The sequence below is a fragment of the Poecilia reticulata genome, chromosome 12 (assembly GCF_904066995.2).
Source record: "Poecilia reticulata chromosome 12, P_reticulata-male-v2, whole genome shotgun sequence".
In the NCBI taxonomy this organism is placed as follows: Eukaryota; Metazoa; Chordata; class Actinopteri; order Cyprinodontiformes; family Poeciliidae; genus Poecilia; species Poecilia reticulata.
Window position 1 is genome coordinate 31,251,500 of NC_088841.1, and position 126,696 is coordinate 31,378,195.

The 126,696-nt window shown below is 40.0% G+C and overlaps 1 non-coding gene and 1 pseudogene across 1 annotated transcript; both read right to left on the minus strand.

Moving 5' to 3' along the window:
- Window positions 1–3,762: 3,762 nt before the first annotated feature.
- On the minus strand, window positions 3,763–93,115 carry LOC145554054 (uncharacterized; annotated as a pseudogene).
- A 4,577-nt stretch (window positions 93,116–97,692) lies between these two features.
- Window positions 97,693–97,846, minus strand: LOC145554449 (5.8S ribosomal RNA). Its single transcript, XR_014090407.1, has one exon. It is a non-coding gene; the product is annotated as a 5.8S ribosomal RNA (ribosomal RNA).
- Between the last annotated feature and the right edge of the window lie 28,850 nt (window positions 97,847–126,696).

Here is a 126,696-nt window from a genome sequence, read left to right on the forward strand (position 1 = left end):
TTGAACACCAGACATATCACTCAGTTCCACGACTGCAGTGGATTTTATAGTCAATGTTTAAAGCAGCACTGACTCTGAAGCGATGGAGGAAATTTACGTCAACATGGAGCCTGTTAGACAAACTGCATCTAATCACACAGGTAAGAAAAACGTTACATATAAATCTAGGATGTACTGCATTACATTTTGCTAAGGTTCAGGTTTTTCTTAAGGTTCAAGCAGCTCCAAAGAGAGACTCTGCCTCTGTGAGGCTTTGGGAATCCTGAATGTTTTACTTTTGGCCGAACTCATCGCCATCACTGACTAGAACAGTGAGTCTCGTTCTAGTCATCTTTTAAGGAAGAGTAAATTTTAAGAGTAAATTTTATGTTTCTGTAGTAAAAAATATCATCGGCTCTTCTGAACTCAAACTGACCAAATAGCAACGGTTTGAAAAGCATAAAGCTTGATGACTCAAAGTGTTTCAGAGGTGAATCATTACACTGTTACAGGAGTTTGATTTATTTTCAGCAACGGATGCATTTTCAGCCATTTATGTCTTTAATATCTCCTTTTTCACACTATCTACCCAATGATTTATTGTTTAGTGTTACCTCAGTTTAAATTCTACAACCATAACCAAAATCATGAAACTATTTTATAATTCTTAAGTGAAAATACGATGCAACTTCTATTTTTGCAAACATGCTTGTTTATTTTTTTTCCAGCTCATGACATGACAGCAGATTTTTCTGACATTAGTAACTTTCTGACTGATCAGAACAGCGACAGCAAGTTTCCCTCCACGAACGCTAACTTCACTGAAACGACTCCAGGAGACGAAGAGACTTTAAGGTTTGTCAAAACTTTGAAAAAAATGTGGATCTCATTAACACGTCTAAAACATTTTCCCCTCTGAATTGTAGAGTATAACTAATAACTTTCCTTTTGTGGCTAAATGAATATAATGTAAATGAACAACTTTTATTTTAATTTATTAAGTACTGTATCATTTGTGTGCTCTAAACACAATAATGTAAATGAAACAAAACTGGGGGGTTTTCTTACAGAACGGACAAACATCAGTTGTTCCTGTTAATTCAGGAGCTGCAGAAGAAGAGAGGAGCACATCCAGTAGAGATCTATGATTAGGATCTGTGTTCAGTGTGATATTATTTACCAGCTTTCTTGTAGCTTATTAACATGGTGTTACATAAAACATACAGATAAAATGTACACTTGTGACTTATAAAGCAACAATTTTACCAGTTGTACTGTGTTTTTATTTCTTGTTAAAACTCTGACATGTTAAGCAAAAGTTGGAGGATGGTTGTGGGTAGGATTGGTTCAGCATGAGGCGTTCTGATTGCGTCTTAATGTTACTTTTACTACGAGACTTTATGGAACTCCAGTTGTGTCCATTAATAAAGATACAAAAAAAGAAGGCAGCAAATGTTCATGTTGGTTCCACAGGGTTCCCCTGAAAATATAGATCAAATCAGACATTACAAGGTAAAAGTAATTTGAACAGGGGGAAGCATATAAACAAGTCAAGTCAATAACAAGTCAATGACATGAAGCAATCTGCATTTTTAACTCAGATAACTTAACTTACTTTTTTTACTGACTTAATACATTTAAATTGCTGCACTGTTAAGTAGATTGGAAATTACTTTTTTGTAAATTGTCTTGAGATTACCAGATGACTGTATGGACCCAACAGTTTTATGGGTCTCATTCTGTCCTGATAACTAGTAATAGTCTTTCTCCAGGAAATACAACTATATATAAATAGTATAAATAGAATAGAAATAGAAATACAACTATCATCTTTGTATTTCTAAATCCTCTTCTAACCCTATTCCTTGTTTTCTCGCTATCTCACTCCAGTAGCAGAAACACTGACATTAAGAAACAACAATCCCTGAATTGCATTATCAAACTTCTATAACCGCTGGATCGAATAATTATAAAATTGTACGTATTTATTCATAGTTTAAAGATATATACTTTTAGGACCGCCGTTTAGTAAGAAGGTGGATGAGCTGTCTACTAGTGTCTAAAACTCAGGCACCATGTCTTCTCAAGGAGATCAACAGTTTGACAAACAGCTTGCTTTGTGAAGCACCGCCTCACTGGGAGGGAATCGAAAGGTTAACCTTCCAATCAGGTGCAAGTTCGGCAGTTTAAAGTAAGAGAAACCAGATACTGCATTCAAAGCATGAAGAAGACCAGCAAGCAGAGCTTTGACAGAATGAATTCTGTAGAATATCAGAGTACAGGAGATACAGGATTGAAGATTTGACTGAATCAAGACATTGTCCAGAAGTTCAGACTGGGAAACTAAATGGAACATTGCTAGCCAAGTATGTGGAGCAGGAAAATAGGTTATAGTTACTTAAATGTATGCAAACCAATTGTCTCAAAAGATTCAATTACTGCAACATGTAAAAGACAAGTGTAGTTAAATTGTGTGATTTTGGCAAACAATATTCTTAAACTTGTCCAAAATATTATTCAATGTAAAAAAATTTTTACTTTCTGCTTACAGTAGCAGCAATATATTTACTACATGTAAATATAGTAAGTTCCTCATCTAAATATATTTACTTGACATAGTGGTACTGTTCAAAACCTTTTGGTTTGCTTGAGTAGAAATGGAGTAATGTCTGTGTATGTTAAGATGTTAAACATTTACCACCCAAAATTCTCCCCACTTTCAAATAGTTCACTTTTTATTTTATTCTAGTTGCAAACTCAACTTAAAAAGATAAACTTGTAAAGCATCTTTTTTTTCTTTTTTAAATCCAAAAGTTCCTGCTGCTTGTTTAAGAATAGTACAATCAACAAGTTGATGAGAATTAAGTGATGTTCACTTGAACTCTTTTATTAAGCAGAATGTTTTATTTTACAGTGAGGAAGGCCAGAGTCTAGCTTTAGCAGATGGCTGGAGGCATCTGACCAGCTTCTAACTCAGTACCTGTTTGCTCTATGGCAAAAATTTGGTAAGATTAAATTTAGTCGGCTAAAGAAAGTCAAACTGTTCATTACGGGTGAAATCTCTTGAGGTAGTCAAGTTTCTTGTTTGTTCAGATCTTGCTAGTCATTTCCATAGTATGATTACTAATTAAAAGTAAATTCTTTTGTCTAATTGCAATCTAATTATTCAGTTAACAATTGAAGTTTTATTATCAGGATTCTGCAAATAGAATATTTTCATAGTATATTTCAATCATTCCTTTCATACAGTCGAAGCTCCCTAAAAAGGATACATTATCTTTCTGTGAACTATAATTTTGATTCCTTTGAGTATCATGATATTTTACTAAATCTGACTGACATGATCTTCTTGAACACATACTGATGCATCACATTGATCATTTATAAGCTTATTAGTTACAGTTTGTTTGTTACTCTGCAGTAGTAAGACCCGCCTACGTCTCACAACTCCTCTGACCCACTACTGCCCAGTTCTCTGTCTAACAGGTCCGGAAAATCCCCAATACTTGGGTCTTACCCTACAGGTAGTTTATGGAGGATTATCTAGTTAAACTGGGGACGGAAAGGACTTGTCTAGCTCTAACTACCTTCAATCCAGAAGTTATGAGCAAAGTCCGGAGCAAAGTCCCCTTTCGGAAGAGAAGCGGAGCAGAACTGTTCGTTGTCCTTCTAACGTGCAGAATCTTTGTCATTAAATGACCTCCGTCTCTTCTCCAAGTTGGCTGCAGTAGAGTGGAGAGCATTGTGTTGAGGCAGAGGAGTCTGTCGGATCAGGAACCAGGATCAAGTCTGGTGGAACTCTTCCCTTCTTGGCGGTGTGAAGTCTTTGAGCTTACCTTGGTCCCGGGATGTGGTCCTCTGCTGGTCTTTAGCCTGCGTCCTCTTGTTGGCTCCTCTTATGCGCCACGGACAAAGAGCCTCTTTCCTCCCTATCCTCTGGTTTTTATGCCCTCTCAACCCAAGGCTGTCTACGGGGCAGTGCTGCGGGACATTAGAACCGTCCCACTGTCTGTGGAAAGTCCCAACCTTCACCAACTCCCTTATGACACACTTATGCCTCATTACAGCAAATCTCCGGTACTTCCCTTTTTCCACTGGCCATCTGTTTCTGGTCATCTTTTTATGCAGCACCCTTGTCCTGCTCCGTGTACTCATCACAACACAGTTTATTCTGTTTCTCCATTCTTAAGTCTTTCATCACTTCGTCTTTGTAACTCATCACAAAACATAATGAATATGTAATTCATCACAAAACATAATCACAAAACAATGTTACTTTATCAACTTGTTACTTCAGTATGATTCTTCCTCACTTATTATCTCTAATCTTTAATAATCAATTATCATTATACAACAATCAAGGTGTAACTGTTAACTCAAAAGTACAACCCTAAATTTCCTTAATGCATTATAACATTTAACTGATCAAAAATACAGAACCTATATTTTGATTATACATTACAGACATTCCTTCTTTGACATGTGTATTATTACTTTATAGTTGTTACTCTTAATCATCATTAAATCAATATACAAGATTTACTGTTATTTCTCAGGCCTTTATTACGTTTTTCTGTGTGCACCTGGACAGATCTCACATTCTCATACCAGTTTTCATGACAACTTACTTATCAGTTACTGTCTGTTAGTGAACATTAGTGAACAGACAGTACCAAAAACTGTAGATACTTTTAAAGGTAACAAGACAATTTACCACATTGTGACCAACTCTCAGAGCCTGGTAGTGTAGTGAGCATGTTTTATTATTGGGTAAAGTGTAGCAATAGCAAGTCAATGTTATTATAAATAGGACCAAGTGTCAGAAGATGTAAGTAAGTCTCTGTGAGAGGGGTTACTTGAGGAAAAAAAAACTAAGATTCACTGTTTGAATTGTTGGTCGATAGCCAGCATATATTTGAATTTGTACAACAAACATATAAAGGAAAGCAAAAATTATATAAAAACTGAATGATCATTCAGTTTGATATATATTAACATAGCGCATCATTCAACAAATCGATAGAAATCTAAGTGCTCCCATCAAAACATCAAATTTAAATAAATAGAAATTGCACTAAATATTTTAATAGACTGATGGTTGACACTGATCATTTATAAGTTTGTAGTAATGAAACCTTAACAACTACATGTGTACTATACTTTGTTAGTGAACACACTTCAGCATGTAAGATAACAGATGGAGGGAAAGGATCATTAGTATCAAAAACAAAGCGTATAAGTCAGAGACAAAAGCTGTACATAATTTTAAATGTAACAAAACAATTGTTGGAGCAACTCGTGGAGTGTGGTGGTGCAGTGTAAAAACTTAAAACTTTGGGGAAAACTGAAAGAGAAATATGAGCAGTAGCCTCACGTGGGCCTGTTTGGTCCCTGTCACATATTCTTAAGAAATATATTTAAAGATGAGGAACTTTTACTGAAATGTATCACACTAGCAAGTGAGGAAGAAAAGAACATCAATAAGTTTCAACCAACCTTTACTATTTTGGAGAAAGCATGAAGCACTGAGAAGATCAGTGTTGATTCAACAGCAGGAAAAGATGGAAGCAAAGTAGAATTCATAATGATGCGAGGACAAATCCTGGAAAGGCAGTGATGTTGGAGTTTCTTTCACTTTCATTGCAGAAAACTAAAAGTTAAATTTGAGTAGCCTCATGTAGGCCTGTTTACTATTTGCCACATATCTTTATGAAATACAATTACAGATGAAGAACTTTTACTGAAATGTATAACAGTAGCAAAGAAGAGAATCTATAGAATCTAATTTTAAACTCTATAGAAAATCTATAGAGTTATATAAATATATATATATATATATATATATATATATATATATATATATATATATATATATATATATATATATATATACACACACACACACACACACACATTTATTTAATCGATGTATAAATAAAAGTTGAATGTATGAATACAGAGCATGCTCATTGCTAATTGATTTCGTGTCCTATCATGGTGGCAACCATTCTAGTGGGAGGGAGGATGTAAACAGTCACGATGCTCCTTCTGCTTGGTTACTTGTTGCGCCGTTGGACAGTGGAAAGATTGTTAGGAAAGATTATGAAAAATGTTTATTCAGTAGAATTTAAAAAAAATAATGATACATTTTGTCATTAAAGGTTTGTTATTTTGTTGAAGGTTAGCTAGGTAAATGTTGACCACATAAAGGTAGATTAGTTAGAAAGTTCCACCCTGTTATGTTCCGCCCTGTTAGGAAAGATTATGAAAAATGTTTATTCAGTAGAATTTAAAAAAAACATGTTAGACTTAGTCATTAAAGGTTTGTAATTCTGTTTAAGGTTAGCTAGCTAAATGTTGACCACATAAAGAGCCACAGGTAAATTAGTTAGAAAAGTTCCACCCTGTAATGTTCCAACCTGTTATGTTCATGAACCAAATAAGGTAGAAATTAGGGTGAAAATAAATAACTTTAAGTCAAATAAAAAAATTTGAGATGATGGAATAGTTGCAGAGTAGTCTGAGGTATTATCAGATGTCGTTGCCATTTGTCTGTTTTCATTTCACTAGTTACCCCCATTGACTCCTGTGAGTGGAACAATGAGTACATGTAATTGGAAAATCCACTACAGGGATATCAAATGTTCTTGCCAAATAGAGCCAGGACTAATACTCTACATATACTTTGACTTGAAAGAGCAAATCCTGCAACTAATAATGAAAATCATCAGATTTTAGAATCAAATACTTTGATTTTCCACCCTGTTATGGGACAATCCACCAGGTTATGTTCCATTCCACACATTTTTTTTATTAAATATTGTTACAGAAACATTAAGTACTGTGGATTTTTCTGAGCCATGTTGGGAGTTGAAGACCAATAAATGAAAATATTGGTCTAAGTTTTTTTAAATTACCAATATTATCAATGCTGTCAGTAATAATGAGTAAAAAACAGTGTTTTCTTTACAATACAGTCATAAATTATTTGTAACTTCATGATGTGTTACAATTTCAAGAATAAAACTTTATAAAAGGGACACACTATAAGAAAATGTCATTATTTTTTCAATTTAAATGTTTAACTATTTTTGCTCCATATGTAAATGTTCATAACAGGGTGGAACACATTCAGAGACAACGGTGAAAAAAGCAGATGTAATAATTAATTTATCCAACCCTGAGCTTGCCCATTATTAATTTCTTATTGTTAAACATGTCAGTGTTGTAACAAAATATTCAAAAATTAAAACAATACTTTTTTTCAATAATTCTGAGGCCGAAATGTTGCCACAAAAAGACTCACCCAATCACTGAGATTAAAAGAGATAAAGTGCTGAATATTGATATCTGTTTCCCACCTTGTTTTCATTGCTAATTATTGTGAGAAATCATTAACGTGATCATTGTCTTCTCATGGTTGAGTATGATTAATCATTTTTGATAATGTCTAAGGCAAACTGAGTAAATTTGTTATTTCAGAAGAGCGTGTCAAACTGGTAGCCTTTATATAACTCGGAACCAATGAAGTAGCTCTCAGATTCCCAAAGGTTGACCCTTGATCTACTCGCTGCTGCCAATCTGCAACAGATTATTGTGCATTGTCTGTGAGCAATGCCAAACATGACACACTGAGTAATTCAAGGAGGGCGGGTTTGGCTGCTCCTTCAGTGCATCAGCAGTGGCTGGGGAAAGGCAGTGCTGGGTCCACGCGGTGGCTATAGGCCGAGCGGCGCTTGGCTTTGAGGACCGCTCGACGCTCCGCGGAGCTTTAATTAGGCCCGAGCAGCTAAGCGCTGCGAAGGCCTATTGTAATCGTGCTGTAATTAGGCCCGAGCAGCTAAGCGCTGCGAAGGCCTATTGTTTTTCAAATGTTTATTATTAGTCCCGAGCAGCTAAGCGCTGCGAAGGCCTATTGTTTTTCAAATGTTTATTTAGGCCCGAGCAGCTAAGCGCTGCGAAGGCCTATTGTAATCGTGCTGTTTATTATTATTTTTCTTGTGCCAAATGAATTGGCTTTTTGGGGGCTTTATCATATTCAAAAACTCACCAAACTTGGCGGGTGCATAGAGACCGTGTGAAATTTACGTATTTTAAGGTCCTTGCAAAAATCGCACAAGAAACGGCTCAAGGGCGCCCCCTAGCAACTTTCAAAAGACCCTTTTCTATTCACTTACTTTATCGTAGAGACTTGAAATTTGGTACAGTTGTAGAGCTCCCCAAGACACTCACAATTTACAATTAATGTCATAGTGCAAGTATCCCACGAAGTCGGCCATTTTGGATTGAAGTTCCGATTTTGCCCCGATTTTACACGTTTACACACGTCGCATTTGATCAAACTCCTCCTAGGGATTTTGATTGATCGGCTTCTAACTCGGTCAGATTGTTCATAAGGCATGGCCGATTCAAAGTTATCAAATTCGTGAGTTTTCGAGCATGCTGAAGGGGTCGTACCAGGGGTCAAATTTCACAGACTCACCAGAATGTAATAAACTGTTAGATCTCCTACAAATAAACTCACAGAGCCACCAAACTTTCTGTGTGTGATCACCTTTGGATGACCTACGACACCCAGTTGTGAAATTTTGAGATTACCTAAGCCACGCCCCCTTAGAACAGGAAGTGTCATGTTTTACTGCGAACATTCACTATCTGAAACCTTTAACCTAATCAACATGAAACTGTCCACAGACAGAAGACATGTTGGTGTGTCAGGGTGTCCAACCCCGTTTGGTTTGGATGCAGCAGCTGGCCGTGGTGGCGTGGCGAAGTGACCTTTAACGCCGTCTCCTTACGTTTGGCCGTGAATTCCAAAGTTTAAAGCCCAGCTGCACCAAACTCACTAGGTTTGATCCTTGTGGGCCCCTCGACTGGAATCCAGTGTGATTTTTTGTGGGCGTGGCCTAATGTCTCAACAGCGCCCCCTTGAAGATTTTAAATAATCAGCCCCAAACCATTCTTTAACCTAGAATTATGAAACTTGGTACACTTGTGTATATTCTGAAGACCTACAAAAAAGCCTCTTGGAGCCATGGTCCAAACCCAACATGAAGTCTGCCATTTTGGATAAAAGCCGCTATTTGCTGTTTTTCAGAGATGTCATATTTGATCGAACTCCTCCTACGGGGTTTCAGATACAGACTTCAAACTCAGTCAGCAGAGAGTTCAGATATGAAAGGTCTAAAGTTATCACAGGAATTTTTGTATGTCAAAGCATGTGGGCGTGGCTAAGTGAAAAACTTTGAATATTTGCCATAAAACATCAAAGTGACATAACTTCCACATACAAGGAGACAGCTGATTCAGACTTCCTATGTCTCAATACTAACCAACCCTCATTACATTCTCATGGTCAGATGACGCAACCTTAGCTCCGCCCACTTTTCACTGGAAGTCACCTGTTTTTTCTACTGTATGTCTTATTTTTACAGAGTAATACATATGGAAATAATCTTCTACCACCTGAAATTATATGACCTGATGATGAACTGTGATGATGACCTCTGACTCATGGGAGCGTGGCCAACTTGCTGTCCTACGCCATATGCATGCAATTATCTCTGAATCACACACGCATCTTCCGATTGGCACCAAACTGGAAACGTTTGACCTGGATTTTACTCTACAGCGCCCCCTAGATTATCCCATCATAATTATCTCCTCTCTACATCGACCGATCTGCACCAAATTTGTGGTGTGTCCTCAGGAAACCATGCCGAAGTGATCGGTGCGAACTGCCTGGCGGAGGCGCGCCTCAACTGTGCAAAAGGGTACGCGGTGGAAGGCGGGCGGCGGTGCTGGATCCCCGCGGTGGCTATAGGCCGGAGCGGCGCTTGGCTGCTCGGGCCGCTTGAGGCTCCGCGGAGCTTTAATTTTATTAATTATTTATTTATTTTTTTCTTCTGTCAAATGAATTGCCTTTTTGGGGGCTTTAACATATTCAGAAACTCAGCAAAATTGGTGGGCCCATAGAGACTCTGAAAAATTTACGTATTTTAAGGTCTACGCAAAAATCGCACAAAAAATTGCTCAACAGCGCCCCCTAGAAAATTCAAAAGACCCTTTCCTATTCAGTTACTTTATTGTAGAGACTTGAAATTTGGTACACTTGTAGAACTCCCCAAGGCACTCAGAGTTTATAATTGTTCTCATAGTGCATGTCAAACAGGAAGTCAGCCATTTTGGATTGAATTGGCAAATTTCACCCCATTTTGGCCGTTTATAGCCTTCGCATTTGATCGAACTCCTCCTAGGGCTTTTGATGGATCGGCTTCAAACTTGGTCAGTCGGTTCATAAGGCATGCCCGATTAAAAGTTATCAAAATGGTGAGTTTTTGTGCATGCTGATGGGGTGATACTAGGGGTCAAAGTTCACTGACTCACCATAAACAAATAAATAGTTATATCTCCTACAAAGAAAGGCACAAAGCCACCAAACTTTCTGTGTTTGATCACCTTTGGATGCCCTACAAGACCCAATCGAGAAATTTTGAGATCACCTATGCCACGCCCCTTAGAACAGGAAGTGTCATGTTTTATTGTGATCGGACCCTATCTGACCTCTTTAACCTAATTAACATGAGACTGTGTCCACAAACAGAAGACATGTTGGTGTCTTATGGTTTCCAACGCTGTTTGTTTTGGAGGCAGCAGGTGGGCGTGGCGGCGTGGCGAATATACCTGTAACGCCGTGTCCATACATTTGGCTCTGTATTCCACAATTTTGAGTCCAGCTGCACCAAACTCACTGAGATGGATCCTTATCCAACTCCGGACAGTAATCCAGTGCAATATTTGGTGGGCGTGGCCTAATGTCTCTACAGCGCCCCCTAGAAGAGTTTAAATCATCAGCCCCGAGCCATGCTTTAACCTAGAATTATGAAACTTGGTACACATGTGTAACTTGTAAGGATGTACAAAAACGTCCCTTGGAGCCATGGTCCAAACCCAACAGGAAGTCGGCCATTTTGGATCAAAGCCGCCATTTTCTGTTTTTCATAGACGTCGCATCTGATCGAACTCCTACAGCTTTTGAGATACAGACTTCAAACTCGCTCAGCACACACTTAAGATATTGAAGATGCAAAGTTATCAAAAGAATTCTCGTACATCAAAGCATGTGGGCGTGGCTAAATGTCAAACTTTGGCTTTGTGCCATGAAATACTAAAATGCAATAACTTCTACAGGAAAAGTGACAACTTCATCAGACTTTACATGTCTCATTATTGGCCAGCCTTGATCACATTCACAAGGTCATATGATGACATCACCTTAGCCACGCCCCCCTCCAACATGAAGACACCTGTTTTTGTCTGCCAGAAGTCTTTCTTTTACTCTCACTCAAATGGGTTCAGTGCTGTGCAAATTGATATAAAATGACATGATGATGAACTCTGTGTATGTTGGCTGCTAGCTGAAGCATGTGGGCGTGCCTTATTAGCAAATAGCAATGCTAGCCATGTCTACGATCATCTCTAAATCAACCAGCCTTCATCCAATTTGCACCAGATTTTCTATGATCGACTGTGGTGATCCTCTAAAGATTGGATTATAACTTGACTTCACTTCACTCCTTAGGTTAATCAAACAGCTGTATCTTATCTCTACATTGGCTAATCTGCATGAGATGTTGTGGGCTGCAGCAGGGAGCGCTGCTGTAAACACAATGTAGCTAATTTCAACACAAGTGAGAAGATAAAGTATCAATCAAGCTGTTCAGATGCACATTCATTCTCCCAAAACTTAAACTGACATGATTTGTGGTTTTAGGTGGTGAGGCTGAACACTGAGACCCAGGTGATAATGATGTTTATTATAATTTAATAAAAAGAAGCTCAAACACAGTCCAGAACGGGCAACACGGCAGGAAAACTTGCACACATCTAATACAGGTAGCCACTGAAACAACTGAAGACTGAATGCGACAGCTACATTATAACTTGATTCCACTTAGCCCTGTAGGTTAAGTGGAATCAAACCAAACCAACTTTATTTACAAATCACTTTAAAACAACCACAGCTGATACAAAGTGCTTTACATTAAAACACAACATAATAAAAAAAATAAAACATACAGCTTAAAAACAAAAACATACAATTTAAAACTAGATCACGCTGGTGATGAAAGTCATGTAAAATAGATGGTGCAGTGGTGTATGAACAGCAGCTGTGAAGGTTACCAGCCTGTTTAGTTCAACCTATCTCTGTGAATCAGCGTTTTCTGACATGAACTTCATCAAGAACAAACACAGAACATGCCTCATGTCCCAGTACTAACTTTCCACAATGTTATTATGTTTCATTTCTGCCTTCAAAATGTCTGAAATTCCACAAAAACCATTTAATGTAAGTGACATCAATTGGTTCTGATGTGAATTCAAACATGGAAAACAAAGCGAGCTTCAACTGTCACCATCTCTGTACTTTTTCTTATCTTAAATATGTTAAACATGTATATGTTAAGCTTAAAGTTCCACCCTGTTAGGAAATACTGTGAAAAATGTTTATTCAGTATAATTTAAAAAACATAATGTTAGATTAAGTCATTAAAGGGTTAACCCTTCGGAGACAATTGACGCGTATCCGAGTTTTTTTTACATGTCTGATTTGGCGTGTCGTAGCAGCAAGACTCCGCCTCCCCCAGTCTCACTTTCTACTGGTGTTTAAAGTGCACATGTTAAACTACACAACAGTTTTTAAATTGTGTTAATAGGTCAAGTAAAACCGGAGTTATGCTTAAATATGTAAACCATATTTGTTTCAATTAGCGAAATTGTAAAACCCGCTCCTTTCCACAGTGAGACGGAGCGCTCTCTCAACACAAAGAATACAATATAACAGATCCCATCACTCGAGCTCACGTATTAAACTGATAAGAGTTGACATTTTGTTGCAGATAAACGAAAGACAGTGACGCAAGTAACAGCGCGAAAATAGAGAAAAAAATGTACCGCGGGAACGGAGAACAGAAAAAAGAGAGGCACGTCAACAGATAGTTGTGATATCAGACGATCAGTAAAATCTACCTCGTAATTTGTATTTCGGACATTGTATTTTGTTTTTTTCTGTAAAGAATGATGAGAAGAATGAATGTGGGGCCGGCAGCAAAGCTCTTTTTTGAGCTCGAAGATGAGGGAAACTCGCAGTCTGAGTCTGGAGCAGACAGCGAGGATTCTGATGACAATGTAGCGATTCAGTCATTCATATCAGGAAGAGAGAGAGAACATGGCTATCAGGAAGAAGATGAGGTAGGGACAAACGTAGCTAAGCAAAGATTGAAACTGAGAAGTTGGCAGCGCTGTGCAACTGCGCGGTCTCGATCACCGAGAGATGACGCTGCTGAGCCACTCCCCCACAGTGATCCCTGGAAGACGGAGGAGGATCCTGACAGTGGGCCGGGAGTAAAGCAGGTTTCAGCCACGGCGAACACCCGGTGTCCAAATAAACAACCTGTCTTCTCATAGTCCAAAAGATCTTTTTTTATTATATTTTGCCTCTGACACAGTGAAAACAATTTGCCTCAACACAAACAAAAATGCAGCAAAAAAACATTAGGGAAAAAGTACAAATGGAATGACATTGAAATGGAAGATTTGTAAATTTTTTTGGTCTATGGATGGATGGATGGATTGAGATATTTGCCATTATTCAAATATAAACAAAATGGTGATTGACTGGACTATACCTTATTTTAATATGCAATTTAATCTACTGAAACTATTTTCACATTTGATATTTTCTTATTATACATGTCCCAGTACTAACTTTCCACCCTGTTATGATGTTTCATTTCTGCCTTGAAAAGTCTAAAATTCCATAAAAACCATTTAAAGTGAGTGACATCAATTGGTTCTGATGTGAATTCAACCATGTAAAACAAAGTGAGCTTCAACTGTCACCATCTCTGTACTTTTTCCTTTCTTAAATATGTTAAACCTGTATATGTTAGGCTTAAAGTTCCATGCTGTTAGGAAAGATTGTGAAAAGTTTATTCAGTAGAATTTAAAAAGCATAATGTTAGATTTAGTCATTAAAGGTTTGTTATTTTGTTGAAGGTTAGCAAGCTAAATGTTTACCACATAAAGAGCTAAAGATGAATTAGTGAGAAAGTTCCACCCTGTTATGTTCCACCCTGTTAGGAAAGATTGTGTAAATGTTAATTCAGTAGAATTTAAGAAACATATTGTTAGATTTAGTCACTAAAGGTTTGTTATTCGGTTTAATGTTAGCTAGCTAAATGTTGACCACATAAAGAGCTACAGGTAAATTAGTTAGAAAAGTTCCACCCTGTTATGTTCATGAACCAAATAAGTTAGAAATTAGGGTGAAAATAAATAATTTTAAGTCAAATAAAAATTTTGAGATGATGGAGTTGCAGAGTAGTCTGAGGTATTATCAGATGTTTATTCCATTTGTCTGCTTTCATTTCACTAGTTACCCCCATTGATTCCTGTGAGGGGAACAATGAGTACATGTCATGGGAAAATCAACTACAGGGATATCACATGTTCTTTCCAAATAGAGCCAGGATAAATACTCTACCTATACTTTGACTTAAAAGAGCCAATCCTGCAACTAATAATGAAAATCATCAGATTTTAGAATAAAAGACTTATATTTTCCACCCTGTTATGGGACAATCCACCATGTTATGTTCCATTCCACACATTTTTATTAAATATTGTTACAGAAACATTAAGTACTGTGAATTTTTCTGAGCAATGTTGGGAGTTGAAGTCCAATAAATGCAAATATTGATATAAGGTTTTGAAATTACCAATATTTTCAATGCTGTCAGTAATAATGAGTAAAAAAAACAGTGTTTTCTTTGCAATACAGTCATAAATTATTCGTAACTTCATGATGTGTTACAATTTCAAGAAAAAAACGTATTATATAGTAAAAGGGACACACTCTATGTAAGAAAAAGTCATTATTTCTCAATATTTAAATGTTTAACTATTTGTGGTCCATATGTAAATGTTCATAAAAGGGTGGAACACTGAATTCAGAGACAATGGTGAAAAAACCCACATGTAATAATTAATTTATCCAATCCTGTGCTTGCCCATTATTATTAATTTCTTATTGTTAAACATAAAGTGCTGAATATTGATCTGTTTCCCACCTAGTTTTCATTGCTAATTATTGTGAGAAATCATTAACGTGATCAGTGTCTTCTCATGGATGAGTATTCTCATGGATCAGTATCATTAATCATTATTGATTATATATAACTATATATAATATATATATATATATATATAACTTGCAAACTGAGTAAATTTGTTATTTCAGAATAGTGTCAAACTGGTAGCCCTTTATATGACTCGGTAGCCATGAAGTAGCTCTCAGTTTCAAAAAGGTTGGTGACCCTGATCTACTCGCTGCAGCCAATCTGCAACAGATTTTTGTGCATTGTCCGTGAGCAATGCCAAACATGACACACTGAGTAATTGAAGGGGGGCGGGTTCGGCTTCTCCGTCAGAGCATCGGCGGTGGCTGGGGGAAGGCGGTGCTGGGACCACGCGGTGGCTATAGGCCGAGCGGCGCTTGGCTGCTCGGGCCGCTCGATGCTCCGCGGAGCTTTAATTAGGCCCGAGCAGCTAAGCGCTGCGAAGGCCTATTGTTTTTCGAATGTTTATTATTAGGCCCGAGCAGCTAAGCGCTGCGAAGGCCTATTGTTTTTCGAATGTTTATTTTTTAGGCCCGAGCAGCTAAGCGCTGCGAAGGCCTATTGTAATCGTGCTGTTTATTATTATTTTCTTGTGCCAAATGAATTGGCTTTTTGGGGCTTTATCATATTCAAAAACTCACCAAACTTGGCGGGTGCATAGAGCCCGTGTGAAATTTACGTATTTTAAGGTCCTTGCAAAATCGCATGAGAAGCGGCTCAAGGGCGCCCCTAGCAACTTTCAAAAGACCCTTTCCTACTCACTTACTTTATCGTAGACACTTGAAATTTGGTACAGTTCTAGAGCTCCCCAAGACACTCACAATTTACAATTAATGTCATAGTGCAAGTATCCACGAAGTCGGCCATTTTGGATTGAAGTTCCGATTTTGCCCCGATTTTACCCGTTTACACACGTCGCATTTGATCGAACTCCTCCTAGGGATTTTGATCGATCGGCTTCAACTCGGTCAGATTGTTCATAAGGCATGGCCGATTCAAAGTTATCAAATTCGTGAGTTTTCGAGCATGCTGAAGGGGTCGTAGCAGGGGTCAAAATTCACCGACTCACCAGAAAGTAAAAAACTGTTAGATCTCCTACAAAAAACTCACAGAGCCACCAAACTTTCTGTGTGTGATCACCTTTGGATGACCTACGACACCCAGTTGTGAAATTTTGAGATTACCTAAGCCACGCCCCTTAGAACAGGAAGTGTCATGTTTTACTGCGAACATTCACTATCTGAAACCTTTAACCTAATCAACATGAAACTGTCCACAGACAGAAGACATGTTGGTGTGTCAGGGTGTCCAACCCCGTTTGGTTGGATGCAGCAGCTGGCCGTGGTGGCGTGGCGAAGTGACCTTTAACGCCGTCTCCTTACGTTTGGCCGTGAATTCCAAAGTTTAAAGCCCAGCTGCACCAAACTCACTAGGTTTGATCCTTGTGGGCCCTCGACTGGAATCCAGTGTGATTTTTGTGGGCGTGGCCTAATGTCTCAACAGCGCCCCCTTGAAGATTTTAAATAATCAGCCCCAAACCATTCTTTAACCTAGAATTATGAAACTTGGTACACTTGTGTATATTCTGAAGACCTACAAAAAAGCCTCTTGGAGCCATGGTCCAAACCCAACATGAAGTCTGCCATTTTGGATAAAAGCCGCTATTTGCTGTTTTTCAGAGATGTCATATTTGATCGAACTCCTCCTACGGGGTTTCAGATACAGACTTCAAACTCAGTCAGCAGAGAGTTCAGATATGAAAGGTCTAAAGTTATCACAGGAATTTTTGTATGTCAAAGCATGTAGTTGTGGCTAAGTGCAAAACTTTGAATATTTGCCATAAAACATCAAAGTGACATAACTTCCACATACAAGGAGACAGCTGATTCAGACTTCCTATGTCTCAATACTAACCAACCCTCATTACATTCTCATGGTCAGATGACGCAACCTTAGCTCCGCCCACTTTTCACTGGAAGTCACCTGTTTTTTCTACTGTATGTCTTATTTTTACAGAGTAATACATATGGAAATAATCTTCTACCACCTGAAATTATATGACCTGATGATGAACTGTGATGATGACCTCTGTCTCATGGGAGCGTGGCCAACTGGCTGTCCTACGCCATATGCATGCAATTATCTCTGAATCACACACGCATCTTCCGATTGGCACCAAACTGGAAACGTTTGACCTGGATTTTACTCTACAGCGCCCCCTAGATTATCCCATCATAATTATCTCCTCTCTACATCGACCGATCTGCACCAAATTTGTGGTGTGTCCTCAGGAAACCATGCCGAAGTGATCGGTGCGAACTGCCTGGCGGAGGCGCGCCTCAACTGTGCAAAAGGGTACGCGGTGGAAGGCGGGCGGCGGTGCTGGATCCCCGCGGTGGCTATAGGCCGGAGCGGCGCTTGGCTGCTCGGGCCGCTTGAGGCTCCGCGGAGCTTTAATTTTATTAATTATTTATTTATTTTTTCTTCTGTCAAATGAATTGCCTTTTTGGGGGCTTTAACATATTCAGAAACTCAGCAAAATTGGTGGGCCCATAGAGACTCTGAAATTTTACGTATTTAAGGTCTACGCAAAAATCGCTCAAAAAATGGCTCAACAGCGTCCCCTAGAAAATTTCAAAAGACCCTTTCCTATTCAGTTACTTTATTGTAGAGACTTGAAATTTGGTACACTTGTAGAACTCCCCAAGGCACTCAGAATTTATAATTGTACTCATAGTGCATGTCAAACAGGAAGTCAGCCATTTTGGATTGAATTGGCAAATTTCACCCCATTTTGGCCGTTTATAGCCTTCGCATTTGATCGAACTCCTCCTAGGGCTTTTGATGGATCGGCTTCAAACTTGGTCAGTCGGTTCATAAGGCATGCCCGATTAAAAGTTATCAAAATGGTGAGTTTTTGTGCATGCTGATGGGGTGATACTAGGGGTCAAAGTTCACTGACTCACCATAAACAAATAAATAGTTATATCTCCTACAAAGAAAGGCACAAAGCCACCAAACTTTCTGTGTTTGATCACCTTTGGATGCCCTACAAGACCCAATCGAGAAATTTTGAGATCACCTATGCCACGCCCCTTAGAACAGGAAGTGTCATGTTTTATTGTGATCGGACCCTATCTGACCTCTTTAACCTAATTAACATGAGACTGTGTCCACAAACAGAAGACATGTTGGTGTCTTATGGTTTCCAACGCTGTTTGTTTTGGATGCAGCAGGTGGGCGTGGTGGCATGGCGAATTAACCTGTAACACCTTGTCCAAACATTGGGCTCTGAATTCCACAATTTTCAGTCCAGCTGCACCAAACTTACTGAGATGGATCCTTATCCAACTCCGGACAGTAATCCAGTGCAATATTTGGTGGGCGTGGCCTAATGTCTCTACAGCGCCCCCTAGAAGAGTTTAAATCATCAGACCCGAGCCATGCTTTAACCTAGAATTATGAAACTTGGTACACATGTGTATCTTGTAAGGATGTACAAAAACGTCCTTGGAGCCATGGTCCAACCCAACAGGAAGTCGGCCATTTTGGATCAAAGCCGCCATTTTCTGTTTTTCATAGACGTCGCATCTGATCGAACTCCTCCTACAGCTTTGAGATACAGACTTCAAACTCGCTCAGCACACACTTAAGATATTGAAGATGCAAAGTTATCAAAAGAATTCTCGTACATCAAAGCATGTGGGCGTGGCTAAATGTCAAACTTTGGCTTTGTGCCATGAAATACTAAAATGCAATAACTTCTACAGGAAAAGTGACAACTTCATCAGACTTTACATGTCTCATTATTGGCCAGCCTTGATCACATTCACAAGTCATATGATGACATCACCTTAGCCACGCCCCCCTCCAACATGAAGACACCTGTTTTTGTCTGCCAGAAGTCTTTCTTTTACTCTCACTCAAATGGGTTCAGTGCTGTGCAAATTGATATAAAATGACATGATGATGAACTCTGTGTATGTTGGCTGCTAGCTGAAGCATGTGGACGTTCCTTATTAGCAAATAGCAATGCTAGCCATGTCTACGATCATCTCTAAATCAACCAGGCTTCATCCAATTTGCACCAGATTTTCTATCATCGACTGTGGTGATCCTCTAAAGATTGGATTATAACTTGACTTCACTTCACTCCTTAGGTTAATCAAACAGCTGTATCTTATCTCTACATTGGCTAATCTGCATGAGATGTTGTGGGCTGCAGCAGGGAGCGCTGCTGTAAACACAATGTAGCTAATTTCAACACAAGTGACAAGATAAAGTATCAATCAAGCTGTTCAGATGCACATTCATTCTCCCAAAACTTAAACTGACATGATTTGTGGTTTTAGGTGGTGAGGCTGAACACTGAGACCCAGGTGATAATGATGTTTATTATAATTTAATAAAAAGAAGCTCAAACACAGTCCAGAACGGGCAACACGGCAGGAAAACTTGCACACATCTAATACAGGTAGCCACTGAAACAACTGAAGACTGAATGCGACAGCTACATTATAACTTGATTCCACTTAGCCCTGTAGGTTAAGTGGAATCAAACCAAACCAACTTTATTTACAAATCACTTTAAAACAGCCACAGCTGATACAAAGTGCTTTACATTAAAACACAACATAATAAAAAATAAAACATACAGCTTAAAAACAAAAACATACAATTTAAAACTAGATCACGCTGGTGATGAAAGTCATGTAAAAGAGATGGTGCAGTGGTGTATGAACAGCAGCTGTGAAGGTTACCAGCCTGTTTAGTTCAACCTATCTCTGCGCATCAGCGTTTTCTGACATGGACCTCATCAAGAACAGACACAGAACATGCCTCATGTCCAGTACTAACTTTCCACAATGCTATTATGTTTCATTTCTGCCTTCAAAATGTCTGAAATTCCACAAAAACCATTTAATGTAAGTGACATCAATTGGTTCTGATGTGAATTCAAACATGGAAAACAAAGCGAGCTTCAACTGTCACCATCTCTGTACTTTTTCTTATCTTAAATATGTTAAACATGTATATGTTAAGCTTAAAGTTCCACCCTGTTAGGAAATACTGTGAAAAATGTTTATTCAGTATAATTTAAAAAACATAATGTTAGATTAAGTCATTAAAGGGTTAACTGTTCTTAGACAATTGACGCGTATCCGAGTTTTTTTACATGTCTGATTTGGCGTGTCGTAGCAGCAAGACTCCGCCTCCCCCAGTCTCACTTTCTACTGGTGTTTAAAGTGCACATGTTAAACTACACAACAGTTTTTAAATTGTGTTAATAGGTCAAGTAAAACCGGAGTTATGCTTAAATATGTAAACCATATTTGTTTCAATTAGCGAAATTGTAAAACCCGCTCCTTTCCACAGTGAGACGGAGCGCTCTCTCAACACAAAGAATACAATATAACAGATCCCATCACTCGAGCTCACGTATTAAACTGATAAGAGTTGACATTTTGTTGCAGATAAACGAAAGACAGTGACGCAAGTAACAGCGCGAAAATAGAGAAAAAAATGTACCGCGGGAACGGAGAACAGAAAAAAGAGAGGCACGTCAACAGATAGTTGTGATATCAGACGATCAGTAAAATCTACCTCGTAATTTGTATTTCGGACATTGTATTTTGTTTTTTTCTGTAAAGAATGATGAGAAGAATGAATGTGGGGCCGGCAGCAAAGCTCTTTTTTGAGCTCGAAGATGAGGGAAACTCGCAGTCTGAGTCTGGAGCAGACAGCGAGGATTCTGATGACAATGTAGCGATTCAGTCATTCATATCAGGAAGAGAGAGAGAACATGGCTATCAGGAAGAAGATGAGGTAGGGACAAACGTAGCTAAGCAAAGATTGAAACTGAGAAGTTGGCAGCGCTGTGCAACTGCGCGGTCTCGATCACCGAGAGATGACGCTGCTGAGCCACTCCCCCACAGTGATCCCTGGAAGACGGAGGAGGATCCTGACAGTGGGCCGGGAGTAAAGCAGGTTTCAGCCACGGCGAACACCCGGTGTCCAAATAAACAACCTGTCTTCTCATAGTCCAAAAGATCTTTTTTTATTATATTTTGCCTCTGACACAGTGAAAACAATTTGCCTCAACACAAACAAAAATGCAGCAAAAAAAACATTAGGGAAAAAGTACAAATGGAATGACATTGAAATGGAAGATTTGTAAATTTTTTTGGTCTATGGATGGATGGATGGATTGAGATATTTGCCATTATTCAAATATAAACAAAATGGTGATTGACTGGACTATACCTTATTTTAATATGCAATTTAATCTACTGAAACTATTTTCACATTTGATATTTTCTTATTATACATGTCCCAGTACTAACTTTCCACCCTGTTATGATGTTTCATTTCTGCCTTGAAAAGTCTAAAATTCCATAAAAACCATTTAAAGTGAGTGACATCAATTGGTTCTGATGTGAATTCAACCATGTAAAACAAAGTGAGCTTCAACTGTCACCATCTCTGTACTTTTCCTTTCTTAAATATGTTAAACCTGTATATGTTAGGCTTAAAGTTCCATGCTGTTAGGAAAGATTGTGAAAAGTTTATTCAGTAGAATTTAAAAAGCATAATGTTAGATTTAGTCATTAAAGGTTTGTTATTTTGTTGAAGGTTAGCAAGCTAAATGTTTACCACATAAAGAGCTAAAGATGAATTAGTGAGAAAGTTCCACCCTGTTATGTTCCACCCTGTTAGGAAAGATTGTGTAAATGTTAATTCAGTAGAATTTAAGAAACATATTGTTAGATTTAGTCACTAAAGGTTTGTTATTCGGTTTAATGTTAGCTAGCTAAATGTTGACCACATAAAGAGCTACAGGTAAATTAGTTAGAAAAGTTCCACCCTGTTATGTTCATGAACCAAATAAGTTAGAAATTAGGGTGAAAATAAATAATTTTAAGTCAAATAAAAAATTTTGAGATGATAGAGTTGCAGAGTAGTCTGAGGTATTATCAGATGTTTATTCCATTTGTCTGCTTTCATTTCACTAGTTACCCCCATTGATTCCTGTGAGGGGAACAATGAGTACATGTCATGGGAAAATCAACTACAGGGATATCACATGTTCTTTCCAAATAGAGCCAGGATAAATACTCTACCTATACTTTGACTTAAAAGAGCCAATCCTGCAACTAATAATGAAAATCATCAGATTTTAGAATAAAAGACTTATATTTTCCACCCTGTTATGGGACAATCCACCATGTTATGTTCCATTCCACACATTTTTATTAAATATTGTTACAGAAACATTAAGTACTGTGAATTTTTCTGAGCAATGTTGGGAGTTGAAGTCCAATAAATGCAAATATTGATATAAGGTTTTGAAATTACCAATATTTTCAATGCTGTCAGTAATAATGAGTAAAAAAACAGTGTTTTCTTTGCAATACAGTCATAAATTATTTGTAACTTCATGATGTCTTACAATTTCAAGAAAAAAACGTATTATATAGTAAAAGGGACACACTCTATGTAAGAAAAAGTCATTATTTCTCAATATTTAAATGTTTAACTATTTGTGGTCCATATGTAAATGTTCATAAAAGGGTGGAACACTGAATTCAGAGACAATGGTGAAAAAACCCACATGTAATAATTAATTTATCCAATCCTGTGCTTGCCCATTATTATTAATTTCTTATTGTTAAACATAAAGTGCTGAATATTGATCTGTTTCCCACCTAGTTTTCATTGCTAATTATTGTGAGAAATCATTAACGTGATCAGTGTCTTCTCATGGATGAGTATTCTCATGGATCAGTATCATTAATCATTATTGATTATATATAACTATATATATATATATATATATATATATATATAACTTGCAAACTGAGTAAATTTGTTATTTCAGAATAGTGTCAAACTGGTAGCCCTTTATATGACTCGGTAGCCATGAAGTAGCTCTCAGTTTCAAAAAGGTTGGTGACCCCTGATCTACTCGCTGCAGCCAATCTGCAACAGATTTTTGTGCATTGTCCGTGAGCAATGCCAAACATGACACACTGAGTAATTGAAGGGGGGCGGGTTCGGCTTCTCCGTCAGAGCATCGGCGGTGGCTGGGGGAAGGCGGTGCTGGGACCACGCGGTGGCTATAGGCCGAGCGGCGCTTGGCTGCTCGGGCCGCTCGATGCTCCGCGGAGCTTTAATTAGGCCCGAGCAGCTAAGCGCTGCGAAGGCCTATTGTTTTTCGAATGTTTATTATTAGGCCCGAGCAGCTAAGCGCTGCGAAGGCCTATTGTTTTTCGAATGTTTATTTTTTAGGCCGAGCAGCTAAGCGCTGCGAAGGCCTATTGTAATCGTGCTGTTTATTATTTTTCTTGTGCCAAATGAATTGGCTTTTGGGGGCTTTATCATATTCAAAAACTCACCAAACTTGGCGGGTGCATAGAGCCGTGTGAAATTTACGTATTTTAAGGTCCTTGCAAAAATCGCATGAGAAGCGGCTCAAGGGCGCCCCTAGCAACTTTCAAAAGACCCTTTCCTACTCACTTACTTTATCGTAGACACTTGAAATTTGGTACAGTTCTAGAGCTCCCCAAGACACTCACAATTTACAATTAATGTCATAGTGCAAGTATCCCACGAAGTCGGCCATTTTGGATTGAAGTTCCGATTTGCCCCGATTTTACCCGTTTACACACGTCGCATTTGATCGAACTCCTCCTAGGATTTTGATCGATCGGCTTCAAACTCGGTCAGATTGTTCATAAGGCATGGCCGATTCAAAGTTATCAAATTCGTGAGTTTTCGAGCATGCTGAAGGCGTCGTAGCAGGGGTCAAAGTTCACCGACTCACCAGAATGTAATAAACTGTTAGATCTCCTACAAAAACACTCACAGAGCCACCAAACTTTCTGTGTGTGATCACCTTTGGATGACCTACGACACCCAGTTGTGAAATTTTGAGATTACCTAAGCCACGCCCCCTTGGAACAGGAAGTGTCATGTTTTACTGCGAACATTCACTATCTGAAACCATTAACCTAATCAACATGAAACTGTCCACAGACAGAAGACATGTAGGTGTGTCAGGGTGTCCAACCCCGTTTGGTTTGGATGCAGCAGCTGGCCGTGGTGGCGTGGCGAAGTGACCTTTAACGCCGTCTCCTTACGTTTGGCCGTGAATTCCAAAGTTTAAAGCCCAGCTGCACCAAACTCACTAGGTTTGATCCTTGTGGGCCCCTCGACTGGAATCCAGTGTGATTTTTGTGGGCGTGGCCTAATGTCTCAACAGCGCCCCCTTGAAGATTTAAATAATCAGCCCCAAACCATTCTTTAACCTAGAATTATGAAACTTGGTACACTTGTGTATATCTGAAGACCTACAAAAAGCCTCTTGGAGCCATGGTCCAAACCCAACATGAAGTCTGCCATTTTGGATAAAAGCCGCTATTTGCTGTTTTTCAGAGATGTCATATTTGATCGAACTCCTCCTACGGGGTTTCAGATACAGACTTCAAACTCAGTCAGCAGAGAGTTCAGATATGAAAGGTCTAAAGTTATCACAGGAATTTTTGTATGTCAAAGCATGTAGTTGTGGCTAAGTGCAAAACTTTGACTATTTGCCATAAACATCAAAGTGACATAACTTCCACATATAAGGTGACAGCTGCTTCAGACTTCCTATGTCTCAATACTAACCAACCCTCATTACATTCTCATGGTCAGATGATGACGCAACCTTAGCTCCGCCCACTTTTCACTGGAAGTTACCTGTTTTTTCTACTGTATGTCTTATTTTACTGAGTAATACATATTGAATTAATCTTCTAGCACCTGAAATTATATGACCTGATGATGAACTGTGATGATGACCTCTGTCTCATGGGAGCGTGGCCAACTGGCTGTCCTACGCCATATGCATGCAATTATCTCTGAATCACACACGCATCTTCCGATTGGCACCAAACTGGAAACGTTTGACCTGGATTTTACTCTACAGCGCCCCCTAGATTATCCCATCATAATTATCTCCTCTCTACATCGACCGATCTGCACCAAATTTGTGGTGTGTCCTCAGGAAACCATGCCGAAGTGATCGGTGCGAACTGCCTGGCGGAGGCGCGCCTCAACTGTGCAAAAGGGTACGCGGTGGAAGGCGGGCGGCGGTGCTGGATCCCCCGCGGTGGCTATAGGCCGGAGCGGCGCTTGGCTGCTCGGGCCGCTTGAGGCTCCGCGGAGCTTTAATTTTATTAATTATTTATTTATTTTTTCTTCTGTCAAATGAATTGCCTTTTTGGGGGCTTTAACATATTCAGAAACTCAGCAAAATTGGTGGGCCCATAGAGTATCTGAAAATTTACGTATTCTAAGGTCTACGCAAACGTCACGAAAAATAGTGCAACAGCGACGCCTAGAAAATTTCAAAAGACGCTTTCCTATTCAGTTACTTTAATGTAGAGACTTGAAATTTGGTACACTTGTAGAACTCCCCAAGGCACTCAGAATTTATAATTGTACTCATAGTGCATGTCAACAGGAAGTCAGCCATTTTGGATTGAATTGGCAAATTTCACCCCATTTTGGCCGTTTATAGCCTTCGCATTTGATCGAACTCCTCCTAGGGCTTTTGATGGATCGGCTTCAAACTTGGTCAGTCGGTTCATAAGGCATGCCCGATTAAAAGTTATCAAATGGTGAGTTTTTGTGCATGCTGATGGGGTGATACTAGGGGTCAAAGTTCACTGACTCACCATAAACAAATAAATAGTTATATCTCCTACAAAGAAAGGCACAAAGCCACCAAACTTTCTGTGTTTGATCACCTTTGGATGCCCTACAAGACCCAATCGAGAAATTTTGAGATCACCTATGCCACGCCCCCTTAGAACAGGAAGTGTCATGTTTTATTGTGATCGGACCCTATCTGACCTCTTTAACCTAATTAACATGAGACTGTGTCCACAAACAGAAGACATGTTGGTGTCTTATGGTTTCCAACGCTGTTTGTTTTGGAGGCAGCAGGTGGGCGTGGCGGCGTGGCGAATATACCTGTAACGCCGTGTCCATACATTTGGCTCTGTATTCCACAATTTTGAGTCCAGCTGCACCAAACTCACTGAGATGGATCCTTATCCAACTCCGGACAGTAATCCAGTGCAATATTTGGTGGGCGTGGCCTAATGTCTCTACAGCGCCCCCTAGAAGAGTTTAAATCATCAGCCCCGAGCCATGCTTTAACCTAGAATTATGAAACTTGGTACACATGTGTATCTTGTAAGGATGTACAAAAACGTCCCTTGGAGCCATGGTCCAAACCCAACAGGAAGTCGGCCATTTTGGATCAAAGCCGCCATTTTCTGTTTTTCATAGACGTCGCATCTGATCGAACTCCTCCTACAGCTTTTGAGATACAGACTTCAAACTCGCTCAGCACACACTTAAGATATTGAAGATGCAAAGTTATCAAAAGAATTCTCGTACATCAAAGCATGTGGGCGTGGCTAAATGTCAAACTTTGGCTTTGTGCCATGAAATACTAAAATGCAATAACTTCTACAGGAAAAGTGACAACTTCATCAGACTTTACATGTCTCATTATTGGCCAGCCTTGATCACATTCACAAGGTCATATGATGACATCACCTTAGCCACGCCCCCTCCAACATGAAGACACCTGTTTTTGTCTGCCGGAAGTCTTTCTTTTACTCTGACTCAAATGGGTTCAGTGCTGTGCAAATTGATATAAAATGACATGATGATGAACTCTGTGTATGTTGGCTGCTAGCTGAAGCATGTGGGCGTGCCTTATTAGCAAATAGCAATGCTAGCCATGTCTACGATCATCTCTAAATCAACCAGGCTTCATCCAATTTGCACCAGATTTTCTATGATCGACTGTGGTGATCCTCTAAAGATTGGATTATAACTTGACTTCACTTCACTCCTTAGGTTAATCAAACAGCTGTATCTTATCTCTACATTGGCTAATCTGCATGAGATGTTGTGGGCTGCAGCAGGGAGCGCTGCTGTAAACACAATGTAGCTAATTTCAACACAAGTGACAAGATAAAGTATCAATCAAGCTGTTCAGATGCACATTCATTCTCCCAAAACTTAAACTGACATGATTTGTGGTTTTAGGTGGTGAGGCTGAACACTGAGACCCAGGTGATAATGATGTTTATTATAATTTAATAAAAAGAAGCTCAAACACAGTCCAGAACGGGCAACACGGCAGGAAAACTTGCACACATCTAATACAGGTAGCCACTGAAACAACTGAAGACTGAATGCGACAGCTACATTATAACTTGATTCCACTTAGCCCTGTAGGTTAAGTGGAATCAAACCAAACCAACTTTATTTACAAATCACTTTAAAACAGCCACAGCTGATACAAAGTGCTTTACATTAAAACACAACATAATAAAAAAAAATAAAACATACAGCTTAAAAACAAAAACATACAATTTAAAACTAGATCACGCTGGTGATGAAAGTCATGTAAAATAGATGGTGCAGTGGTGTATGAACAGCAGCTGTGAAGGTTACCAGCTTGTTTAGTTCAACCTATCTCTGTGAATCAGCGTTTTCTGACATGAACTTCATCAAGAACAAACACAGAACATGCCTCATGTCCCAGTACTAACTTTCCACAATGTTATTATGTTTCATTTCTGCCTTCAAAATGTCTGAAATTCCACAAAAACCATTTAATGTAAGTGACATCAATTGGTTCTGATGTGAATTCAAACATGGAAAACAAAGCGAGCTTCAACTGTCACCATCTCTGTACTTTTTCTTATCTTAAATATGTTAAACATGTATATGTTAAGCTTAAAGTTCCACCCTGTTAGGAAATACTGTGAAAAATGTTTATTCAGTATAATTTAAAAAACATAATGTTAGATTAAGTCATTAAAGGGTTAACCCTTCGGAGACAATTGACGCGTATCCGAGTTTTTTTTACATGTCTGATTTGGCGTGTCGTAGCAGCAAGACTCCGCCTCCCCCAGTCTCACTTTCTACTGGTGTTTAAAGTGCACATGTTAAACTACACAACAGTTTTTAAATTGTGTTAATAGGTCAAGTAAAACCGGAGTTATGCTTAAATATGTAAACCATATTTGTTTCAATTAGCGAAATTGTAAAACCCGCTCCTTTCCACAGTGAGACGGAGCGCTCTCTCAACACAAAGAATACAATATAACAGATCCCCTCACTCGAGCTCACGTATTAAACTGATAAGAGTTGACATTTTGTTGCAGATAAACGAAAGACAGTGACGCAAGTAACAGCGCGAAAATAGAGAAAAAAAATGTACCGCGGGAACGGAGAACAGAAAAAAGAGAGGCACGTCAACAGATAGTTGTGATATCAGACGATCAGTAAATCTACCTCGTAATTTGTATTCGGATATTGTATTTTGTTTTTTTCTGTAAAGAATGATGAGAAGAATGAATGTGGGGCCGGCAGCAAAGCTCTTTTTTGAGCTCGAAGATGAGGGAAACTCGCAGTCTGAGTCTGGAGCAGACAGCGAGGATTCTGATGACAATGTAGCGATTCAGTCATTCATATCAGGAAGAGAGAGAGAACATGGCTATCAGGAAGAAGATGAGGTAGGGACAAACGTAGCTAAGCAAAGATTGAAACTGAGAAGTTGGCAGCGCTGTGCAACTGCGCGGTCTCGATCACCGAGAGATGACGCTGCTGAGCCACTCCCCCACAGTGATCCCTGGAAGACGGAGGAGGATCCTGACAGTGGGCCGGGAGTAAAGCAGGTTTCAGCCACGGCGAACACCCGGTGTCCAAATAAACAACCTGTCTTCTCATAGTCCAAAAGATCTTTTTTTATTATATTTTGCCTCTGACACAGTGAAAACAATTTGCCTCAACACAAACAAAAATGCAGCAAAAAAACATTAGGGAAAAAGTACAATGGAATGACATTGAAATGGAAGATTGTAAATTTTTTGGTCTATGGATGGATGGATGGATTGAGATATTTGCCATTATTCAAATATAAACAAAATGGTGATTGACTGGACTATACCTTATTTTAATATGCAATTTAATCTACTGAAACTATTTTCACATTTGATATTTTCTTATTATACATGTCCCAGTACTAACTTTCCACCCTGTTATGATGTTTCATTTCTGCCTTGAAAAAGTCTAAAATTCCATAAAAACCATTTAAAGTGAGTGACATCAATTGGTTCTGATGTGAATTCAACCATGTAAAACAAAGTGAGCTTCAACTGTCACCATCTCTGTACTTTTTCCTTTCTTAAATATGTTAAACCTGTATATGTTAGGCTTAAAGTTCCATGCTGTTAGGAAAGATTGTGAAAAGTTTATTCAGTAGAATTTAAAAGCATAATGTTAGATTTAGTCATTAAAGGTTTGTTATTTTGTTGAAGGTTAGCAAGCTAAATGTTTACCACATAAAGAGCTAAAGATGAATTAGTGAGAAAGTTCCACCCTGTTATGTTCCACCCTGTTAGGAAAGATTGTGTAAATGTTAATTCAGTAGAATTTAAGAAACATATTGTTAGATTTAGTCACTAAAGGTTTGTTATTCGGTTTAATGTTAGCTAGCTAAATGTTGACCACATAAAGAGCTACAGGTAAATTAGTTAGAAAAGTTCCACCCTGTTAGGTTCATGAACCAAATAAGTTAGAATTAGGGTGAAAATAAATAATTTTAAGTCAAATAAAAAATTTTGAGATGATGGAGTTGCAGAGTAGTCTGAGGTATTATCAGATGTTTATTCCATTTGTCTGTTTCATTTCACTAGTTACCCCCATTTACTCATGTGAGGGGAACAATGAGTACATGTCATGGGAAAATCAACTACAGGGATATCACATGTTCTTTCCAAATAGAGCCAGGATAAATACTCTACCTATACTTTGACTTAAAAGAGCCAATCCTGCAACTAATAATGAAAATCATCAGATTTTAGAATAAAAGACTTATATTTCCACCCTGTTATGGGACAATCCACCATGTTATGTTCCATTCAACACATTTTTATTAAATATTGTTACAGAAACATTAAGTACTGTGAATTTTTCTGAGCAATGTTGGGAGTTGAAGTCCAATAAATGCAAATATTGATATAAGGTTTTGAAATTATCAATATTTTCAATGCTGTCAGTAATAATGAGTAAAAAACAGTGTTTTCTTTACAATACAGTCATAAATTATTTGTAACTTCATGATGTGTTACAATTTCAAGAAAAAACGTATTATATAGTAAAAGGGACACACTCTATGTAAGAAAAAGTCATTATTTCTCAATATTTAAATGTTTAACTATTTGTGGTCCATATGTAAATGTTCATGAAAGGGTGGAACACTGAATTCAGAGACAATGGTGAAAAAAACCCACATGTAATAATTAATTTATCCAATCCTGTGCTTGTCCATTATTATTAATTTCTTATTGTTAAACATAAAGTGCTGAATATTGATCTGTTTCCCACCTAGTTTTCATTGCTAATTATTGTGAGAAATCATTAACGTGATCAGTGTCTTCTCATGGATGAGTATTCTCATGGATCAGTATCATTAATCATTATTGATTATATATAACTATATATACATATATATATATATATATATAACTTGCAAACTGAGTAAATTTGTTATTTCAGAATAGTGTCAAACTGGTAGCCCTTTATATGACTCGGTAGCCATGAAGTAGCTCTCAGTTTCAAAAAGGTTGGTGACCCCTGATCTACTCGCTGCAGCCAATCTGCAACAGATTTTTGTGCATTGTCCGTGAGCAATGCCAAACATGACACACTGAGTAATTGAAGGGGGCGGGTTCGGCTTCTCCGTCAGAGCATCGGCGGTGGCTGGGGGAAGGCGGTGCTGGGACCACGCGGTGGCTATAGGCCGAGCGGCGCTTGGCTGCTCGGGCCGCTCGATGCTCCGCGGAGCTTTAATTAGGCCCGAGCAGCTAAGCGCTGCGAAGGCCTATTGGTTTTCGAATGTTTATTAGGCCCGAGCAGCTAAGCGCTGCGAAGGCCTATTGTTTTTCGAATGTTTATTTTTAGGCCCGAGCAGCTAAGCGCTGCGAAGGCCTATTGTAATCGTGCTGTTTATTATTATTTTTCTTGTGCCAAATGAATTGGCTTTTGGGGGCTTTATCATATTCAAAAACTCACCAAACTTGGCGGGTGCATAGAGCCCGTGTGAATTTACGTATTTTAAGGTCCTTGCAAAAATCGCATGAGAAGCGGCTCAAGGGCGCCCCCTAGCAACTTTCAAAAGACCCTTTCCTATTCACTTACTTTATCGTAGAGACTTGAAATTTGGTACAGTTGTAGAGCTCCCCAAGACACTCACAATTTACAATTAATGTCATAGTGCAAGTATCCCACGAAGTCGGCCATTTTGGATTGAAGTTCCGATTTTGCCCCGATTTTACACGTTTACACACGTCGCATTTGATCAAACTCCTCCTAGGGATTTTGATTGATCGGCTTCTAACTCGGTCAGATTGTTCATAAGGCATGGCCGATTCAAAGTTATCAAATTTGTGAGTTTTCGAGCATGCTGAAGGGGTCGTAGCAGGGGTCAAATTTCACCGACTCACCAGAAAGTAATAAACTGTTAGATCTCCTACAAAAAAACTCACAGAGCCACCAAACTTTCTGTGTGTGATCACCTTTGGATGACCTACGACACCCAGTTGTGAAATTTTGAGATTACCTAAGCCACGCCCCTTAGAACAGGAAGTGTCATGTTTTACTGCGAACATTCACTATCTGAAACCTTTAACCTAATCAACATGAAACTGTCCACAGACAGAAGACATGTTGGTGTGTCAGGGTGTCCAACCCCGTTTGGTTTGGATGCAGCAGCTGGCCGTGGTGGCGTGGCGAAGTGACCTTTAACGCCGTCTCCTTACGTTGGCCGTGAATTCCAAAGTTTAAAGCCCAGCTGCACCAAACTCACTAGTTTGATCCTTGTGGGCCCCTCGACTGGAATCCAGTGTGATTTTTTGTGGGCGTGGCCTAATGTCTCAACAGCGCCCCTTGAAGATTTAAATAATCAGCCCCAAACCATTCTTAACCTAGAATTATGAAACTTGGTACACTTGTGTATATTCTGAAGACCTACAAAAAAGCCTCTTGGAGCCATGGTCCAAACCCAACATGAAGTCTGCCATTTGGATAAAAGCCGCTATTTGCTGTTTTTCAGAGATGTCATATTTGATCGAACTCCTCCTACGGGGTTCAGATACAGACTTCAAACTCAGTCAGCAGAGAGTTCAGATATGAAAGGTCTAAGTTATCACAGGAATTTTTGTATGTCAAAGCATGTAGTTGTGGCTAAGTGCAAAACTTTGACTATTTGCCATAAAACATCAAAGTGACATAACTTCCACATATAAGGTGACAGCTGCTTCAGACTTCCTATGTCTCAATACTAACCAACCCTCATTACATTCTCATGGTCAGATGATGACGCAACCTTAGCTCCGCCCACTTTTCACTGGAAGTTACCTGTTTTTCTACTGTATGTCTTATTTTTACTGAGTAATACATATTGAATTAATCTTCTAGCACCTGAAATTATATGACCTGATGATGAACTGTGATGATGACCTCTGTCTCATGGGAGCGTGGCCAACTGGCTGTCCTACGCCATATGCATGCAATTATCTCTGAATCACACACGCATCTTCCGATTGGCACCAAACTGGAAACGTTTGACCTGGATTTTACTCTACAGCGCCCCCTAGATTATCCCATCATAATTATCTCCTCTCTACATCGACCGATCTGCACCAAATTTGTGGTGTGTCCTCAGGAAACCATGCCGAAGTGATCGGTGCGAACTGCCTGGCGGAGGCGCGCCTCAACTGTGCAAAAGGTACGCGGTGGAAGGCGGGCGGCGGTGCTGGATCCCGCGGTGGCTATAGGCCGGAGCGGCGCTTGGCTGCTCGGGCCGCTTGAGGCTCCGCGGAGCTTTAATTTTATTAATTATTTATTTATTTTTTCTTCTGTCAAATGAATTGCCTTTTTGGGGCTTTAACATATTCAGAAACTCAGCAAAATTGGTGGGCCCATAGAGACTCTGAAATTTTACGTATTTTAAGGTCTACGCAAAAATCGCTCAAAAAATGGCTCAACAGCGTCCCTAGAAAATTTCAAAAGACCCTTTCCTATTCAGTTACTTTATTGTAGAGACTTGAAATTTGGTACACTTGTAGAACTCCCCAAGGCACTCAGAATTTATAATTGTACTCATAGTGCATGTCAAACAGGAAGTCAGCCATTTGGATTGAATTGGCAAATTTCACCCCATTTTGGCCGTTTATAGCCTTCGCATTTGATCGAACTCCTCCTAGGGCTTTTGATGGATCGGCTTCAAACTTGGTCAGTCGGTTCATAAGGCATGCCCGATTAAAAGTTATCAAAATGGTGAGTTTTTGTGCATGCTGATGGGGTGATACTAGGGGTCAAAGTTCACTGACTCACCATAAACAAATAAATAGTTATATCTCCTACAAAGAAAGGCACAAAGCCACCAAACTTTCTGTGTTTGATCACCTTTGGATGCCCTACAAGACCCAATCGAGAAATTTTGAGATCACCTATGCCACGCCCCCTTAGAACAGGAAGTGTCATGTTTTATTGTGATCGGACCCTATCTGACTCTTTAACCTAATTAACATGAGACTGTGTCCACAAACAGAAGACATGTTGGTGTCTTATGGTTTCCAACGCTGTTTGTTTTGGAGGCAGCAGGTGGGCGTGGCGGCGTGGCGAATATACCTGTAACGCCGTGTCCATACATTGGCTCTGTATTCCACAATTTTGAGTCCAGCTGCACCAAACTCACTGAGATGGATCCTTATCCAACTCCGGACAGTAATCCAGTGCAATATTTGGTGGGCGTGGCCTAATGTCTCTACAGCGCCCCTAGAAGAGTTTAAATCATCAGCCCCGAGCCATGCTTTAACCTAGAATTATGAAACTTGGTACACATGTGTATCTTGTAAGGATGTACAAAAACGTCCCTTGGAGCCATGGTCCAAACCCAACAGGAAGTCGGCCATTTTGGATCAAAGCCGCCATTTTCTGTTTTTCATAGACGTCGCATCTGATCGAACTCCTCCTACAGCTTTTGAGATACAGACTTCAAACTCGCTCAGCACACACTTAAGATATTGAAGATGCAAAGTTATCAAAAGAATTCTCGTACATCAAAGCATGTGGGCGTGGCTAAATGTCAAACTTTGGCTTTGTGCCATGAAATACTAAAATGCAATAACTTCTACAGGAAAAGTGACAACTTCATCAGACTTTACATGTCTCATTATTGGCCAGCCTTGATCACATTCACAAGGTCATATGATGACATCACCTTAGCCACGCCCCCCTCCAACATGAAGACACCTGTTTTTGTCTGCCAGAAGTCTTTCTTTACTCTCACTCAATGGGTTCAGTGCTGTGCAAATTGATATAAAATGACATGATGATGAACTCTGTGTATGTTGGCTGCTAGCTGAAGCATGTGGACGTTCCTTATTAGCAAATAGCAATGCTAGCCATGTCTACGATCATCTCTAAATAAACCAGGCTTCATCCAAGTTGCACCAGATTTTCTATGATCGACTGTGGTGATCCTCTAAAGATTGGATTATAACTTGACTTCACTTCACTCCTTAGGTTAATCAAACAGCTGTATCTTATCTCTACATTGGCTAATCTGCATGAGATGTTGTGGGCTGCAGCAGGGAGCGCTGCTGTAAACACAATGTAGTTAATTTCAACACAAGTGAGAAGATAAAGTATCAATCAAGCTGTTCAGATGCACATTCATTCTCCCAAACTTAAACTGACATGATTTGTGGTTTTAGGTGGTGAGGCTGAACACTGAGACCCAGGTGATAATGATGTTTATTATAATTTAATAAAAAGAAGCTCAAACACAGTCCAGAACGGGCAACACGGCAGGAAAACTTGCACACATCTAATACAGGTAGCCACTGAAACAACTGAAGACTGAATGCGACAGCTACATTATAACTTGATTCCACTTAGCCCTGTAGGTTAAGTGGAATCAAACCAAACCAACTTTATTTACAAATCACTTTAAAACAGCCACAGCTGATACAAAGTGCTTTACATTAAAACACAACATAATAAAAAAATAAAACATACAGCTTAAAAACAAAACATACAATTTAAAACTAGGTCACGCTGGTGATGAAAGTCATGTAAAATAGATGGTGCAGTGGTGTATGAACAGCAGCTGTGAAGGTTACCAGCCTGTTTAGTTCAACCTATCTCTGTGAATCAGCGTTTTCTGACATGAACTTCATCAAGAACAAACACAGAACATGCCTCATGTCCCAGTACTAACTTTCCACAATGCTATTATGTTTCATTTCTGCCTTCAAATGTCTGAAATTCCACAAAAACCATTTAATGTAAGTGACATCAATTGGTTCTGATGTGAATTCAAACATGGAAAACAAAGCGAGCTTCAACTGTCACCATCTCCGTACTTTTTCTTATCTTAATATGTTAAACATGTATATGTTAAGCTTAAAGTTCCACCCTGTTAGGAAATACTGTGAAAATGTTTATTCAGTATAATTTAAAAACATAATGTTAGATTAAGTCATTAAAGGGTTAACTGTTCTTAGACAATTGACGCGTATCCGAGTTTTTTTACATGTCTGATTTGGCGTGTCGTAGCAGCAAGACTCCGCCTCCCCAGTCTCACTTTCTACTGGTGTTTAAAGTGCACATGTTAAACTACACAACAGTTTTTAAATTGTGTTAATAGGTCAAGTAAACCGGAGTTATGCTTAAATATGTAAACCATATTTGTTTCAATTAGCGAAATTGTAAAACCCGCTCCTTTCCACAGTGAGACGGAACGCTCTCTCAACACAAAGAATACAATATAACAGATCCCATCACTCGAGCTCACGTATTAAACTGATAAGAGTTGACATTTGTTGCAGATAAACGAAAGACAGTGACGCAAGTAACAGCGCGAAAATAGAGAAAAAAATGTACCGCGGGAACGGAGAACAGAAAAAGAGAGGCACGTCAACAGATAGTTGTGATATCAGACGATCAGTAAAATCTACCTCGTAATTTGTATTTCGGACATTGTATTTTGTTTTTTTCTGTAAAGAATGATGAGAAGAATGAATGTGGGGCCGGCAGCAAAGCTTTTTTGAGCTCGAAGATGAGGGAAACTCGCAGTCTGAGTCTGGAGCAGACAGCGAGGATTCTGATGACAATGTAGCGATTCAGTCATTCATATCAGGAAGAGAGAGAGAACATGGCTATCAGGAAGAAGATGAGGTAGGGACAAACGTAGCTAAGCAAAGATTGAAACTGAGAAGTTGGCAGCGCTGTGCAACTGCGCGGTCTCGATCACCGAGAGATGACGCTGCTGAGCCACTCCCCCACAGTGATCCCTGGAAGACGGAGGAGGATCCTGACAGTGGGCCGGGAGTAAAGCAGGTTTCAGCCACGGCGAACACCCGGTGTCCAAATAAACAACCTGTCTTCTCATAGTCCAAAAGATCTTTTTTTATTATATTTTGCCTCTGACACAGTGAAAACAATTTGCCTCAACACAAACAAAAATGCAGCAAAAAAAACATTAGGGAAAAAGTACAAATGGAATGACATTGAAATGGAAGATTTGTAAATTTTTTTGGTCTATGGATGGATGGATGGATTGAGATATTTGCCATTATTCAAATATAAACAAAATGGTGATTGACTGGACTATACCTTATTTTAATATGCAATTTAATCTACTGAAACTATTTTCACATTTGATATTTTCTTATTATACATGTCCCAGTACTAACTTTCCACCCTGTTATGATGTTTCATTTCTGCCTTGAAAAAGTCTAAAATTCCATAAAAACCATTTAAAGTGAGTGACATCAATTGGTTCTGATGTGAATTCAACCATGTAAAACAAAGTGAGCTTCAACTGTCACCATCTCTGTACTTTTTCCTTTCTTAAATATGTTAAACCTGTATATGTTAGGCTTAAAGTTCCATGCTGTTAGGAAAGATTGTGAAAAGTTTATTCAGTAGAATTTAAAAAGCATAATGTTAGATTTAGTCATTAAAGGTTTGTTATTTTGTTGAAGGTTAGCAAGCTAAATGTTTACCACATAAAGAGCTAAAGATGAATTAGTGAGAAAGTTCCACCCTGTTATGTTCCACCCTGTTAGGAAAGATTGTGTAAATGTTAATTCAGTAGAATTTAAGAAACATATTGTTAGATTTAGTCACTAAAGGTTTGTTATTCGGTTTAATGTTAGCTAGCTAAATGTTGACCACATAAAGAGCTACAGGTAAATTAGTTAGAAAAGTTCCACCCTGTTATGTTCATGAACCAAATAAGTTAGAAATTAGGGTGAAAATAAATAATTTTAAGTCAAATAAAAAATTTGAGATGATGGAGTTGCAGAGTAGTCTGAGGTATTATCAGATGTTTATTCCATTTGTCTGCTTTCATTTCACTAGTTACCCCCATTGATTCCTGTGAGGGGAACAATGAGTACATGTCATGGGAAAATCAACTACAGGGATATCACATGTTCTTTCCAAATAGAGCCAGGATAAATACTCTACCTATACTTTGACTTAAAAGAGCCAATCCTGCAACTAATAATGAAAATCATCAGATTTTAGAATAAAAGACATATTTTCCACCCTGTTATGGACAATCCACCATGTTATGTTCCATTCCACACATTTTTATTAAATATTGTTACAGAAACATTAAGTACTGTGAATTTTTCTGAGCAATGTTGGGAGTTGAAGTCCAATAAATGCAAATATTGATATAAGGTTTTGAAATTACCAATATTTTCAATGCTGTCAGTAATAATGAGTAAAAAACAGTGTTTTCTTTACAATACAGTCATAAATTATTTGTAACTTCATGATGTGTTACAATTTCAAGAAAAAACGTATTATATAGTAAAAGGGACACACTCTATGTAAGAAAAAGTCATTATTTCTCAATATTTAAATGTTTAACTATTTGTGGTCCATATGTAAATGTTCATGAAAGGGTGGAACACTGAATTCAGAGACAATGGTGAAAAAAACCCACATGTAATAATTAATTTATCCAATCCTGTGCTTGTCCATTATTATTAATTTCTTATTGTTAAACATAAAGTGCTGAATATTGATCTGTTTCCCACCTAGTTTTCATTGCTAATTATTGTGAGAAATCATTAACGTGATCAGTGTCTTCTCATGGATGAGTATTCTCATGGATCAGTATCATTAATCATTATTGATTATATATAACTATATATAATATATATATATATATATATAACTTGCAAACTGAGTAAATTTGTTATTTCAGAATAGTGTCAAACTGGTAGCCCTTTATATGACTCGGTAGCCATGAAGTAGCTCTCAGTTTCAAAAAGGTTGGTGACCCCTGATCTACTCGCTGCAGCCAATCTGCAACAGATTTTGTGCATTGTCCGTGAGCAATGCCAAACATGACACACTGAGTAATTGAAGGGGGGCGGGTTCGGCTTCTCCGTCAGAGCATCGGCGGTGGCTGGGGAAGGCGGTACTGGGACCACGCGGTGGCTATAGGCCGAGCGGCGCTTGGCTGCTCGGGCCGCTTGAGGCTCCGTGGAGCTTTAATTAGGCCCGAGCAGCTAAGCGCTGCGAAGGCCTATTGTAATTGTGCTGTAAATTAGGCCCGAGCAGCTAAGCGCTGCGAAGGCCTATTGTTTTTCGAATGTTTATTTAGGCCCGAGCAGCTAAGCGCTGCGAAGGCCTATTGTAATCGTGCTGTTTATTATTATTTTTCTAACGCCAAATGAATTGGCTTTTTGGGGGCTTTATCATATTCAAAAACTCACCAAACTTGGCGGGCGCATAGAGACCGTGTGAAATTTACGTATTTTAAGGTCCTTGCAAAAATCGCACAAGAAACGGCTCAAGGGCGCCCCCTAGCAACTTTCAAAAGACCCTTTCCTACTCACTTACTTTATCGTAGACACTTGAAATTTGGTACAGTTCTAGAGCTCCCCAAGACACTCACAATTTACAATTAATGTCATAGTGCAAGTATCCCACGAAGTCGGCCATTTTGGATTGAAGTTCCGATTTTGCCCCGATTTTACCCGTTTACACACGTCGCATTTGATCGAACTCCTCCTAGGGATTTGATCGTTCGGCTTCAAACTCGGTCAGATTGTTCATAAGGCATGGCCGATTCAAAGTTATCAAATTTGTGAGTTTTCGAGCATGCTGAAGGGGTCGTAGCAGGGGTCAAATTTCACCGACTCACCAGAAAGTAATAAACTGTTAGATCTCCTACAAAAAAAATCACAGAGCCACCAAACTTTCTGTGTGTGATCACCTTTGGATGACCTACGACACCCAGTTGTGAAATTTTGAGATTACTTAAGCCACGCCCCCTTAGAACAGGAAGTGTCATGTTTTACTGCGAACATTCACTATCTGAAACCTTTAACCTAATCAACATGAAACTGTCCACAGACAGAAGACATGTTGGTGTGTCAGGGTGTCCAACCCGTTTGGTTTGGATGCAGCAGCTGGCCGTGGTGGCGTGGCGAAGTGACCTTTAACGCCGTCTCCTTACGTTTGGCCGTGAATTCCAAAGTTTAAAGCCCAGCTGCACCAAACTCACTAGGTTTGATCCTTGTGGGCCCCTCGACTGGAATCCAGTGTGATTTTTTGTGGGCGTGGCCTAATGTCTCAACAGCGCCCCCTTGAAGATTTTAAATAATCAGCCCCAAACCATTCTTTAACCTAGAATTATGAAACTTGGTACACTTGTGTATATTCTGAAGACCTACAAAAAAGCCTCTTGGAGCCATGGTCCAAACCCAACATGAAGTCTGCCATTTTGGATAAAAGCCGCTATTTGCTGTTTTTCAGAGATGTCATATTTGATCGAACTCCTCCTACGGGGTTTCAGATACACACTTCAAACTCAGTCAGCAGAGAGTTGAGACATTAAAGGTCTAAAGTTATCACAGGAATTTTTGTATGTCAAAGCATGTGGGCGTGGCTAAGTGAAAAACTTTGAATATTTGCCATAAAACATCAAAGTGACATAACTTCCACATACAAGGAGACAGCTGATTCAGACTTCCTATGTCTCAATACTAACCAACCCTCATTACATTCTCATGGTCAGATGACGCAACCTTAGCTCCGCCCACTTTTCACTGGAAGTCACCTGTTTTTTCTACTGTATGTCTTATTTTTACAGAGTAATACATATGGAAATAATCTTCTACCACCTGAAATTATATGACCTGATGATGAACTGTGATGATGACCTCTGACTCATGGGAGCGTGGCCAACTTGCTGTCCTACGCCATATGCATGCAATTATCTCTGAATCACACACACATCTTCCGATTGGCACCAAACTGGAAACGTTTGACCTGGATTTTACTCTACAGCGCCCCCTAGATTATCCCATCATAATTATCTCCTCTCTACATCGACCGATCTGCACCAAATTTGTGGTGTGTCCTCAGGAAACCATGCCGAAGTGATCGGTGCGAACTGCCTGGCGGAGGCGCGCCTCAACTGTGCAAAAGGGTACGCGGTGGAAGGCGGGCGGCGGTGCTGGATCCCCGCGGTGGCTATAGGCCGGAGCGGCGCTTGGCTGCTCGGGCCGCTTGAGGCTCCGCGGAGCTTTAATTTTATTAATTATTTATTTATTTTTTTCTTCTGTCAAATGAATTGCCTTTTTGGGGGCTTTAACATATTCAGAAACTCAGCAAAATTGGTGGGCCCATAGAGACTCTGAAAATTTTACGTATTTTAAGGTCTACGCAAAATCGCTCAAAAAATGGCTCAACAGCGTCCCCTAGAAAATTTCAAAAGACCCTTTCCTATTCAGTTACTTTATTGTAGAGACTTGAAATTTGGTACACTTGTAGAACTCCCCAAGGCACTCAGAATTTATAATTGTACTCATAGTGCATGTCAAACAGGAAGTCAGCCATTTTGGATTGAATTGGCAAATTTCACCCCATTTTGGCCGTTTATAGCCTTCGCATTTGATCGAACTCCTCCTAGGGCTTTTGATGGATCGGCTTCAAACTTGGTCAGTCGGTTCATAAGGCATGCCCGATTAAAAGTTATCAAAATGGTGAGTTTTGTGCATGCTGATGGGGTGATACTAGGGGTCAAAGTTCACTGACTCACCATAAACAAATAAATAGTTATATCTCCTACAAAGAAAGGCACAAAGCCACCAAACTTTCTGTGTTTGATCACCTTTGGATGCCCTACAAGACCCAATCGAGAAATTTTGAGATCACCTATGCCACGCCCCCTTAGAACAGGAAGTGTCATGTTTTATTGTGATCGGACCCTATCTGACCTCTTTAACCTAATTAACATGAGACTGTGTCCACAAACAGAAGACATGTTGGTGTCTTATGGTTTCCAACGCTGTTTGTTTTGGAGGCAGCAGGTGGGCGTGGCGGCGTGGCGAATATACCTGTAACGCCGTGTCCATACATTTGGCTCTGTATTCCACAATTTTGAGTCCAGCTGCACCAAACTCACTGAGATGGATCCTTATCCAACTCCGGACAGTAATCCAGTGCAATATTTGGTGGGCGTGGCCTAATGTCTCTACAGCGCCCCCTAGAAGAGTTTAAATCATCAGCCCCGAGCCATGCTTTAACCTAGAATTATGAAACTTGGTACACATGTGTATCTTGTAAGGATGTACAAAACGTCCCTTGGAGCCATGGTCCAAACCCAACAGGAAGTCGGCCATTTTGGATCAAAGCCGCCATTTTCTGTTTTTCATAGACGTCGCATCTGATCGAACTCCTCCTACAGCTTTTGAGATACAGACTTCAAACTCGCTCAGCACACACTTAAGATATTGAAGATGCAAAGTTATCAAAAGAATTCTCGTACATCAAAGCATGTGGGCGTGGCTAAATGTCAAACTTTGGCTTTGTGCCATGAAATACTAAAATGCAATAACTTCTACAGGAAAAGTGACAACTTCATCAGACTTTACATGTCTCATTATTGGCCAGCCTTGATCACATTCACAAGGTCATATGATGACATCACCTTAGCCACGCCCCCCTCCAACATGAAGACACCTGTTTTTGTCTGCCAGAAGTCTTTCTTTTACTCTCACTCAAATGGGTTCAGTGCTGTGCAAATTGATATAAAATGACATGATGATGAACTCTGTGTATGTTGGCTGCTAGCTGAAGCATGTGGACGTACCTTATTAGCAAATAGCAATGCTAGCCATGTCTACGATCATCTCTAAATCAACCAGGCTTCATCCAATTTGCACCAGATTTTCTATGATCGACTGTGGTGATCCTCTAAAGATTGGATTATAACTTGACTTCACTTCACTCCTTAGGTTAATCAAACAGCTGTATCTTATCTCTACATAGGCTAATCTGCATGAGATGTTGTGGGCTGCAGCAGGGAGCGCTGCTGTAAACACAATGTAGCTAATTTCAACACAAGTGAGAAGATAAAGTATCAATCAAGCTGTTCAGATGCACATTCATTCTCCCAAACTTAAACTGACATGATTTGTGGTTTTAGGTGGTGAGGCTGAACACTGAGACCCAGGTGATAATGATGTTTATTATAATTTAATAAAAAGAAGCTCAAACACAGTCCAGAACGGGCAACACGGCAGGAAAACTTGCACACATCTAATACAGGTAGCCACTGAAACAACTGAAGACTGAATGCGACAGCTACATTATAACTTGATTCCACTTAGCCCTGTAGGTTAAGTGGAATCAAACCAAACCAACTTTATTTACAAATCACTTTAAAACAGCCACAGCTGATACAAAGTGCTTTACATTAAAACACAACATAATAAAAAAAAATAAAACATACAGCTTAAAAACAAAAACATACAATTTAAAACTAGATCACGCTGGTGATGAAAGTCATGTAAAATAGATGGTGCAGTGGTGTATGAACAGCAGCTGTGAAGGTTACCAGCTTGTTTAGTTCAACCTATCTCTGTGAATCAGCGTTTTCTGACATGAACTTCATCAAGAACAAACACAGAACATGCCTCATGTCCCAGTACTAACTTTCCACAATGTTATTATGTTTCATTTCTGCCTTCAAAATGTCTGAAATTCCACAAAACCATTTAATGTAAGTGACAGCAATTGGTTCTGATGTGAATTCAAACATGGAAAACAAAGCGAACTTCAACTGTCATCATCTCTGTACTTTTTCTTATCTTAAATATGTTAAACTTGTATATGTTAAGCTGAAAGTTCCACCCTGTTAGGAAATACTGTGAAAAATGTTTATTCAGTATAATTTAAAAACATAATGTTAGATTAAGTCATTAAAGGGTTAACTGTTCTTAGACAATTGACGCGTATCCGAGTTTTTTTACATGTCTGATTTGGCGTGTCGTAGCAGCAAGACTCCGCCTCCCCCAGTCTCACTTTCTACTGGTGTTTAAAGTGCACATGTTAAACTACACAACAGTTTTTAAATTGTGTTAATAGGTCAAGTAAAACCGGAGTTATGCTTAAATATGTAAACCATATTTGTTTCAATTAGCGAAATTGTAAAACCCGCTCCTTTCCACAGTGAGACGGAGCGCTCTCTCAACACAAAGAATACAATATAACAGATCCCATCACTCGAGCTCACGTATTAAACTGATAAGAGTTGACATTTTGTTGCAGATAAACGAAAGACAGTGACGCAAGTAACAGCGCGAAAATAGAGAAAAAAAATGTACCGCGGGAACGGAGAACAGAAAAAAGAGAGGCACGTCAACAGATAGTTGTGATATCAGACGATCAGTAAAATCTACCTCGTAATTTGTATTTCGGACATTGTATTTTGTTTTTTTCTGTAAAGAATGATGAGAAGAATGAATGTGGGGCCGGCAGCAAAGCTCTTTTTTGAGCTCGAAGATGAGGGAAACTCGCAGTCTGAGTCTGGAGCAGACAGCGAGGATTCTGATGACAATGTAGCGATTCAGTCATTCATATCAGCAAGAGAGAGAGAACATGGCTATCAGGAAGAAGATGAGGTAGGGACAAACGTAGCTAAGCAAAGATTGAAACTGAGAAGTTGGCAGCGCTGTGCAACTGCGCGGTCTCGATCACCGAGAGATGACGCTGCTGAGCCACTCCCCCACAGTGATCCCTGGAAGACGGAGGAGGATCCTGACAGTGGGCCGGGAGTAAAGCAGGTTTCAGCCACGGCGAACACCCGGTGTCCAAATAAACAACCTGTCTTCTCATAGTCCAAAAGATCTTTTTTTATTATATTTTGCCTCTGACACAGTGAAAACAATTTGCCTCAACACAAACAAAAATGCAGCAAAAAAAACATTAGGGAAAAAGTACAAATGGAATGACATTGAAATGGAAGATTTGTAAATTTTTTTGGTCTATGGATGGATGGATGGATTGAGATATTTGCCATTATTCAAATATAAACAAAATGGTGATTGACTGGACTATACCTTATTTTAATATGCAATTTAATCTACTGAAACTATTTTCACATTTGATATTTTCTTATTATACATGTCCCAGTACTAACTTTCCACCCTGTTATGATGTTTCATTTCTGCCTTGAAAAAGTCTAAAATTCCATAAAAACCATTTAAAGTGAGTGACATCAATTGGTTCTGATGTGAATTCAACCATGTAAAACAAAGTGAGCTTCAACTGTCACCATCTCTGTACTTTTTCCTTTCTTAAATATGTTAAACCTGTATATGTTAGGCTTAAAGTTCCATGCTGTTAGGAAAGATTGTGAAAAGTTTATTCAGTAGAATTTAAAAAGCATAATGTTAGATTTAGTCATTAAAGGTTTGTTATTTTGTTGAAGGTTAGCAAGCTAAATGTTTACCACATAAAGAGCTAAAGATGAATTAGTGAGAAAGTTCCACCCTGTTATGTTCCACCCTGTTAGGAAAGATTGTGTAAATGTTAATTCAGTAGAATTTAAGAAACATATTGTTAGATTTAGTCACTAAAGGTTTGTTATTCGGTTTAATGTTAGCTAGCTAAATGTTGACCACATAAAGAGCTACAGGTAAATTAGTTAGAAAAGTTCCACCCTGTTATGTTCATGAACCAAATAAGTTAGAAATTAGGGTGAAAATAAATAATTTTAAGTCAAATAAAAATTTTGAGTTGATGGAGTTGCAGAGTAGTCTGAGGTATTATCAGATGTTTATTCCATTTGTCTGTTTCATTTCACTAGTTACCCCCATTGATTCCTTTGAGGGGAACAATGAGTACATGTCATGGGAAAATCAACTACAGGGATATCACATGTTCTTTCCAAATAGAGCCAGGATAAATACTCTACCTATACTTTGACTTAAAAGAGCCAATCCTGCAACTAATAATGAAAATCATCAGATTTTAGAATAAAAGACTTATATTTTCCACCCTGTTATGGGACAATCCACCATGTTATGTTCCATTCCACACATTTTTATTAAATATTGTTACAGAAACATTAAGTACTGTGAATTTTTCTGAGCAATGTTGGGAGTTGAAGTCCAATAAATGCAAATATTGATATAAGGTTTTGAAATTACCAATATTTTCAATGCTGTCAGTAATAATGAGTAAAAAAACAGTGTTTTCTTTGCAATACAGTCATAAATTATTTGTAACTTCATGATGTCTTACAATTTCAAGAAAAAAACGTATTATATAGTAAAAGGGACACACTCTATGTAAGAAAAAGTCATTATTTCTCAATATTTAAATGTTTAACTATTTGTGGTCCATATGTAAATGTTCATAAAAGGGTGGAACACTGAATTCAGAGACAATGGTGAAAAAACCCACATGTAATAATTAATTTATCCAATCCTGTGCTTGCCCATTATTATTAATTTCTTATTGTTAAACATAAAGTGCTGAATATTGATCTGTTTCCCACCTAGTTTTCATTGCTAATTATTGTGAGAAATCATTAACGTGATCAGTGTCTTCTCATGGATGAGTATTCTCATGGATCAGTATCATTAATCATTATTGATTATATATAACTATATATAATATATATATATATATATATATAACTTGCAAACTGAGTAAATTTGTTATTTCAGAATAGTGTCAAACTGGTAGCCCTTTATATGACTCGGTAGCCATGAAGTAGCTCTCAGTTTCAAAAAGGTTGGTGACCCCTGATCTACTCGCTGCAGCCAATCTGCAACAGATTTTTGTGCATTGTCCGTGAGCAATGCCAAACATGACACACTGAGTAATTGAAGGGGGGCGGGTTCGGCTTCTCCGTCAGAGCATCGGCGGTGGCTGGGGGAAGGCGGTGCTGGGACCACGCGGTGGCTATAGGCCGAGCGGCGCTTGGCTGCTCGGGCCGCTCGATGCTCCGCGGAGCTTTAATTAGGCCCGAGCAGCTAAGCGCTGCGAAGGCCTATTGTAATCGTGCTGTTTATTAGGCCCGAGCAGCTAAGCGCTGCGAAGGCCTATTGTTTTTCGAATGTTTATTATTAGGCCCGAGCAGCTAAGGAGCAGCTAAGCGCTGCGAAGGCCTATTGTAATTGTGCTGTTTATTATTATGATTCTAACGTAAAATAAATTGGCTTTTTGAGGGCTTTATCATATTCAAAAACTCACCAAACGTGGCGGCCGCATAGAGCCCGGTAAAAATTTACGTATTTTAAGGTCCTAGCAAAAATCGCACAAGAAACGGCTCAAGGGCGCCCCCTAGAAACTTTCAAAGACCCTTTCCTATTCACTTACTTTATCGTAGAGACTTGAAATTTGGTACTGTTGTAGAGCTCCCCAAGACACTCAAAATTTACAATTAATGTCATAGTGCAACTGTCCTAGGAAGTCGGCCATTTTGGATTGAAGTTCCGATTTTGAGCCCATTTTGGCCGTTTACAGACGTCGCATTTGATCGAACTCCTCCTAGGGATTTCGATCGATCGGCTTCAAACTCGGTAAGATTGTTCATAAGGCATGGCCGATTCAAAGTTATCAAATTTGTGAGTTTTCAAATATGTTGAAGGGGTCGTACCAGGGGTCAAAGTTCACCGACTCACCAGAATGTAATAAACTGTTATATCTCTTACAAATAAACTCACAGAGCCACCAAACTTTCTGTGTGTGAACACCTTTGGATGACCTACGACACCCAGTTGTGAAATTTTGAGATTACCTAAGCCCCGCCCCCTTAGAACAGGAAGTGTGATGTTTTACTGCGAATGTGCACTATCTGACCCCTTTCACCTAATCAACATGAAACTGTGTCCACAGACAGAAGACATGTTGGTGTGTCAGAGTGTCCAACCCCGTTTGGTTTGGATGCAGCAGCTGGGCGTGGCGGCGTGGCGAAGTGACCTTTAACACCGTCTCCTTACGTTTGTCCTTGAATTCCACAGTTTAAAGCCCAGCTTCACCAAACTCACAAGGTTTGATCCTTGTGGGCCCACGACAGGAATCCAGTGTGATTTTTTGTGGGCGTGGCCTAATGTCTCAACAGCGCCCCCTTGAAGATTTTAAATAATCAGCCCCAAGCCATTCTTTAACCTAGAATTATGAACTTGGTACACTTGTGTACCTTGTCAGATCCTACAAAAAAGTCTCTTGGAGCCATGGTCCAAACCCAACAGAAAGTCGGCCATTTTGGATTAAATTCGCCATTTGCTGTTTTTCACAGACATCATATTTGATCGAACTCCTCCTACAGTGTTTCAGATACAGACTTCAAACTCAGTGAGCAGAGAGTTCAGATATTAAAGGTCTAAAGTTATCACAGTAATTTTTGTATGTCAAAGCATGTGGGCGTGGCTAAGTGCCAAACTGACTATTCGACATAAAACATCAAACTGAAATAACTTCAATATACAAGGTCACAGCTGCTTCAGACTTTCTATGTCTCACTACTGACAAACCCTCATTACATTCTCATGGTCAGATGATGACGTAACCTTAGCTCCGCCCACTTTTGACAGGAAGTCAACTGTTTTTTCTACTGCACGTCTTATTTTTACTGAGTAATACATATGGAATTAATCTTCTACCACCTGACATAATATGACCTGATGATGAACTGTGATGATGAACTCTGACTCATGGGGGTGTGGCCAACTGGCTGTCCTTCGCCATATGCATGCAATTGTCTCTGAATCAAACACGCATCTTCCGATTGGTAAAAAATGTAGACGTTTGACCTGTACTCAATGCTAAAGAGCCCAACAGGTTTGAATTGTGATATTACTCTACAGCGCCCCCTAGACTATCCCATCATCAATATCTCCTCTCTACATCAACCGATCTGCACCAAATTTGTGGTGTGTCCTCAGGGAACCATGCCGAAGTGAACGGTGCGAACTGCCTGGCGGACGCGCGCCTCAACTGTGCGAAAGGGTACGCGGTGGCAGGCGGGCGGCGGTGCTGGGTCCCCCGCGGTGGCTATAGGCCGGAGCGGCGCTTGGCTGCTCGGGCCGCTTGAGGCTCCGCGGAGCTTTAATTAGGCCCGAGCAGCTAAGCGCTGCGAATTAGGCCCGAGCAGCTAAGCGCTGCGAAGGCCTATTGTAATCGTGCTGTTTATTAGGCCCGAGCAGCTAAGCGCTGCGAAGGCCTATTGTAATCGTGCTGTAAATTATTAGGCCCGAGCAGCTAAGCGCTGCGAAGGCCTATTGTAATCGTGCTGTTTATTAGGCCCGAGCAGCTAAGCGCTGCGAAGGCCTATGCCCGAGCAGCTAAGCGCTTCGAAGGCCTATTGTAATCGTGCTGTTTATTAGGCCCGAGCAGCTAAGCGCTGCGAAGGCCTATTGTAATCGTGCTGTTTTTAGGCCGAGCAGCTAAGCGCTGCGAAGGCCTATTGAAATCTTGCTGTAAATTATTATTCTTCCGTAAAGTAAATTGGCTTTTTGGGGGCTTTATCATATTCAAAAACTCACCAAACTTGGCGGCCGCATAGAGCCCGGTGAAAATTTACGTATTTTAAGGTCCTCGCAATAATCGCACAAGAAACGGCTCAAGGGCGCCCCCTAGCAACTTTCAAAAGACCCTTTTCTATTCACTTACTTTATCGTAGAGACTTGAAATTCGGTACAGTTGTAGAGCTCCCCAAGACCCTCAGAATTTACAATTAATGTCATAGTGCAAGTATCCCAGGAAGTCGGCCATTTTGGATTGAAGTTCCGATTTTGCCCCCATTTTGGCCGTTTACAGACGTCGCATTTGATCGAACTCCTCCTAGGGATTTCGATCGATCGGCTTCAAACTCGGTCAGATTGTTCATAAGGCATGGCCGATTCAAAGTTATCAAATTCGTGAGTTTTCGAGCATGCTGAAGGGGTCGTACCAGGGGTCAAAGTTCACCGACTCACCAGAATGTAATAAACTGTTATATCTCTTACAAATAAACTCACAGAGCCACCAAACTTTATGTGTGTGATCACCTTTGGATGACCTACAACACCCAGTTGTGAAATTTTGAGATTACCTAAGCCACGCCCCCTTACAACAGGAAGTGTCATGTTTTACTGCGAACGTTCACTATCTGACCCCTTTGACCTAATCAACATGAAACACTGTCGACAGACAGAAGACATGTTGGTGTGTCAGGGTGTCCAACCCCGTTTGGTTTGGATTTAGCAGGTGGGCGTGGCGGCGTGGCGAAGTGACCTTTAACGCCGTCTCCTTACGTTTGGCCTTGAATTCCACAGTTTAAAGCCCAGCTGCACTAAACTCACTAGATTTGATCCTTGTAGGACCCTCGACAGGAATCCAGTGTTATTTTTTGTGGGCGTGGCCTAATGTCTCAACAGCGCCCCCTTGAATATTTTAAATACTCAGCCCCAAGCCATTCTTTAACCTAGAATTATGAAACTTGGTACACTTGTGTATCTTGTCAAGACCTACAAAAAAGTCTCTTTGAGCCATGGTCCAAACCCAACAGAAAGTCGGCCATTTTGGATTAAATTCGACATTTGTTGTTTTTCAGAGACGTCGTATTTGATCGAACTCCTCCTACAGCGTTTCAGATACAGACTTCAAACTCAGTCAACAGAGAGTTCAGACATTAACGGTCTAAAGTTATCTCAGGAATATTTGTATGTCAAAGCATGTGGGCGTGGCTAAGTGCCAAACTTTGACTATTCGCCATAAAACATCAAAGTGACAACTTCCACATAAAAGGTCACAGCTGCTTCAGACTTCCTATGTCTCACTACTGACCAACCCTCATTACATTCTCATGGTCAGATGATGACGTCACCGTAGCCCCGCCCACTTTTGAAACCAAGTCGCCTGTTTAAACTACTGTATGTCTTATTTTTACTGAGTAATACATATGGAATTAATCTTCTACCACCTGACATAATATGACCTGATGATGAACTGTGATGATGAACTCTGACTCATGGGGGCGTGGCCAACTGGCTGTCCTTCGCCATATTCATGCAATTGTCTCTGAATCACACACGCATCTTCCGATTGGCACCAAACTGGATACGTTTGACCTGTGCTCAATGCTAAAGAGCCCAACGGGTTTGAATTGTGATTTTACTCTACAGCGCCCCCTAGACTATCCCATCAATATCTTCTCTCTACATCAACCGATCTGCACCAAATTTGTGGTGTCGCCAGGGAACCATGCCGTACTCAACGGTGCGAACTGCCTGGTGGACGTGCGCCTCAACTGTGCTACAGGGTACGCGGTGGAAGGCGGGCGGCGGTGCTGGATCCCCGCGGGGGCTATAGGCCGGAGCGGCGCTTGGCTGCTCGGGCCGCTTGAGGCTCCGCGGAGCTTTAATTATTAGGCCCGAGCAGCTAAGCGCTGCGAAGGCCTATTGTTTTTCAAATGTTTATTATTTTTTTTATTTTTCTCGCCTCAAATGAATTGCCTTTTTGGGGGCTTTAACATATTCAAAAACTCACCAAAATTGGTGGGCCCATAGAGACTGTGAAAAATTTACGTATTTTAAGGTCTACGCAAAAATCGCATAAAAAATGGCTCAACAGCGCCCCCTAGAAATTTTCAAAAGACCCTTTCCTATTCACTTACTTTATCGTAGAGACTTGAAATTCGCTACAGTTGTAGAGCTCCCCAAGACACTCAGAATTTACAATTAATGTCATAGTGCAAGTATCCTAGGAAGTCGGCCATTTTGGATTGAAGTTCCGATTTTGACCCCATTTTGGCCGTTTACACACGTCGCATTTGATCGAACTCCTCCTAGGGCTTTTGATGGATCGGCTTCAAACTTGGTCAGTTGGTTCATAAGGCATGCCCGATTAAAAGTTATCAAAACGGTGAGTTTTCGTGCATGCTGAAGGGGTGATACTAGGGGTCAAAGTTCACTGACTCACCATAAAATAATAAACAGTTATATCTCCTACAAAGAAACTCACAGAGCCACCAACCTTTCTGTGTGTGATCACCTTTGGATGCCCTACAAGACCCAATTGTGAAATTTTGAGATCACCTAAGCCACGCCCCCTTAGAACAGGAAGTGTCATGTTTTATTGTGATCGGTCCCTATCTGACCTCTTTAACATAATCAACATGAAACTGTGTCCACAAACAGAAGACATGTTGGTGTGTCAGGGTGTCCAACCCCGTTTGGTTTGGATGCAGCAGGTGGGCGTGGCGGCGTGGCGAATATACCTGTCCTTACGTTTGGCTCTGTATTCCACAATTTTGAGTCCAGCTGCACCAAACTCACTGAGATGGATCCTTTTCCAACTCCGGACAGGAATCTAGTGCAATATTTGGTGGGCGTGGCCTAATGTCTCAACAGCGCCCCCTAGAAGAGTTTAAATCATCAGCCCCAAGCCATGCTTTAACCTAGAATTATGAAACTTGGTACACATGTGTATCTTGTCAGGATGTACAAAAAAGTCTCTTGGAGCCATGGTCCAAACCCAACAGGAAGTCGGCCATTTTGGATCAAAGCCGCCATTTCCGGTTTTTCATAGACGTCGCATCTGATCGAACTCCTCCTACAGCTTTTGAGATACAGACTTCAAACTCGCTTAGCACACACTTAAGACATTGAAGATGAAAAGTTATCAAAAGAATTCTCGTACATAAAAGCATGTGGGCGTGGCTAAGTGTCAAACTTTGGCTTTGTGCCATGAAATACTAAAATGCAATAACTTCTACAGGAAAAGTGACAACTTCATCAGACTTTCCATGTCTCATTATTGGCCAGCCTTGATCACATTCACAAGGTGATATGATGACATCACCTTAGCCACGCCCCTCTCCAACAGGAAGTCACCTGTTTTTGTCTGCCGGAAGTCTTGCTTTTACTCTGACTCAAATGGGTTCAATGCTGTGCTAATTGATATAAAATGACATGATGATGATGAACTCTGAGTATGTTGGCTGCTAGCTGAAGCATGTGGGCGTGCCTTATTAGCAAATAGCAATGCTAGCCATGTCTACAATCGACTCTAAATCAACCAGGCTTCATGTGATTTGCACCAGATTTTCTATGATCGACTCTGTTGGACCTCTAAAGAGCCCAATAGCATTAGATCATAACTTGACTCCACTGCACTCCCTAGGTTAATGAAATAGCTGCATCTCCTCTCTACATTGCACCAGGGAGCGCTGCTGTAAACGCAATGCAGCTAATGTCAACACAAATGACAAGATAAAGTATCAATCAAGCTGTTCAGATGCACATACATTCTCCCAAAACTTAAACTGTCGTAACTTGATTCCACTTAGCCCTGTAGGTTGAGTGAAATCAAACAAAACCAAACCAACTTTATTTACAAAGCACTTTAAAACAACCACAGCTGATAAAAAGTGCTGTACATTAAAACACAACATAATAAAAAAATTAAAACATACAGCTTAAAAACAAAAACATACAATTTAAAACTAGATCCCGCTGGTGTTGAAAGCCAAGTAAAATTGATGGTGCTGTGGTGTATGCACAGCAGCTATGAAGGTTACCAGCCTAATTGGTTCAACCTATCTCTGTGAATCAGCGTTTTCTGACATGAACTTCATCAAGAACAAACACAGAACATGCCTCACTGATGCACATCTAAAAGATGCACTCACAGTTGCAGTTTCAAGTTACACACCAGATTACAGAGTACTGGTGAACAGCATGCAATGTCAGTCTTCTCACTAATAAGGAAACCAATACCAGATCTCAGTGGCAACATGGCAGTGTCTTGGCAAAGTTCAATTAAAATATTGAGGAATTGTGTTCAATTTAAAAGATTGTTCATGACATATAACAGTTATAATTTTGTTAAAAATGCGGCAGATTTGGTCATGAGTTCAAAACGTGATAAGATTTATTTTAAAAAATGTAAGTTGATTCTTTTTTTGTGGCAACATTCCATGTCCCCATGTTTTGCTTACAGTTATTTTTGTAAAATGTGCCAAATATGTACAACAAAGTATTTTAATCATACATTTAGATGTTTTCACGCCAGCTGGAGATGGGCACTAGCAACCCTCCCCTGCCCACTAATGGACAAGGGTGCAGGAAAATGGATGGATGGATGGATTGAGATGTTTGCCATTATTCAAATATAAACAAAATGCCTTTTAATTATTATTTTGTTTTTTACACACCTTTTTGTTGACATGTTCAATTTCATGTGTCCCCAGTGCAGCGTAATAGATTTCCTCATGAAATTTAAACTGTAATATATATATATATATATTTATGTTTTTCTTCAATAAGTTGGTTGACTGGACTGCACCTTATTTTAATATGCAATTTAATCTACTGAAACTATTTTCACATTTGATATTTTCTTAATATTATACATGTGCCAGTACTAACTTTCCACCCTGTTAGGATGTTTCAATTCTGCCTTCAAAATGTCTGAAATTCCACAAAAACCATTTAATGTAAGTGACATCAATTGGTTCTGATGTGAATTCAAACATGGAAAACAAAGCGAGCTTCAACTGTCACCATCTCTGTACATTTTCTTATCTTAAATATGTTAAACCTGTATATGTTAAGCTTAAAGTTCCACCCTGTTAGGAAATACTGTGAAAAATGTTTATTCAGTATAATTTAAAAAACATAATGTTAGATTAAGTCATTAAAGGGTTAACCCTTCGGAGACAATTGACGCGTATCCGAGTTTTTTTTTTACATGTCTGATTTGGCGTGTCGTAGCAGCAAGACTCCGCCTCCCCCAGTCTCACTTTCTACTGGTGTTTAAAGTGCACATGTTAAACTACACAACAGTTTTTAAATTGTGTTAATAGGTCAAGTAAAACCGGAGTTATGCTTAAATATGTAAACCATATTTGTTTCAATTAGCGAAATTGTAAAACCCGCTCCTTTCCACAGTGAGACGGAGCGCTCTCTCAACACAAAGAATACAATATAACAGATCCCCTCACTCGAGCTCACGTATTAAACTGATAAGAGTTGACATTTTGTTGCAGATAAACGAAAGACAGTGACGCAAGTAACAGCGCGAAAATAGAGAAAAAAAATGTACCGCGGGAACGGAGAACAGAAAAAAGAGAGGCACGTCAACAGATAGTTGTGATATCAGACGATCAGTAAAATCTACCTCGTAATTTGTATTTCGGACATTGTATTTTGTTTTTTTCTGTAAAGAATGATGAGAAGAATGAATGTGGGGCAGGCAGCAAAGCTCTTTTTTGAGCTCGAAGATGAGGGAAACTCGCAGTCTGAGTCTGGAGCAGACAGCGAGGATTCTGATGACAATGTAGCGATTCAGTCATTCATATCAGGAAGAGAGAGAGAACATGGCTATCAGGAAGAAGATGAGGTAGGGACAAACGTAGCTAAGCAAAGATTGAAACTGAGAAGTTGGCGGCGCTGTGCAACTGCGCGGTCTCGATCACCGAGAGGTGGCGCTGCTGAGCCACTCCCCCACAGTGATCCCTGGAAGACAGAGGAGGATCCTGACAGTGTGCCGGGAGTAAGCAGATTTCAGCCACGGCGAACACCCGGTGTCCAAATAAACAACCTGTCTTCTCATAGTCCAAAAGATCTTTTTTTATTATATTTTGCCTCTGACACAGTGAAAACAATTTGCCTCAACACAAACAAAAATGCAGCAAAAAAAACATTAGGGAAAATGTACAAATGGAATGACATTGAAATGGAAGATCTGTAAATTTTTTTGGTCTACTGATATATATGTCTTTAGTTTCACTGCCCAGTATTCAGGACTATTGGAAGCAAAACAATATTTTGTCTGTGCCCCTTCCATGCAAAGTGATGTGTTTGTGCACAAATGAATGAATTACCTACATTTTGTTGATGATAATCTTCTAAACAGGAGTTGTTTCCTGTATTTGTACATATTGATTTTGAAATTTATAGTGTGTTAAAATTGTCAGGAGAAGTAATTGCCAGGATTTAAATATATTTAGGAAAGTTATACATTTTTTGGAATCTTGATTTGATATTTTGTAAATTGTAGCACAGGAACGAATGGATTACCTACATTTTATTGATAATAATTTGATATACATGAGTTGTTTGCTATATTTGTACATATTAATTTTGAAATATAGAGTATACTTTAGAATTCTAAACCATAAAACGTAATTGTTATACATATTTGTGGGTTTCACAGTGACAAAAACAAAAACTTTTTCTACTCGAATTTTCTTTTTTGTGTGATTTTAGGCCCAAAATGCAATGTCAGTATGTCCAAATGACAAAAATATGTGTAAATTGACAAAGTTCAGGTTGTCCTAAAAAAATGATAGCACATAAAGAAATATTCATGTTTTTTTATTAAGAAATATAAAGGTAAAATCAAAAATTAATAAAAAATGGCCATTTAGAACACTGAATCCCATGGGTTAATGGTTTGTAATTCTGTTGATGGTTAGCTAGCTAAATGTTGACCACATAAAGAGCTAAAGGTAGATTAGTTAGAAAGTTCCACCCTGTTATGTTCCACACTGTTAGGGAAGATTGTGAAAAATATTTATTCAGTACAATTTAAAAAACATAATGTTAGATTTGGTCATTAAAGGTTTGTTATTTTGTTGAAGGTTAGCTAGCTAAATGTTGACCACATAAAGAGCTACAGGTAGATTAGTTAGAAAGTTCCATCCTGTTATTTTCCTCCCTGTTAAGAAAGATTGTGAAAAATGTTTATTCAGTAGAATTTAAAAAAACATAATGTTAGATTTAGTCATTAAGGTTTGTTATTGTGTTGAAGGTTAGCAAGCTAAATGTTGACCACAAAAAGAGCTACAGCTAAATTAGTTAGAAAAGTTCCACCCCTGTTATGTTCATGAACCAAATAAGTTAGAAATTAGGGTGAAAAGAAATAATTTTAAGTCAAATAAAAAATTTTGAGATGATGGAATAGAGTTGCAGAGTAGTCTGAGGTATTATCAGATGTTTATTCAATTTGTCTGCTTTCATTTCACTAGTTACCCCCATTGATTCCTATGAGGGGAACAATGAGTACATGTCATGGGAAAATCCACTACAGGGATATCACATGTTCTTTCCAAATAGAGCCAGGATAAATACTCTACCTATACTTTGACTTGAAGGAGCCAATCCTGCAACTAATAATGAAAATCATCAGATTTTAGAATAAAAGACTTATATTTTCCCCCCTGTTATGGGACAATCCACCATGTTATGTTCCATTCCACACGTTTTTATTAAATATTGTTACAGAAACATTAAGTACTGTGGATTTTTCTGAGCAATGTTGGGAGTTGAAGTCCAATAAATGCAAATATTGGTATAAGGTTTTGAAATTACCAATATTTTCAATGCTGTCAGTAATAATGAGTAAAAAAACCAGTGTTTTCTTTGCAATACAGTCATAAATTATTCGTAACTTCATGATGTGTTACAATTTCAAGAAAAATATATATTATATAGTAAAAGTGACACACTCTATGTAAGGAAAAGTCATTATTTTTCAAAATTTAAATGTTTAACTATTTGTGGTCCATATCTAAATGTTCATAACAGGGTGGAACACATTCAGAGACAATGGTGAAAAAAACCCACATGTAATAATTAATTTATCCAATCCTGAGCTTGCCCATTATTAATTTCTTATTGTTAAACATGTCAGTGTTGTAACAAAATATTTAAAACTTAAAACAATACTTTTTTTCAAAAATCCTGAGGCCGAAATGTTGCTGCAAAAAAGAATCACACAATTACTGAGATTAAAAGAGATAAAGTGCTGAATATTGATATCTGTTTCCCACCTTGTTTTTGTTGCTAATTGTTGTGAGAAATCATTAACGTGAACAGTGCCTTCTCATGGATGAGTATTCTCATGGATCAGTATCATTAATCATTACTGATAATGTATAAGGCAAACTGAGTAAATTTGTTATTTCAGAAGAGCGTGTCAAACTGGTAGCCTTTATATGACTCGGTACCCATGAAGTAGCTCTCAGTTTCAAAAAGGTTGGTGACCCCTGATTTACTCGCTGCAGCCAATCAGCAACAGATTTTTGTGCATTGTCTGTGAGCAAAGCCAAACATGACACACTGAGTAAATTCAAGGAGGGCGGGTTCGGCTGTTCCGTCAGAGCATCGGCGGTGGCTGGGGGAAGGCGGTGCTGGGCACACGCGGTGGCTATAGGCCGAGCGGCGCTTGGCTGCGAGGGCCGCTCGATGCTCCGCGGAGCTTTAATTTTTTTTATTTTTCTTCTGTCAAATGAATTGCCTTTTTGGGGGCTTTAACATATTCAAAAACTCACCAAAATTGGTAGGCCCATAGAGACTGTGAAAAATTTACGTATTTTAAGGTCTACGCAAAAATCGCAAAAAATGGCTCAACAGCGCCCCCTAGAAATTTTCAAAAGACCCTTTCCTATTCACTTACTTTGTCGTAGAGACTTGAATTTGGTACACTTGTAGAACTCTCCATGGCACTCAGAATTTATAATTGTTCTCATAGTGTATGTCAAACAGGAAGTCGGCCATTTTGGATTGAATTTGCAAATTTCACCCCATTTTGGCCGTTTATAGCCTTCGCATTTGATCGAACTCCTCCTAGGGCTTTTGATGGATCGGCTTCAAACTTGGTCAGTTGGTTCAGAAGGCATGCCCGATTAAAAGTTATCAAAACGGTGAGTTTTCGTGCATGTTGAAGGGGTGATACCAGGGGTCAAAGTTCACTGACCCACCATAAAATAATAAACAGTTATATCTCCTACAACAAAACTCACAGAACCACCAACCTTTCTGTGTGTGATCACCTTTGGATGCCCTACAAGACCCAATTGTGAAATTTTGAGATCACATAAGCCACGCCCCCTTAGAACAGGAAGTGTCATGTTTTATTGTGATCGGTCCCTATCTGACCTCTTTAACCTAATCAACATGAAACTGTGTCCACAAACAGAAGACATGTTGGTGTGTTATGGTTTCCAACGCTGTTTGTTTTGGATGCAGCAGGTGTGCGTGGCGGCGTGGCGAATATACCTGTAACACCATGTCCATACGTTTGGCTGTTAATTCCACAATTGTGAGTCCAGCTGCACCAACCTCACTGAGATCGTTCCTTAACCAACTCCGGACAAACTTAACAACTCCCTCGTCAGGAATACAGTGTGACTTTTTGTGGGCGTGGCCTAATGTCTCAACAGCGCCCCTTGAATATTTTAAATAATCAGCCCCAAGCCATTCTTTAACCTAGAATTATGAAACTTGGTACACTTGTGTATCGTGTCAGGACCTACACAAAAGCCTCTGGGAGCCATGGTCCAAACCCAACAGAAAGTCGGCCATTTTGGATTAATTCGCCATTTGCTGTTTTTCACAGACGTCGTATTTGATCGAACTCCTCCTACAGCGTTTGACATACAGACTTCAAACTCAGTCAGCAGAGAGTTGAGACATTAAAGGTCTAAAGTTATCACAGGAATTTTTGTATGTCAAAGCATGTGGGCGTGGCTAAGTGCAAAACTTTGAATATTTGCCATAAAACATTAAAGTGACATAACTTCCACATATAAGGTCACAGCTGCTTCAGACTTCCTATGTCTCACTACTGACCAACCCTCATTAGATTCTCATGGTCAGATGATGACGTAACCTTAGCTCCGCCCACTTTTAACAGGAATTCAGCTGTTTTTTCTACTGTATGTCTTATTTTGACTGAGTAATACATATGGAATTAATCTTCTACCACCTGACATAATATGAGCTGATGATGAACTGTGAGGATGAACTCTGACTCATGGGGGCGTGGCCAACTGGCTGTCCTTCGCCATATGCATACAACTGTCTCTGAATCACACACGCATCTTCCGATTGGCACCAAACTGGATGCGTTTGACCTGTGTTCAATGCTAAACAGCCAATCGTGTTTGAATGTTGATTTTACTCTACAGCGCCCCCTAGGTTCTCCCATCACCATTATCTCCTCTCTACATCGACCGATCTGCAACAAATTTGTAGTGTGTTGCCAGGGAACCATGCCGAAGTCAACTGTGCGTACTGCCTGGCTGACGCGCGCCTCAACTGTTCGACAGGGTACGCGGTGGAAGGCTGGCGGCTGTGCTGGATCCTCAACGGTGCGAACTGCCTGGCGGACGCGCGCCTCAACTTTGCGAAAGGGTACGGGGTGGCAGGCTTGCGACGGTGCTGGGTCCCCCGTGGTGGCTATAGGCCGGAGCGGCGCTTGGCTGCTCGGGCCGCTTGAGGCTCCGCGGAGCTTTAATTAGGCCCGAGCAGCTAAGCGCTGCGAAGGCCTATTGTAATCGTGCTGTTTATTAGGCCCGAGCAGCTAAGCGCTGCGAAGGCCTATTGTAATTGTGCTGTTTATTAGGTCCGAGCAGCTAAGCGCTGCGAAGGCCTATTGTTTTCAAATGTTTCTTATTTTATTTTTCTTCTGTCAAATGAATTGCCTTTTTGGGGGCTTTAACATATTCAAAAACTCACCAAAATTGGTGGGCCCATAGATACTGTGAAAAATTTACGTATTTTAACGTCTACGCAAAAATCGCATAAAAATGGCTCAACAGCGCCCCTAGAAATTTTCAAAAGACCCTTTCCTATTCACTTACTTTATCGTAGAGACTTGAAATTCGCTACAGTTGTAGAGCTCCCCAAGACACTCATAATTTACAATTAATGTCATAGTGCAAGTATTCTAGGAAGTCGGCCATTTTGGATTGAAGTTCCGATTTTGAGCCCATTTTGGCTGTTTACACATGTCGCATTTGATCGAACTCCTCCTAGGGCTTTTGATGGAATGGCTTCAAATTGGTCAGTTGGTTCATAAGGCATGCCGATTAAAAGTTATCAAACGGTGAGTTTTCGTGCATGCTGAAGGGGTGATACCAGGGGTCAAAGTTCACTGACTCACCATAAAATAAAACTATTATATATCCTACAAAGAAACTCATAGAGCCACCAAACTTTCTGTGTGATCACCTTTGGATGACCTACGACACCCAGTTGTGAAATTTTGAGAATACCTAAGCCACGCCCCCTTAGAACAGGAAGTGTCATGTTTTATTGTGATCGGTCCCTATCTGACCTCTTTAACATAATCAACATGAAACTGTGTCCACAAACAGAAGACATGTTGGTGTGTCAGGGTGTCCAACCCCGTTTGGTTTGGATGCAGCAGGTGGGCGTGGCGGCGTGGCGAATATACCTGTCCTTACGTTTGGCTCTGTATTCCACAATTTTGAGTCCAGCTGCACCAAACTCACTGAGATCGATCCTTATCCAACTCCGGACAGTAATCCAGTGCAATATTTGGTGGGCGTGGCCTAATGTCTCAACAGCGCCCCCTAGAAGAGTTTAAATCATCAGCCCCAAGCCATGCTTTAACCTAGAATTATGAAACTTGGTACACATGTGTATCTTGTCAGGATGTACAAAAAAGTCTCTTGGAGCCATGGTCCAAACCCAACAGGAAGTCGGCCATTTTGGATCAAAGCCGCCATTTCCGGTTTTTCATAGACGTCGCATCTGATTGAACTCCTCCTACAGCTTTTGAGATACAGACTTCAAACTCGCTCAGCACACACTTAAGACATTGAAGATGAAAAGTTATCAAAAGAATTCTCGTACATCAAAGCGTGTGGGCGTGGCTAAGTGTCAAACTTTGGCTTTGTGCCATGAAATACTAAAATGCAATAACTTCTACAGGAAAAGTGACAACTTCATCAGACTTTCCATGTCTCATTATTGGCCAGCCTTGATCACATTCACAAGGTCATATGATGACATCACCTTAGCCACGCCCCCCTCCAACAGGAAGTCACCTGTTTTTGTCTGCAGGAAGTCTTTCTTTTACTCTCACTCAAACGGGTTCAGTGCTGTGCAAATTGATATAAAATGACATGATGATGAACTCTGTGTATGTTGACTGCTAGCTGAAGCATGTGGACGTTCCTTATTAGCAAATAGCAATGCTAGCCAGGTCTACGATCATCTCTAAATCAACCAAGCTTCATCCAATTTGCACCAGATTTTCTATGATCGACTGTGGTATCCTCTAAAGATTGGATTATAACTTGACTTCACTTCACTCCCTAGGTTAATCAAACAGCTGTATCTTATCTCTACATTGGCTAATCTGCATGAGATGTTGTGGGCTGCAGCAGGGAGCGCTGCTGTAAACACAATGCAGCTAATGTCAACACAAGTGACTAGATAAAGTATCAATCAAGCTGTTCAGATGCACATACATTCTCCTCAAACTTAAACTGTCATGATTTGTGGTTGATTGTGAGGATGAACACTGAAACCCAGGTGATGATGATGATGATGTTTATTATAATTTAATAAAAAGAAGCTCAAACACAATCCAGTACGGGCAACACCGGCAGGAATTCTTGCACACAGGTAGCCACTGAAACAACTGAACAACAATTATAATTATACATTTAGATGTTTGCACGCCAGCTGGAGATGGGCACCAGCAGCCCTCCTGACCCACTAAGGGACAAGGGTACAGGAAAAGGAAGGATGGATTTAGATGTTTACCATTATTCAAATATAAACAAAATGCCTTGTAAATATTATTTTGATCTTTACACACCTTTTGTTGCTGGACATGTTCAATTTCATGTGTCCCAGTGCAGCGTAATAGACTTCCTCATGACATTTAAACTATAAAATATATTTATATTCATTTTTTTCTTCAACAAGCTGATTGACTGGACTACACCTTATTTTAATATGTAATTTAATCTACTGAAACTATTTTCACATTTGATATTTTCTTCATATTATACATGTCCCAGTACTAACTTTCCACCCTGTTATGATGTTTCATTTCTGCCTTCAAAAAGTCTAAAATTCCACAAAATCCATTTAATGTAAGTGACATCAATTGGTTTTGATGTGAGTTCAACCATGGAAAACAAAGTGAGCTTCAACTGTCACCATCTCTGTAGTCTTACATTTACTCTGACTCAAATGGGTTCAATGCTGTGCAAATTGATATAAAATGACATGATGATCAACTCTGTGTAAAACTGAGTTTTACACAGACTCAGTTTTGAGTCTGTGTTTTACACAGACTAATTTTGTGTAAAACACAAACTGAGTCTGTGTAAAAGACTCAGTTTTTTATTGAGTAAAAAACTGAGTAAAAACTCAGTTTTTTACTGCGTTTTTTACTCAGTAAAAAAAAACATCTCTAATGGTGATGTCACCCCCCCCCCGTTTCCAACTGCTGATTTCAAGTGTGCTTCAGCCTAAGCGTGCTGAAGCATGTGGCTTCAGCTAGCATTCTTCAGCACATGCTAGCTGAAACATGTGGCTTCAGCTAGCAGCCGAAGCCACATGCTTGGGCTGCTGTGGGCGTGCCTTATTAGCAAATAGCAATACCAGCCATGTCAACGATCGTCTCTAAATCAACCAGGCTTCATGTGATTTCCACCAGATATTTATGGCTGACTTCAGTGAACCTCTAAAGACCCCAATAGCATTAGATTATAACTTGACTCCACTTCCCCCCTTCGGTTAATCAAATAGCTATATCTCCTCTCTACATTGGCTAATCTGCATGAGATGTTGCAGGCTGCAGCAGGGAGCGCTGCTGTAAACAGTGGTGGGAAGTACTGTACTTAAGTAGAGTTTTCGTGTTTCTGTACTTTACTTAAGCAGATTTAATAATGGGTTCTTTCTACTTTTACTCCACTACATTTTACAGTAAGTATCTGTACTTTCTACTTCACTACATTTCTACAAAACTGTCTCGTTACTCGTTACATCCAAGTCGCGTTGCTCTTTTCTTCCGTTAAAATGTGAAGTTCAGGGATTTAAGGTGGCGCCGTAAAATCCCAGCAATAACGTGACGTAGTGTCTGTTGTTACCCATCGGCTCCACCTTTACTCGCACGCGGAGCTCCACGACATGCGCAGTGGTTTCCTCTGAGCGGGTGAAGCTGCCTAATCATCAGTAATATAAAAGCGCTGCATAAATCAAAATAAATGGCGACATGTAAAATCAGCAGCGCTTCGCTTTCACAGACGGCGGGGACTTCGTCCAACTTTTAGCGTCACTTGGAAGGATAGCTTAAAGAAAGGTAATATCTGTGGACGTGATGCTAGCTAAGCTAGCTGTACAGAGACAAATGTTGCATCTGATTAAAAAAAGTTGTCACTATGCGCTGAATTATACGGTGTTGACTGAGGTGTCGCATATATGGGACAACGCTGTGACCAAAGTCTGCAATATAGTGATATAACATTCAGGAACGATCTGATTCTTCTGGACGGATCTTTACTAATTACTAAGGACTGAAACCTCACTTAGAGCCCGTATTTGTTTATATATATATATACACACACACACACACATTTATTTAATCGCTGAATAAGTAAAAGTTGAACGTATGAACACAGAGCATGCTCATTGCTAATTGATTTCGTCTCCTATTATGATGGCAAACATTGCAGTGGGAGGGAGGATGAAAACAGTCACGATGCTCCTTCTGCTTGGTTACTTGTTGCGCCATTGGACAGTGGAAAGATTGTTAGGAAAGATTGTGAAAAATGTTTATTCAGTAAAATTTAAAAAGCATAATGTTAGATTTAGTCATTAAAGATTTGTTATTTTGTTGAAGGTTAGCTAGCTAAATGTTGACCACATGAAGAGCTACAGTTAGATTAGTTAGAAAGTTCCACCCTGTTATGTTCCACCCTGTTAGGAAAGATTGTGAAAAATGTTTATTCAGTTGAATTTAAATAACATAATGTTAGATTTAATCATTAAAGGTTTGTTATTCTGTTGAAGGTTAGCTAGCTAAATGTTGACCACATAAAGAGCTACAGGTAGATTAGTTAGAAAGTTCCACCTGTTATGTTCCATCCTGTTAGAAAGATTGTGAAAATGTTTATTCAGTAGAATTTAAAAAACATAATGTTAGATTTAGTCATTAAAAGTTTGCTATTCTGTTGAAGGTTAGCTAGCTAAATGTTGACCACATAAAGAGCTACAGGTAGATAAGTTAGAAAAGTTCCACCATGTTGCAAAGGCCTATTGTTATTGTGCAGATTACAGAGCACTGGTGAACAACATGCAATGCCAGTCTTCTCACTAATAAGGAAACCAATACCCGATGTAAATGGCAACATGGCAGTGTCATGGCAAAGGTCAAATAAAATATTGAGGAATTGTGTTCAATTTAAAAGTATGTTCATGACATATAACAGTTATAATTTTGTTAAAAATGCAGCAGATTTGGTCATGAGTTCAAAATGTGACAAGATTTTTTTTAAAATATGTAAGTTGATTTTTCTTTAACATTACATAATTGATAACTTTTTGAAGCATGGTGCAACATAGTTCATGATTTGTTGAAAAAATTGTTTGAGTGGCTAGTGAAAATTGGATATTTTTCCTATGAAATGTAGAGATGTAAGTGGTTATCTAAAAATGTAACAATTGGGTGATTTTTTTGCGGCAACATTCCATGTCCCCATGTTTTGCTTACTATTAATTTTTGTAAAATGTGCCAAATATTTACAACAAAGTATTTTAATTATACATTTAGATGTTTGTCATTATTCAAATATAAACGAAATGCCTTTCAAATATTTTGTTCTTTACACACCTTTTGTTGACGGACATGTTCAATTTCATGTTTGACCAGTGCAGCGTAATAGACTTCCTCATGACATTTAAACTATAAAATATATTTATATTTATGTTTTTCTTCAATAAGTTGATTGACTGGAGTACACCTTATTTTAATATGCAATTTAATCTACTGAAACCATTTTCTCATTTGATATTTTCTTCATCTTATACATGTGCCAGTACTAACTTTCCACCCTGTTAGGATGTTTCATTTCTGCATTCAAAAAGTCTAAAATTCCTTAAAAACCATTTAATGTAAGATACATCAATTGGTTTTGATGTGAGTTCAACCATGGAAAACAAAGTGAGCTTCAACAATCACCGTCTCTGTACTTTTTCTTATCTTAAATATGTTAAACCTGTATATGTAAAGCTTAAAGTTCCACCCTGTTAGGAATCCTGCAACTAATAATGAAAATCATCAGATTTTAGAATCAAATACTTTTATTTTCCACCCTGTTATGGGACAATCCACCATGTTATGTTCTATTTCACACATGTTTTTATTAAATATTGTTACAGAAACATTAAGTACTGTGGATTTTTCTGAAGCATGTTGGGAGTTGAAGACCAATAAATGCAAATATTGGTAAGTTTTTGAAATTACCAATATATTCAATGCTGTCAGTAATAATGAGTAAAAAATCAGGGTTTTCTTTACAATACAGTCATAAATGATTTGTAACTTCATGATGTGTGACAATTTCAATAAAAACATATTATATAGTAAAAGGGACACACTCTTTCTAAGAAAAATTCATTATTTTTTAAATTTAAATGTTTAACTATTTGTGGTCCATATGTAAATGTTCATAAAAGGGTGGAACACATTCAGAGACAATGGTGAAAAAACCCCACATGTAATAATTAATTTATCCAATCCTGTGCTTGCCCATTATTAATTTCTTATTGTTAAACGTGTCAGTGTTGTAACAAAATATTCACAACTTAAAATACTTTTTTTTCAAAATCCTGAGGCCGAAATTTTGCCGCAAAAAAGAATCACCCAATTACTGAGATTAAAAGAGATAAAGTGCTGAATATTGATATTTGTTTCCCACCTTGTTTTCATTGCTAATTATTGTGAGATAATTAACGTGATCAGTGTCTTCTCATGGATGAGTATTCTCATGGATAAGTATCATTAATCATTATTGATAATATATAACTAACGGCAAACTGAGTAAATTTGTTATTTCAGAAGAGAGTGGCAAACTGGTAGCCCATTGTATGACTCAGTACCCATGAAGTAGCTCTCAGTTTCAAAAAGGTTGGTGACCCCTGATCTACTTGCTGCAGCCAATCTGCAACGTATTTTTGTGCATTGTCTGTGAGCAATGCCAAACATGACACACTGAGTAATTCAAGGAGGGTCGGTTCGGCTGCTCCGTCAGAGCATCGGCGGTGGCTGTGGGAAGGCGGTGCTGGAACCACGCGGTGGCTATAGGCCGAGCGGCGCTTGTTTATTAGGCCCGAGCAGCTAAGCGCTGCGAAGGCCTATTGTAATCGTGCTGTTTATTAGGCCCGAGCAGCTAAGCGCTGCGAAGGCCTATTGTAATCGTGCTGTTTTTATTATTCTTGTGCCAAATGAATTGGCTTTTTGGGGGCTTTATCATTTTCAAAACCTCACCAAACGTGGCGGGCGCATAGAGCCCGTGGGAAATTTACGTATTTAAGGTCCTCGCAAAATCGCACAAGAAACGGCTCAAGGGCGCCCCCTAGAACTTTCAAAAGACCCTTTCCTATTCACTTACTTTATCGTAGAGACTTGAAATTCGGTACAGTTGTAGAGCTCCCCAAGACACTCTGAATTTACAATTAATGTCATAGTGCAACTATCCAGGAAGTCGGCCATTTTGGATTGAAGTTCCGATTTGACCCATTTTGCCGTTTACAGACGTCGCATTTGATCGAACTCCTCCTAGGGATTTCGATCGATCGGCTTCAAACTCGGTCAGATTGTTCATAAGGCATGGCCGATTCAAAGTTATCAAATTGTGAGTTTTCGAGCATGTTGAAGGGGTCGTCCAGGGGTCAAAGTTCACCGACTCACCAGAATGTAATAAACTGTTAATCTCTTACAAATAAACTCAGAGCCACCAAACTTTCTGTGTGTGATCACCTTTGGATGACTACGACACCCAGTTGTGAAATTTTGAGATTACCTAAGCCACGCCCCCTTAGAACAGGAAGTGTCATGTTTTACTGCGAACGTTCACTATCTGACCCTTTCACCAATCAACATGAAACTGTGTCACAGACAGAAGACATGTTGGTGTTAGGGTGTCCAACCCCGTTTGTTTGGATGCAGCAGGTGGGCGTGGTGGCGTGGCGAAGTGACCTTTAACGCCGTCTCCTTACGTTTGTCCTTGAATTCCACAGTTTAAAGCCCAGCTTCACCAAACTCACTAGGATTGATCCTTGTGGGCCCCACGACAGAATCCAGTGTGATTTTTTGTGGGCTAATTATCAGCTCATAATATGAGCTGATGATGAACTGTGATTATGAACTCTGACTCATGGGGGCGTGGCAAACTGGCTGTCCTTCGCCATATTCATGAAATTGTCTTTGAATCACACACGCATCTTCTGATTGGCTTTAGCTTCACCAATCTCACTAGGTTTGATCCTTGTGGGCCCCTCGACAGGAATCCAGTGTCATTTTTTGTGGGCGTGGCCTAATGTCTCAACAGCGCCCCCTTGAAGAATTTAAATAATCAGCCCCAAGCCATTCTTTAACCTAGAATTATGAATCTTGGAACACTTGTTTATCTTTTCAGGACCTACAAAAAAGCCTCTTGGAGCCATGGTCCAAACCCAAAAGAAAGTCGGCCATTTTGGATTAAATTCGCCATTTGCTGTTTTTCACAGACGTCGTATTTGATCGAACTCCTCCTACAGCGTTTGACATACAGACTTCAAACTCAGTCAGCAGAGTTCAGACATTAAAGGAATAAAGTTATCACGGGAATTTTTGTATGTCAAAACATGTGGGCGTGGTTAAGTGCCAAACTTTGACTATTCGCCATAAATCAAAGTGGCATAACTTCCATATACAAGGTCACAGCTGCTTCAGACTTCCTATGTCTCACTACTGACCAACCCTCATTACATTCTCATGGTCAGATGATGACGTAACCTTAGCTCCGCCCACTTTTTACAGGAATTCAGCTGTTTTTTCTACTGTATGTCTTATTTTTACTGAGTAATACATATGGAATTAATCTTCTACCACCTGACATAATATGACCTGATGATGAACTGTGATGATGAACTCTGACTCATGGGGGCGTGGCCAACTGGCTGTCCTTTGCCATATTCATGCAATTATCTCTGAATCAAACACAAATCTTCCTATTGGCACAGAACTGGATAAGTTTGACCTGTACTCAATGCAAAAGAACCCAAAAAGATTGAATTGTGATCTCACTCTACGGGCCCCCTAGAATTTTTTAAATTATCAGCCCCAAGCCATGCTTTAACCTAGAATTATGAAACTTGGTACACTGGTGTATCTTGTTAAGATTTACAAAAAACTCTTTGGAGTATGGTACAAACCCAATAGGAAGTCGGGCATTTTGGATAAAAGCCCCCATTTGTCGTTTTTCAGAGACGTCTATTTGATCGAACTCCTCCTTCAGCGTTTGACATACAGACTTCAAACTCAGTCAGCAGAGAGTTGAGACATTAAAGGTCTAAAGTTATCACAGGAATTTTGGTATGTCAAAGCATGTGGGCGTGGCTAAGTGCCAAACTTTGACTATTCGCCATAAAACATCAAGTGACATAACTTCCACATACAAGGTCACTGCTGCTTCAGACTTCCTATGTCTCACTACTGACCAACCCTCATGGTCAGATGATGACGTAACCTTAGCTCCGCCCACTTTTAACAGGAATTCAGCTGTTTTTTCTACTGTATGTCTTATTTTTACTGAGTAATACATATGGAATTAATCTTCTACCACCTGACATAATATCACCTGATGATGAACTGTGAGGATGAACTCTGACTCATGGGGGCGTGGCCAACTGTCTGTCCTTCGCCATATGCATACAACTGTCTCTGAATCACACATGCATCTTCCGATTGGCACCAAACTGGATACGTTTGACCTGTGCTAAATGCTAAAGAGCCCAACGGGTTTGAATTGTGATTTTACTCTACAGCGCCCCCTAGATTATCCCATCATCAATATCTCCTCTCTACATCGACCGATCTGCACCAAATTTGTTGTGTGTCGCCAGGGAACATGCCGGACTAACGGTGCGAACTGCCTGGCGAGGCACGCCTCAACTGCGCGAAGGGTATGCGGTGGTAGGGTGGCGGTGCTGGTCCCCGCGGTGGCTATAGGCCGGAGCGGCGCTTGGCTGCTCGGGCCGCTTGAGGCTCCGCGGACTTTAGCGGCATAGCGCGCGAGGCTTTATCTGCTTAATTATTAGCCAGACTAGCACTGGAAAGCAGCTAAGCGCTGCGAAGGCCTATTGTTTTTTTTTTTTTTTTTTTTTTTGGCCGAGCAAGCGCTGCGAAGGCCTATTGTAATCGTGCTGTTTATTATTATTATTATTCTAATGCCAAATGAATCGGCTTTTTGGAGGCTTTATCATATTCAAAAGCTGACCAAACTTGGCGGGCGCACAGAGCACGTGTGAAATTTGCGTATCTCAAGGTCCTCGCGAAAATCGCACAAGAAACGGCTCAAGGGCGCCCCTAGAACTTTAAAAGACCCTTTCCTATTCACTTACTTTATCGTAGAGACTTGAAATTCGGTACAGTTGTAGAGCTCCCCAAGACACTCTGAATTTACAATTAATGTCATACTGCAACTATCCAGGAAGTCGGCCATTTTGGATTGAAGTTCCGATTTGACCCATTTTGGCCGTTTACAGATGTCGCATTTGATCGAACTCCTCCTAGGGATTTCGATCGATCGGCTTCAAACTCGGTCAGATTGTTCATAAGGCATGGCCGATTCAAAGTTATCAAATTCGTGAGTTTTCGAGCATGCTGAAGGGGTCGTTCCAGGGGTCAAAGTTCACCGACTCCCAGAATGTAATAAACTGTTATATCTCTTACAATAAACTCACAGAGCCACCAAACTTTCTGTGTGTGATCACCTTTGGATGACCTACGACACCCAGTTGTGAAATTTTGAGTTACCTAAGCCACGCCCCTTAGAACAGGAAGTGTCATGTTTTACTGCGAACGTTCACTATCTGACCCTTTGACCTAATCAACATGAAACTGTGTGACAGACAGAAGACATGTTGGTGTGTCAGGGTGTCCAACCCCGTTTGGTTTGGATGCAGCAGGTGGGCGTGGTGGCATGGCGAAGTGACCTTTAACGCCGTCTCCTTACGTTTGTCCTTGAATTCCACAGTTTAAAGCCCAGCTGCACCAAACTCACTAGGTTTGATCCTTGTGGGCCCCTCGACAGGAATCCAGTGTGATTTTTTGTGGGCGTGGCCTAATGTCTCAACAGCGCCCCCTTGAATATTTTAAATAATCAGCCCCAAGCCATTCTTTAACCTAGAATTATGAAACTTGGTACACTTGTGTATATTGTCAAGACCTACAAAAAAGTCTCTTGGAGCCATGGTCCAAACTCAACAGGAAGTCGGCCATTTTGGATCAAAGCCGCCATTTGCTGTTTTTCATAGACGTCATATTTGATCGAACTCCTCCTACAGCGTTTCAGACACAGACTTCAAACTCAGTCAGCAGAGAGTTAAGACATTAAAGGTCTAAAGTTATCACAGGAATTTTTGTATGTCAAAGCATGTGGGCGTGGCTAATTGCCAAACTTTGACTATTCGCCATAAAACATCAAAGTGACATAACTTCCACATACAAGGTCACAGCTGCTTCAGACTTCCTATGTCTCACTACTGACCAACCCTCATTACATTATCATGGTCAGATGATGACGTAACCTTAGCTCCGCCCACTTTTACAGGAATTCAGCTTTTTTTCTACTGTATGTCTTATTTTTACTCAGTAATACATATGGAATTAATCTTCTACCACCTGACATAATATGAGCTGATGATGAACTGTGAGGATGAACTCTGACTCATGGGGGCGTGGCCAACTGTCTGTCCTTTCCATATGCATACAACTGTCTCTGAATCACACACGCATCTTCCGATTGGCACCAAACTGGCTACGTTTGACATGTGCTCAATGCTAAAGAGCCCACAAGGTTTGAATTGTGATTTTACTCTACAGCGCCCCCTAGGTTCTCCCATCCTCAATATCTCCTCTCTACATCGACCGATCTGCAGCAAATTTGTGGTGTGTCCTCAGGAACCATGCCGAAGTGAACGGTGCAAACTGCCTGGCGGAGGCGCGCCTCAACTGTGCGAAAGGGTACGCGGTGGAAGGCGGGCGGCGGTGCTGGGTCCCCGCGGTGGCTATAGGCCGGAGCGGCGCTTGGCTGCTCGGGCCGCTTGAGGCTCCGCGGAGCTTTAATTTTTTATTATTATTTTTCTTCTGTCAAATGAATTGCCTTTTTGGGGGCTTTAACATATTCAAAAACTCACCAAAATTGGTAGGCCCATAGAGACTGTGAAAAATTTACGTATTTTAAGGTCCGCGCAAAAATCGCAAAAAAAATGGCTCAACGGCGCCCCCTAGAAATTTTCAAAAGACCCTTTCCTATTCACTTACTTTATTGTAGAGACTTGAAATTTGGTACACTTGTAGAACTCCCCAAGACACTCAGAATTTATAATTGTTCTCATAGTGTATGTCAAACAGGAAGTCGGCCATTTTGGATTGAATTTGCAAATTTTACCCCATTTTGGCCGTTTATAGCCTTCGCATTTGATCGAACTCCTCCTAGGGCTTTTGATGGATCGGCTTCAAACTTGGTCAGTTGGTTCAGAAGGCATGCCCGATTAAAAGTTATCAAAACGGTGAGTTTTCGTGCATGTTGAAGGGGTGATACTAGGGGTCAAAGTTCACTGACTCACCATAAAATAATAAACAGTTATATCTCCTACAAAGAAACTCACAGAGCCACCAACCTTTCTGTGTGTGATCACCTTTGGATGCCCTACAAGACCCAATTGTGAAATTTTGAGATCACATAAGCCACGCCCCCTTAGAACAGGAAGTGTCATGTTTTATTGTGATCGGTCCCTATCTGACCTCTTTAACCTAATCAACATGAAACTGTGTCCACAGACAGAAGACATGTTGGTGTGTTATGGTTTCCAACGCTGTTTGTTTTGGATGCAGAAGGTGGGCGTGGCGGCGTGGCGAATATACCTGTAACGCCGTGTCCATACGTTTGGCTGTTAATTCCACAATTGTGAGTCCAGCTGCACCAAACTCACTGAGATCGATCCTTATCCAACTCCGGACAGTAATCCAGTGCAATATTTGGTGGGCGTGGCCTAATGTCTCAATAGCGCCCTCTAGAAGATTTTAAATCATCAGTCCCGAGCCATGCTTTAACCTAGAATTATGAAACTTGATACACATGTGTATCTTGTCAGCATGTATAAAAAAGTCTCTTGGAGCCATGGTCCAAACCCAACAGGAAGTCGGCCATTTTGGATCAAAGCCGCCATTTCCGGTTTTTCATAGACGTTGCATCTGATCGAACTCCTCCAACAGTTTTTGAGATACAGATTTCCACCTCACTCAGCACACTCTTGAGACACTGAAGTTGAAAAGTTATCAAAAGAATTCTTGTACATCAAATCATGTGGGCTTGGCTAAGTGTCAAACTTTGGCTTTTTGCTATGAAATATTAAAATGCAATAACTTCTACAAGAAAAGGGACAACTTCATCAGACTTTCCATTTCTCATTATTGGCCAGCCTTGATCACATTCACAAGGTCATATGATGACATCACCTTAGCCATGCCCCTCTCCAACAGGAAGTCACCTGTTTTTGTCTGCCGGAAGTCTTGCTTTTACTCTGACTCAAATGGGTTCAATGCTGTGAAAATTAATATAAAATGACATGATGATGAACTCTGTGTATGTTTACTGCTAGCTGAAGCATGTGGGCATGCCTTATTAGCAAATAGCAATGCCAGCCATGTCTACAATCGTCTCTAAATCAACCAGGCTTCATCCAATTTGCACCAGATTTTCTATGATTGACTGTGGTGATCCTCTAAAGATTGGATTATAACTTGACTTCACTTCACTCCCTAGGCTAATCAAAAAGCTGTATCTTATCTCTACATTGGCTAATCTGCATGAAATGTTGTGGGCTGCAGCAGGGAGCGCTGCTGTAAACACAATGTAGCTAATGTCAACACAAGTGACAAGATAAAGTATCAATCAAGCTGTTCAGATGCACATTCATTCTCCCAAAACTTAAACTGACATGATTTGTGGTTGTTGGTGGTGAGGCTGAACACTGAGACCCAGGTGATGATGATGTTTATTATAATTTAATAAAGAGAAGCTCAAACACAGTCCAGTACGGGCAACACCGGCAGGAAAACTTGCACACATCTAATACAGGTAGCCACTGAAACAACTGAAGACTGAATGTGACAGCTACATTATAACTTGATTCCACTTAGCCCTGTAGGTTAAGTGGAATCAAACCAAACCAACTTTATTTACATAGCACTTTAAAACAACCACAGCTGATGCAAAGTTCTGTAAATTAAAACACAACAATAAAAAAATTAAAACATACAATTTAAACCTAGATCCCGCTGGTATTGAAAGTAAAATAGATGGTGCAGTGGTGTAAGCACAGCAGCTATGAAGGTTACCAGCCTGTTTGGTTCAACCTATCTCTGTGAATCAGCGTTTTCTGACATGAACTTCATCAAGAACAAACACAGAACATGTCTCACTGATGCACATCTGAAAGATGCACTCACAGTTGCAGTTTCAAGTTACACACCAGATTACAGAGCACTGGTGAACAGCATGCAATGCCAGTCTTCTCACTAATAAGGAAGCCAATACCAGATGTCTGTAGCAACATGGCAGTGTCATGGCAAAGTTTAATTAAAATATTGAGGACCTGTGTTCAATTGTGTTCAATTTAGAAGTGTGTTCATGACATGTAACAGTTACAATTTTGTTAAAAATGCAGCAGATTTGGTCATGAGTTCAAAATGTGATAAGATTTATTTAAAAATATGTAAGTTGATTCTTTTTTTATGGCAACATTCCATGTCCCCATGTTTTGCTTACAATTATTTTTTGTAAAATTTGCAAAATATGTACAACAAAGTATTTTAATTATACTTTTAGATGTTTGCATGCCAGCTGGAAATGGGCGCCAGCAACCCTCCTGACCCCACTAAGGGACAAGGGTGCAGGAAAAAGGAAGGATGGATTTAGATGTTTACCATTATTCAAATATAAACAAAATGCCTTTTAAATATTATTTTGTTCTTTACACACCTTTTGTTGACAGACATGTTCAATTTCATGTGTCCCCAGTGCAGCGTAATAGATTTCCTCATGACATTTAAACTATAAAATATATTTATATTTATGTTTTTCTTCAATAAGTTGATTGACTGGACTAAACCTTATTTTAATATGCAATTTAATCTACTGAAACTATTTTCACATTTGATATTTTCTTCATATTATACATGTCCCAGTACTAACTTTCCACCCTGTTATGATGTTTCATTTCTGCCTTCAAAAAGTCTAAAATTCCACAAAAACCATTTAATGTAAGTGACATCAATTGGTTCTGATGTGAATTCAACCATGGAAAACAAAGTGAGCTTCAACTGTCACCATCTCTGTACTTTTTACTTTCTGAAATATGTTAAACCTGTATATGTTAGGCTTAAAGTTCCACACTGTTAGGAAAGATTGTGAAAAATGTTAATTCAGTAGAATTTAAAAAACATAATGTTAGATTTAGTCACTAAAGGTTTGTTATTCGGTTTAATGTTAGCTAGCTAAATGTTGACCACATAAAGAGCTACAGGTAAATTAGTTAGAAAAGTTCCACCCTCTTATCTTCCACCCTGTTATGTTCATGAACCAAATAAGATAGAAATTAGGGTGAAAATAAATAATTTTAAGTCAAATAAAAAATTTTGAGTTGATGGAATAGAGTTGCAGAGTAGTCTGAGGTATTATCAGATGTCTTTGCCATTTGTCTGTTTTCATTTCACTAGTTACCCCCATTGACTCATGTGAGGGGAACAATGAGTACATGTCATGGGAAAATCAACTACAGGGATATCAAATGTTCTTGCCAAACAGAACCAGTACAAACACTCTACCTGTACTTTGACTGAGCGAATCCTGCAACTAATAATGAAAATCTTCAGATTTTAGAATCAAAGACTTTGATTTTCCACCCTGTTATGGGACAATCCACCATGTTATGTTCTATTCCACACATGTTTTTATTAAATATTGTTACAGAAACATTAAGTACTGTGGATTTTTTCTGAGCCATGTTGGAAGTTGAAGACCAATAAATGCAAATATTGGTATAAGTTTTTAAAATTACCAATATTTTCAATGCTGTCAGTAATAATGAGTAAAAAAAACAGATTTTTCTTTACAATAGTCATAAATGATTTGTAACTTCATGATGTGTTACAATTTCAAGAATAAAATATTATATAGTAAAAGGGACACACTCTCTCTAAGAAAAAGTCAATTTTTTTAATTTAAATGTTTAACTATTTGTGGTCCATATGTAAATGTTCATAACAGAGTGGAACACATTCAGAGAGAATGGTGAAAAAAACACATGTAATTATTAATTTATCCTATCCCCAGCTTGCCCATTATTAATTTCTTATTGTTAAACATGTAAGTGTTGTAACAAAATATTCAAAACTTAAAACAATACTTTTTTTTCAAAAATTCTGAGGCTGAAATGTTGCCGCAAAAAAAGAATCACCCAATCACTGAGATTAAAAGAGATAAAGTGCTGAATATTGATATGTTTCCCACCTAGTTTTCATGGCTAATTATTGTTATAAATCATTATCTTGATCAGTTTCTTCGTAGATGAGAATCATTAATAATTAGTGATAATGTATAAGGCAAACTGAGTAAATTTTTTATTTCAGAACAGTGTGTAAAACTGGTAGCCTTTATATGAAACGGTACACATGAAGTAGCTCTCAGTTTCAAAAAGGTTGGTGACCCCTGATCTAATCGCTGCAGCAAAACAGCAACAGACTTTTGTGCATTGTCTGTGAGCAAAGCCAAACATGACACACTGAGTAAATTCAAGGAGGGCGGGTTCGGCTTCTCCGTCAGAGCATCAGCGGTGGCTGGGGGAAGGCGGTGCTGGGAACACGCGGTGGCTATAGGCCGAGCGGCGCTTGGCTGCGAGGGCCGCTCGAGGCTCCGCGGAGCTTTAATTAGGCCCGAGCAGCTAAGCGCTGCGAAGGCCTATTGTAATCGTGCTGTTTATTATGATTCTAACGTAAAATAAATTGGCTTTTTGGGGGCTTTATCATATTCAAAAACTCACCAAACTTGGCGGGCGCATAGAGCCTGGTGAAAATTTACGTATTTTAAAGTCATCGCAAAAATCGCACAAGAAACTGCTCAATGGCGCCCCCTAGCAACTTTATCGTAGAGACTTGAAATTCGGTACAGTTGTAGAGCTCCCCAAGACCCTCAGAATTTACAATTAATGTCATAGTGCAAGTATCCCAGGAAGTCGGCCATTTTGGATTGAAGTTCCGATTTTGCCCCCATTTTGGCCGTTTACAGACGTCGCATTTGATCGAACTCCTCCTAGGGATTTCGATCGATCGGCTTCAAACTCGGTCAGATTGTTCATAAGGCATGGCCGATTCAAAGTTATCAAATTCGTGAGTTTTCGAGCATGTTGAAGGGGTCGTTCCAGGGGTCAAAGTTCACCGACTCACCAGAATGTAATAAACTGTTATATCTCTTACAAATAAACTCACAGAGCCACCAAACTTTATGTGTGTGATGACCTTTGGATGACCTACAACACCCAGTTGTGAAATTTGAGATTACCTAAGCCACGCCCCCTTAGAACAGGAAGTGTCATGTTTTACTGCGAACGTTCACTATCTGACCCCTTTGACCTAATCAACATGAAACACTGTCGACAGACAGAAGACATGTTGGTGTGTCAGGGTGCCCAACCCCGTTTGGTTTGGATTTAGCAGGTGGGCGTGGCGGCGTGGCAAAGTGACCTTTAACGCCGTCTCCTTACGTTTGTCCTTGAATTCCACAGTTTAAAGCCCAGGTGCACCAAACTCACTAGGTTTGATCCTTCTGGGCCCCTCGACAGGAATCCAGTGTTATTTTTTGTGGGCGTGGCCTAATGTCTCAACAGCGCCCCCTTGAAGATTTTAAATAATCAGCCCCAAGCCATTCTTTAACCTAGAATTATGAAACTTGGTACACTTGTGTATATTGTCAAGACCTACAAAAAAGTCTCTTGGAGCCATGGTCCAAACCCAACAGGATGTCGGCCATTTTGGATGAAAGCCGCCATTTGCTGTTTTTCAGAGACGTCGTATTTGATCGAAGTCCTCCTACAGCGTTTGAGATACACACTTCAAACTCAGTCAGCAGAGAGTTCAGACATTAAAGGACTAAAGTTATCACAGGAATTTTTGTATGTCAAAGCATGTGGGCGTGGCTAAGTGCCAAACTTTGACTATTCGCCATAAAACATCAAAGTGACATAACTTCCACATACAAGGTCACAGCTGCTTCAGACTTCCTATGTCTCACTACTGACCAACCCTCATTACATTCTCATGGTCAGATGATGACGTAACCTTAGCTCCGCCCACTTTTAACAGGAATTCAGCTGTTTTTTCTACTGTATGTCTTATTTTTACTGAGTAATACATATGGAATTAATCTTCTACCACCTGACATTATATGACCTGATGATGAACTGTGATGATGAACTCTGACTCATGGGGGCGTGGCCAACTGGCTGTCCTTCGCCATATGCATAAAATTGTCTCTGAATCAAACACGCATCTTCCGATTGGCACCAAACTGGATACGTTTGACCTGTGCTCAATGCTAAAGAGCCCAACGGCTTTGAATTGTGATTTTACTCTACAGCGCCCCCTAGACTATCCATCATCAATACCTCCTCTCTACATCGACCGATCTGCACGAAATTTGTGGTGTGTCCTCAGGGAACCATGCCGAAGTGAATGGTGTAAACTGCCTGTCGGAGGCGCGCCTCAACTGTGCGAAAGGGTACGCGGTGGCAGGCGGGCGGCGGTGCTGGGTCCCCCGCGGTGGCTATAGGCCGGAGCGGCGCTTGGCTGCTCGGGCCGCTTGAGGCTCCGCGGAGCTTTAATTATTATTCTTCTTCCGTAAAGTAAATTGGCTTTTTGGGGGCTTTATCATATTCAAAAACTCACCAAACTTGGCGGCCGCATAGAGCCCGGTGAAAATTTACGTATTTTAAGGTCCTCGCAAAAATCGCACAAGAAACGGCTCAAGGGCGCCCCTAGAAACTTTCAAAAGACCCTTTTCTATTCACTCACTTTATCGTACAGACTTGAAATTCGGTATACTTGTAGAGCTCCGCAAGTCACTCAGAATTTACAATGAATGTCATAGTGTGAGTATCCTAGGACGTCGGCCATTTTGGATTGAATTTCCGATTTTGACCCCATTTTAGCCGTTTACAGACCTTGCATTTGATCGAACTCCTCCTAGGGATTTTGATCGATCAGCTTCATACACGGTCAGATTGTTCATAAGGCATGGCCAATTCAAAGTTATCAAATTCGTGAGTTTTCGAGCATGCTGAAGGGGTCGTAACAGGGGTCAAAGTTCACCGACTCACCAGAAAGTAATAAACTGTTATATCTCCTCCCAAGAAACTCACAGAGCCAACAAACTTTCTGAGTGTGAACACCTTTGGATGACCTACAACACCCAGTTGTGAAATTTTGACATCACCTAAGCCACGCCCCCTTAGAACAGGAAGTGTCATGTTTTACTGAGAATGATCACTATCTGACCCCTTTCACCTAATCACCATGAAACTGTGTCCACAGACAGAAGACATGTCGGTGTGTCAGGGTGTCCAACCCCGTTTGGTTTGGGTGCAGCAGGTGGGCGTGGAAGCATGGCAAAATTACTTGTAATGCCGTGCAAATACGCTTGGCTCTAAATTCCACAATTGTGAGTCCAGCTGCAACAAAATCACTGGGATGGATCCTTATCCAACTCCGGACAGGAATCCAGTGCAATATTTGGTGGGCTTGGCATAATGTCTCAACAGCGCCCCCTTGAAGATTTTAAATAATCAGCCCCAAGCCATTCTTTAACCTAGAATTATGAAACTTGGTACACTTCTGTATCTTGTCACAACCTACAAAAAAGTCTCTTGGGTCGATGGTCCAAACCCAACAGGAAGTCAGCCAATTTGGATTTTAGCCGCCATTTGCTGTTTTTTATTGACGTCATATTTGATTGCACTCCTCCTTCAGCCTTTTGAGATACAGACTTCAAACTCAGTGAGCAGAGAGTTTAGAAATTACAGGTCTAAAGTTATCACAGGAATTTTTGTATGTGAAAGCATGTGGGCGTGCCTAAGTGCCAAACTTTGACTAATCGCCATAAAATATCAAAGTGACATAACTTCCACATACAAGGTAACAGCTGATTCAGACTTCCTTTGTCTCACTACTGACCAACCCTCATTACACTGACTCATAACGATTCTTACATTTACAGTTATGTTACAAATCATTTTTAGACATATTGTCATGTTGGAAGCTAGATGTCTGACTCGCACACAGAAACACAGCAGGGTAACTTGGAAATCTGAAAAGGTGAAATATTGTACAAGAAATTGGGTAAACTAATTAAAGAAAGAGGGGTTCTTGAATACTGGTCTGCAAACCATGCTTGCCGGGACACTAAGAAGAGATGAAAGCAAAGGTGAGATATATACGCCGTACTGGGAATCTAATGACAACACTGGGCAGCTTACTGGATTGGAAGCTGAGATACTCAGGCTATACGAAGGGAAAGATCCAGGGCACCACAGGGGAATTTCACAAGATAACCTGCAAAATTTCCAGATTTGCTACGTGATCTCACAGAAATTTCAGAGCAGCACAAGGTAACTAGATAGGTTAACACTCAGGCACTGATGTGCTGGCAGACTGCTCCTCTTATACTCAACACTGATGGAAGGAAAGAAGTTACAGCTGTGTAAAGGTTCAGGACAAAGGTCCATCCTCCAGGTAATTGTGGTCGCCTCCAGGTAATTGTGGTCCATCTTGTGGACAACTAAAGAAGACAGCAGACAACAATCCCCTAAACCCAAGTTCCCAACACATTGATTTTTTAATATTAAAATATGAGGAGCTTTAAAGATCTGTCAGTTTTGGTAATGACTTTAACAAATTACATAAAGCACAAATCTGACATTTTTCTATTTAAATACTATATTTAAATAGATGAAAACTAAAACACTACATTTGTAAAAAAAAAAAAAATCAAGAAAATGATTCAAGCATAAGAGGTTTCATACTTTTAAACTTTTACCTTCAATTGTCAGCACAAATAGTAGGGCAGCTCAAGGAGTCGAACCTTGTTCCAAGTGGAAGTACCATTACAACATCCTTTGCTTTTTTGTGCTATGTGACAAGGTAACGCAAACCCTGCAGTAAGAACAGCTTCAAAGATAATAAATATATATATTAACTATTGAAATTCCCTAATATTTTATTGGTACCAAAGGGAAACAAGATAACAATGTAAATGACAAAATACCAATTGCTAAAATCGTAATGTCTCATTATTACATTGGGTATGTATCCAACCCTTTAAATCTCTTAACTTTCAAAAATGCTGTCTTAATGCAAGAAACGAAACCCTTAAAGTCTATTTATTTTAAATAACTAAAAAAGTTTTGTTAACTTTTCACAAAGATGCATTAAAAACTACCAAGATACTTTAAAATAAATTGGAATAGAAATATTTCACTAATAAAGGTATTGTATTTAAATTTTATGAATAAAATTTGATCATAAATATATATTCAAATTTTGAATGTCTTATAAAAATGTTTTCATTCATTCTAATCAAGAAAACAAAACCTTTTTAATGTTCATAATGTCACATGATTACAAAAGCTTAAAACCACACATTACACCCTGAGATTACTAGAATTATGACGATGTAAAACCACACATTATACCCTCATGATCACTGAAGTATGTAGGCACAACTACTGCCTCAACTTCATATACCTGAGATTTAATATAAACATGATCTATCAAAGTACCTTTTTCAGTGGTTGCATCTCCAACCATTTGTAGGTATCCCTTATCAGAAACAAATTTTGATATACTTGATGACTTCAAAATATCATCATTAAAATCTCCAATCAGTGCTATTGTGTCATTTTGTTTCTCAAGCCAATCAAGTAACTTTGCTAAATTTTTCTTAAATAGTGACAAAGGATATAATGGTGGTCTGTAAATCACCCCAAGGACAATGTTAAAATGACAAAACCGATATACTAAACATTCCAAATTGAGCTTTGGTTGTGGTAGAATTTCAAATTCCACATCATGTGCACAATACATGCCAACACCACCATGTTGTTGGTCTTGTAACGCAATCAATTCGGGATGACTTCTGCTATATGACAAATGTCGTGGTTGGTTGGAAAAACTATAACCATCTATCATTACTGTATCCGTTTGGGTTGAAGACAACCATGTTTCTGTGACAGCAACACATTTAGGTTTCCAGTGTTCTGTAAAGTAGGCCAAATCTTTTACATGCCGATTTAAACTTTGCACATTCATCAAGAATACAGTAAAAAGACATTGGTTAAATTGATTCAACCGAAAAGATCCACTCGAAAGGGGCGTCATACTTTGAACAGCAACAGTAATGTCATCTTTACAATATATCCTTTTTTCATCAAAATCTTGAATCGTCAAACCTAAAAGACTTCTAACACAACTTACAGCGACATAAGCTTGTCCCGGTGAAAATATTTTACTAAAAGAAACAACAGCTTCATCAACAGTTTTTCCTTGAACTTTGTGTACAGTACATGCCCATGCTAACTTGAGAGGAAATTGCCGCCGCAAGCCACCTTTAAAAGTGGCTCTGTCCTCCTCAGGTTCAATAGGTGTTGATCCTGCTAAATCTGATGATGCATTGAGACAGTTCTTCCTCTTCTTCATGCCTACTTGATCATCATCAAATTTAACATAGACAACTTTAGGAAACGTTGCCTTTTCTGGTATTAATATTTCTGTTACAGTACCGCTGACACATTAACCAGACCATCGCTAATGTCCACATTTTTACACAGCATAACACGTGCGCCTTTACCCAACAATAACACTTCTGATAAACAAGTATTTGAAGCTTTCGCATGACTCCCTTCTAACAACCTCAGTTTTCCTGTTTTTTTATCATTGACATAATCCTGTGCCCCAATCCTTAAAAATTCAGGACAAGTCTCATATAAACGATTAATATTGTGCTCATTTACTTGGTTATTAGTTGCAAAAATGTGCAAGGCTGAGCTAACCTCACCTGTTTCACAACGTTTTAAAATCTTTAAATCATCAGCAAGGATTGGTTTACCTTTGGAGCGAGTTCTCATCCTGTTAAGCAGTTGAGAAAATACAGCATCTTTTAGCCTCACAATTTCAGTCAATTCTACAATTTTAAATAATTCTGACCATATATTTGTGGCAACACCCTCTGTGTATATCGGCTTCCCTCTAACGGGCGGGAGTTGGAAGAGATCCCCTGTTGTTATAACACTGATACCCCCATATACTTTCGTGGTTTGTTTAATCTGACGCAATCGGCCGTTAACATATGATAAGAGATTGTGATCAACCATTGATATTTCATCTATAATAAGAAGTTGAAGATCACTATATTTGACACGCAAGGAATTTAGTTTATCTTCGCCCAAAGGAGTGTACGGTAGGCGTACATCCTTTCCAATAGAAAACGTGGTGTGGATTGTTGTCGCTTCTAAATTATACGCTGCAATGCCAGTGGGAGCTGTGAGTAATACGCATGTATTATCAGGAAACCTACACACAGTGGACAATAACCGTTTTGATTCATATTCAATTGCCTTAATTAAATGACTTTTTCCTGTACCGGCCCCCCCTGTAATAAATATGTGCAATGGTTCTGGATTTTTTCCATTAACTTTAGCTAAACACCACTGCCGGATTTGATAAAAAACAGAAAACTGTTTTTCATTCAAAGATCTAATCAATGCAAGACCTTCAGATCTACTCATTTGTTTTTTCTCAAATACTGAAATGTCTTTAGGGTTAGAACTTAAATCAGGAATATTTTCCTGAGCATCATTTTCTATTAGTCTCTCTGTTAGTAATTCAACACGCATTCAAGCATTCTAATTCAACCTAGGGACACGACTCAGCCAATGCATCTTCCAGCATTACATCACCAGTAAAATTGTCAACACCCTCAAAATGATCAGATTCCAACTCAAATTCACTCCTATTTAAATCTACAACAGACTTTACAGAATGTTTTTTTGTCAACAAATCCAATAAGACCAGTCCTGTAAAAGTCACCATAGGTTTCACAATGTGCAGGTTTAAGTTCAACATCAAAGCGATAAGGCAGAAATAACTGCATTATACTTTGATAAAACTTTTCTGGCTGTTTCGTTTCAGAGAAACGTGCATATCGAACTACTGCTGGTTTCGTCCGAGTTCTTTTTACAACAATCCCAAAGCCATTGTTCAACTTTACTGAATTTCTACACTTTTCATTTTTGGTCAAAACACGATAATCTGAAGCAAACTTAGCCAGGCACATATCACTAAAGACATGATCATTTGGTCTGTTCTTATACCGGTCAACTATACCAGTCATCCACATGTCTTCTGAGGTAAGATCCTGGGATGCAGCTTTTTGTCTCAAAATGGATATCGGTAAACTCATTTTTGTAATTTTATCGCCTGTAGGAACAAAAACCACTTTCCGAGAACACTCCTTTAAGTGCATGTTGGTTAGTCTGTATGCTGCTTCCTGCGCACAAACGTCCCGGTTATGTAAATACACGCTACCAAGTTTCTTTAAAGCCTCTTTAGCACTAACATTTCCATCTTTGGCTGCTTCTCTTTGTGCATTTTCCAACAGAAGGCCAATTTCTCGCTCACTTTTGGACATGTAAGATACTATATAAACACAACAAGCATATGCATCAACACAATACTGGATATCAATATTTGCATTCCAAGCTATTAACAGCGGCCTGCTATATTAATTAATCCAGATTTCGTTAATTTTTCTTTTCAATACGACATGAGTATTCCTACTGGATCGCTTGTATGCCATTTCAAATAAATCTTGATTTATATTCAAAGCTTTAAACATTTCTTCTACTGTACTGTATGGACAGTTCTCATCTGAGATGGCTTTCTTGACATTTGTTAAAATGTCACTTGCTACATCTTTGTCCATTTTTTCCCTAGTCGTTTTATCCTTACATTCGCAATGTGCTTTATCGTCAGTTTTATCCAAATTGCACGTACAAGTCTTAACTGGATCATGATATTTTTCACCGCGACAAATAAAGGTTCGGCAAGATGCAGGCCGTGGGAAATTGAAACGACAGACAGTTTTTTTCTTTTACAAGTTTTTGAATGTCGTTTTGAATGCTGTTGTACAGATGTAACAACTTCAAACAACGGATCTTCTTCAGTTGGAATTTCACGTTACATACTTATCAATAAATGCAGTAACCTCTTCATCTGTGTTCTTGTCAAGAATTGGAGCACCAGAAATCCAAAAAAGGCAATGACAATGGGGAGAACCACGCTGCTGGAATTCTACACAATAATAGTAGTCTTCAATTTTTCCAATTGGATTTGAAGGAGACATTAAAACTTCCTTTACAAAAACATGCCATCTAAAATCAAACATTCTGGCAGCAGTAACAGGGTTTTGACCCAGCAATTCACACTTATCTGCCCACTGCAACTGTTCCAAAGTCTGTGTTCGCCCTTCCTGCTTTAAAATGCTATAAAGTAGATTTGTCCATCTCATATCAGCAGACGAAAATGAGGCAAACCATGTGGGTTTTCCCAACATTCTAACACAAGCTAGCAAGTCGCGTTGAGCAGACTGCCAGAAAGCAGGTGTGCCTCAAATAGGTTTCAAGAAGCGATATCCGTCATCAAATTCCAACAACTTATTTAAAGAGTTTTCATCCTCAGTCATATTTTGAGATGTACAACTTGTGCCTTTACGCAATGCTATCGACACTTTAGACACAACCTGTTCCAGTTCTGACATATATTGAGCAAAGAAGATGTATTCTACATTACGCGCAAATCTACCATCGGCATGAAGAAGTCGGTTATTAAAATAACGACTCAAAGTCAAACGATATTGCCGCTTTTCATGGTATGTGTTAAAACCAGATGGAAACAATACAGGGAAACATTTTGCTTCATTGGTTAAATCAGAAAGGAATTTTATAGGGTTATTATTTTCACCTGGCGCTACATTTAACACATTATCAACATACACATCCAAAGCTTCTTGGCCTATATCTACAGGCATAAGACAACTGTCCTGAAACATACAGTGTTGCTGTCTGTCATGTAAAAGGTCATCATCACTTTCATCTATTGACATGTCTTGATCTTCTTTACAACCATCATTCTTTTGAATCAAACTGTTATCTTCCAGAGAAAACTCATTGATCCAAGATTCATTGAACTCTACATCTTTATAATGAAAGTTACAATGTTTCAAGTACCAAAGAGCTTCCTGGACATGTAATGTGTCAACATACTGATAATCATAGTGACCTTTATACGTCAATTTACGCTTTAACTTAACAGGTAACAAAGACCCCTCCATATTACTACGAGGCAGCAAACTGCATGTTTCAACAATATTTGCAGGGACACATGTAACTGGACCATGCACTCCATTTTGCCCACCTTTCGGCAACGCCAACATTTTCATAAACGGTATATGTAAAGCTATTAAATGTTGCTCCAGAGTATTCAAGCAAGCCAACTCATGTGGGATGGGATCAACTGTCAAATTATTGCATTAACTTTCTGGTGGCATTTGACCTCTGCTAATTTTATAATGACAAGAATAACATATATACAATTTATTTCGACAGGTTTTAAGATTGCATTGTGATATGCAAGAACTGTTACATCTATTCAGATAATCATCACGTATACATTTATCTGCAATTAAAACCATTTCATTAGTTTTCCTATAGGAATCTTTACAACAATTTAACACCTGATGTTTGAATAACAACCGAAAGCACACGCAACACACAAAATTGGGCCCCTCTTTTACTTTATCCAAAAATCGCTCAACAACAAAATCAAACTCCGTTGACTTTGTTTTGATGTCCTGCCTTTTTAACTTTACATTTGCTATTATGTGGCTCTTATGTTGTGGATTAAGATATTGTTTTCTACTTAACTGTTTAACTTTCCCTCTATGAAATTCATCTTCACTGTATTTATTAATGCTCATTTGCTTGACTCGTTCTCTGTGACATTCATTTTTATTATATTTAGTAATGCTCATTTGCTTAAGAGTTTCTCTGTGTGATTCGTCTTCTTGATATCTATTTATACTCATTTGCCTAACCTTTTTTTGGTAAGTCTCATCTTCGCGATATTTATTTTTCCTCCAATATGTTTTTTTTTCCTTGTATAAGAAATTTTTCATATACACATTTCTTTTATTAGATTTATATTTTTCTCTATATACCATTTGAGTTCTATATTTAATTGTTTTTTTACTACTCTTTTTTTGTCTTAAATACATTGAAAAACTGTAATTTGCTTTACCGCTTAAAACAGTTTGCTTTGCAATCTTCTGACCTTGTGAAGATCTTGTATGAATGTCTTGGGTTTTTAACAAAACATTTTCTTCACAAAGTTCAAAGCAAGAGTCTTTATTACCCTGCTTTGCACAAATAACAGCATCAAAATGCTCATTAAGGTTCTGCAAATATATAGCTTCATTGGTCAAATTACAATTGTTTGAACTATATTTGGTCCACTGTCTGCCATTAAATACACATATATCCAATCCTAACATATTGGCAGCAGATTTAAACTCAATTTCAGTAGCACAGTGACCCACGTACTTCATCTGTGACTGCTTAATATATTCTGTCACAGAAGCAAAATCTTTAGTTAAATTTTTTTCACATTCTTCTCTATTATTGGTCATGTGTGAAATAACAGCAAGTCTAATTTTACGGTGATTTTTCTCAGAACCACTAAGTGCATAAGCTACAGCTCTGAAAAAACTGTTACCGTCATTTACAATATTTTTAGTCTTACACACATTTCCCAAAGGCCCACGCAATATTACTTTTTGGAAATTATGTTCTTCAAAGTCTACTTTAAAGTTCTTACACAGAGTTCTAGCATTACCTTCAGAAAGAGGAGTAAATAAAGTTTTTGGTTATCTTGTAAAATACCCACACACTCGTCTTCAATGGAAGTCTCAGTTTTCATTATATGTGCAGTTTTTGGTTCTGTTTTAGCTTGCCGAGTTTTATGTACCCCAGAAAGATCACTTTTCATGCAATAACCATAACATGTTTGTGAGTTAGGCTGCTTCACACAAACAACCGTCTCATAATGATTTCCACTAATATTTTGCAGATAGATACCGTGATTTGTCAAACTACTCAGACAACAATATTCAAGCCATTTATCATTGCAAAATGTGAAAATATTAACACCAAAATAATCAGCTGCAGCTTGAATCTCTACTTCAGTGCCCAGCTGCCAACATACTGCATCCTTGAAATGGCAATATATTGTGATATGGAAGAATACTCACTTCTTAAAATACTATCATACACGTCAGAATTTTTTGTAACTGGTTTACAACAGCGAGCCGAATTTTACGATGACATTTTTGAGTGCCACTGATGGCCTGACTAAGTGCTCTAAAAAAGCAGTTTCCATCACCAACAATTTTTTCTGTTATACATGGCAGACCAAGTTCACCAACTACACAACATACATAATTTGCCCGTTCAAACTCAACATTCAACTTTCCACAAAGTGACCGTGCAATCTCTACAGAGATTGGGTTAAAATACAATTTCTTATTTTGGACATGAGTAACAACCACATCGTCATCACCATCATCCCTGTTTGATGTTTGAAGAACAAATGGATGTTCTACATAAGAATCCTGCATATCCACATGGCTCTGTTCAGAAAGAACACTACTACTTGGCACATCAGCTACATGTGCTGCTACTTGAGTCAATCTGAACAATTTCAACTCCACTGATCTCAAATACCCTGGGATGTACATTCAGTTCACCAGAAAACCTGGTAAGATGAGCAAAGACATCATCAAGAGAATTAAAGTGGAGAACAACGCTCTTCCCATGTGCATCTATCATCCCCTCGTGGTTTCTTGCATGGGAGTCTACAAGAGCATAATGTCCATTATGACTGTTAAGGGCACAAGTACTCCCACATAATGTCAAAAAGCTGGTTTCATACCTTCCACCGATCTTACTCAATCCATCCCAGAGAGTAGTATACACACCATTCTCAATCAACACTCCTTCCACTATATCAACATCTCCAGGAGCATAATCTCCATAAAAACATTCAAAATGTTGTCCATCAACATGAATATTTTTAGGCAAGTATGGAATACAAAGAAGCTCATGTCCAGTACTGATTAAATTGCTGTCATGGAAAGATGTGTACAGTTTATCACCTACAGTCAGTACATCATCCAGTATGTCAGCATTCCACGAACAAACGCTTTTTAGTGTGCTTTGTTAAAGCAACAAGAATAATGGCTGCACACTGAAGTCTGCCATAAGTAAAACGAGCATCGCCCTGATGAAATGACCCACTGACTGATGCAACATGGCTACTGGAAGCATGGCACGCATTTGTTATGTGCATGTCCTCAGTCAGTGCTCCAGATGTGTCCATGTTACTGGACAGCTCTTTGACAGAAATACCGCAGAGTGAAAACTCAGTTGCATGTAATGATTCCCTAAGTTTGTTCAAGTGAACCATTAAATCATTTAAACACGTGTTAAATACGACAACAGGCGTGCCAGATTCTGATGCTAAACCCTCTGAATTCCGTGTTCCAAAATCCGCAACAGCAAAGTACTCTCCATGCTGGATGACCAAGATGGTTGCATCACGAAGACCAAAGATACACATTCCGTTTCTCATTAAATACACTTGCAATAGCTCATACAGTTCCCCCTCCAGGTTGAGATCAAATGTCCCGTTTACCATATCACCAAGACCTACTTTCCAATGTCCACCAAAAATAGCCTGATTTTGAACCAGCTTGCACAACTCTGGTTTTGAACCTGTGCTTGGTCTTTCTCGCGCAATATATCCTGCCAACTTCTGACCCTCTACTCGGACTTCATCTACATTCGCAGTCTTCCAGGTACAAATGGGAGAAATGTGGTGTTTTATGGCTGCTGTAACACTACATGACATCAAGGTATCAGGACTAGTCTGATTAGTACCAAGATATGTCCCTGGAACAAGAGACGGTGGAAACCCCTCTGAACACCTGCAAACAACGGGGTTAGCAGCCTGACCTTTGGGTGATGTCTGTGTGCACTTGAAGTCACCCATCTCAGGCATCTAGAGTGAAAATGTGGAAAAACATGACATCTCTACATCCTCATTTGGTAAAGGTAATTCATGCAGTCTGCTTCTCTGCCAAATATAATGTATATTACAAAACTATGAAGAGATTTTTTTTATAATACTGAAACTCATTTAGCATGCTATCCCACCAAATTTCCTTTATGTTACTTGCAGGATGCTAAATTCAAAAATGCTTTTCCTCTAGATATTCATGCTAGCAGAAAAGGTAACCACATTATTTTTGCTCTGAATTGTATTACACTAAAATGTTAAGAATTAAGTAAATTAATTTTAAACAAGTTCTTTAGCACAATTATGGATTGCCATGAGATTACATAACCTGCTATATTTTCTGTGAACCATCAGAAGGTGCTGTAGAGAAATGTAATTATTTTTACTGTTGTCTGCATTTATTTTTTTGATACTTTTATTATTCTTTTTATAAAACCTAGAAAACAAAAAAATTTAAGTAGATTCTATTTAAATTCCTTTTAAAGTATTAATGTTAAAACTACAATGATGTTACTAAGAGTATTGTCAAAAAAACCTTCTAAGAAAGATTTGGAAATTGTACACAGTTAATGTAGCTCTTTGATGCGATATCCATGCTAGCAGAGGAGCTAACAACATTGTTTGTGCTCTGAACCACTCATTTACAGTAAAATACCACCTCCTCTGATCCATTAACTCAGTATTTACAACAGGAAAGATACCAAATTGTTACTGCAAAAGAATAAAATAAACTTCCAACAATATTTGAAATGTCAAAAATTAGAAAATTGTATACGTTATGAAAATTGTAAACTGAAAAGAACAACACTCAGACAACATTTTTTATTTATTAATACACACTGCAGAGCACATTATACAAACCCCGTGGCCAGCAGGAACCTCCAAGACAGACGCACCCCACACCAGGACGGTCAGACACCTCATGAGGACGAGCGGATTTCAGCGTAAGCCTGACCTACAAATAAATGACACAAAAATCATATCAAGCTGATTTTGCACAAAATCAACAAAGATGCAATGTCAAATGTTTTCAATAAAACATTTAGTAATTCATTATAAATTACACATTTAAACTTAATGTGAGAAACAGTGTTTTTAGGCGGCACACATTCAACACCTCTGACAGGAGTCACATGTGATGCAACTGAAACCTAAAGGAAAAATTTAAAAAAGAACAGTTAAATGAAATAATCTGTACTAGAAATGATTATTTAGCTCATGCTTGTACAAACCTCCTGTGTCACACAGCTTCTCTTTGGGAGAGCTGGTTTCTTTTTATGTTCCACAGGCTTTGTCTGCAACACCACTTAAAACATTGAGGGTTTGTGTTATTTATAAAAGAAAATACTAAGAATCTTAGTAGTTGCAGTATTCTGCAAATTACCTCAGTGCCTGTGTGAACATCTGGAAGAGCCGATGGAGAGACTGTTTCCATGGCAACCAAGGTGAGAAACGGACAGGATTTAATGGGATGAAACATTCCTTCAAAACCACAGGAGTCCCATCGCTCTATAAAAGCAAATTTTGAATTATTAAGATGCCAGTGACTTTGACAATTACATTTCATGAATAGCTACGAGCCTCACGGACCTGGTGATGAACCACTCTTTTCTTGGGTGAATCTGAGAAAGAGTCCAATTCCCCCGAGTGATTCCTCTGCAAAAGTAGAGCACATATAAGATTTTTAGGATGACTATCAATAGTTAAAGGAACACCTTTCTTTCATTGCAAGCCAATAAAAGATCCATATCTTCCTGCCGGATCTCACGAGTGTCCACTCAGAAGGGTGAGGAATAGGAGGAGAACAATGAGGACTCTCCACTCCCTTCACTACAACACGGGGTACAAACCTCGATTTATACGGACGAGTTGCCTGACTCTGCACCAGTGGCTTTGGTACTGACAACTTCAGGAACTGATAGCCAGCATTCCAAATCAGATTCCTGAGAATGTGCATCCCGTGGTCATCGCTAAGGTGGATCTGCACATATAAACAGTAATCAGAGATAAAATTAACACTTCATATTAATGCAAATTTGTTCCTTTCTGCATTTAAAATGAAGATGTACTCACACCATCACGGCACCAGAGTGAGACGGTACAGAGGAAAGTGGTCAGCGGTGGGAAAATTGGGAATCCTTTAAAAAATAAAGACAAAATAAAATTTAATTTTGCAAACACCAAATAACATGAAGAGCTGCAATACATGTACCAGACAAAAACATGATTAGAAATATTTTAATACCTACCTAGCTTTGCCGACCTGCGGTGGAATTTTTGGACTCAGTCAAGCGGGGGACAAAGCCGGTACAAAACACCTAGAATAAATAACCGATTTAGAAATGTATATTCAAAAAACTAGGAAAATAATAACCCATCAAAAAGTTGATGTTTATATCACTGTTTCTACATTCCAGTCCTCAAAGACTATTGCTCTGCATGCTTCATATGTGTAGCAGAAGGGAAATTTCTAAAGCATGCAGAGCAGTGGTATCTGTGAAGTGGGATTGAGAAACACTGGTATTTAATCAACAACAGTGCCCATCTTAGGCCAACGACTACAGGCAGCCAACAGGTACCGCTCAAATTCCTGTCCGGCTTCTTCTGGATGGCGACTGGCCGTAAGATTGTTTGATGGAGCTATAATGCAGACAGCATCAGGCTCCCGAGGTACATTGGCTTTCATTACCTCAAGACGTAAGTCAGCTGCACAGGCTCCAGGGTGTAGACATGAAGCCAAACTGTAAGCAGCCACTTGGCATCTTAACAATGCCGTCCGCAAAGGACCGCAAATGGGACGCTCTGATGAGAAGTACAAACTAAAATAGTACAAAACACAGCAACATAAGAATTATGCCTACATATTCTATTTGAAATCACTGCAGATTGTACTTACTTTCTTATCAGGTCACCCCTCAGGAATGACCAGCTTGTGACAGTGGTTGGTCACTTCACTAGCTGGCCATGGTCAGACAGAATGGCGCCAGCCGGTGCCACGCCCTATTAAAAAACATAAATGAAAGAATATATAAAAATTAATATAAAATATGTACTCTGGATACTTCATGTGACATACAAATAAGGCATTCAATTTAAAATAATATAATTAAACACTCACGTGAAACAAAATCACTAGAGGCATTGGGTATCCCTACACGCCCAATTCGAGCTGCTTCTACCCTTCTTCTTGCAGCTTCGGATTGGCGATGGGACTTTCCTCGAGGCATCTACATTTCAGCATGAAAGAATTCAGTGGAAAGAACTGATATTTATTGATAATTATAGCAATATAAATTTTATAATGCATCATAAAAGTGAGTACACGCTTCACATTTCTGCAGATATTAAAGTACATCTTTAATTGCAAGTGTATAACTGTGTTGATTCCTTTCTTCATTAACATGAAATCATGCAAGTTTGAAAACATTTGCTCTTTATTTCACAAAGTTATGAGAATGAACCAAGTATTTTAGCCACCTGAAATAGCCTAATTTTTTTTAGGTAGAACATATTTCAGGCAACTAAAATATATGGTTCCCTCCGCATAACTCTGGTAAATAAAGAGCAAATGTTACTAAATTGTCTGGACTTATTGATGAGAGGAATAAACAAAGTTAAAGACTTGCTGTGAAATTAATTTGTTCCTATAAAATACAGGGGTAACAGATTATTTCAGTCAGCTAAAATATATGGTTTTCCCTAATAACCCTGGAAAAAAATGCGGCGGAAAACTCAATGCTTGTTGACCGATCTAGCTTCTGTATTTGTTCATCAGGGAGTAAGCGAGCGGAGGAAAAAAATATCTCATCATAGGACCAAGTAACAGCAGAATATTGAGAAGAATTCATCGCAAATTAAAAATAATAATACAAATATTAATTAATTAAAAAGAGCGCTCTTTACAAAATACAGTAAGAACAGTTTAGTGAGAGCCAGCTAGAACCGATCAACGGCTGACTGCAAAACAATCTACGGCTGTCTGTAAACCAATTTGCTGCTGAGTCTAAGCAGCACCGCTTGGTTGGTCCGATTAGAACCACAGCTCTTGTGGTTCCAAGGAGTCGGGTGGAACCGGGTCGGAAATTCTAATGCAATTACGGTCGGTCCTACTTTGCAGTGCGAAAACGACTTTAGAAGACCTCCACACAAGACCTCATTTATTTATTTTACAAATCTGTTATTGCTTCTTTTTAAAATAGCAGCTGCCGATAAAAATAATGTTACAACTTTGACATGGTTATATGAGCTGTTTTACAGAAAAATCAATCAGCACCGTGAAAATTAACGATCTGCCTCTCTGGCTGCAATGCGCGCTCCCGACACAGGTGGAACATATTTTTACATGGGAGGCTTACCCATGTAAGCCTCCAGCTCGTAATGTAACGTTTGGGAACTATTCCAGGCTTATAATTCACAATAGCAGCAGAAATGAGAATAGCTAGACTAAGGCTACATAATTGTGCAGTAGCTTATATTTTGACTATAATAAACAGCTGTATTTTAATAATCTCCCAGTCATAATGTCTTAACATATTAAACATATTTAAAAAAAACTTACCTCGATGGAAATAGCTTCCTGCACTCGGTGAATCAGCGGAATATGGTTGATAGCTGTTCCAATACACGTCTCCTAACGTTTGGAAGGTTGGTTGAAAACTCTGAGTACGGCAACTGTGCTCAAAGTGGGTCTGTGAAAGACTGATTCAATTCACTGTCGGGAGAACGTTAGAGAAGCCAATCAACCAATGGGTTTAAAAGATACAAAGATGAATATAATTCAACCAATGACCGCTTTGGAACCAACCTCACTGCGTATGACGTTGTGGGACGTTTACGTCTTACGCAGTGGCTCGGCGCCATCTCTGAAGATAAAAGCATAAACATGGATACGGCAGGCCGTTTTAATATAAATTCTGTTTTGTCCAACTATAACTAATTATATTCCAGATATCTAAAAGTGCACTTTGACTATACAAAACTACATTTTTATTTAAAATATCTCAAAATACTTATTAGTCACAATTACATTTTAATATCTAAATTAAGAGTTGCATTTAAGCTTTTATGTGCTGCCAGTAAGCTGTCCAAACAGTTGCCTGCAGAATATTAAGCTTTATGGCAAGCCAGATTAACATAAATTCGGTTTAGTCTAAGTATCAGTAATTACAAATACATTTTGACTTGAAAAATACAATTTTCTTTAAAACATGTGAAAATGCATATGACTAGTTGTAATTACATTTTTAATATCTAAATTAAAAATGACCTGTAAATCCCTCTGTGCTGCCATTAAGCTATCCAAACAGTTGCCTGCAGAATGTTGTTTTATGGCAAACCACTTTAACATATATGGGATTTTCTGTAACTATCTGGAATTATTGATTTCTACAAATTTATATTCTTCAAAAGAGTACATTTTTACTATTCAAAAAGGTTAAGATATTTGAATTTACATTACAACTAGTAAAAACAATAATTCAAGATTTCTTACATTTCATTTTTAAGTTACTATTCATTTCAAGATATCTCAAATAATACCACCTCTTCTGTCATGTTACAAGAGAAATGTAGATTATTATAACTTAAACCATCTTAAACATAATTATAAATACTCAATAATTTATTTCTACATATCTAAATTAAGAATTAGATTTAATCAAAACCTTCTGATAGCTGCTGCATTGACGCTGCCCTTGATAAAACCCAGTGGACCAACACCAGCAGTTGACATGGCTCCCCAGACCATCACTGACTGGGGGTACTTGACACTGGACTTCTGGCCTTTTGGCATTTCCTTCTCCCCAGTCTTCCTCCAGACTCTGGCACCTTGATTTCCGAATGACATGCAAAATTTGCTTTTATCCGAAAAAAGTACTTTGGACCAATGAGCAACAGTCCAGTGCTGCTTCTCTGTAGCAAAGGTCAGGCTGTTCTGCCGCTGTTTCTCGTTCAAAAGTGGCTTGACCTTTGACCTGGGGAATGCAGCACCTGTAGCCCATTTCCTGCAAACGCCTGTGCACGGTGGCTCTGGATGTTTCTACTCCACTGTCCACTGCTTCCCCCAAAGTCTGGAATTGGCCCTTCTCCACAGTCTTCCTCAGGGTCCAGTCACCTCGTCTCGTTGTGCAGCGTTTTCTGCCAGACTTTTTCCTTCCCACTGAGATGTCTTGATACAGCACTCTGAGAACAGCCTATTCATTCAGAAAGTTCTTTGTGTGTCTTACCCTCTTGCTTGTTATGTGTGTATTGGATGTAACTTTGCACATGTTCCTACACCATAATCCTCATCCCTCTCTCTCCTCAAAATCCTTGCTATAATAAATTCTGGTGTTGGTTCTTGGGTGATTGACACCATTCTTTAGCCATTGTCCATGTTGTTCAACAGTAAAAATAGAAAACAAGAAAATAACAAATATTCCCTTACAACTCAGCTCTGTTGTAAGAGAACAGAGAGTTGAATCAAAATTTTATCTGCTAAAATTCTACTTAGTCCTTCCATTAAATTTTAACTCAACTTCACAGAAGAGTACCTTTACCACAAGAAGGGTCTTCATTTTATCATGTTAGAAAAATGTGAAATTAATCCATTAACAAAGTCAAAACTCTTCTTTAATACATTTTTTTTCAAATAACTCTGAACAAACTAAAAACGTTATAAATGTAAAAAAAATAGCAAAAGACATGAACTTAAAAAAAAAAGAAATCAATTGTCGTCCGCCCAGCTCATATTTTCCTCCTCTTCCCCAGCTGGCTCCTCCTCTGTCTGAGTCACGGCATCATTTTTATGAAAAATGTTAGCATAAAAACAATCAATGTCAAAACACATATAGCATTTCAAACTGAATATAGTAAAATAAATAAATTCTTAGGACAATCCACACCATGAGCAATAAAACGACTAGAAAATACTGATATGCCCTAGAAAAGTCTGTCACAGTGCATCACAGACAGGAAACACAATCATAAACACACCAAAGGAGAATTTTAGAAAACAAAGTTAAACTAACAGCAAGAAAAACCTGGAGCACCTGGAGGACTTCATATTTTTCATCTCAAAACTTGTAGTGTTTGGACTCAAACCTTGCTCCTCAACATCCTACTCATACTTACTTACAAATATTTTCTGCTTGCTTTTGGAACAAAAAAACACAATAACCTGACAACCGTTCAGTGAATCAAAAACAGTGTACTGGGTGCATGTTTCCTTTTAGCACCAGTTAAGCTGTGAATGGGTGAATGTGGCAACCTGCATCACTCAATAGATGTAGGAAGAAACAATAGCTTCTGCTTTCTGCTCCATGATAAACTAAATACCCAACATCAATTGCTACTGATTGTTAACAGAAATCTGATAAACTGTTACAACATAGTCATGATATATTATCAACCCAACCTGAAACTGTATGCTCTTCATTTATGGCAATCAACACACAGGTACACACATTAGAAGCAAACAAAGACACCCAATACACAACACTTCCACCTTTGTTCAAAAAGAAACCAGAGGATATTTTTATGATGAGCACAGAGTTCTGCAAAACGACACAAAGAAAGTTTGGAATACAAGGGTAGGGCACGGTCCCGGAGCGGGAACCGAACGCGTCGCGCCGGGCGTCCCGGACAGTCTGCACTTAAGGGGACGAAGGCCTCGGGGAGCGACGGACGGACTGATGGGAGCGGGAGAGGGGGAGGACGGACCGAGGTCCGCCCGCCCGACCGCTCGCCCGCCACCCGCGCCGGGCCTGCGACAAGCCCCAGCCGCGGAAGGGGAGCCGGAGAGCTCCCCTTCCGATTGATGACAAAGCGACCCTCAGACAGGCGTAGCCCCGGGAGGAACCCGGGGCCGCAAGGTGCGTTCGAAGTGTCGATGATCAGTGTATCCTGCAAATCACATTAGTTATCGCAGCTGGCTGCGTTCTTCATCAACGCACGAGCCGAGCGATCCACCGCTAAGAGTTGTCTGTTTGTTGTTGTTGTTGAGGACAAGCTCAGAGACTGGGGGTTTGACAAAAGCAACCGACTGGCGCTCGACTCGCCGAGGGCCCCCGCCCAACAGGGCGAAGGTCCACCGCCGAGGCGAGTCATTGAACCCCCCGTGCTTGGACTGGTTTATTCTCCGCTTCAATCAAAATGATTTGTGAAAGAGGTTTCACAAATCACAAACATGGCTTTATTTATTCCGGTTGAAGCGGAGAATAATCCAGTCAAAGTTTCAAGTCTTTAGGTGTAGTACTTTTTAAATAGAGTCGATTAAAGGTACAGACTGTACTGAAAAATTAAGTGGAATTGCCCTTTTAGGTATTGGAAGCTACAATTGGAAACCAACTTGAGCTTTGTCAAAAAAGAAATATAAAGGAATAACTAATAGATCCTTATTACACAGGAATTAATATTTATAAAGTCATTATTTCACATGTTAATGAATCAATGTATATCATTATTTTGTGCAACTCAATCTTCATTTTGATACTTCACAGTTTTTTGGATTTCTTCTAAGGCTGCACAGTGGCGCAGTTGGTAGAGCTGTTCCCTTGCAGGAAGAAGGTTCCCAGTTTGATTTCCGGGCCCGGTCTTTCCTCCCACAGTCCAAGAACATGACTGTCAGGTTCATTGGTGTCTCCAAATTGCCCCTAGGTGTGAGATTGTGTGTGCATGATTGTTTGTCCTGTCTGTCTCCTCTGTGTTACCCTGCGACAGACTGGTGACCTCTGCCACCTGACATGAAATGACTTGATGATGAAGTTTGTAAATGCTGGCTGACCCATTGGGGCATGGCCAGATGGCTGTCCCTCACCATATGCACACGATTGTCTCTAAATCACACACTTGTCTACCGATTGGAACCAAACTGGATATGTATGACCTTTGTTCACCGCTAAAGAGTCCAAAAGGATTGAATTGTAATTTGACTCCACTGCGCCCCCTAGGTCATTCCGTCAGCTATATCTCTTCTCTACATTGACTGATCTGCACCAAATTTGTGGTGCGTCGCCAGGAAACCATGCCGAACTCATCGGTGCATACTGCCTGCCGGACACACGCTTTAACTGCGCCAGACCGTACGCGGTGGCTGGCGGGCGGCAGTGCTGGATGCCCCGCGATGGCTCTAGGCCGGAGCGGCGCTTGGCTGTGAGGGCCGCTTGAGGATCCGCGGAGCTTTAATTCTTATTCTTCTGCTTAATGAATTGGCTTTTTGGTGGCTTTATCATATTCGAAAAGTCACCTAAATTGGTGGACCCAGAGAATGTTTAAAATGTACATATTTCAAGGTCTATGCAAAATCTCAAAAGAAGCAGTTTAACGGCACCCACTACAACATTTCAAAAGTCCTTTTCCTATTCACTTACTTTATCATAGAGACTTGAAATTTGGTACCGTTGTAGAGCTCCCCAAGACACTCAGAATTTACAATTAATGTCATAGTGCAAGTATGAAAGGAAGTCAGCCATTTTGGATTGAACCTTCGATTTGGACCCCATGTTGGCTGTTTACAGATGTCATATTTGATCGATCTCCTCCTGTGGAGTTTCCTCCTAGTTTGAGCAGACCTGAAGTATTGCAGTTGTTCTTTCCATTGCTAATATGGATGTTTTGATGAAATATGGGGTTAAAATACCTAGTGCAGTGTTGATTAAATATGCAACAAACACAGAAGCTGATAATGAAGTAGCTGACTTTCTGACTGATTATGGGTCAATGGAAAAGTTTGAATCTATAACTGATTCTGACTCAGATTTTCATAACTGTATAATTACTGTATAATTTTTGAATTTGCATCAGGGAGTGCGTTGGAGAGGTTGCGTAAAATTTTGCCGTACTTGTATAGTTGCCAAACTGAGAAAATTACTTATGAAATTGAAGAACTTTCAGTGGTTTGTTCTGAGTTAGGTACCAAAATAAAAACTCAAACTTACCTGAGTGAAATGAAAAATGTGGCTAAGCTTACAGGTCAGAATAACACAGATGTCCTTAAGAGTGTAATGTCTCTACTGGGCCAGTCCATCACTGAATTCTGTCCAGTCCCATCTTCCTTGAAGATTCCTTCAGATGAAGATGATGCAACCATGGCTGCCTCCAGTACAATAGCACAGAGTGTTCATCTCAAGCCAGAAGATGCCATTGCAGATGATGGAGAGTTGCCACACGTCCAATCTGATCCTACAGCACACTACGCATCACGACCTTCAGGATCTTTGCCAGCCATGTCCTTCTCAGATATAAACCCACCTGGAGTGCAGAGGTATGTGGTTGAGTACATCATAAAAAGTGACGATAATGCAATGCACATGTCCTCTTTAAAACTTAGATCATTTTCTGGTCGAACTCCAAGACCACAACATGAAATATGAAAGACACAGCAAGACTATGAAACTTGGCGATCTGGTGTTGACCTTCTGTTAAAGGATCCTGCTGTGTCAGACCTGCAATGCTCAAGAAATATTTTTGACAGTCTATCACCACCAGCTGCAGATATGGTTAAACATCTTCAACAGGATGCACCTCCCTTGAGTTATCTCAAAATCCTTGACTCTGCCTATGGAACAGTCCAAGATGGTGATGAACTGTATGCAAAATTCATGGAGCAGTTCCAAGATGCAGGTGAAAAACCATCAGTTTATTTACAATGCCTGCAAGTGACTTTGAACCATGCTGTAAGGAGGGGTGGTGTATTAGCTGCTGATTTTGAAAAACATCTCCTGAATCAATTCTGTCGTGGTTGTTGGGATGACACCTTAATCTCTGAGCTCCAACTTAAGCCGCGCAAGTCAAAGCCACCATCTTTTGCAGAACTGTTACTATTGTTGAGAACAGAAGAAGACAGGGAGGCTGCTAAAGCTCAGCGCATGAAACAGCACCTTGGCTCTAGTAAACCCAGAGCTAGTGTGCATTCGCATCATGCTTATGCATCAGTTGAAGAAAAGAGTGCTTATGATAACTTGACTACCATCACCCAACAACTTGCTAAGCAGTTAGCTGATGTACAGAAGCAATTGGCTGCTCTTGCAATTGCTCAGTCTGGTCAGAAACAGGCTGTCTTGCCAAAATCTATGAATGTTGCAAAGTTCAAGCAGCCTTCACAGATTAGTAAAAGTTCACCTCAATCTTCTCTCAAAAATGCAGCTTCCCCACCCAAGCCAGGTTACTGCTATAATTGTGGAGAAGATGGACATGTAAGACCAAAACGTGACAATCCTCCTAATCCTTCACTTGTTGCTGCTAAAAAGAAGCAGTTTGTGGAAAAACAGAAAAAATGGCAAATGAACTCTCATAGTGCTCTGTCGTTAAACTGAAACCGGTTCTTGTTGAGGGACAAACGGGAACTGCAGAGGACCAGAAAAGTCCCACCAAGCAGATGTTTATAGGATGCACAAATCTGTCTCGTATAACTTCTGAGGCTACAGAATTGCCACAAGGGCTGATTGGCTCAAAATGTACTGGTGAAGCAACAATAGCTGGTCAACGAGTTCAATGCCTGTTAGATACTGGATCACAAGTGGCCACAATACCAGTTTCATTCTACAATCAGCATTTTTCTCATCAACCGGTGAAACCATTAAATGAGTTGTTACAAGTAGAAGGAGCTGCAGGCCAAGCTGTCCTATACTTGGGTTACATAGAAATGTCAGTCATTTTTCTTAAAGAGTTTGTTGGCACAGATTTGGATGTTTGTACTTTGGCGCTCGTGGTTCCAGATGTTAAAAGTGGAACTCGGTCCCAAGTTCTGATTGGAATGAACACCCTTGATTCATTATATGACAAACATCTGAAAGATGAAAATGTTAGCTTTATCCCAGCTAAGTATGGCTACAGAGTAGTTCTTCAGCTGCTTCAGTTGTGTCACCAGCAAACCCAAGAGCCCAGTGCATGTGATGTAGAACTAGACAATGAGTCACCTGTTATTTTTCCAGCAGGCCATACCATCGTTCTAGAAGGCTATGCTTGTACCAGCTTGCTGCCAGTTAGCAGTTGGGCATTAGTTGAGCAGCCTTCTACCCCCTTGCCAGGGGGATTGTGTGTGAAAAGTTGTCTGGTGTCATTGCCCAAACATACACCTTTCAAGATTCCAGTGGTTATCACAAATGAGTCAAACCACAGCATAGCATTGTCACCATCTGCTTCTATTGCAGAAATCACAGTATCACCACAGCTTCTATCTGAGGTTTCCTGCTGTAATGCACAGCTCAAGAACACTGACAAAGTTGATCTCCAATTTGAATTAGGAAATTCTCCAATTCCCCCTGATTGGAAAGAACGAGTTATTGCTAAACTCAGAGAAATTCCAGAAGTGTTTTCCCATCATGACCTTGACTTTGGATGTACTGATCGGGTGAAGCATCACATCCATCTTCATGATGAGACTCCATTTAAACATCGTGCTCGCCCTATCCATCCAAATGATATTGAGGCTGTTCGCAATCATTTGCGAGATCTTCTGGAGGCAGGAGTAATAGGAGAATCAGAGTCACCATTCTCTTCGCCGATTGTAGTCGTTCGGAAGAAGAATGGGGATGTTCGGCTTTGTATAGATTATAGAAAGTTGAACCTCCAAACGGTAAAGGATGCTTATGCATTACCAAATTTGGAAAAGTCATTTTCAGCTCTCACTGGTTCACGATGGTTCAGTGTTCTCGACTTGAAGTCAGGATATTATCAGATAGAAATGGAAGAAAGTGATAAGCCTAAAACAGCATTTGTGACGCCACTTGGGTTCTGGGAATTCAACAGAATGCCCCAGGGTGTGACTAACGCACCGAGTACATTCCAGCGCCTTACGGAGAAGTGCATGGGTGATTTGCATTTAAAAGAAGTTCTGGTTTTCTTGGATGATTTGATCATCTTTTCTGACACCCTAGAAGAGCATGAGAGAAGGTTGATAAGAGTGTTAAATCGGCTCAGAAATTATGGTCTTAAATTATCACCACAAAAAATGTAAGTTTTTCCAAACATCTGTGCATTATTTGGGTCATATAGTTTCTGAACACGGGGTTGAAACAGATCCAGAAAAGATTAGTGCCTTAAAATCCTGGCCAGTTCCGCAACCTTTAAAAGAACTACAATCGTTTCTTGGTTTTGCGGGCTATTACCGCAGGTTCATTAATGGCTATGCTGCTATTGCTAAACCTTTAAATGACCTGACAAAAGGGTACTTCTCTACCCGCAAACGGGGCCGTAAAGCAAACATCTTAAATAACAGCCATGATGTTAAACAACCTTTTAACATCATGGCTGATGGCTATATATATATATATATATATATATATATATATATATATATATATATATATATATATATATATATATATATATATATATATATATATATATATATATATATATATATTAGTTTAAAAGTGATTAGAAAGTCTATTACACTGCACTGGGGACACATGAAATTGAACATGTAAAGAACAAAATAATATTTAAAAGGCATTTTGTTTATATTTGAATAATGGTAAACATCTAAATCCATCCATTTTCCTGCACCCTTGTCCCTTAGTGGGGTTGGGAGGGTTGCTGGTGCCCATCTCCAGCTGGCGTGCAAACATCTAAATGTATAATTAAAATACTTTGTTGTTCAGTTGTTTCAGTGGCTTCCTGTATTAGCTGTGTGCAAGCTGTGTGAAAGGTGGACTACACGGTGTTAATCTGCTTTTGACACATTGACAACAGCCCCAGTACTCGGTTTTGCCAACCCAAGTCAACCCTACATCTTGCATACAGATGCTAGCACCATTGGGCTTGGAGCCGCTCTTTATCAAAATCAAGAACAAGACGGAAAGCTACGAGTTATAGCATATGCTAGCCGTGGGTTGTCTGCCAGTGAAGCTAGATATCCAGCCCATAAATTGGAATTTTTAGCTTTAAAATGGAGCGTAACTGAAAAATTCCATGATTATCTTTATGGCTCCAGTTTCACTGTCATTACAGATAACAATCCATTAACATATGTTTTGACTTCTGCTAAACTTGACGCTGCTAGTCATCGATGGCTTGCTGCACTGTCTACAAATGATTTTAAATTGCAGTACCGTGCCGGCAGCCAAAACAGAGATGCTGATGCCCTCTCCAGGAGACCACACCCCCAGACATCTAATCTACAGAGAATGGGCTATGGTGCAACAGTTCATCTCAGCACATATGGATGAAATGGAGGATGCTGCAGAACTCACCCCTGATGTGGTCAGAACCATTTGCCACAGCTGTCTGCTGAGAGGCCAAAGTCCTGTTGGTCCTCTGGAAAGAAACATTACTCTGGTGGAAACGATGAGTATGACCCCTACAGCTCTTCCTGATTTGTATGTTGATGAGTTTCATGGGTTGTCAGTCCTTCCATCACTGTCCCTTCATGACATCAGGGAGAAACAGAGAGCTGATCCTGTTTTGAGAGAAGTTATTCATCAGCTTGAAACAGGAGAAAAGATCCCTCCAACTGCTAGAGCTGAGCTTCCTGACCTCTCTCTGGTGATGAGAGAATGGAATCGCCTTGAACTAAAAGATGACCTTCTATACAGAAGAAGGCAGGATGGTGAGGTCTTAACGTTTCAGCTTGTGTTGCCAGAAGAATGTCGTCCTGTTGTCCTTTCAAGTCTCCATGAAGATATGGGCCATATGGGGATTGAAAGAACACTTGATCTGGTAAGATCTCGATTTTTCTGGCCACGCATGTCTGTAGATGTTGAAAACAAGATTAAAACCTGCAATCGCTGCATTCGCCGGAAGGCTTTGCCAGAAAGAGCTGCACCATTAGTGAGTATCCAGACCAGCCGGCCGCTTGAGCTCCTGTGCATGGATTTTCTATCAGTTGAACCTGATAAAAGCAACACTAAAAACATTCTTGTCCTCACAGACCATTTTACTAAGTATGCTATGGCTTTTCCAACAACCAATCAAAAAGCAAAGACTGTTGCGAAATGTCTATGGGAGAATTTTGTTGTGCATTATGGGTTTCCTGAATGCCTGCACACAGACCAATAGCTAATTTGCTGGGTATATTAGCTGGAGTGAAAAGCATGGAGGATTAGAACGGGTTTGGGAGAGCAAAGCTGCAGGAGTCTCCGGTTGTGAGCTGAGGGATAAGGGAAACAAAACCGATTGTATGCCTTATGAACTGCGGAATTGGCCAGGTTCGATGGCGAGCTGAAGAATCAGGTTCAAGAGCCTAAAAGGATTTCACCTGTGGTGTGTTAAGATTTGGTTTCCCCACCAGGCTGGTGGGAGACTTCCTGCAGCCCATGAACAAAACTGTTCCCACTCTGATCTGACTTTTGTCAGTATATGAACTGCAGCAAGCCGTCTAAACAACTCACCCGATCCTGTTGAACCGCCCCAGTTCAGGGGGGTGTATGAACTGAATAGTGTGGCTTGTTGCTGGAACTGTGGAGCTGATTTGTTTTCTTTTGATTTGTTAATTTAATATTTCTTTCTTTGTGTATTATTTCCTTTTATTTTAATATGGCCATTTGAATGTTTCTTTTTTCCTTATTGTAATGTAAATAATTAATCACTGTGAATACAAGGCACTCACATCTGCAACTTCTAGTCTGTCTACTCCTTCCTGAGTTGTATATAGACTTCTGAGAACTAGTCCATTGACCTTGTTGGTCATAATACATTTTTTATTTAGAAATATAGTATACTGTTTGCACAGATGCTACATATGTAATTCTTTGTTATCTTGTTAGTTTTACAGAAAATTGATGTCAGTAAATTCTTTAAAACGTCACTCCTGAGTCTGTTGAGTTTCTGCATTCGTTCTGTTTAGCTGTTTGGATAGCTGGTGTCGTTCGGCTGGCAAGACCTATATAGTGAAAAGATGGCATCACAGTGACGATAAAATAACTGAGGCCTTCGCACGGAGCTTTGCCATTGCAACACCTAAGTTAAAGTGCTATAGGCACCTCAACCACCTCAAGCCCGCCTTCAAGTCACTCTTGATGCACTTCAAGCTGAGAAAGAAAACAAAACTGCTATTGCAGAGGCTAATTCACTAGAAGCTGGACTGATTCAACTGGGTTTAGAAACACCCACCGAAGTCAGCGTCTCATTAAGAGAAAGCCAGGAACAACGCACTGCTCAATACGTACTAGAACAAACACCCATCAATACAATGGAGATGCTTACACAACCAAAGGTTGAAGATATCACCCCAACACACCCTCATGAATGTATCATCACACAGCAAGATAACATATCAAAAGACACCTCCTCGGATGACACAGAAAACTTTCTTCAACCTCGTAGGAACATGACGGCACCTTAATTTGCACCTTGAATCCAATACATTACACTGCCACTCCGGGAGGTGGCAACTGTGTACCAACCCAACCTATTTATGACCTTGTCAAATACTTAGCTTGCAGTCAGCTAATAACTTCTGGCCTTACAAATTTTGATGACCAACCTATGAAGTACTGGGCATGGAAATCAGCCTTCAAAGGTGCCATTGTGGGTCTCGAGCTGTCTGCTGGAGAAGAGCTTGATTTACTCATACACTACCTGGGTAAGAACTCCAGCAAACAAGCCAAACAGATAAAGGCTGCTAATATCAGGAGCTCTCTAGCAGGTCTAATGATGGCTTGGGAAAGGCTTGAGGAAATCTATGGCTCTCCAGAAGCCATAGAGCAGGCACTTTTCAATAAGGTGGAAAGTTTTCCCAAGATCACAGGACTGGAGTGCAGAGAAACCCTCAAACTGCGTGACCTAGCTGATCTGTTGCTTGAGCTAGAAGCTGCCAAGACGGATGGCTTTTTACCTGGCCTGTCCTATTTGGACACATCAAGGGGAATTCAACCAATAGTTGAAAAACTACCTCACAACATTCAAGAGAAGTGGATGTCTTATGGTTCAAAGTACAAACATGAGTACAATGTGGGTTCCCCCCTTTCAAAGTTTTCACAAACTTTATAAGCACTGAAGCTAAAACCTGTACAGACCCAAGTTTTAACCTGTACAGTTCTAATCATTCAGGCATAACAGATAGAAAACAAGGACAAGAAAGGCTTTCTAAAGTGCCTATATCTATCCACAAAACACAGATAACAACTACTAACAAGGCAAATACAGAGGAGAAAATAGCCTCAAGAAGTCCAAATAAACTGTGCCGAATTCATAACAAAACCCATCCTCTTCAAAGGTGCAGAGGATGCAGGGAGAAACCCTTGAGGATCACAAACAGTTTCTCAAGAAATTCAACATCTGCTTTCAATGTTGTGCTTCTACTGACCATCTTGCAAAAAACTGCACTGTTGAAACCATCAGTACTGGTTGATAGCTTTAGTGATAGCTGGTGTGATAGCTTTAGTCACATTTCCGCTCTCCACCCAGGTCCAGCACCATGGGAGTCTAAGTTGTTGTCTCCCCCGTTACAGCAGGGTGGGGAGAATGACAAAACACACTCAAGAAGTCACCTCCAGATGTACAGAGGTGTGTGGAGAAGGAGTGAGTGCTAGAGAATGTTCAAAAATAATACTTGTGAATGTTCATCCAGCTGGACAAAGAGGTCAGTCTAAAAAAATGTGTGCAATTTTAGATGAACAGAGCAACTGCTCACTCGCACATGACAAAGCAGACACTCAAGAAGTCACCTCCAGATGTACAGAGGTGTGTGGAGAAGGAGTGAGTGCTAGAGAATGTTCAAAAATAATACTTGTGAATGTTCATCCAGCTGGACAAAGAGGTCAGTCTAAAAAAATGTACGCAATTTTAGATGAACAGGTCAAATAATTGACCAGATTGTCCAGATTAAAGGGCAAAATTATCCCTACACATTAAAAACATGTGCTGGGCTCGCAGACGTGACAGGCAGAAGAGCTTCAGGCTTCATTGTAGAGTCTGTAGATGAGAAGTTTTCCCTTACCTACACTCCTTGAATGCAATGAAATTCCTAATAACCGCTCTGAGATACCTACTCCAGAAGCTGCTCATCACCACTCATCTGGAATGTATTGCCAGTATGATTCCACCTCTTGATCCAAAGGACAGTGATGTGCTGAGAATACACCAAGTCAGAGAACAAATAAGTAGCCCAAACGACTCCCCATTCGCACAAAGACTAGATCTAGGTTGGGTGATCTTGAAGGAGCCTGAAGATGTGAACAGCTACAAAACATAGATCTTAGATAACCGTCGGTCAAGTTATCTCCAGCCGTGTGATAGCCAAATCAAAATCAGAAACATTTACATACAAGTCTGAACCCTGCAACTAACTGGACAGTTTAGGACAACAGGTCTTCACACACTGCAGATGATCACAAACTGGCGCCATCAGTTGAGGATCAGCAGTTCATGCACATCATGGACTCACAATTCTACCAAGACAGAGACAATTGCTGGGTACAGCCTCTGCTGTTTAGGTCGCCATGGCGCTGCTTACCCAACAAGCAACTAGCTCATGATCGCCTCAGGTAAATTCATTGAGCGGAATTTCTACGTTGATGACGCGCTGAGGTCATTTTCCACTGAAAAAGAAGCAGTTTATATCTTAAAACAAGTGCAGTACACGCTTGCACCCTCTAACCTCCGCTTACACAAAGTGACCTCTAACAGGCCAGCTGTTCTAGAAGCTTTCCCACCTGAGGATCGAGCTAAAGACATTGAGAACTTGAATATTTTCCTGAGAACTTGCCTGTACAGCGCAGCCTGGGATTGCTTTGGAACATAAATAAAGACAATTTCACGTTCCAGTTTACAGATGATCAAAAGCCCTTTACACGAAGAGTTGTCCTCTCTACAGTTAATAGTCTCTATGATCCGCTCGGATTTCTCACTCCAATTACAATTCAAGGAAGGTGGTTACTGCGGGAGCGTAACAGTCTAACAGAGGACTAGAGTGCACCCTTTCCAGAGAGCATGAAGGCTGAGTGGACTAAATGGAGAGACTCACTTCAACACTTGCAACATCTCCAAATACTGCGGCCTTACACTTCCCGCTCCACAGCAAATACCCAGAGAGAACTTTGTGTTGTTGCTGACTCATCAGTGAAAGCCATTGCTGCTGTTGCCTACATAAAGGTCTCAAGAACAGACAAACAGAAGTTGGTTTTGTGTTCGCAAAGACAAAGTTGGCTCCTCAAGCAGGTCTGACAGTTTCGAGATTGGAGCTATGTGCAGCAGTTCTCGCAGTTGAAGTCGCAGAGCTGATCTTAGCAGAAATGGACTGTGCATTTTATGACGTGTACTACACCAACAGCAAGGTTGCATTGGGGTACATATACAACCAGTCACGCAGATTTTATATCTACGTGCACAACAGAGTTCAGTGCTTCCTCCAGTCCACTCGCCCAACTTAGTGGAAACACAGTATCGGAACTCAATCCCGCTGACCACGGGTCCCGATCTGTACCAGCAGGACTGCTGAGTGGTACCACATGGTTTGAAGGCCCACCCTTTCCCATAAACTCTTCTGTGCAGCTTTCATCTCAAGAAACATACGACCTCGTTGACCCTGCATAGAGGTACGTCCTGAGGTGATTACGAACATGACACAAGTTGAAAGAAGCACTTTAAGTCTTGAACGTTTCGAAAGACTTTCCAAATACAGTACTCTCTAGAAAGCACATTTAGCACATTTGAGCCATATTGCCTATTCCTTTACCCACTCTGTTCAGACGCTGCTATGGCTGGCATATGTGTCGGCCGACAGAAGAAGAGATGGTTAAAGCACAGGCCTGCATCGTAAAAAGTGTTCAGAGAGCTTTACAAGGAAGAAATCAAGTGCCTCCTTGAAGGGTCTAGGATCCCTTCCTCAAGCAGTCTTTGGAAATTACACCCAATTCTTGACAGTCACTTTCTTTTAAGAATTGGATGTTGAATAGCACAGTCAGAACTGGGCATTGCCACTACTAATTCCCTCATCATTCCTGGTCGACATTACCTAGCGATTCTGCTTATACGCTACGTCCATGAAGCTGTAAAACACCAAGGGAGACATTTCACAGAAGGAGCTATTAGAGCGGCAGGATTTTGGCTTGTTGGAGCTAAGCGATCTATCAGCACAGTCATTTTCAGATGTGTCACCTGCAGGAAGTTAAGAGGGAACACAGAATGTCAGCAAATGGGAATTTTGCCTTCTGAAAGATTGCAGGTTGCACCACCCTTCACGTACATTGGTGTTGATGTGTTCGGCCCTGGGGATGTGGTTTTGTGACGCACAAGAGGTGGACAAGCCAACTCAAAACGGTGGACCGTTATGTTCTCATGTATGTCTAAGAGAGCAGTCCACATCGAGCTAATTGAGTCAATGAGCACTGACAGTTTCATTAATGCCTGAGACGTCTTTTTGCCAACAGAGGTACGGCAAAGCAGATCAGATCTGACTGTGGTACAAATTTTGTTGGTGCTGCCCAAGCACTGAAAATGACCTTGGCTTCCAGAACATTGAAAACTACTTGAGTCAGCAAAACTGCTCTTGGATTTTCAATCCACCCAATGCATCACATATGGGCGGTGCTTGGGAACGGATGATCGGGATTGCCAGGCGCATCCTCGACTCCATGTTTCAGGTTTGCAAAAAAGCGGAGTTAACCCATGAACTTATGTCAACTTTTATGGCCGAAGTGTCTGCCATTATGAACATACGTCCTCTTCTTCCAGTATCATCTGACACTGAGTCACCCCTTATTCTCACACCAGCATTGTTGCTTACTCTAAAACTGGATCTTTGCCCCCTCCACTAGGGGCATTGTGTCATTCTGACTTTAAGAACGACATAATGCTAAAAGAACAGTGGAAAAGAGTACACAGTCTTGCGGACACATTCTGGGCTAAACGGAAGCGCGAATACCTCCAAAGAAGAGACCAAGCCTTAAGGATGGAGACATAGTGCTGCTCAAAGATACTCAAGTGAAGAGGATACTTATATGTATTTCTTTGTTATCCTGTGTTTGTTACTACCCAATAGTAAGTCCCGCCTACGCCTCACAACTCTTCGGACTCACTACTGCCCAGTTTTCTGTCTAACAGGTCTGGAAAAACCCCATAACTTGGGTCTTACCCTAGAGATAGTTTGTGGAGAATTATCTGTTTAAACTGGGGTCGGAAAGGACTCGTCTAGCTCTGACTACCTTCGATCCAGAAGTTATGACCCTTTACAGTTGAGGAACAATCAGCTGAGTAGCCCTCACAGCTGCATAACCCCTACAACCACTCCTGTTAACGGTAGACCCCCTCCTAAAATAACGGCACTTGTTAACAGCTAGATTAAGTTTAGTGACTTAGAGTTAAGTCCCAGGGTCATTATTTTAACACTCACCAGAGGAAAACACAAAGCCACCCTGTCTCTAGAATCATGTATGTTAACTTTACCACATTTAGGAGAACCAACAATAATTAAGACTGATGCAATTAACCTCACTGTTCACAATTCTCATTGGAATTTTAGAAGATAATTTTATTAAGCAAGCTTTAGCAGGGGCATATGACAAGCAGGTTAATTTCCCAAAGGTTATGAAATAAGTAAAATATAATAAAATCATATTAAAATCAATCACATCCTATCCTTATTCTTATCCCTAACCTGTGTCACTAAGTTCACTGAGCGAGGCTTTGGGGGAAGCAGGTCAACTCATACCCGATGGTTCTTGGTCTCGGCAGCTGTAATCTTTAGATGTCCTTGGTCAGAGTCTTTGTTCAGCTGAAGCAAAGTCCTCTTTCTGAAGAGAAGCGGAGCAAAACTATGTTGTCCTTCTGACGTGCAGGATCTTTGTCATTAAATGACTTCCGTCCCTTCTCCAAGTCGGCTGCGACAGAGTTGAAAGCGTTTGGTAGAGGCAGAGGAGTTGGTCGGATCTGGAACCAGGGTCGGTGTCTGGTGGAACTCGTCCCTTCTTGGCGGCGTGAAGTCTTTGAGCTTCCCTTGGTCCCGGGGTGTAGTCCTCTGCTGGTCTTTAGCTCGCTTCCTCTTGTTGGCTCCTCTTCTGCGCCACGGACGAAGAACCCCTTTCCTCCCCTGTACTCCAGGTTTAAGCCCTCTCAACTCAGGGCAGTCTTCGGGGCAGGGCTGCGTTACTTTAGAACCTTCCCACTGCGTCTCACTGTCTGTGGAAAGTCCCAACCTTCCCCAACTCTCAACTCTCTTATGACTCATTCATACGTCGTCACAACATTTCCGGTACTTTCCTTGTTTTCCGTTGACCATCTTTTTCTGATTCTGCCGCGCCCTCGCCCCCACTCAGTAATGACTCATTCCACAGTTTCTCCTTCTAAGTCTTTCTTTTCTTACAAAACATAATCAATGTTTTACTTTGTCGACATATTACTTCAGTATGTTTCTTCCTCACTCATTATCTTTAATCTTTAATAATCAATGATTATTATACAATAATGAAGTTGTTCAAACCTCAATTTCCATAATGTATTATAACATTCAGCTGATTAAAAGTACAGAACATATATTTTTGATCATACATTACAGTCATTCCTTCATTGGCACGTGTATTATTATTTTAAGCCTGTTACAAACCATAATCATCATTAAATCATTATACAAGGTTTACTGTTATTTCTCAGGCCTTTATTCCATTTTCTGCGTGTACCTGGACAGATCTCACATGCTTATACCAGGTTTTACGACACCTGTTACAGTTTTACAGAAAATTGATGTCAGTAAATTCTTCAACATGTCATTCCTGAGTCTGTGGAGTTTCTGCATTCGTTCTATTTAGCTGTTTGGATAGCTGGTGTTATTTGGCTGGCGAGACCTATACATAGAGTGTTTCAGCCATTATAACAAGACACTCTACCCAAGGAAGGCCCACGCATGGCTGATCAAACCATGCCATGTGTCTGGGATGATAAACTGAAGTTACATTGAGTTAAGTTAAGATCTCAGTGTATGTAGTAGTGAAAGGTCTCGTTCATCGTCTTGTTAAACCTTATTCTTTCATAATAGAGTCAATCAGACATAAGTTGAACACAGTTAATTAAATAGAAAAAAATTATTTACCGGTCTTTAAACGTCATGTCCGGGGGTCACATGATGCAGTTATCCTGAACGGGCGCTTGTCACTGGGCTCCCATTCCCTCTCGAGCCAATTTGGATTATTCTTGTATCTTTATCTAAACTAACAAGTTGTAGGCTTATTTTATAGCAACCTGACACCATGCCCAATCCTAAAACAACCAAATCTTCCACTTATAAAGCAACAGAAGAGCCAACAAGGAAGAATACGCTAACTAGCAAGGAAGCTATCCAGGTAGCTCAGCAGCACGAGGTGCTTGCTAGCGGCTCTGATACTCTAGCCGCAGATATTTCCCAATCGGTCACTGAGAAGATTTTGTCTCTGATTGATATGAAGTTTAAGGAGTTTTCTACCACTTTGGGTAACATCTCTGCTAAATTAGAAGCCAACACAGAACGCATCAAGGAAGCAGAGCACCGCATCTCAGCGGTGGAGGACGACATGTCTGCATTGGGACCCAGGTTGAAGGAGCTGGAGTCGAAAGTACGCACTTTGACTGAGAAATGTACAGATTTGGAGGGACAGAGCCATAGGGACAATATCCTGATCTACAAACTCAAAGAAGACACGGAAGGCCGACAACCAGTCTAATTTTTTGAGAGATGGCTCCCTACTCTTCTTGGCTTGGAGTCTAAGCGGGGAGTCATTAAGATCGACCGGGCTCATCGTAGCCTTGGACCACCGAGACCTGACCGACCACGTGCTGTCATTGTTAAGTTACGTCACTCCAGAGATACATCCAGGATACTGGTGGCGGCAAGGAAGCAGGCTCCGCTCACATACAAAGGCCAAACGGTCTTCATCAGACAGGATATGACCGCTGCTGTCACGGAGATGCGCCGTGCGTCTAACGGGGTATATGAACTTCTTATCAAGGAGGTGAGATTATTTATGCAATATCCGGCTGTCCTGTCTTTTATGCATGAAGGGAAAACCCAATCGTTTCGATCACCCAAGGATGAACTTGCTTTCTGGATGGAATGAACTGAAACCATCTTATGGTTTGGTTGGATACCTTTGCCTGGAGGCTGATGCTCTACTTTTTTCCCCTTTTCTCTTCGGTGCAGAACTCTGTTGTAAAGGTACGTGGCTAATTATTGGAAAGATGTTTCATGACTTGGATTTTTGTTTACTTTGTGCCTCACATGGATAAACAAGATATGATTAAAAAACATGTTGGTTGCTGGGATCTATCACCGACACGTAGCTTTAGGGAGGATGTCTGGTCTTCTTTTCTCGGCGGCGACTCTTCTCGTTTTCATGTGCCCCGGTTCTCATTTTTGTATTGTGGTTGGCTGTCCAGAACCGCACAAGGGTAAAGGGGGTGAAGGTTAGATGGTGTGTTGGGGTCATCGTTTGGGGATGGCTGTTCTTTCGTTCATGCATTGTTGTTTTTTCTCGTTATTGTTTACGCCAACGTACAATGTAAGTTACCTGTTTTTCATGGCAGAAAACTGCCGGTTTTTCAATTACTTTTCATAAATCCATGGTGGTATACTGTAGCTATTATAACACTCTCTCACAGATTATCAAACTATCGTCAACTTTACTATGAGTGATCTCAAAATACTCTCCCTTAATGTTAAGGGAATAAATAATGTGATAAAAATACAAAAGATCCTAACATTCTTGAAAAAGGAAAACACAAACATAGTATTATTGTCAGAAACCCACTTAACTGACAATGAGCACCTTAAACTGAGGAGGAATCGGGTGGGCCAGGTGTTTTACTCATCACATAACTCTAAGAGTAGAGGAGCTGCCATACTAGTCCACCAGAGTTTTCCCTTTACTTTGACGAAAACTATGAGCGACAATGATGGTCGTTATATTCTTATCTCAGGTTATCTTTATGGAGAACACATCTTAATAGGTGTCATATATGGTCCAAATATACACAAGGCCACTTTCTCCCCAAAACTTCTGTCAGACATCGCATTGGTTCACATGCCGTATATAGTAGTGAGGGGGGGGGGTTTTAATTGCATCCATAACCCAGACGTTGACCAGTCTCCTCCTAGATCTACTACAACTTCAAGAAAAAGTCTGAGATTGCGAGAGTTTTGCCAAGACTTAGAACTGTATGACACCTGGAAAGTCACTAACCCTAGAGAGAGATTACACTTTTTTTTTCTCAACCCCGTTAAACGTCCTCTTGGATTGATTTCTTCTTATCTTCAAGAATGGTATTGGATCGAGTTAGAAACTGTTCAATTAGCATGTGTACAATCTCCGATCACACTCATGTTATTTTATGTATTAGCCTCCCTTATGCTGATCCTGCTTCTCGCCACTGAAGGATGAATCCATCTATACTGAGCTACCCACCTTTTATTGACTACATTACAGATCAATGGAATTTCTTTATGGATACTAATAAGACCCCAGATGTCAGCCATTCGTTTCTCTGGGAGACAGCTAAAGCTTTTATTAGGGGATGTGTCATTTCATATACCACAGCTCAGAAAAAAGCCACTATCAAAGAACAATTACATTTAGAAAGAATAGTACAACAGAGTTGCAATTTAAAAATACACCATCTAGTGCACTGTCTAAAAAACTAGAAGCAGCTCGCTCAGCTTTAAATCAATTACTAACAAAATAAACAGAATCAACAATTTTCTTTGCTAAATACAAATTATATCAGTCAGGGAACAAACCGGGTCAGCTCTTGGCAAGGCTAACAAAAGGCAGAATTGAAGCAAACACAATTTCATCATTACAAGACAACCACCAGAACAGACATCATAAAATGACAGAAATTAATAGGGTTATGAGGGAATTCTATCAAAAACTGTATTCATCTGAATCCAATTCATCCAATGTTAAAATAACAAAATTCTTAAGTGACGTGACTCTCCCTCGCCTGACAGAGGTACAACAAGAAGTCTTAGGTGCTCCAATCTCTCAGACAGAAGTCAGAGAAGCCATCGCCTCCCTTAAGGGTGGAAAAGCTCCTGGACCTGATGGTTTCTGTCCAGAATTCTATAACAAACAAAGCCACCTGGTGGTGGAACCACTTACTGACATGTTTATGCATTCATTTGGGCATGGAAGCTTGCCTCCAACTCTTAACCTGGCAAACATCAACCTCATCCTCAAAAAAGATAAACCACCAGACATATGTGGCTCATATAGACCTATTAGTCTTATCGGGGTAGATGGTAAGCTGCTCTCTAAATTACTCTAAATTACTTGCAACAAGACTGGAGAAGCCGTTGACTTTCTTAATAAACCCAGAACAGACTGGGTTCATACAAAATCGTTTCTCCTTCACAAAAACTCAAGCCAAACGAACTGTAGAGCCTTTGCTGCATCTTTAGATGCTGAAAAGGCATTTGACAGGATTGAGTGGAAGTACTTATTTAATGTTTTGGAGAGATTCAGGATAGGGGATGATTTTCTGAAATGGATCAAGATACTTTACAGTTCCCCATCAGCATGACGTGATGATTAATGGTGTTCAATATCCACCTTTTACAATACATAGGGGAACTCGACAGGTTTGTCCTCTATCCCCACTTCTGGTCACTCATGCGTTGGAGCCCCTAGCAGTGGTTATTAGATCACACCAAAATGTACATGGTGTGATGATTGGCGGTAAAATCCATAAAATAGCATAATACGCAGATGATATTCTGTTATTTGTAACAAAACCTGACATCTCAGTACCAGCTATCTTATCCACTATTCATGAGTTTGGTTCCTTTTCGGGTTATAAAATCAATTTTGATCAGTCAGAAGCAATGCCATTAGGTATTGCTACTGTCCAGGACCTACCCTCTAGATCAGTGTTTCTCAACCTTTTTCGGGCCAGCGCCGCCCTAGCCCTAAACCAGGTCTTCCACTGCCCCCCACCAAAGAATTTGTAGGCTACTTTGCACTGACAATTATTTTATTATCTCTGCCATTATTCACTCCTCTCTCTCAACTGGGCCAGTTCCTGCATCATTTAAAATTGCTGCCATAACCCCTATCTTAAAAACCTGGTGCTGATCACTATAATCTGAATAATTTCCGTCCTATCTCCAACTTGCCTTTAATCTCCAAAATTCTTGAGAAGATAGTAGCATCCCAACTTCACACTTATTTATCCAACAATAACCTGTATGAACTGTTTCAGTCTGGTTTTCGTCTCCTCCACAGTACAGAAAACAACCTCTGCATCAACGTCAAGAAGACGAAGGAGATGATTGTGGACTTCAGACGGAGCAGACACACCCACCTCCCCCTGCTCGTCGGAGGATCTGCGGTGGAAGTTGACTCCAGCTACAGGTACTTGGGTGTGCACCTGAGCAACAACCTCACCTGGAGCAACAACACTTCCGTTCTGGTCAGGAAGGCGAATCAGCGGCTCTACTTCCTCAGGCGGCTGAAGCGTGCAGGACTGGGGAGCTCAGTCCTCACCTCCTTCTACAGATGTGTGATGGAGAGCGTGCTGTGCTTCAGCATCAACGTGTGGTACGGTAGCTGCTCTGCTGCAGACAGGAAAGCTCTGCAGAGAGTAGTGAAGGCTGCACAGAGGACTGTTGGAGTCAACCTCCCCACCACCACAGACATCTACACCTCCAGATGCAGGAAACGGGCCTTCTTCATCATGAAGGACCCCACTCACTCTGCATACTCACTTTTTGTCCCGCTAACCTCAGGCAGGAGGCTGCGGAGCATCAAATGCAGGACAACCAGACTGAGAAACAGCTTCATACCAGAAGCTGTGAGACTCTCAAACTCCTCTCAGTCTCTCTCACTGCACTGTCCCTAACAATAACTTGGTCACTTCAACCCCTAACCCCCCCAATGACACTGTATTTGCACTTTACACTCGGACACTTTAAAATGTTGCACTGCTAAATTTATCTTTCCATGCTGCTACATTATTCATACTTCATCCATTTTGTGCATTCCTATTAATATACATTTCATTTTTCTACTTCTTGTTTTTATATATTTGTAAATATTTTTCCTATTTATAACAATTGATCTTGTAGCTAGTTTTTATATTTTATACTTTATATTTGGATGTAACTGGGGCCGTGACTCTCAATTTCGTTCCACCTCATGTAACACGTGATGTGAATGACAATAAAGTCTCTTGAATTGAAACAGCTCTCATTAAAATCACCAATGACCTCCTTATGGCAGCTGACTCCGGCTTGCTGTCCATTTTCATCCTACTTGATTTGAGTGCAGCGTTTGACACTATCTGCCATACCACCCTACTCAACAGACTTTCCTCTATTGGTATCACACAGACACCTCTAAACTGGTTTAAATCATATCTCTCTGGCCGCACTCAGTTCATTCGGATCAAAACCTTCTCTTCCCAGCCTTCCCCTGTCACATCAGGAGTTCCCCAGGGATCTGTCTTAGGGCCCCTCCTCTTCATTATTTATCTCCTTCCCCTGGGCAATATTTTTTGCAAGCATGACATTGATTTCCACTGCAATGCGGATGACACCCAGTTCTATGTTTCCAGTAAGCCTGCCTCCAACCTCCCACCGTCTTCGCTTACTGACTGCTTGACTGAAATAAAATCCTGGTTCTCCTCAAACCTGCTTAAGCTTAACAGTGATAAAACAGAAGTTCTTCTCATTGGTACTAAATCTACTCTGGGCAAAATCAAAAGCTTCAGTCTTGTAATTGATAACTGTCCCATTTATCCCTCCCCTCAGGTAAAGAGTCTGGGTGTCATCCTTGACAGCACCCTGTCTTTCCAGTCTCACATTAATAACATTAGCCGCTTGGCTTATTTTCATCTACGCAACATCAACCGCCTCCGCCCTTCTGTTTGGTCTCACCCAGAAATCTCTTCATAAGCTCCAACTGGTCCAGAATTCAGCTGCTCGTATCATTACCAAAACCCCATCCATGCACCACATCACTCCTGTCCTGCAAAGACTCCATTGGCTGCCCACCAAGTTCCACATAGAATACAAAGTTCTTCTGTATACTTTCAAGGCCCTTTACAATCTCTCCCCACCATACCTTTCAAATCTTATTCATATTGCCATTCCCTCTCGCTCCCTCAGATCATCCTCCTCTATCCATTTCACTGTCCCCTCTGCCCGTCTCACCACCATGGGGAGCAGAGCTTTCAGTCGCTCTGCTCCCCAACTATGGAACTCATTACCACCATACCTTAGAAACATAGTCATTATCATATTTTAAAACCGAACTCAAAACACACCTTTTTAGATCTGCCTTTTCTACATGACACAATTGGTTTGCCTGATTTTACATAGATTTTATATAGATACATTGTTTTGTTTTATTTATTTCTATCTATTTTTAATTGTTATATTTTATTTGTTTCTGTCACAATTTTTTTACTCTTGTACGGTGTCCTTGAGTGCCAGAAAGGCGCCTTTGAAATAAAATGTATTATTATTATTATAACTGGATTACTTCAAACCTAAGGACCGCGAGATTTTGTCACTTATTTTTACCTTACTTTTCTTCACCTCCAAGTTGAAGTAGGGCAAAATGTCCCCGTCCGACCCCAAGGACATTAGCAGTATTCTACAACGATTTTAGTATATAGAAATGTAGATTCAACAGCTGGAGGTGAATTTTGAGATCAACGCTACCTGTGGATATGAAACAACTCTTCCTCAAATCAGCGGAGAGGTCGTATACCCCCCACCAAGCAGCTCACCCTGGATCGCTCAGGGTGCCAAGCCGAAACAAAAGTCTCACTCCGCAGATCCCATGAGACGACTAACGGGAGAACCCCTCACCTGGACGAATCAGCATGGCCGGCTCTGAGCCGAAACCGACCTTCAGCTTCAACACCTGCTCCGCCAAAGAATAGCAAACAAGCAGCTGTACCAAAAATGGCTCCACCGAGCCCACTTACAAGGACAAAGCACCAGCCCAAGTCTCAAAACATTCCAACTCCGTGGGAATCCCACTGAAAAACAGATTTTCTGCACTCCAACCTGAGCCTCTGAGTGAAAACCCACCTTCAAACATCGACAATGAAGCAAAACCAGCACATCCACCCCCCAAAGTTCCAAAGGACAAAGTGACCTCTAGGAAAATGAAAGGTACCAAGAGTGCTTATTGTTGGAGATGAGGCAGTAAATGGAGTCAGTCATGTTTGCAATCCCAAGAAAACGAGTGGTTTCTTTTCTTGGTGACACTGTATCTGATTTGACTTGCAAAGTGCTCTCTCTAACCACTGATCAGCCAAACATGGAGACTTTAGTTGTGCATGTTGGAGCCAACGATCTGGCAAAGCAAAATCAGAGATTCTGAAAAAGGACTTTAATATTCTTCTGGACAGTATGGGAAAATTAAAATGAAAATTATTTCTCAGTGGTCCAATTCCATCACCAAAATGGTGAGACGAAAACATTCCAGGCTGGACATGATAAACAAATGGCTGATTAAAACCTACTCTGCCAGCTCAGTGACTTTCATCGATAACCTCAGGATCTACTGGCAGCGCTTTCACCTCTTTGGAAGAGACAGATGCAGTCTTAACAAACATGGGATAAGGCTGCTCACTGCAAACATTTTTCATTTTGTCAACAAGAACAAAAATGTGACCATCGCTTCAGAAGAAAAGGCTCAAGGATGTCTGACTAGGCTGGAGCCCTCCGCTTATCAGAAGCACAGTGTCCCAAAACAAACTGATAAAACATCGACTGGGGACAGAAGGACTGGTTCCCTTCCTCATTCGCCCTTCCCTCATTTCCCCCTCCCTCCTCTTTCCCCCTTCTGTCCCCTTCCCCCCTCCCTCTCTGCTCCTACACTCATTCACTGCATTCACAAGATACCTTTGAAGAAATGTCTTCTTGGACCAGTTTCTCAAATTTATAGATGGAATGGATCAAACAGGTTTGCCTCGGCACGACTCTCCTTTGCGCCAACATAACAGACCTCAATTCATCTAAGCCACCTGCCTCTGACTTCCCAGAGGATCCAGCACTCTGCGTTTCTGAGGTCCGAGACTGGGGTCCAGATATTATCTTTACACCCGTCTTCCTCCAGTTTGTGTCTGGCCCCCCGGCACTGCATAACAGGACATTACCTGTCCGGATCACTACAAGAAAAGTTACAAAAAACAGAAATACAAAAAACAGCTGTCTTAATTCAAACCTCAGACTGATTCCCTGCCTAAAGGAACCTTAGACTGAAGAACTTTCAGCCTCCAAGTCACTTTAACTGACTCTATTAAATACCAGATCTCTCTGTGCTAAAGCTCTATTAATTAATGATTTCATCACCGAGCATAATATTGATGTTTTATTTCTGACAGAAACATGGCTGATTGACAATAGTGAAGCAATCGTACTAATTGAATCAGCGCCTCCTATGTACAATTTTTTAAGTGAGAATAGAAACACAAAAAGGAGGAGGCGTGGCTTCAATATTTAAGAATACCATAAACTGTAGTAAAATCTCTTTGGGTAATTTTATGTCTTTTGAATATCTTGAAATTGAGGTAAAAGGCCACAAACGAACTTTGATACTTCAAAACTCCTACATATATGGAAAATTTCTGTCTTAATTAAGCTTCTGTTTCTCATATGCATTGATTATGATTGCTTGATAATTGTCGGTGATTTCAACATTCATGTTGACAACCCCCAAGACCGAGGGGCAAAAAGCTCTGTAATATATTAGAGAGTTTTTTGTTTAACACAACATGTCAAAAAAGCAACACACACTCAGGGACACACACTGGACCTGGTTATCAGTAAGGGTGTGAATATTTCCAATGTCTCTGTAACTGATACTGCCCTGTCGGATCATTTTGCTGTTTTCTTTGACAGTTCTTTATCCGTTAACCCACTTGAACAAACAGCTACTATCACAAAACGTACTTTCACAGAAAACACTGCAGGAACAATTAATCAAATCTACTTTCCTTCCTCTCCCTTAAGCTATAATGACGTAGATAAATTGGTATATGATTTTCAGTGCAACCTATCAGATATCATTGATTACATTGCACCCATTAAAGTGAAGGTTGTGACTGGTAGGAAGAAATCTCCATGGAGAAATGCACAAACAGTTCAATCTGCAAGACAACTCTGCCATAGGCCCGAATGGAAATGGCGTAAAGCTCAACTGCACGTTTATTATGACATCTACAAAGAAAGACTAGGTAACTATCACACAACACTAAAACATGCAAGAGAGGCTTTCTTTGCAGATGTCAAACGAAAACATTAACAATGCTCGAGCTTTATTTGCTACTGTTGACAGGCTCACAAACCCTCCTATGTCGTTGCCACCTGAACTTCAATCTAATGCCAATCTAATGAACTTGCTGCAACAAGTTCTCCAGTTTCTTTTCAGAGAAAATTCAAAAGATCAGAGGATTAATCTGCACATCCACTCCAAAGACAGTACCAATGCTGTGCCCAAACAAATCAAATGCAGGAAAAATGACCCAATTTCAACTATTCATTATAAAACCCTAGAAGACATAAGTTAATTAAGCTCCAGTTCCTGCTGTCTGGATATCCTACCCACAAATTTCTTTAAGAAAGTCCTGCCTGTCATTGCTAATGATCTGATCGTAAAATAGTAAACTCATCGCTCTCTTCAGGTGTTTTCCCTCAGGCTTTGAAAACATCCATCCATCCATTTTCTTGCACCCTTGTCCCTTAGTGGGGTCGGGAGAGTTGCTGGTGCCTCTCCAGCTAAGGTTTCAGGTGACAGGTCGCCAGTCTGTCGCAGGGCAACACAGACACACACAGGACACACAACAATGCGCACACACACACACACACACTCACACCTAGGGGCAATTTAGACAGACCAATTAACCTGACAGTCATGTTTTTGGACTGTGGGAGGAAACCGGAGTACCCAGAGAAAACCCACGCATGCACCGGGAGAACACGCAAACTCCATGCAGAGAGACCGGGGCCGGGAATCGAACCCAGAACCTTCTTGCTGCAAGGCAACAGCTCTACCAACTGCACCACTGTGCAGCCCCCTTTGAAAACTACTGATAAAAAAGAACAAACTAGACAAATCACTACTGCAGAATTACAGGCCAATCTCCAACCTCCTATTCATCAGCAAAATTATTGAAAAAGCTGTTTTTAAACAATTAAATAACTTCCTAACAATAATGAATCACTTTGACTCCACCAAGTCTGGTTTTCGTGCTCACCACAGCACGGAGACGGCCTAGTCAAAGTGTTCAATGATATCCACATAAATACAGACTGTGGGAGAACAACAGTGCTGGTTCTGTTGGACCTCAGTGCAGCTTTCTAACACTCAATCTTCCCCAGTGTTTTTCACTTAGTTCCACGACTGCAGTGGATTTTATAGTCAGTGTTAAAAGCAGCACAGAGTCTGAAGCGATGGAGGAAATTTACGTCAACATGGAACCTGTTGTACAAACTGCATCTAATGACACAGGTACAAATAAAGTTACAGAGAAATCTAATCTGTATTTAATTACATTTGGTTAAGGTTTTTGTTAAGGTTCGAGCAAAGAGAGGCTCTGCCTCAGTGTGGATTTGGGAATCCTGAATGTTTTACTTTTGGCTGAACTCATTGCCATCAGTGAGTCTTCTAGTCTTCTTAAAGATGAGTAAATTTTAAGAGTAAATTTTATGTTTCTGTAATAAAAATGTCATCAGGACTTCTGAAATCAAACTGATCAAATAGCAAGGGTTTGAAAAGCATAAAACATGGTGACTCAAAGTGTTGCAGAGAATCATTACACTGTGTTACATAAGTTTGATTCATTTTTAGCAACAGATGCATTTGCAGCCATTTAGTTTAGCATGTCTTTAATATCTCCTCTTTTTCACACTATTTACCCAACAATGTATTGTAAAATCATGAAACTATAAGTCTTAAGTGAAACTACGATGTCACTTCTCTTTTGCAAACATGCTTGTTGATTTTTTTTCCAGCTCATGACATGACAGCAGATTTTTCTGACATTAGTAACTTTCTGACTGAGCAGAACAGCGCCAGCAAGTTTCCCTCCACGAAAGCCAACTTTACTGAAACGACTCCACGAGACCAAGAGACTTTAAGGTTTGTCAAAACTTTTAAAAATGTGGATCTCATTAACATGTCTAAAACTTTTCTCCTCTGAATTATAGAGTATAACTAATAACTTTCAATTTGTGGTTAATTGATATAATGTAAATGAACAACTTTTATTGTAATTTATTAAGTACTGTATCATTTGTGTGCTCTAAAAATGACAATGTAAAAGAAACAAAACTTAGTTTTTCTTTTTAACAGAACAGATAAACATCAGTTGTTCCTGTTAATTCAGGGGCTGCAGAAGAAGAAGAAAGGAGCAGATCCAGTAGTGATTAATGATTGGGATTTGTGTTCAGTGTGACATTATTTACCAACAATCATGTAGCTTATTAGCATCGTGTTACATAAAACCTAAAGATAAAATGTACACTTGTCATTTATAAAGCAACAATTTTACCCGTCGTACTCCGTGTTTCTCTTTCTTGTTAAAACTCTGACATGCTAAACAAACACTGGAGGATGGTTGTGGGGAGGATCGGTTCAGCATGAGTCGTTTTGATTGTGTCTTAATGTGATTTTTACAACGAGACTTTATGGAACTCCAGTGGTGTCCAATAATAAAGAAACAAAGAAAGAAGGCAGCAAACGTACATGTTGGTTCCACAATGTTCCCCTGAAAATATGGATGAAATCAGACATTATAGGTTATAGGTTGATGAAAGCAAAGATTGCTATTTATTTGGTAACATCAAAAGTTCATATTTGAGGTAAAACTAATAAATTATACAATTTTTCCAATACATTTTCCCACATACCATAACTTGGTGTCTGAGCAGGTAAATTTCATCCCTTGCAATAATAAGAAGCTGTTGTCAGATTCCATGATCTTAAGTTTTGTATACAAATAATTTTCAAAGATATAAGTCATAATATCCATCCAACTGTTCATCCAACCAACAATCCATCCAACTGTTCATCCAACCAACAATCCATCCAACTGTTCATCCAACCAACAATCCATCCAACTGTTCATCCAACCAACAATCCATCCAACGGTTCATCCAGGTCTGGAGGTGAGTGATATTCTGAACAAGATAGCACAAAAATATATAAAATATAAAAAAATTGAGTTAAAGATTAGAGAAAATTTTGCTTTGCAAAGGTTTATAAAATCTGAACAATTTCCTGCCAGAACCAAATAATAAAGGGAAGAAAAAAAAATTATATCGCAGCAGGTAAAGAAAACCAAACTCTAAATCTATTGTTAATTTCTTCATGTTAAATAAATGAAAAAATATATTAACTTATTAAATATTTAGTCATTATTGCAGTTTGAATCAGGCAGAACTGATCTGATCGTTTCCATAGCAACGATCAGAAGCAAGACCTTGCTCCAGAACTACAGCGAGCTCACTGATGAGGTCATAGATTACATCATGTTCATCACAGCAGATCAAAGACGTTCTGAGGCTTTGAATGCTGGAATCTCAACACATCAGCCAGAATCCAAACGCTTCTCTAAGATTAGTTTCTGTCTAGTGAGTATTTTTATTCTTTGAAGATGCCATACCCTTTTGTTTTATCACTCGGCTTAGGCGTCGGATATCTGGTAACAAAAGGAATGAGGAAGGTTTTTGATCATTTCTTCCCTGGAGACGAATCAGACGAAAGGAGCGGAGATGAATCGGACGAAAGGACCACTCAGGACAACGAAGAGAAAGATTGGTTCTGGGACGGACTTCCATCCCGTCCCACCCCACAACCTGACCCGGCTGGGGATGAAGATAGAGATTTGTTCTTGGACGGATTTCCATCCCGTCCCGAAGCACAATCTGACCCGGCTGGGGAGGATGAGAAAGATTGGTTCTGGGACGGACTTCCATCCCGTCCCAAACCACAAGCTGACCCGGTTGGGGAGGATGAGAGAGATTGGTTCTGGGATGGACTTCCATCCCGTCCCAAACCACAAGCTGACCCGGCTGGGAACGTTTGTGTAGAACAGGCGGCAGATCCTGAGTCTACAGAGACTTCACAAAACAGGACTGCAGATAGTAGAACTGATCAAACCGACCCAGCTGGAGAGGTTTCAGGGAACGTCACAGCTTCCAAGCTGTTTTTGGAGGTACTCTTCCCAAAAACAAAACGACCCCGGACAATACAGATCACTCGAAGGATCAGGAAAGACTAAACCACCCCGCATGGGGTGGTTCGACATCTTCTTCTGAAGACAGACTTTGGGCCCAAGTTCTTAACGGTGCACAAAAGAAGAACCACCCCGGACGGGGTGGCTCACCATCAGAAGAAGAAGAAAGACTTTGGGCCCAGATTCTGAACGGTTCACAGATGAAGGACCATCCCGGACGGGTGGCTCATCATCGGCGGAAGAAGACAGACTTTGGGCCCAGGTTCTGAATGGTGCACAAAAGAAGAACCACCCTGGACGGGATGTCTCACCGTCAGAAGAAGAAGACAGACTTTGGACCAGGTTCTGAACGGTTCACTGATGAAGGACCACCCCGGACGGGGTGGCTCACCGTCAGAAGAAGACATACTTTTGGCCCTGGTTCTGAACTGTTTACAAAGTATGAACCATCCCGGACGGGGTGGCTCAACCTCTTCTTCTTAGGAAAAACTTTGGGCTCAGGTTCTGAATCGTTCACAAAATAAGAACTACCCCGGACGGGGTGGCTCACCGTCGGAGGAAGAAGACAGATGAGGAGAAACTTTGGGACCAGTGTTTACTGTGTTCCCTACAGAAAAACTGATCCAGATGGTGAAGTTTTCTATGACTTTCTAGAACAAAAAGATTATTTTGTGATTACAGCTGCCGTAAAGATGGGAGCCTCATGACAACGACGGAGGACAACCTCTGTACA